This window comes from Prunus mume, linkage group LG1 (genome assembly GCF_029339155.1).
Source record: "Prunus mume cultivar Tortuosa linkage group LG1, ASM2933915v1, whole genome shotgun sequence".
NCBI classification, from domain to species: Eukaryota; Viridiplantae; Streptophyta; class Magnoliopsida; order Rosales; family Rosaceae; genus Prunus; species Prunus mume.
The window spans coordinates 14,798,597-14,920,492 of NC_142698.1; the positions used below are offsets into that span (position 1 = coordinate 14,798,597).

The window sequence follows — 121,896 nt, forward strand, 5'->3', positions numbered from 1 at the left end:
CATGATCACTAATAATTAAACAGAAGTCCATAATTATTGTTTAATACGACCAAATAACCGAACCGAACTCCTAATCAGATGTGGAAAAATTGAACAAACCAGAAAGGGTCCTTAATATAAGCTTAAACTTCTTTTCTTCACTATCAGTGCCAGCTTTAACATGTCACCCTCTGCACCAGCGAAAACCATGGACACCACACAGATAATATACTATAAATTTTAGGTTTATAGTGGGTAGACCATTTATTACAAAAACCAAAAGACAAAAGAAAAAAAAGTGGGAGCATGGAAATTTTTATAGTTTTTATATTCTTCACGTATGTGTATGATCCTAAAAATGTTTCTCCTAATTTTTCCTTCAATTATCAATAATTTTATGCACTCCCAAATAAATCAAACTGTCGATGTGGAATTTCATATTCTTCACATATGTGTATGATCCTAAACTGTCGATGGGGAGTTTCATATTCTTCACATATGTGTATGATCCTAAAATATTTCCCCCAATTTTTTCTTCAATTATCAATAATCTTATGCACACTCAAATAAATGGGAGTGTCGGTGTAGGGCTTTATATTGTTGTTGAGCCGCATGAAGATTTTATATGATATTATTTGGTCCTTTTGTATTTACCATACCATGCTTTAGACATGCCTTTTCTATGTACATAAATTATAAAACTGTTAGCAGAATGGTTGCCTCCTATGAACTTTTGATGCAAACTATGAGCAAAATGGTTGTCTCCCCTGGAGCTATAAATAATAATATAATACAATCATTTTAACTCTATATGCATGTAATTTTAGAACATGTCACCATCTCAACTATCCAGAAGTCTTTAGATGACTCATACTGTAACAAGTCTTAACTTTAGAACATGTGTCACCATCTCAACTATAAAAATCTATTCTAATGAAATTATTAATATAGACCTGCTTTCCCAACTAAAAATCTGATATAGAAAAAAGATCTGCTTCCCAACTAAAAATATCATCTCCATAATGAAACTAGAACAAAATCTGCATTAACATAGAAACAGAGTTCTCATGTAAGACTGCATTATTTACAGAAAGATGTGGCAGATCTTTTTTAAATTCCTTCACGGGTACGGCTTCTTTCTCTTATGCATGAGCTTGAGCACCTTTGGAGATGAATCTGATCACCTGGCTCCGCTAGACTTGAAGAAAAGAATAACTGAAGATCCTCTGCATATCATGAGCACATGGAATGGTTCCATCAATTTGGTTACATGCTACATGTGACGTTATTAAGCAACAAAGGTTTCAAACGAAAACCTTGAGTAACAAGAAATCTGGATTCCACCAGGAATTAAAAGGAATTCTCTTAGGATAATTTTATTAAAATCTGAGATGATAAAAACGTTCACCAAATCTGTCTAAATACACATCTCTCAACCCTTGAGCTGCTAGGGAAGTTATTACATTAAAACTGAAAAACAGAATGTATTCCGAAAATTAACTACGAAACTTTGAATGCAGTTTTAGAAGGCCAAACGACCTCAGGATGCCAAAATCCATCATACATCACAGCAAATCTATGAGTTTGACTCGTGGCGTTGTTCCCTTTCCGAAATAGTATTTTGCGTCCTAATTGAAGCTCGGACGACAAATCTGCAAATTCCTGCTACGTCTTTTTTCTAGCTCAACCACGATAAAATCCGCAATTTGTTCTACATCAACATGCAACCATTCAAACAAAAGAGTCGTGACTTTGAACCTGGAAGCTCAAAAATTGGTAGGCTCCATACCACCTTCTATAGGAAATCTGACTTATCTCACCGGAATCAACTTGATACACAACTTCTTTCATGGTGAAATTCCTCAAGAAATGGGACGTCTGCTCCGCCTGCGATATCTCAACCTCAGCCAATTCCTTTGTGGGAAAATTCCACTAACATATCTCACCTGCATACACCTGAGAGTGCTTAATGTTGGTTCCAATAAGCTTATTGGGTCCATTCCGGATCAACTCAAATCATTGTTGAATTTAACTCATCTATGCGTTAGTGGTAACAATCTCACTGGAACAATCCCAGATTGGATAGGGAACTTCTCTTCTCTGTATGCTATTAATATTTTTCAAAACAATTTTCAAGGAAGCATACCGAATGAGCTCGGGCTGCACAAGCTTGGGAAGATTTGTAATTCTTGGGAATAAACTTTCTGGTATGGTTCCTTCTTCAATCTATAATATATCCTCCATACACTATATCATTGTTACTGAGAACCAGCTGCACGGAGAGCTGCCAAAAGATGTGGGGATCACTCTTCCTAATCTGGAGACATTTGCTGGTGGTGTCAACAAATTCATAGGTAATATTCCTGTATCCTTGTCAAATGCTTCTACACTTCGACAGCTTGATTTTGCTGAAAATGGTCTCACTGGGAAACTCCAAGCTGAACATTTCGGAAGCTTGCAAAGCTTATCTAGACTGAACTTTGATGACAATAGATCGAAGTGGAAAACTGTGACCCGAGTTCCTCTGGCTTCTTTGCTAATTGTACTAATCTTGAGGTGTTGAGTTTTAGCCGCAATCGTTTTGGAGGAGAATTGCCAGAGTCCATATCCAACCTCTCAACAAAACTTAGAATTTTTACTGACAGGACCCGTCCCGAATTTCCCAGAACCCGAGACGAACCCTGCGGAGACCCCGGCATCACCTCCATGCCGGGTCTACCTTAAATCTATGTCCTTGTTTACTGTAGAGGATTAGGGCACGAGCCTTCCTCAAATTTCGCAGAACTTCAGAATTGAACATTTCAAAATTTCCACCTGCATAAAACACATTTTATAACCCAACCGGCAGCATGCACAATATAATCTCATGCAATTTACATAAAGGGCCTCCGGCCTTCAAATAATTCTAGCAGAATTGCCCACAATAATTTTAAAATAACTTAATGCATCAAACATGCATATAACCACTTCAAAATCTATTTATGCACACCTTCACTTGCTCACTCCACAGGACGAGTCTCAATTCAACCAAGTTTCGACCAACAACGCAGGTCCAAACTAATCTCAATAAGACCACCTATGGGGTCTAACTGCGGGCTGCACTAGTAACTTCAGCCGTCACGCACTTACTGGGATCAAGCCACACGTAGCTCTTCAGATCCATCCCGCCCTAATATCAAATAAACCATTACCGCCACACAAATACATATTCTAGGATTTATCCATCACAACTCACCAAACACAATCCCAATATCACCCCTCATACGACGGACGACCCGCCCTCAGATGGCCTGGCCAACACGCCGCTAATCCAAATACGCTGGTTACTCACACCGGCCCCGCCACATTCTCACCAGCCACACAATCACATCTCCTCATACGCGGGACGCACTCCGCCACGCAGGTCTGTCAACACGCCGCTAATCCAAAGACGCTGGCGATTCACACCGGGCCCGCTACATTCTCACCACTCACACAATCATATCTCCTCATACGCCGGACGACCCGCCACATGGTCCGCTAACACGCTGCTAATCCAAAGACGGGTGACTCACACCGCCCAAGCTACATTCTCACCAGCCTCACTAACCATCTCCTCATACGCCGGACGCACCGCCACGTGATGGTCCTGGCCAACACGCCGCTAATCCAAAGACGTGTGCGACCACACCGGGCCGGCCATTCTCACCAGCCTCACACAACCATATCTCCTCATACGCCGGACGCACTGCCACGTGAGGGTCCGCTAACACGCCTAATCCAAAGACGCTGCGACCACACGGGCTCAACATTCTCACCACTCACACAACCATTTAGGGGGGTAAGCGTGATAGCACAGTAGTGCCAACATCGACGCTTTATTTACCTTTATATATCCACACAATTAAATATATAAAATAAAATTTCTACTCTTATACAAACCTCAACCCTGGTATAGCACCTGATAATTCCACCATTTAAAACATATAATAATATTCTAAATTCGCATAACAACCATTTAACTCAACAACGCTCAAGACCTATCATTAAGGTCATTCTAACCCTCAAAGAAAGGTAAGACTATCTCGGAAGTCTCACGGCCACACCAGGTCAACGGACCGCGGGGCCCACAACCTCCAAATTCCGATCTGACAGTTCCTATAGGTTCTACAAGGTCTAGGACACACGTCCTGTAAGTTTGGTCCAGATCGGACGGTCGGATCGCTCACGCTCTCACGATCGCACGATCGACGGACAATACAAAACCCCAACCGTAGGCTGGCATTTCCGGAGTATCCGGGACTCCATTTTACGATCCGTCGAATTCTATACGATCCTGGTAATACCTAGATCAACATATTATAACTTCAGGACCATCCAACGGTCCAAACATAGCGAACCTGGAAAATACGCGATATGCGATACCCGCCGAACTCTAACGGTATCCAAATGAGATCCGAAAGCACACCCCACGCTGCGACATCGAGAGGATCATAGTGGGATAAAATACTCACCATAGGCCCACGCCACCACACACGCGCCGCTTATAGCGGGCAGCGCGTAGTGTCCAAACCAATCGCTGAAAACTTCCAAATCGAGAGCCAAGACTCTACCCTAGGTAATACACTCTAATTTGGGAGTCACTTTTGTTCTGGACATACCCCAAAAACTGACGAGGTGGCCGGAATCGCGATCGCAAACCGCCAATTTCAATTCGTAGATCGAGCCATACTTAGCCTCAAAATTTATGAAATCCTACCCAACCATCAGCTAGAGCTCGAAAATAGGTGAGAAACCATGCCTCACTTGCCGGAATCGTGGTCGGACAACGGAGAACGAAGCCGCGCCGGTTTCGCGAAACCGGCTGTTTTTCGATTTTCCCACAAATCCTGCTGGCCAATATATGAGCAGACCCTACTGGGTAGGAAGAGGATGGCGTCACTATTTTGGTACTGGGCCTGCCGACTTTGGTGGGTTTGGACGAACGAACGGCGCGCCATGGTGCTCGCTGCGAACCTGCAGGAGGGAGAGAGGGACGCGCGGAGAGGGAGAGAGAGAGAGAGAGAGAGAGAGAGAGAGTGACGGGGGCAATTCTGTCTTTTTAACCAAAAATCCATTTTCCAAATATTTACGATTATGCCACTGAGCTTCTTTTGATCATATCTCTCTCGTTACAACTCCGATTCGAGCTCACTACGTGTCACGGACTCATCTCACCGCGGTTTCACGCAACGGTACAACCGAATTCCCAATTCCTTCCGTAAGAAAATGACTAAAATACTCCTATCCCACGGGTAATTTCTCAATTCCACTTAAATTAATTAAACATGGGATAACTTTGGGGTCGGGGTGTTACATTTACAATGGGGGGTAATTTGATACATGGAAGCATCCCTATCGGCATTGCAAATCTTGTAAACTTGATCAATCTAGGAATGGAACAAAACTATTTTGGTGGCAGTCTCCCTGATGCAATTGGCAAGCTCCAGAAGTTACAGGGATTGTATTTGAATCTTAACAAGTTTTCGAGGCCAATCCCATCCTCCCTAGGTAACTTGACTTCAGTAACAACCCCTTCATGGAGGGTAATAGGTTTGAGGGAAGCATACCTCCAAGCCTGAGAAACTGCCGAAGCTTATTGATGTTTAACCTTTCTAGTAACCGACTAAGGGGAACCATACCTAAAGAGGTTGTAGGGCTTTCATCCCTTTCAATTTGTTTGTCCATGTCAAACAATTTTTTGACTGGGTTCACTACCATCAGAAGGGTGGGTGAGTTGGTAAATCTCTTGAAAGCTAGATGTATCAGCAAACAACTTATCAGAAATCCTCAGAATCACTGCAAGACACTAGTTTGGTGAGCCTACATTTGAAGGTAATGCTTTTGAAGGAAGAATTCTCAAACTCCGCAAAATTAAGAGGCTTGGAAGAAATCGATGTTTCACGCAATCACTTATCTGGGAAAATTCCTGAATTTCTAGGTAAGTTTAGAGCTCTTAAGCAGCTCAATCTTTCTTATAATGATTTTGAGAGTGCATTGCCTGAAGAAGGAATATTTTCAAATGCAAGTGGTGTCTCGGTTCTCATGGAAATAATAAGCCTGTGGAGGCATCCTAGAATTACTTCTACCTGCATGCTCCAGCAAAAAGCCTAATTCATCTCAAGGACTACTTTCCCCAAAAGTAGTAATCCTTATAACTTGTGCACTTGCATTCATATCTCTATCATGCTTCATTGCTGCATGTAAAATGGTGAAAAGGTCAAGAGGTACTTCACGTTCTTATGAGGATTGGAAATCAGGTGTCTCTTACTTAGAACTCACTTAATCAACCAACGGGTTCTCTCTAGACAATCTCATTGGTTCAGAAGTTTTGCCTCAGATACAGAGGAGTACTCTCTAGTAATGGCATGAAGTAGTTGCTATTAAGGTATTAAACCTTTAACAAGAAGGAGCTTCCAAGAGTTTCACTGATGAATGCAAAGCTTTAAGAAGTATAAGGCATCGTAATCTTCTCAAAATCATAACTGCATGCTCAAGCATTGACAACCAAGGTAATGAGTTTAAAAGTCTAGTTTCCGAGTTCACGGAAAATGGAAGTCTAGACCCGTGGCTGCATCCAAGAGATGATGAACAATCTCAAGGTAAGAGATTGAGCCTGATCCAAGACTAAATGTTGCCATAGATGTTGCTTTTGCATTAGATTATCTACACCACGATTGTGAAACATGCATTGTTCATTGTGATTTAAAGCCAAGCAACGTTCTTCTTGATGAAGATATGGTAGCCTATACATGTTGGTGACTTTGGTCTAGCAAGGTTCCTTTTGGAAGCATCAAATAATCCCACCAAAACTCAAACCATGTCTTAGTTGGGCTAAAGGGTTCCATAGGCTACATTCCTCCAGGTATGAGTTTTTATACTTCCTCATTTTTTCTATTCCTATTAACTAATTACTAAAGAAAATTAAATCTCTATTTATATATATATTTTTTAAAATTATATACATCTCTATATTTTTTTTATATTGGAGAAGAACTATTAGCAAAATTTTATATAAGATATAAACTCTGAAGGTCAATTTACTGTGACATCCTAATTTATGTGTTGAATGACAGAGTATGGCATGGGAGGCCAAGTTTCCGTACTTGGAGATGTTTATAGCTATGGGATACTGTTGCTAGAAATGTTCACAGGAAAAAGACCAACTGATGACATGTTCAAAGATGATCTAAGCATTCACCAATTCACAGCCATGGCTTGTCCTGACCGTGTCATGGACGTAGTTGAGCCTTCATTGCTCCTTGAAACGGATGGTGAGAATGATGAAGATGACAAATATGGAAATCTCATAGAAGAAAGACAAGTAGCAGGATATAAAGATCCTGGCCCAGTCAAAGTGAAAAGATTGGAGGACTGCTTGGATTCATCGATGCAAATAGGGGTCTCATGCTCTGCAACATCACCAAGAGACCGGATGTCTATGGATATCGTTGTCAACAAAATGAATGCAATTAGAGACTCATATCTCAATTTAAGAAGAAGAAGAAGAAGAAGAAGATTGAAAAGTGTAAGATAGGCTAAGTTTGTTAATTAATCTCAATACCCTTATCTATATGCAAGAAATCTTTTGATAAAGGATATTATATGTATCAATCTGATCATGTGAGGTTGAATTCAGCATTTTATATGGATAAAAATAAGGGAAGAAGGTCTTATTCCTTTCAAGCCTTTAACACTACCCTGTATCTGAACTTGGTTTTTGATTTGCTCATTATTTGAAAGAGATAATGCTGATGACACATACGGCAATGACATACAACAAAACGGAACGACGCTTATGAATGTGGTTGTCAACAAAATGGATGCAATTAGCACATGCCCTGCTTTTGCCGAAAACCTGGATATGCAGTGACACTGCAGCAATGAATTATTGAATAGAGAAGGCAGACCGATCCGCCATGAGCAAGGAAAATTAAGTGTTCTTTTTCACCAAAACTATCTGCAAGTTTAGTTTCAGTTCAGTGGACTAATATACTAAAGCGCAATACAACTAGACACTGTTCTTAAGCATAGTATAATGACGAAAATGCCCCTTCTTTTATCGTAGCCTCCCGCTTTGTTTTATCCTCAAGACATTAAATTGTCGAAAATGCCTCCACTAAACCTCCTTTCTCTTCCCTTTTTGCCTGCACTATCTCTGATCTCTTCCGCTATAATGTTTCGCTCACGAGAGAAGGCTTCCATTTCCACCATTTCAACTAAACCTGGTTACCGGGTTGGGGCAGCTATGGAAGATCCGTGTTCACCGCTCTGTGTGCATGAGGGCCACGATTCGCTTGAAGAGGCGCGCTGCGGAATCCAGCCGCCTTCCGCTTGAGTGGCTGATTTTCTGTTTGCCTGTGATTATAGAATTGTGTGTAGAGTAAAAATATACTAGCTCTTGTTTATTCCGACGGGAAAAAATGCCAATATATTTGTGTGTAGAGTAAAAATATTGATAACGAAAGTGAAATGTGCAGAGAAAGATAAGGAGGAAGAAAGCTAGAGAGAGAACACATGAATTTCTAAGAGAATTTTACTGGTTGTATTTTCTTAATGAACAATTACTGTACATACCAGCTTTATACAATTGCTTAACAATTCCTAACTCGACTACACGATATACACGTGATCTATACATATAATATGTCGACTAGACATGTACAAATATCATTCCTCAAACCTAAATGGTTCCCCAATCTAAGATTAATACAATGTTTGAGAAAAATAGGACTATGAAGACCTTTGGTAAATACATCAGCCACTTGTTCTTCAGTTGGTATGTATTGAACAATCAAGTCTCTTCTTTGAACTCTCTCGCTGACAAAATGAAAATCAATATCCAAATGCTTGATTCGTGAATGATAAATAGGATTAGAACTAAGTGCAATAGCTGATAAGTCATTGCAAAGGCAAAACAGTTGTCGTAAGGCATTTAACTTTAAATCTTGCAATACCTGTCTTATCCAAGCTATATCACCTGAGGTATGTGCCAAGGATCTATACTCACTCTGTTGAACTCCTAGCCACAGAGGTTTGTTTCTTGGATTGCCATGAAATTGATTAGACCCAAGAAAACCACAACCTGTAGTAGATCTTCTCGTATTCACATCTCCCCTCGCCTAATCTGATCACTAAAAGCATGTAATTGCAAGGACCAGAGAGAACTTCAATCCATGATCTAGAGTGCTCAAGATATCTCGAGTATCCTTTTAACAAGTAACCAATGAAGGTCTGAGGAGCAGCCATGTATTGGCAAACAGTAATTAACGGTGCATAGGATAAATCTGGTCTGTAAATGTTAAACATCAGAAATGCCAACAACATCGCTGATATAACAAGGGATCGATAGAAGAGTACCTCGCATCGCAATACTTGAGTGTGTGGCTTACTAGAGTTGAATGGTCCAGAACTCATGCCTGCTTTATGTAGAAGGTCTTTAGCATATTTCTTCTGACTTACAAATATATCACTCTCTGCATTATAATCAATCTGTAAACCCAAGAAATAGGTAAGCTTTCCTATGTCTTTCATTTCAAAAACTGCACTCAGTTCCTATCAACCACTTCTTGAATACAAGATGCCTTGGAACCTGTAAGAATTATATCATCCACATATAAAAGAAGAATGACAATATCAGATCCAGTATGCTTGACAAACAAACTTGGATCAGAATGAGAAGATTTGAAACCAATAGCTCGTAAATAACCAAAGTGAATTTAGCATTCCAAGCCCTTGGAGCTTGCTTAAGACCATAAAGAGATTTCTTTAATTGACACACAAACTCTGGATGTGCAGAATCTTCAAAACCAGGAGGTTGCCTCATGAAAACTTCTTCTTCAAGATCTCCGTGTAAAAAAGCATTTTTAACATCTAACTGTCTTAAGGACCATTTGTTCATAGCAGCAATACTCAAAATTAATCGAACTGTAGTATGTCGAACGACAGGACTAAAAGTCTCACTAAAATCCAATCCAGCCTCCGACTAAATCCTTGAGCTACTAGACGAGCCTTATGCCTAGAAACAGTCCATCTGAGTTTCTTTTAATCCTGTAAACCCACTTACTGCCAACAACATTTTTATGGCATGGTTTTGGAACTAAAATCCAAGTACCGCATGTGTAATGCATCAAGTTCTTCCCCGATAGCTTTTATCCATACTCGAGATTGAGAAGCTAACTTATAAGTTGCGTGCCTGCCCATCAGAAAGAAGGAATAGAGGTATAATAACATTGATAATCGTAAAAGGCTTTCACAAACAATACCATCCTGGACCTCGTAATCATAGGGGATGGGTATTAACAGAACTAGTAGGAACTGAAACATCATCATAGTGAGAGGTAGTTGGTAAAAGCACTTGTACCTTATCATCCCTTAGCACGGGTGCTGGCATAGAAACAAGAGGGACTCAGTCACCAATAGAATCATTACTAGAAGAAGCACGAGAAAGCGGATCATTATTGGAAACTTGGTGAGGGAAAAAGACATCCTGAGATACAGCAGAAAGTTGTAAACTACTGATGGTGATAAACTCATACTATGTGCTGGAGTGGATGAAGACACAGGAATAGAAATAGAAACCAATACCGAGTTACTGAATTTCCATGAGATTTAACTCAAGGCATTTAAGACATTTTATTTACAAAGGAAAACTGTCTCATCATGCAAAACATGTCTTGAAACAACAAATTTACCAGTAAGCATATTAAAACACAAAACTCCCTTGTAACCTTGTGCATAACCCATGAACACACATTGAGCAGTCCTTGGTTGAAGCTTGTGCATTATAACATCTCAAGTAAGGATAAACAGCAGTGCCAAAAACTCTCAGATGTTGAACATTAGGAGCATGACCAAACAACTTAAGGAATGGAGAGTGATGATTCAAAACCTCACTCGGCATTCTATTTATTAGATAAACAGCATGAGCAACAGAATGAACCCAAAACTTTGTAGGAAGTGAAGCAGCAGATAAAAGAGTTATGGCTGTGTCAATAACATGGCGATTCTTTCTTTCAGCCAACCCATTCTGCTGAGGAGTGTGAGGGCAAGACAAGTGATGAGTAACGCCTTTAGAATCAAGAAAGGCAGTGAACAATGTGCTAGTAAACTCACCCCCTCCATCAGTTTGAAATGTCTTAACTTTAGCATCATACTGATTTGTGAGCATAGCATAAAACTTCTTGAAAACTCCAAAAACATTTGATTTATTAAAAATGGGATATAGCCACATAAAACCAGAGATACATTCATCAACAAAATTGACATAATATCTATAGCCATCAATGGATTTTACAGCAGAGGGACCCCATACATCACTATGGATACATTGAAATGGCATAGTGGCTCTAGAATGACTAGTAGGAAAAGACAACCTATGCATTTTGCCTTGTAAACATGCTGAACAGATAGCTGAAGAAAGATCATCAGAAGCAGAAATAGTAGAAGCTTGCAACATTTTCTTTGTAACCTCATTAGTGGTATGTCCTAACCTCTGATGCCACAAGGAAGACTTTATTTTCTGGCCAATGTAAGCTTTATGCATTGAAGAAATTGAAGATATTGTAGACCGAGGAAGCAAAGTGGAATAGGATATAAACCATGATCACTCTTTCCCTTGAGAAGCACCTGATGAGTGACTTTGTCCTGTATCAAGAAACCAGAGACATCAAACACAATATAATGCAGTTGTTATCCTTACAAAGTTGGTGCACGGACAAAAGATTTTCTTTGAGTTGAGGAACATGAAAATCAGTAGGCATTGTAAGCCTAGATGTAGCACCGTGAATATTAGAAGTGCCGATATGAAGTATATTCAGACACTTCCCATTTCCAATCATGACATTTTCTCAAGAACACATGGAGTCACATTTTGCAACTGAGACACATCACCCACCATATGATGTGTGGCTCCACTATCAGCAATCCAGACTTGTTCAGGAGAATAAGTCCAGTCCGGCCATAAAGCTTAAGGAAGAAGGAGGAGCTTGACCTTGAAATGAGTAATTCGACCTGTGATAACAATCCAAAGCAACATGCCCACGCTTGCCACAGATTTGACACTGTGCATCAGAGAAATCAAGATTGAGAATTGGCATGCCTAAAGAAACAATTAACAGTACCGTATGACCCCTTTTATTACAAATCTGACATTCAGGAACAAACTTGGAACCAGAAAATGTGTTATGGCCTTGATAAACAGGTGGAGTAATGCCTCTGAAATTTGGATGAGTAGGAGAACTAAAATTGGCCGTCCACCATTGAACTTGCCTCGACCAAAACCAGTATGAGAAATAGGACGAGGACCAAAAGGCAGCGAAGGAGGTCGAGAAGATGCATTACCAGAATAACCAACATGAGAAGGCGGGGTAGGAAGCAAACCTTGTCCTGAAGACAGAGAGACAGACGATGAACCACCGCAGCTCCCGAACCCTATAGCCGTAAGATGTATGAGGCACAAACAAAGCAGGTAATGAGAGGTAAGTCGAGCCTCAGAGTTTGCTCAAGCAGCCCAAGAATCGAGCACCAAAATCTTTCAACGAGATTGGCGTATGACACGAGCAATCAAGATCGTCTTGATGATGTCGTATTCAGGTGGTAGACCATTTAATGTAGCAATGATAAAATCATCATCAGAAATCTTAGTACCAGCAGCATGTAACTGATCACGCAGATGTTTGAGACGAAGAAGAAATCGCTTCAACGAATTCCACCTTTTGCACACCTGAAATTGCTAAATGATTGATTCTGCACGAGAAACCGACGATAACGATCGGTGAGACTGGTTACATCCTCGCAGTCTTACTACCAACATAACATACCAATTGCTTGCGTCCAATCCTTATAAGCAGCAGTGACTTCCGATGTCACTCCCTCTTCATCAACAATCGCAAATTTGGGCGGAGGAAGAGCAGAGCCATCAAAATGGCCAAAGAGATCGTAACCTTCCAGAACCGACTCAATTTGATAATTCCACTTAAGAAAATTATCATCAGTAAGACGAATAGTAAGCAATCCAAGGAGGTGTTCAATTTTGAGAGAAGATGATGAAGAAGCAGCCATGGCAGAAATCTAGGGTTGTCTGAAACCAGATTTGTTGAATTTGGAGAAGAAAATTCGTTGAAGAAAGAGGACGAAGACATGTATGAGAGAAAAGAACAGAGAAATTGAAGAATCAGAGAAATTGAAGAATTGAAGTCAAAGTGAAAAGTTAGGTTATCAGAACAAGAAATCGAAGATTTGGAAGAGGAAATCGAAAAAAAAATAAAAATTTAGGATTTATCGGGAACAAGAAAAGTTGCAGAATCAATAAGAGATCGAAGAGGATTGGGAACGGAAGCAAGAAAAACAGATCGAACTAGGCTCTTGATACCATGATAACGAAAGTGAAATGTGCAGAGAAAGATAAGGAGGAAGAAAGCTAGAGAGAGAACACATGAATTTCTAAGAGAATTTTACTGGTTGTATTTTCTTAATGAACAATTACTATACATACCAGCTTTATACAATTGCTTAACAATTCCTAACTGACCACACGATATACACGTGATCTACAGCTACAGATAATATGCTGACTAGACATGTACACTCATCAAATATACCATCTTTTCTCCACTAATTTTAGTTTTTGTTCTTTGAGTTTAGCACTGATTCTGCGTTTTTGGTGGTGTAGGGTTATGAGAGAGAATTTTCAAATCTTTGATAACAACGACAATTCAGAGACAGTTGTTTTGGGATTTTGATTGTTTGGGGTGACTTTTGCATAGGTAACTCTTGATCGTATACTCTTTGTTTCAAATGCATCTAGGATCATTTAAACAGCCATCTTCCTGTACCTTTACAGTGTTTTTCTTGACCCAAAACACATAAATTTGAGTAATCTTGAGTGGTTTCTTTCCGTGCATATTTTGCTCAAGCTAATTTTTTGGTTTAATGAAAAGATTGTGCATGTATAAAATACTCAAGCTAATTTCTTCTCCAATTTTTCTACTTTTTCTTCCTTTTTCTTCTTTTTTATTTTTTAGACCATGTTTTTGTTTGATATTTTGCAGGTGGTCTTTTGTTGCTTTGGATAGAGCAATTTGGTTGGTGTTTTTGGTTATGTTAAGCAAGGGGTGAGTTTCTAGGCTGAAATTTCAATTAATTGTTTTAAGTTTTGTGAATAGAGCATAGGAATTAGCTAATGGCATCAATTTACAATTGGTTGGGATAAGTGTGTACCTCTTATTTTTTCTTCAAATCTTTGAAGCCGTTTCAAACTGACCAAGTATTTTTTGAGTTGAAGGGGGGTTTTGAGTTTTCATGGGAGGAATTTCTCCCAGACAAGTACTACTACAGCCCATCCCAATCCATCCTTTGTGAGTATTGTGGGAGCAAATATTTTCGTCTCCAATCTTGGCAAGCCACGTGGAAAAGAAGATTATCTCTTAAATTAATTAATTGAACCAGTTTATCTGGCCAATTAATTAATTGAAATAAATATCTTAATTAATAGGATATTATTTTTATTTAATAAGATAATATAATTAATTCAGATATTATCTTAATAAAGAGAAAATAATATCATTAATTCAGATATTATCTTCAATAAAGAGAAGATAATATCATTAAATCAGATATTATCTTCAATAAAGAGATATAATCAAATCCAACTTGATCCCTGCGAATTTGGGTAGAGAATAAACTCATCATATTCTCTACAAAACCCTAGCCCCGAGGCTCCTATAAATAGACTACTTCATTTATCATTCAAGGTACTTCAAAAAAACCCACATCTAAACCTACTCCTAAACCCGAGAAAAATACCCGAAGCTTTCTCTCCCTCTCCACTCTCCATATTTTCTCCACACGGCTCTGGCCACCACACACGGCTCCGGCAGCTCGGTTCACACCATACATACAACTCCGTACCCTTTACTTAGCTATTGTTTTCCTACAAACACTCGAACTAACTTAGGCATTGGGGCCTTTGGCCAACACTCTCAGGTGTGGTCTATTTATACCAATCTTTTTTACAGGAATCAAGGAAGAGAGATAAGGAAGATCGAAGGTTGAAGGATCTAGAAGCGAATATTCTCCTGTGAGATTATTTGCACAAACATTTGGTACTTTAATTGAGAGCATGAGTTATACTCAACGCGTGCTCAAGGAATCCGTTCCTCCTATTTTCCAATCCACCAAAGTCTTCCAACCAAGCGCACGAAGAGCAAAACCACCGTGATGGCTCAATCCATGACGGCCCAAAGCTACTTCTCCCACGATCCCATGATCGACATGGCGGCTCCACCGCCTCTCGCCGCCATGAACCCGCATCAAACCCTAGCTGCCGCACCTGCCACCCTGCAGATGGAACCATCTGCACCAGCCTCTACCGCCGTACCATCTCAAGGCCCCGTGGCCGGATCTAGCCACCTTCATAGCATCGCCGCCCAGCATGGTGGAACCTCCCATCAAGGTGGGCTCACTACCACCGCCGACTTTGGCCCAATCTTGGAGCAACTTAAAACATTCCCTTCATTGCCTCCACGCTCGACGCACGCCTCCTGCATAAACATCTAATGAAACCCTAGCCTGTAGTGCAATTGGGCTCCGCATTTCTCTCATCCCGATCCACAAAGTCAAGTAGACCTTAATCTGAGAGTTAACCAGCTAACTCAGAGAATGGACGACCAAAACAATTTGATGAGGCAGCTCCTAAACCAAATGAACTCAGGCTCAAAACCTTGGCCTTGGACAATGGGCGAAGAGAGAATAGTGGATGAATGCGCCGATAGGCAATTTGATGGGAACCAAGCAAGTCGAGTAGAAGTAAGTAGACAAATAGATGGACAACAACGCGATCAGCTTGCCGACATGTTACTAGCATCTGCAAGCCACACTCAAAGCAGACGAAGTCTCCCATCCAGATTGAATTTAAGGACCAATGTGCGGGATAGGCTAGGCCTACAACTTGGCATCCGCGCTGCCCAGACCCTCGGAAATGTTCATGAATGGCTAGGCTTCCAGGAGGTCAAACCGACAATCACCGCAATAAGGATTGTGAAGAAAGCCTGCGCTCGCCACGCTCTGAAATATTCACAAAGGCTAAGCCCTAGGGAGGTCAACTTGATAACCTTCACAATGAGAGCGGGAAGAAACGCGCTCCACTACTCATTCTCAAGAACCAATTCTCATCGCCACGCTATAGAAAATCTCTCAGTGTAATCCACCAACACGCCAAGGCAGCAGTGGAAAAAGGTCGACCCTTGCGAACAAACGAGGAAGTTAATCACCTCACCCAAATCATAAAGGTCATCAACGTGACCACCAGCTATGTGTAGAAGACGTTGAGAAGCTTGTGAATAACCGACTTCGAGACTTAAAGATTGGTGAAAATTTCAAAGATGCACTACACATAGAGGTAGACAGAGCAAACTCCTTACCTTTCACCTCTAAAATCGAGTAAGCTTGCTCCCCAAACGATTCTCAATACCTCTTTCAATGCTTCAAAGGGGATTCTGATCCTAAAAGCCATCTAAAGCATTTCAAGAGCCTTATGATCCTCTACAAAGCCGAAGACGCACTAATGTGCAAGGTGTTTGCAATGACTTTGTGGGGAGCAGGCTCAAGACTAGTTCTATACCCTGTCGTCTGGGTCAATCAGCAGCTTCAAGGAGCTTGCTTACGTCTTCACTAAAGAATACACTTCTTATCGGACGATCAAGAAGAACCCTGATCATCTGTTCAACCTGCACAAAAAGCCCGATGAATCCCTTCGAGATTACATCAAGAGATTCAAAGCAGAAAATGCCAACATCGTAGGGTGCGATGACTGAATTGATCAACTCGTCAATTCAACTTCCGGCAATCAACTACTAAGCTTCATGGAAACCCACTCCGGCTACAACCAAATCATGATGCATGAAGACGACAAGGCAATGACCTCCTTCATCATTGAAAGATGTACATATTGCTACAAAGTCATGCCATTTGGGCTGAAGAATGCCAGAGCAACCTACTAAAGGCTGGTAAACAAAATTTTTGAGCAAATCAGCAAGACTATGGAGGTCTATGTAGACGACACGCTAGTCAAAGCTCCCGAGCGAGTAGACCGCATCAAAAACCTTGCCGAGGCATTCACCTACTCAGAAAATACAACATGAAGTTGAACTGAGCAAATGCACGTTTGGAGTCTCGTCTGGCCGATTCCTTGGATACTTAATTGCCCAAAGAGGAATTGAGGCACATCCAAATCAAATCAAGGCTATACTCAACATGAAGTCACCTGCCACAACAAAGGAGAGACAAAGTCTAACGGGTAAGGCGGCGACTCTCAATCGATTTCTCTCAAGATCTACCGACAAGTGCAGGCCATTCTTCAAAGCCTTGAAGAAATGACACAAAGACAAATACGATGACGGGTGTGAAGTAGTTTTTCAAAACTTGAAGACATACCTCACTTCACCTCCCTTACTCTCAAAATCGATACCAGGCGAAGACTTATACATCTACCTGGCGGTGTCCGACTCACCACTACCTTAGCTCTCATCCGATAAGAGTTGGGGCAAAAATTCGGTATTTTACACTTCAAAAGCTCTCCTCGATGCAGAGACTCACTATACAAAAATGAAGAAGCTCATTTTTTCACTTGTGGTTTCCACGAGAAAACTAAGGCCTTACTATCAACCACACCGGATAATTGTCATGACAGAATTTCCTTTAAGATCGATCCTTCACAGGCCCCGACGCTTCTTAGTGACTCATGAAATGGGCTATCGAACTCCAATACGACCTCCTCTACCGATCCGAAGACCGCTATAAGAGCTCAAGCTTTAGCAGATTTTTTTGTAAAGTTTACTCCGACAGCGAAAAGAGAAGCTAGTCACGAAAAGCAAGGAAAAAGCAGGACTACACTTGCCCCACCGATTCGAACTTACCTAACGACATGTGGTAGTTTCATGTAGACGAAGCATCAAATCACAAAGGAGCAGGGGTAGGCATCGTCATAATCACCCTAGGCGGAACTTTGTTGGAACAAGCTATCACACTAGGTTTTTCTGCTTCAAACAACGAGGCAGAATATGAGGCATTGCTTGCAGGATTACGCCTAGCAAAAGAACTGTCGATCAAGAGATTGGCCATCTACTCACACTCCCAGTTGATAGCGAATCAAGCCTCAGGCGAGTACATGGCAAAGCATCCAAGAATGGTCTAGTACCTCAACAAACTCCAAGGAATTTTGAAAGAATACCCTACTTTCACCATCCAACAAGTTCCACGGGCAAAGAACACTCATGCAGATGCGTTGGCAAGCCTAGGATTAGCATTGGACACCCAATTCAGATGCTCTATCCCGGTTGAACACCTTGACCGACCAAGCATAAAAAAAATAAAGCCAATTGACTTAATGCAGATCGATGAAGACCCCAGATGGCAAGACCTCATCATCGACTACTTAGTGAATGGAAATTTGCCAACGGATAAGTCCGAAGCTAGGAAGGTCCAGCAGAAAGCCGCGAGATATTACATGCCAAGCTACAAGCTCATTCGCAGATCATACTCTGGCCCTTATCTCACTTGCATAAAAGACCGTAAAACACTTGAGGTCCTCTGCAAAATTCACGACTACAAGTGTGGCAATCACTCTAGGGGCAGTGTCACTCGCCCAGAAGGCTCTAAACGTAGGCTATTTCTAGCCTACTATGTACCATGACTCCACCGAATATGTCAAAAGATGTGATCGCTACCAACGGTTCAAACCAGTTCCTAACTTGCCTGCCAAGATCTGCCATCCGCAGAACAGTCTGTGGCGTTTCATGCAATAGGCCATTGACTTAGTAGGTCACATGCTAACAACACCTGTCAAGAAAGAAATGATGATTGTCGCCACTGATTACTTTATTAAATGGATAGAGGAAGAAGCTCATCATCTACTAAAGAAGCCGATGTGGAATGATTTATCTGAAGAAACATTATATGCCGGTTTGGCTACCCACAATTGCTAGTTACCGACCATGACTTACAATTCATTGGCAAAGAGATCACCGCCTTCATAAAAAAATATAGGATCAAGCAGGCATCTACCTACCCCGAGATATTCTCAGGGTAATGGCCAGGCCGAGGCATCCAACAAAATAATATTGGATTGTCTAAAAAAGATATTAGAATGCGCCAAAGGAAAATGGGTAGATGAGCTCCTTTGGGTACTATGAGCTTATCGCACCACCAAGCGAAGATCGGGCGAAACCCCGTTTCCCTCACCTAGGGAACTGAAGCGATCATTCCTCCTCACGTTACTATCCCCTTTATAGGCATTGAAGTGGGTAGCATTGAGCAGAACTCTAAGCAGATGAGGCTCAACCTTGAATTACTTGAAGACGAGCGCGAAAAGTCCATTGTCCGAGTCGTCTCATATAAACATCAGTTAAAGTCTTACTGTGACAAAAGAACCAAGATCATACAGTTTTAACCAGGCTACCTTATGCCAAGAAAGGCCTTCATCATTGCACAAAGACAAGGGTCTAAAAAGATGAAACCCAATTAGGAAGACCCTTACTTAATCAGCTGGTCTGGGGATAGAGTAAGCTATACACTTGACACCATGGAAGGGAAGGAGATTCCACGACAGTGGAATGCACCGCCACCTTCGAACATATTATCCATGATGCTTCTTCCTACCTGCTCAGTCCCAAGCGATGGTGGCGTCACACATTTCAAGAAGAGAAGCAACCACGCAAATTCGAATGTGCCACAACAAAGACGGTTGCCCATAAGCGGCTTTCTTGGAGATGCAGGCAACGACTAGAAGTCTATCGAGACGCAGCCCACAAAAAGCGTCCTAAGGGAGATGCAGAGTGTGCGGGAATTTCATAATGGAAGTATTGTTCCTATCCGTTTCCTAAGAGAGGCATGATAGTCACACAATTGGCCATAAAAGCGTCCTAAGAAAGGCGCAGGCGACGACGAAACGTCTATCGGAGACGCGAGCCCGCAAAAGCGATTTCATAAGGGAGACGTTGGGTGCGCTAGGAATTTCTTAAAAGATGTCTCCATGCTTTCTGCAGAAATATCCAAGTTCCTATCCGTTTCTTAAGGGATGCATGATAGTCAAACGATTGCCAATAAGCAACGTCCCTAAGGAGACGCAGACATTTAAAGCGGCATCCTAAGATAGCTACAGGGTGTGCCATGAATTTCCTAATGTTGGTATCTAGGTTCCTATTTGTTTCCTAAGGAGGGCAGGATAGTCATACAGTTGTCCATAAGCAACGTCCTAAGAGAGACGCAGGCAACGATCGCTAACGTTCTAAGCATTCTCTCAAAATGCAATACGCTCAAGTCCTCAAGGGGGACCCTGGCTTTTGCCCAAATCCTAAGGGAAAGGCACAACCAAGACACAAGCCAGTTACTCAAGTAGTTCACAAGACAACATGCAAATTGAAGTTGAAAAAATAACTGAAATTTCCATAATAAGGTGACTAACCGTCCAAGTTCAACAAAAAGAAGATGGTCAAGCAAGACCCATTATTCTAAACAAATAGCAGACTACAAAAGCTGAAAAGAAATAAAATAGTCTTCATATACTCCGAGACACTAGCAGAGATCCTTAATCTGCGGACTTTTGATTCGCTGATCGACCACACTCTCGGTAGCTCCACCGCCTTTGATCCGCCCGTCTACCACCACCTCTTTTTGAAGGAGACGAAATGTTACTTCCCTTTGTTTTTCCAAGGAAAGACTTGAGAAAGTACCAAGATCATCACCTGACGTATTTGATCAACCAGCTTTCAGGCATAAGTGGATGGACTTGATAGAAAGTTCATCTTGAGTATATCGACACGCCCGCATCCCTAACAAGGGTGGACTTGTCCACCTTAGGATCAGCCAGACGTTGCGAAGTGCCTTTCGCCCAGGCAAATGACTCTATTGCTTTCCTAGCCTCTGCCAACCTCACTTCCAAAGGAATTAGCAACGATGAATCCACTCCACGCTTGACTGCTCGTGACTCAGCGGCAGCTGAAATATGATGGTTGGATGGATAAGCAGACCGCCCAGATCAACTTCCACTCTTCGACTGATACAAACGACCCGAACTTTGGAGATGAGCATCTGCACCTCTTTGCTTCTCAACGGGTGAGCTAGACCATGCACGGACTACTTCGCGAAGCAGATCAAGATCTCCAAACTCATCAGCAAGAGGTTTAAGGGGAACATCCCTAATGTTGCGCATTCCACCAATCTTTTTGCTATCTGCACCAACAAGATGTTTGACCCTCGCAGATGATGCGGGAATAACAACTACTTGGGTCTTCTCAGCAAAAGGGAGCTTTGGTTTCTTATTCAATTGAGACACATTCTTCGCCCGTGAAGAAGTAGCTTGAGTTCTCGAAGACTTGACATTAGTCTTCCTCTTTGAACGAGGTTCAGGCAGTGCACTCCTCTTGTGCAGCAGGCGTATCATCAAGGTTCGGACTATCCTACTTCCATCTCTCGACATCCTCAATAGGGGGCAGTCCACCAACTTTCTCTTGATCGTCGCTCAGAGCCACCAGCCCACCGCCGCTCCCAATTGTCTTTGGCCGCAAGTCACGACGACAACCAGCCTGGTCCCACCTAGCTAGTCCTCGCCGCAAAAAAGAGAAGACGAAGAAAAAATTTACGTGCTCGACTAACCTTGGGATGCACAGAAACTCCTCTCTTCAACAAGCAATACAAATTCTCCAAGATCTTTCTCAAGCTAGAAAGTAGAGAAGTTAAGTTTGCGATGTGAGAAACAGTGAAGAGAAGCCTTGTATTTATACAAGTTGGACCACCCGGGTCAAGGAGGAATCGCAAGCTCATTCCTACTAGGAATCCAACTCCAACAATAGTTAGAAGCTACACCAATTGGGAATCTGATCTGCAAAGGACTCGACCTCATAGAATAACGCCGGACACGGTTAGAGAGCCCGAAAAAAATTTCATCTCCTACATGCCACGAAGCGCCATGCAAGTGGGGACATTTGTGGAGCAAATATTTTCGTCTCCAATCTTGGCATGCCACGTGGAAAAGAATATTATCTCTTAAATTAATTAATTGAACCAGTTTATCTGGCCAATTAATTGATTGGGATAAATATCTTAATTAATAGGATATTATCTTTATTTAATAAGATAATATAATAAATTCAGATATTATCTTAATAAAGAGAAGATAATATCATTAATTCAGATATTATCTTCAATAAAGAGAAGATAATATCATTAAATCAGATATTATCTTCAATAAGGAGATATAATCAAGTCCGACTTGATCCCTACGAATTTGAGTAGATAATAAACTCATCATATTCTCTACGAAACCCTAGCCCGAGGCTCCTATAAATAGCCTACTTCATTCATCATTCAAGGTACTTCAAAAAACTCACAACTAAACATACTCCTAAACCCGAGAAAAATACCCGAAGCTTTCTCTCCCTCTCCACTCTCCATATTTTCTCCACACGGCTCTGGCCACCACACACGGCTCCGGCAGCTCGGTTCACACCATACATACAACTCCGTACCCTTTGCTTAGCTATTGTTTTCCTACAAACACTCGAACTAACTTAGGCATTGGAGGGCCTTTGGCCAACACCCCCGGGTGTGGTCTATTTATTCCAGTCTTTTTTACAGGAATCGAGGAAGAGAGAGAAGGAAGATCGAAGGTTGAAGGATCTAGAAGCGAATATTCTCCCGCGAGATTATTTGCACAAACAAGTATGCTTATGCTTTGATCAGTCTGACTCGCTAATTCTGTTCTCTATTAGTTATGCCAGTCTTTACCATTAAGCAGCTATATAAGGGGGCTCATGTTTGTTCTTCTAAATCTCTTATTGACACTACTCAACTTTGCAAGTTTTAGAGAGTATTTAATGGTAGGTAAATTTAACTCATATCACATTTAGTACTTTAAATTCACCCAAACATAAAATGGATTAAAATTGTTTGTTTGCTAAGAAAATGCAAGAAGAAAAAAAAACAGAAAATTTCTTCTTTTTAAACATTTCACTATTGTTTTGTGGGTAGGAGTTCACTAATTATGCTTAAAGAGCGTTTGAGGTCACCCGCTTAATAACATTAGTACTTTTTATTGAAATCACATGGGTTTTTGTGGAATCTCAAGGACATAAGGGCAAAGGTTTGAATCTTTGTTCTATAATTATGTTGGATTGAAAATTTGGTGCCTTTGTTCTTTCTTGCATGTGCTTGGAATTACAATGAAAATTTCCTTTCATTATTTTTTTATTGTTGAAGGGTTTGAGCATGAGGACAAAGATGATTTTGCAACCTCACCAAAGCATTTTAGGTGAGAACCATATCCTTGAATTGCTCTTTTGGACCAAAATTAACCCTTTTGTGTGATGGTCTATCATCTTATTGGGCTCTATGTTTGAGCTTATGGATTGGTTCATGGTGGATTTGAATTGGCACTCAGAGTTGCTTGGGTGAAGCTGACGACTGTGTGTTGAAGGACTAGACAAGGTTGAATATTGTTTTTATTTTATTTATTTTTCCTGTTTTTGTTAGACCCTTTTGGTTCACTTATTCTCCTTGAATATTATGCCCAAAGTAGAAAAATAAATTATCGCAACTATTCAAAAGTATATTTATGTTCAGCATCATCTCATGTTGTGTAATGAAAAGGTGAAAGGTAAATTACAGAGAAACATGTGGCGCAAGTGTTTATGTTCGAGAAAAATTAGGTATTAAACATAACAATCTTTACTAATTAGGATTTGAGACATAGATTATTTTTGTTTGGGTTTTAATACCTAAGAATCAAATTCTGTTTTGGATATGCCCAAAGAGGAGGCCCAACGAATTTGGGCTTGTCTAAATTATAAAGGTAAAATACAATTTTACACCATATCTCAGCCCATCTCTCTCTCCTCTTCCTTATTCACTCCATCGACGACGACGCCCTCTATCTCATCTTCAATCTTCGCTCCATCGACGACGCCCTCTCTTCAATCCAAAAGGCACAGGTCATGTCGTTTGGTGCTCGTCTTCTCTTCAATCAGAAAGAAGTGGAAACCCTAACTCATAAGTCTAGAACCCTCTCCTGTTCTGCACCCTCCTTGCATGTCGTTTCTCACCTATCACTTCGAATTTGAGATTCATAGCCAATTCTCAGTATTGCAAAGCATTCTCATCTTGTATTGTTTTGCTGTGTGTTTGTTTTCATTGTTGAAGGCTAGTATTAAGAAGTATGCCTACCTATGACTGTGATGGTGTTAAATATACTTTGAGATTAATTTCTATGACACAAATTTACTCTGAGGCAAGAGGCTTTATGATTACTGCACTGTTTCTGTTATTGTTCTCTGAATTTTTTTCCGAATTGTTGATTTTGTTATGTAGCCGAAGAAAACTTTGGAGTTGGGTTTAGCCCAAAACCCTGGTCCAGCAAATTTATTGCCTGGTTTTGCTGAAATTTCTTGTCTTTAGTTGTTAATATGCTAGAAAGTTTGGATTTTATGCAAGTGAAGGTTTTGATAATAAGAATGAGAATTGTTTGTGTTTGGGCAAGTGACGATAAAATAGACAGGGACATCTGCACTCTTCGGAGGGTGATGACTTAGTCTAATGAGAATCTCTCTGATGCATTTTCAACATTTTTGCACTGCACTGGATTTTTGTTTTCTTGTGTAATTGTTTGTTTATGTTGGTTTTTTTCTTTCAAAATCATAAATTTCAGTTGTGCTGTGATTGTTGGTGGTAATTTGTTTTGATTGCAATGCAGAAAACGGAAACTGCAACCAGTTTCTGTTTCCATTTTAGTACTGTCATCATGTTTTTGCATTTTGGTTCCTCACTTATTAATATATTTATTTTTTCCCATACTTTGCAGTGCAGTTTTTGTTCCCCATAACTGCATTGTAATTTTTTGCTTTTTATTATGGATTGTTTTTTTTTTTTTTTAACTTTTTGGTGCAATTATCCTAAGGTAAGTCTTAAAAGTTAACATATCTTTGGTCTAAAAATGTCTAGATTTTTAGAAATTTTATTGTCGATGGAAGAATTTTTTAAATGCTTTAAGGACAAGAATTTTGTCAATATATTAGTCTTCTTGTTTCAGTGCAATTAAGGTCTTTGCAATAAATTTAGTCTGTGTTACTTTTCATTGGTGTTTTTGGTTTAATGACTTTTAGTCTCCTCGTACCCAAAAAGAAAAAATAGATATTTATTCCTTTTCAGTTTATGGTTGCTTATGTTAGAGATAGTTTAGTGAATTTCTAGACATGTGTTGCATTGTAGTTTTGCACTCAATGAATTGTAGTTTTACACACTGCATTGCAGTTTCCATTTAATTACATTTGGCTAAATTGTTTTATCATTGGATATTGGTGTGATTTTTGAAGTTAATGGAAATGATACAATTGTCATCAACGGATATGTCTTTTTGACTTTGTTTAGTTGCTTGTTTTCATGATGGCTTTGCTTTTTGGTTTTTTTTTTTTTTTTTGGTTAGTGTGGTTGTAACTTGATTAGAAATTGCAATGCAGAAAACGGCGCAATGTAGAAAACGGAGCTGCAATGCAGAAAATGAAAAGCGCATTGCAGTTTCTATTTCCGTTTTAGTACTTTCATTAGGGCTTTGATTTTTTTATTTTGTTAGTGTGTTGCAACTGGATCATAAACTGTAATGCAGTTTCCGTTTCTGTTTTAGTACTTTCATCATGGTTTTGCATTTTGGTTCCTCACTTATTAATATGTTTGTTTTTTCACATACTTTGCGGAGCAGTTTTTGTTTCTATAAAATTAGTTTGTGTTTTTGTTGTTGTTTTTGTAGTTTGTAGTTTTTATTTTTTCTGCATTCTTTTTCTTCTTTTTTTACATCATTGATATCTACATTGTTTTTGTTTTAAAATCCTAGTTAAATATGAGAAATTTTGGTTTTTCTAGAAACTGCAATATATTTTTCAATCTTCTTCTTCTATTGCAGTATTCATGTTTTGATGTGAAGCTCAGATTTTCTGTTGTTGAGGTATGTATATATATATTCTTGATCAAATTGTTATTTGAATTTTCTTTTTATTTTTTGGTTTTTATAAGTTGATTTTTCTAATACTTTCATCATGGTTTTGCCTTTTTAGTTCCTCACTTATTAGTAGGTGTTTTTTGGGATGTGGCTTACTAGGTTCTACATTGCAGTTTCTAATTTGATTATATGATTTTATTGGTTTTGGCTATTTCTTACTAGCTGTTGGCATGAATTTTTTGGTTTTCATTTTTGGTTTTTGTTTGCAATTTCTGTTTTTATTTACAGTTTTTGCTTTTGTTTACATTATTGATATCTACACTATTTTGCTTTGTATAACTCTAGAGCTAAGCATGTGGGATTTGGAACAAATTTTGCACGTATCGATGTTGAAATTTTTAAAATAAAATAAAAAACCATTGACTGTTAATATAAATATTGCCTAACTGACAAAATATCACAAAACACAAGGTTGGTGTAGTGGTGAATAAGGATACCCTAATTTGAGGGTCAAGGTTCGAGTCTCTTCAAGCACATTAAATTTCCTATGTTTTTTAGGTTGAGGGCAACATAGTTGGTGACCGAAGATGGCTGGTTGGCAGCCAACGAGGATGGCGATGGTGGCCGTAATTCGATGGAGGTGGCTGGCGGAATCCACAGTGGGTGGCGGAACTTGGTGTCGGTTGTAGTGGTGGCAAGGCGGTGGCGGCTAGTCAGCGATCCGGCCCGACCAAGGGTAGTCAGTGTGATCGCCTGGGCCCATTATTCAAGGGGGCCCCAAATTTTTTATTATAATAAATTTTATATTATATTATTATAAATTGATTTAATATTTTTCCATAATTTTGGAACAAATGATCCATGACGAGAGTTTTAAAAGAAATTCTTTGATATTGGCTTGACTTCCATTCTTGAATTTCTTTGACTCACTAGTATGGTATCCATAGTTGGACATTTGTTTTCATTATTTAGGAATATGGAAGATATTGCTCAAAGTCTAAAAATATTTTCAAATAAATACTTTCTCAAAAAAACCAATGCTTAGTTGATAAAACAAGAAGTATACTAGTATTAGTGATTAATGTGTGTAGGGCACACTTCAGATTTTCGCCCTGAGTCTTTGAAAACTCAGGACGGGCCCTGCTAGTCGGAAGGGGATTGCCGGAGGTGGACATATGGGATAGTGTGCTTGATTTAGAAGGAGTGGCATTTTGTGTAATTTTGATATTTTTTAATTAAATCATTGTAAAATTTGGTACTACTTTTTGATCTTTGGTCTTATGCTAATTAGGTGAAATTGTATTCATATCTTCCAAATTAATAAACTATATAGTGTCTTAAAATGAAAGCTCCCTCGGCATCATCCCATAAAATATATAATATATTATATACATATGTATAACAACATATATGAGTATACATATTATGAGTTCTTCTTTAATGCAGACGTCTGCATTATGTTAAAGTCCAGTCGTCTCTTTTGCAACTTCTTTTTGCAAGTGAATTTGGTTCTTAGTGTTAATGTATGGTTTTTGTTACTTTCTTTTGGCTTCTCTTGACAACTTTGTAATAGGATGTGTATTGTTATTTATCAAGCTCAAGTTTAGATTAAGGAAAACCTTTCTTGGTGTTCTTCTCTAATTTATGCTCTATGGAGGTTCAAGCAAGTTGACAAAGGTATTGTGCATTGCATATCATTACATTAAACAGTCTTCATAAAATGATGACTAGTCATCCGTTTCTCATATGACTAGTCATCCTTGCTCTGTTGAATTTTTAGCTGGATAACAAACTGTTTTGTCCTATTCTTCTTTCTCTCTCTCTGCTGCCATGTGGGTTTCTGACCTAAGGAATTTTTTGGTCTGTAAAGGCTACGTTTTTGCTTATTTGGCGGCTGTCTCTTTTGGGGTGGAAGTTTTGGAAAGATTGGCTTGCTTTCTTTCTCTTCTTCTTCCTCAAGAAAGAACCAAATATTTCATCTATGAGTTTTTCCAATTGATTTCTTTTTGAAAAACTGCTTTTGAAACCCGAATCTGCATCTAGCTACTTAAATCATCTCTCATTTATATCTAGGTCAGATTCAAGACTGATTTCGTCAATAGTATGGTTTCTTGAAGAAATTGTTCATTCTCCTTTGAATCCAAATATTGGTTTTGGTCTGTGTTGGAGCTTGCAAGCTAGTGTCATGGGATGAACGAGCTGGAGAAGGAGCTGTTATTGCCATGAAGAACTGAGCTTCAAGTTTTGCTAAGTTGGAGAAGAAGATTGCACAAAGGAGGTATTGCTCATATTCCTAAATAGATCTAGGTGCTTCTTGAGCTTGGTTGTGTTTTCTTTGTAAGAATCTTTTTCTACTTAGTGGAGTGTCTGGTCGGTTGATGACTCCCAGTTTTTTCCCAATTGTGGGTTTCTGGGTGAACAAAATCTGTTTTGCATATCTGTAATTTTTCTGGGTTTGTGTTCTTGGTGGTTGACTAGTCATCTTTATCTAATGTTGATGTTTACATGATAATGATAATTTCACACACTTTCACCATAGTTGTTGCTAGCACAGGGGATGCCTAGATTGACGGGTCCTACTGAGTGCCTAGGTTGTCACTAGTAATCTTCTAGGGTTGTAGGTACTTTGTGGCATGCTCTGTGTGTTCTCTTGATTGTGGTTGTTCATGACTAGCAGTTGACTAGTCATATGTGTATTTGGTCAAGGTTTAAAGTGTGTGAAGATTACTTTGTTGTTGTGTCTTGTTTGTGTGATTAAATTTACCCCTCGTCACCAAAGTATCAATTTCAATTTGTATCAGAGCGTCAGCTCTTAACACAAATAGAGAGATCCTACGATTTATTTTGGTGTTTAGGTGTGCTCACTATGGAAAGGGATTGAGTTGTTGTATCTTGCAACTCGCCTCCCTATTTTGACGGCAATAACTACGCTGCATGGAGAGAAAAATTTGAGGTATTCCTTGATGCTCTTGATGAGCATGCAAGTGGGTATCTCACAAAAGAGTGGGTTGCTCCGGTCAAGACTGTTGAGGGTGAGGTTGTACCCAAGCCTAGGTCAGAATGGACTGAAGCTGAGGTGTTTGCTACATATTCGAACAAGAAGGCCAGAAATGCCTTAGTTACAGCTTTGTCTAGCATACAATTTGCACATATACAACACATCCCTAATGCTAAACAAGCTTGGGATAAACTAAGGGTGGTTCATGAAGGGGATGACCAAGTTAGAACCCTAAAACTCCAGATGGTGCTTGCACAATTTGAAGAACTTAGGATGTCTGAAACTGAGTCTATTTCTGAGTTCTATGGGAGAGTTGAGATGATCACAAATGAAGCCATGAGTCTAGGTGAACCCATTAAAGAGCTTTTTATTGTTCAGAAAATTCTTCGTGTTCTACCATCTAGGTTTAGAGCAAAGAAAATCGCAATCATGGAGGTCCAAAATTTAAATGAAATTAAGCTTGACAAGCTTGTAGGAAAATTGAAAACCTATGAGATGGAATTGAATATGGAAGAAAATGACTCCAAAAAATCAAAAAATGTTGCACTTCAAGGAGTGCATGTTTCCTTTCTGAAATGTGGTGAAAAATCCTCAGGTTTTGAGGATGAGATGGCCTTGTTTGTCAAAAAATTTAGGAGAATTCTTAAGGATAAGGGAAAGTTTGCTAGAGAGGGCAGCTCTGGTAGTGAGAAACAGTTTAGACCATCAACTGATCGGTCTAATGAGAGGAATAAGGATGTCAAACCTTTCACGAAAGATTTTAGAATATCTGTCAAGTGCTTCACATGTGGAGGCATTGGACACTATGCTGCCGACTATGCAAACAATCAGAAAAAATACTCAAAAGGAAAGGACAAGGCCATGAAAGTGAGCTGGAGTGAAAGTGAAAGTGAAGGGTCTCAAGAGGATTCATCTTCCTTTGATGATGATGACCAACATGTTGCCTTTGTTGCCTCTGTGCAGCCCATGTCTGATGAATCTGATTCTAAGTCAGACGACCTGTCATACGAGTCATTAGGAAGAAAATATGATTATTTGTTTAAAGAGACCTTGTCCTTGAAAGAAGAGAGCCTCAAACTTGAGGCGAATAACCAAGATCTTCAACATGAAATTCTCATCTTAAAAGAAACCAAAAAGGAGTTGAGTGACAAATTTGAGTCTCTAGAAAAATAAATTGATGCTCTTGTGTCAATTAGGAGTAACCTTGAGGATCAAGTTAATGTGCTCAAGGAAAGTAACATTGGTTTCTAGAACTCAAACAAACAACTCCTAGGTGAATTGAATGAAGCAAATAGGAAGATTATATCTATGACCATTGGTGCTTCAAAAATTGACAAAATGTTGAATATGGGAAAACTTCATGGGGACAAAGGTGGTCTTGGATTTAATCACTTTGGTTCTAGTTCATCTAGTTTTACCACTAAGTTTGTCAAATCAGAAACTCCAGTCACTGTACCTCTTGATGTTCAACAGGTTGTCAAGAAACCTAAATTTGTTCCAACTTGTCACAGGTGTGGGTTGACTGGTCATATTCGACCAGTCTGTCATATGTATAGCAAAGATAATACCAGAAAATTGTCTTCAAAATCTAAAAGGAATCCCAGATCTTTGCAAGATCAAATTGATCATTTGCTTAATGAAGTAACTAAGATAGCCAAACTTGTCTCCCTCAAAATGAGTTCTCCCATTGTGCCTAAGTCTACTTGGATTGCAAGAGGTCATACCAAATCTCTTCTCTAATTTATGCTTTATAGAGGTTCAAGCAAGCTGACAAAGGTATTGTGCACTGCATATCATTACATTAAACAGTCTTCATAAAATGATGACTAGTCATCTGTTTCTCATATGACTAGTCATCCTTGCTCTGTTGGATTTCCAGCATGATAGCAAACTGTTTTGTCCTATTCTTCTTTCTCTCTCTCTACTGCCATGTGTGTTTCTGACCTAAGGAATTTTTTGGTCTGTAAAGGCTACGTTTTTGCTCATTTGGCGGCTGTCTCTTTTGGGGTGGAAGTTTTGGAAAGATTGGCTTGCTTTATTTCTCTTCTTCTTCCTCAAGAGAGAACCAAATATTTCATCTATGACTTTTTCCAATTGATTTCTTTTTGAAAAACTGCTTTTGAAACCCGAATCTGCATCTAGCTACTTAAATTATCTATCATTTATATCTAAGTCAGATTCAAGACTGATTTCGTCAAGAATATGGTTTCTTGAAGAAATTGGTCATTCTCCTTTAAATCCAAATATTGGTTTCGGTCTGTGTTGGAGCTTGCAAGCTAGTGTCATGGGATAAACGAGCTGGAGAAGGAGCTGCCATTGCCATGAAGAACTGAGCTTCAAGTTTTGCTAAGTTGGAGAAGAAGATTGCACAAAGGAGGTATTACTCATATTCCTAAATAGATCTAGGTGCTTCTTGAGCTTGGTTGTGTTTCCTTTGTAAGAATCTTTTTCTACTTAGTAGAGTGCCTGGTCGGTTGATGACTCCCAGTTTTTTCCCAATTGTGGGTTTCTAGGTGAACAAAATCTGTTTTGCATATCTGTAATTTTTCTGGGTTTGTGTTCTTGGTGGTTGACTAGTCATCTTTATCTGTTGTTGATGTTTACATGATAATGATGATTTCACACACTTTCACCATAGTTGTTGCTAGCACAAGGGATGCCTAGATTAACGGGTCCTTCTGAGTGCCTAGGTTGTCACTAGTAATCTTCTAGGGTTGCAGGTACTTTGTGGCATGCTCTGTGTGTTCTCTTGATTGTGGTTGTTCATGAAGATTGCTGTGTTGTTGTGTCTTGTTTGTGTGATTAAATTTACCCCTCGTCACCTAAGTACCAATTTCACTTAGTGGAACTCACTTGGCTTGAGGAACCATATTGGCTTAGAGGAACCCATTCATCACTGACATGGCTCTATAATTAAACATAAAAAGAAGCCTACTTACAGTAGCAACCAATGGTATTGCTTATTGTTCTTCTGCACACCTTCCCACTTTTGGAATACTTTTTGGAAAGCCCAACCCCTAATTATATATTTATATATGGAGTGCTTACCATGTTTTTGCTTTATACATGTATGAAATGAATCAAATCCATCTACAGAAAATAAGCTGGAAGAACACGACCGGACTTTAACACAATGCGAATGTCCGCATTAGAAAAAAACTCTACATATTATATAATAGTATATAAGGTATATATATACCATAGGTGTCAACTTGAACGCCCCCTTTTTTTACTTTTTTCGGTGGGTTCTTCTCAATACTAAAAGGAAATAATATAATATTATTATACTAATATATTTAACTAGAAAAGTAGAACCTTAGTAGTCTTCACTCACGTTTGTCTGCCCACTTGAGTCAATCGCTATTCACAGAAGGCAGCCATCAAGAATTCTTTATCTTTGTTTTGTGTCGTGGCTTCTTAGTTCAATAACTATCAAGAGAGAGACTAAAACTGGGGGTTTTGATAGGAGACTCAGTTGGTATTTGGGAGATATTCGTGCTGATAACGTGTTGTAAAATGAATGGAATATGCGAGAATATTGAGTTGCACGTAAAGTAAATGAGACACAATATTTAACGAAGTTCGGTCATACCTACGTCCCCAGAAAGCAGCAGCAATAACTTTTCCATAATGTAAAATAATATGGCTAAAACTTTAGTATTTACAATATATGTGGCTCACTGATTTTTCTCTCTTGGAGAATTTCTCTCTACTCTCTTTTTCCTCTCCTCTTACTAACATTCTATTTATGGTATACATTTCTCATTTTTTATGATAATTTTAGCCTTTAAAAAAAAAATTCATCATGGTGCCCTTTGTCATTTTACATTGTCACACTATTTCTAAAAAATAAATTTACCAAACATATGACACTGCTTTTTATACTCATAACATTTTTACAAATCTAAATTATCAAACATTTTGCTGCTTCACTTCACAATTGTTTATTTTCGCAACACAGCATAAACATTTTTAAATTAACTTCTCTCTAGCGAACAAAGACTGGAAGTCCACTAACCTAAACAAGTTGACGCAGGTCGTCATACGGCACTGAATGGAAATTCCCGAACCTCAACTAGTTGACAGGGAGCCTACCAAACCAGGCCCTTCCACGAAAGCTTATTTAAGCAGAACATGTGTATCTTCCTTAACATACCACTTTTCCTTATTATATACCTCTTGGACAAAAGATAGCACTGGTTCCTTTCTTCTGATTTGTTGTTCTTTTGTATTGGATGTGCTAGCAACTTTATGAGCAGCAAAAAGATTTGTAAGTTTTTCTTCTTCTGTTATAGCTCGTTTTTCTGTTCATGAGTTACTTCACATATTTGTATCAGATCTCTTTTGTTATACGTGTGTGAGCAAGAATCTAGCTCATTTGGTAAGAGAGTAATTCTGGGTGTATATGGAATTTGGGTCTGTGAGAGCTTAAATATTGTATATATCTCTATGTGTTGTTAGTTTATTTGTATTTTTCATATTTTTCTTTGACTTTATAGGGGTCTTAACGCTTCCACACTAACACTCCCATAATTGTTTGATTTTTTCTTTTATCCTTCCACCAAAATTCTTTTCTAACACTGACGTACGTGGTGTGAGACTTTATTTATGTGAATCTTTGATAAGATTTCTTTTGTATGTATATTTTTGAATCCTTTTATCCCTCCACTATAAATTTTTTTCAACACACTGACATAATGAATCTTTTCTTATTCTTCTTGTTGTAATTTAGGAGGTGTGTGATGAGTGTTTTTGATGCTCTGATATCACTTGTTGGATTGTACGGTGATTATGAGTGGTGTTGCTATGATACTATTGTTGGTTTATGTGATGAAGGAGTTTAGGACAATGGGACCATAGTTAACAAAGTGATTTTATTATATTGGAGGAGAATAGTAACATAGCTTAATGTACATAGGGTTAGGCTAATTGTTGAAAAAATGGGTATAACTGCTATTTTTTAATCACATAGAAATTCAGAAATAATCATTCAATTCAAGCTTAAAAAATTAATGCATGCTTACAAACATACACAATGAAAAATCACAAAATATGGATTAGAAGAATATGAATAATTGAGTCGAGGCAAGTGTTGGACACTCTGACCTTAAGACGAATTGCACCCCACACAGGTGCTTATGGTTACTAGCGCTTGCATCTTAGGATACAACGACTCATGTCCTTGTGAAAGAAGCACTACAATTCACAAGTACTCTTTGAACTAGATTATGTAGGAATCTCACAAACCACAATCATTGACTGTACTAAGACTCTATATTCAAATGGATAAACATTGACTGAAACAATTCCCCTTATTATTTTTTTAACTATAGGAAGACTACTCTATTTATAGATACTAAAGAACCCTTTCCAAAAGTGTATGTCCCAATATAAAAACCAACTAATGCATTCATTGAATAAACATGTGCTTTGATACCTCTTCCTAAAAATTGACAAGGGACACCATGGTTGAATGAACCCTATTAATTTCCATTCAAATAGGAAAATTAATATTAGTTAATATTAAATTTCCAACAATCCCCCACATGAATGGAATTTGACTCAACAACATGCAAACAAAAAATGAAGACACTAGAGAGAGTCCCTATTAGAAGAACACTGCTTATGGATAGGTAGATTTTGGCCTTGAACCTTCTATAGTGAAATACTATCAGATTTACTTGGCTAGTTAGTGAACATGATGTCTTGAACTGTTCAGCCGGTTATAATACAATACCCTTCTAAACATATCTGGTTCGATCGATTGTGCTCGTTTTGGCCCTAAGCGAATCCTGGTGTTCATAAGAGCTTTAGAGAATTCATGCCATAAAAAATTCTCATAGAAACGGCCTCATTTCACACTTACTTATGTGACTTCCTATTAAAAGTATCATGCACTACCCCACTCGGATTTCCAAGCTATAGGAATCATTAAAATCAAAGATTACCCTAAAACACGATGCAAGCAGCATTGTTTCATCATAGGACATAGGTAGGAGATGTAATCTCTGTAGTGCTATTATCCCTTTTGAACTTAGATCTTGGGATCTCCAATCAACTAGGTTGGGTATCCACTATGGAGACTTTAAATATTTAGGCTTATACTCCCATTCCCCTAGATGATCAACTAACTCTCTGGTCATACCTTTAAATATTGGATCCACTAGATTGACTATGTCTGTGATATATTGCCATCATATTTCATATATGGAAATAAATTCCATTCAAGAGTTGTACTACTGATAGGATTTTTAGTACCTGCGCAAACAGGGTTAAAATCACTGAAAATACTTGCAAGAATACAAGGTAATTGTAGTATAAATGCTCATGCAAGGTCGTTGTCCCCAAAGATTGTTTTAACTAATCTGTAATTAAACTAACTCTTAATTAATAACTAAAATAGATTTTATCAAAGATTTGAAGTTTACGAATTTGAAAAAGATTAACTAACAGTAAAAGAAATCTGAAAGTTGAGAAATAATAACAAAAGAAGAAAAACGATTTCTTTTTAAAGACTAAGAATTTAGAGAAAACTAGGGTTTAGCCAACACCATCGCAATCCTATGCAATTCTATCAATTACTTATGAATTTCCACATATATGCTTTGAAGGTTAGGTTTTCCTAATGCATATTTTCCTTGTGATGTTCAAGCGAAAACGTATATCTAACATGCAATCCGTCTGTGATGTTCAGATCAAATCTAAACATGCAAGACTCATTAAGTTTTGTGAAAATCCTTTGGAAAACCATGCAACCCTTAAGAGCGTGATGTTCGCCTTAAGTGAACTTACAATTACTAATCACAAGAAGCCCTCCTCAATTTCAGGGTGATGTTCCAACAGAAATTGCATCAAATTACTTGTCTACATATCCTAATGGTGATCAGTCATTAAAATAGATAGATAGTTTTAAACACAGTGATTAATAATTCAAAGCAAACATGCATTCATTCATAAGAAGATTAATAAAACTACATATTCATGCTAGGCTTACGGCCTCGCCCTAGCAAAGGGAATTAGTTACACATAATCATAATTGAAATCCAAGAAAATATCATTCGAATGAGTAAGAATGAAAACACCTGAAAGTAGCGAAAATCCAAAACCCTAGCAATTGCTCCAAAAGCCAAAAAGAAGTTCTAAAAGGAGCTCGCTAAATTGCAGTGAAAAGAAGCTTAAATACCTCCTAAACCCTAGCTACCCAATCCCTACAAGGAAATTAAGTTAAAATAAAATCAGACTAGGAAATAAAGTCCAAATTGGATTAGGAGAATCTGCCCAAATCTGCCCAGCCACGTTTTGGTCTCAAATCTCCTCCAAATCTGGCCCAAGATAGTTCGTTTTAAAGATAAAATAATTCCGAACACTTCTCCAGAAGGCCACGAACCCATCCGAGGTCATCTTGGGCTCCAAAAACGCAATATAAGCCCAAAACGTCACTATTCCAGCACTGCACATCGCTCCTTCATTTATTCACCAGGAAATCATCGCTTAGTGTAAAAGTCTGATATTTTGATACGATCAAGCTAAGTGACTCACGTACGTCCTCCAACTGGAATTACTCCAAAATTCGTCCATTTGATTATGTTTTGCTCCAGAGAGAGTCGAAAGTCCTATATTGAAAATATAATTCAAAGTATCAAAATTCTTCCAAAATATTAACCAAAATATACTAAGAATAGGGTTAAATATATAATATAAAATCGACTCATCAAAATACCCCCAAACTTAGCTTTTCGCTTGTCCTCAAGCAAAACAAGACTCAAACAAAAAATAAGAACTTAACAAATTGGACACTTGACCAACACTTAACCAGGATAAAATTTCCACCTTCAAGTTGCAATGCATAGCAAATTTTAAAAACTAGAACATCTTTTCAATAGATCCAAGTAATCCCACCACAGAGCCTAAGCTATTTAGAATCAATTAGAAAAGAATTCACAAACTTCCTTCGGTGTAAAGTGAACCATCATAGTTAAAGAGACTTGACTAAAACCCTTATCTCTCATCCCTTTTATTCATACTTCACATATATTTCTTTTCTTTCTTTTTTTCTTTTTTTTTTTCTGTTTTTTTTTTTTTCAGTAATAGTAGTGGTTGTGCAATGTTGGTTCCCTTAAGCTTTCAATTCAACCCATGTAGCGAGCTTTAGGTCAATGACTCCCAAACCACTAAGGCTTTAGGGCACTAGGTGTAGAACACCCCTAAGGACTTATTAACTCAAGCTGAAAAGGCTACGAAACCAACTAACCACCCTGCCTCATGCCAAAAACTCTACGATTTAACTCGAGAATCACTCTGATTAGGCAAGACTGGCCCGGTTACTAGGCAAAGCTTCGGGTGAGGCAATTATTACTTTATAACACAAACTAACTTATTTATATAGAACAAAAATTAAAACACACTGGGACAAACAATAAGTATTTCAATCGTACTCCCCACAAACCATGTTGGTGTGATGTGCAAATTTCAGAGTATAATTCATGAATTAGTATCTAAGTAACAATAAACAGAAAAGACTCTATTGTGGGACTAATCTTCACCATGTCTATTTGTTCTAAAGTTTAAAATAATCTATGGATATTAACTTAAAAACGAAAATTTTAAACAAGACTCAAAAAAATAAAAAAATAAAAACTAAAATTTACTTTCCTACCCCCAAACTTAAATCACACATTGTCCTCAAGGTGTGGAAAATAAGCAAAAGAAACAAGAGTAGACCAAACAACTAAATCCTAGAAAATGGAAATAAAAAATAAAGAAAACACTCTAGGAAAAGAAACTAGGAAAGCAAAAGAGAATAACAAAAATAAATAAAGAAAATAAAGTAAGGCAGAAAATGAGAAAAACAATAAAAGAAAAGAAAAGGGAAAGAAAATACCCAGAAATTTGACACCACAGGGGTTCGAAGGCAGGACCAGGAGAGGAGATCTTGCATAGAGGCGCTGACCAACTCCTCCAACTCCGCACTTGTGTCAAACTCGGGCGGCAGCGACAATATAACCTGATGCAGCCGCTGTAGTGTCATTTGAAAAATATTAGTTCCCCTTCGTCTCACTCCTCCAACACCACACTTTGGCCATTCCCATCGCTGATTGCAAAGCAGACAAACAGATTTTCCTTCTCTCAGTTGAAACCCATCCATCTCCGCCCTCTTCCTTCTTCATCTCTCTCAAGAACTCAAGAGCCTTGTCTCTCTTTGCTTCTGTCACAACCGAAACCAGCAATTCATTCATTTATCTATATATATATATATATATATATATGTTATATTGGCTTTTGAATTGATGCCATCCATTGGATTCCCAACCCAAATTCGAATGATTTGTAGATCTCATAGCAAGGGCTCTCTTGGGTCATCATCGCCTTTTCCACTCTGGTTCACATGCATTCTGTCAAAAGCCCCAAATTTTCTCATATGGTTGGGTTCCTCGTGCAATGGCTTCGTCAGTAGTTGGGGCAAGAGCAGAGTTTACAACACAATCTGTGTCGACAAATGAGCCCGTTGGTGCTGTTGATTGGCTTCATGCTAACCTTAAGGAGTCTGATCTGAAGGTGTTGGACGCCTCTTGGTAAATGCCTGTGTCTCAAACCTCTGCCAGTGCCGTCACTAAATTCCTCCTGCATCCATGATGGTCCTCAATCTCGCAGCACCAGTGCCTTCCGATATCCATCCGAAGGTAAGAATAATTCTAGAATTTGTTTTGGGTCCTGATTTGGGAGCTGTGGTTGATGTATATATGTGTGTGTATAATTTCGACATGTGCACAGTGTAGGAAAGTTGCAGATCCAAGAGACGGCAGTCAGCACACAAGCTCAACGGACAAAACAGCACAAAGCCCTGAGGACCCCCAATCCGTGCATCTCATAGGTATAATTTCGAATCCCTGCAAATTTGTGTGGTTGGAAATTTGGTAGACTTGCTGCTGGGTGCAGGATTCCAGCCTAGGATTTTTCTGCTTTTGATGTGTGCTGCTGATTGTTGTGTCGGTCCCTGTGTAGACTTGCTGCTGGGTGCAGGATTCCAGCCTAGGATTTTTCTGCTTTTGATGTTTGCTGCTGATTGTTGTGTTGGTCCCTGTGTAGACTTGCTGCTGGGTGCAGGATTCCAGTGTAGGAATTTTTTTTTTTTTTTTGTTGTTGATGCGTGCTGCTGAATGTTGTGTCTTTCCCAGTATAGACTTGCTGCTGGGGGCAGGATTCCAGCATAGGATTTTTTTGCTTTTGATGTTTGCTGCTGATTGTTGTGTCCTGCATTGAATCAATGGTGTGTTAGGAATAGAAAGAAAATAAAAACATCTAGTTAAAGAAAACAACAAATATATATATATATATATTTTTAAATTAAAAGGAGTAAAGAGTTTAGAAAAATTGGGTTGCCTCCCAATAAGCGCTTTATTTTAAGTCTGTAGCTAGACTTTGCAGAAGCATGGTGGTCAAATCACTGGTTCCTTCAGAGTCAAAGACTCGTTTGCAGTGTCAAAGGGTGTCTCCACGTAGGGTTTCAGCCTGTGACCGTTGACCTTGAATGTGTTGCCTTGAGCTTCATTAGTGATTTGAACTGCTCCATGAGGAAAAATTTGAGTCACCAGGTAGGGTCCAGTCCAGCGAGATTTTAATTTCTTTGGAAATAACTTGAGCCTTGAATTGAATGTTAGAACCTTTTGTCCTGGCTGAAATTCCTTCCGTAAAATCTGATTGTCATGAAATGCCTTCGTTCTTTCCTTGTAGATGCGAGAACTATTATAAGCACCTTGACGAATTTCCTCTAGCTTATTGAACTGCAATTTTCGCTTTTTCCCAGCAAACGGTTTATCAGATTGACTGTTTTTGAATTGGCATAAAAATTGTCTTGAACCATACTGTCTACCACATCAATGCGCATGCATTCTTGCTGTTCAGCAGGACGTTTTACTGCCTCAAACAAATTAAACACCACAAATTGGTCTTGAACCCTTAGAGTCAATGTTCCAGCTTCCACATCAATTAAAGTCCTAGCAGTTGCCATAAATGGCCTCCCTAAAATAATAGGTGTTTGAAGGTCTTCATCCATGTCTAGAACCACGAAATCCGCCGGTAGATAAAGATTATCAACCTTTATAATTAGATCTTCAATAACACCTCTTGGATAAGTGATTGAACGGTCAGCCAGTTGAAGTATCATTGATGTAGGCTTTAAATCTCCTTGCCCCAATCGCTGGAAAACAGAAAAAGGCATCAAATTAATACTTGCACCCAAATCAATTAAAGCACTTTTAAAATTAGAATTTCCAATAGTGCAAGAAATATTAAAACTCCCTGGATCTTTTTTCTTAGGTGGCAATTTGTGTAGCAACACTGCACTACATTGTTCTGTCAAAACGACTTTGTCCAAATCTGAAAACTTCTTTTTGCTGCTGCAAACTTCCTTAAAAAATTTGGCATATGATGGAATTTTCTTGATTGCATCCAGTAATGGAATGTTGATTTGAACCTTGGATAATGTCTGCATAAAGTCCTTGAGTTGCTGGTCCTTTGCTTTTGGCTTCAAACGTTCTGGATATGGAATTGGGGCCTCATAAACACGCTCAGGAACTTGTTTTGGAACAGTTTCTGGATCTGCCCGTTTATGTTTTTCTGCAGTTTTGGCAGGTTCTGCTGCTGCAAAATTTTCTATATTGTCCTCCACTGCCTGTTGCTCCTTTTCAATGCTATTTTCACGATTGTCATAGCTTTTTCCACAACGTAAAGTCCGAACAACGTTGCAAACTTCACGTCCATTTGGATTAGGAATTGTTTGACTAGGAAATTTGCCTTTGTCTCTGTCTGAAATCTGTGCAGCTAGCTGGCCAAATTGTTGCTCCAAATTTTTAATTGATGCTTCAACATTTTGAAATCTTTGATTGTTGCCCTCGATGAATGATTGAGTTGTTGCTGCCAATTTAGCTAGTTGATCATCCAGAGATGGTTTGGAGGGAACAAAAGGTGTTTGTGCATGTTGGAATGGTTTTGCATTATTTTGATTGTCACCCCATTTGAAATTAGGATGATCCCTCCATCCGGGATTGTAATGATTGGCATATGCATCATTCCTAGGCCTTTGATAGCTGTTCATCATATTGACATGTTGTTCAACAAGCTCTGGGTAGGAGTCTCTATGTGGGCAGCCTATTATGTCGTGTGTAACCATGCTGCAGATAGTGCAAACTGTTGTTGCAGGTGGCTGCTGTGTAGAACTTGCCATTTGTTGTAGAATAATGTCAAACTTTGCATCAATTTTCTTCTCCATTTGTGCCATTTGTGCAGACATGTTAGGAGATCCTGCTGATAACTCAAAAATTCCCCTTTTCTGTGAATGTTCTGCTGCCCATTGTTGAGATTCTGTAGCCATCATATCAAATAATTCAAATGCTTCTCGTGCAGATTTATTTGACAACGATCCTCCAGCTGATGCATTCACATGACTCTTAGATGTTGGATTAAGCCCATCAAAGAAAATATTCATCTGTGTATCCGAATCAATATTAACATGTGGACACTTTATGTACATCTCTGTATATCTTTCCCACGCTTCATGAAACTCTTCATTAGGCTTCTGTGTGAATGTCAAAATCTCTCTCTTGTAATTTAATGTCTTGGATGCTGGATAATATTTGTTCAGGAATTTTGTGTAATGCTGCCAAGTAGTAATGCTATTAGCTGGTAGAGTAAATAACCAAGTTTCTGCCTTGTCTTTCAAAGTGAAAGGAAAAAGACGTAACTTGATAGCTTCAGCAGAAAAACCCCTAATCAAAATATTCTTGCAACCCACAATAAATTTTGCAATATGTATGTTTGCATCTTCATTAGGCAGCCCACGGAATGTTGGTAAAATCTCAAGCATGTGGTGCTTGATCTCGAACGAATCACCCTCTTCCTGGGTCGGATAGACTATGCAATTAGGAACATCAGTGCACGGGCTGCCAATGACTCTCTGAGTGGTCACTGCTGCAGGTAATTCTAACGCCATGTTACCTCGTCTACAAACAAATTCCAGAAAAGTGTCCTGCGGTGAAGTCCCTGAGCCCAATTAACTTCTCTTCGTATGCAGAAAGTGCGCTCAGTTCGATCAAATGTATAAGATGTGCAGTTCGATCTTGTTCGACCATGCGGTTTGCAAATGTAAGCAAAGCTTTCAATTTTTTTTTATATTAATATTTTGACGAAAATTAAAAAATAAATAAATATATATATATATATAAAATAATATAAAATAAAAAAGAAAAAGTGTAAACAAAATCAACTAAGAATATGATAAAAACAAATTAGTTAAAACAATCCCAAGCCAATTTCTTGATAGGATTTTTAGTACTGCGCAAACAGGGTTAAAATCATGAAAATACTTGCAAGAATACAAGGTAATTGTAGTATAAATGCTCATGCAAGGTCGTTGTCCCCAAAGATTGTTTTAACTAATCTGTAATTAAACTAACTCTTAATTAATAACTAAAATAGATTTTATCAAAGATTTGAAGTTTACGAATTTGAAAAAGATTAACTAACAGTAAAAGAAATCTAAAAGTTGAGAAATAATAACAAAGAAGAAAAACGATTTCTTTTTAAAGACTAAGAATTTAGAGAAAACTAGGGTTTAGCCAACACCATCGCAATCCTATGCAATTCTATCAATTACTTATGAATTTCCACATATATGCTTTGAAGGTTAGGTTTTCCTAATGCATATTTTCCTTGTGATGTTCAAGCGAAAACGTATATCTAACATGCAATCCGTGCTGATGTTCGATCAAATCTAAACATGCAAGACTCATTAAGTTTTGTGAAAATCCTTTGGAAAACCATGCAACCCTTAAGAGCGTGATGTTCGCCTTAAGTGAACTTACAATTACTAATCACAAGAAGCCCTCCTCAATTTGGGTGATGTTCCAACAGAAATTGCATCAAATTACTTGTCTACATATCCTAATGGTGATCAGTCATTAAAATAGATAGATAGTTTTAAACACAGTGATTAATAATTCAAAGCAAACATGCATTCATTCATAAGAAGATTAATAAAACTACATATTCATGCTAGGCTTACGGCCTCGCCCTAGCAAAGGGAATTAGTTACACATAATCATAATTGAAATCCAAGAAAATATCATTCGAATGAGTAAGAATGAAAACACCTGAAAGTAGCGAAAATCCAAAACCCTAGCAATTGCTCCAAAAGCCAAAAAGAAGTTCTAAAAGGAGCTCGCTAAATTGCAGTGAAAAGAAGCTTAAATACCTCCTAAACCCTAGCTACCCAATCCCTACAAGGAAATTAAGTTAAAATAAAATCAGACTAGGAAATAAAGTCCAAATTGGATTAGGAGAATCTGCCCAAATCTGCCCAGCCACGTTTTGGTCTCAAATCTCCTCCAAATCTGGCCCAAGATAGCTCGTTTTAAAGATAAAATAATTCTGAACACTTCTCCAGAAGGCCACGAACCCATCCGAGGTCATCTTGGGCTCCAAAAACGCAATATAAGCCCAAAACGTCACTATTCCAGCACTGCACATCGCTCCTTCATTTATTCACCAGGAAATCATCGCTTAGTGTAAAAGTCTGATATTTTGATACGATCAAGCTAAGTGACTCACGTACGTCCTCCAACTGGAATTACTCCAAAATTCGTCCATTTGATTATGTTTTGCTCCAGAGAGAGTCGAAAGTCCTATATTGAAAATATAATTCAAAGTATCAAAATTCTTCCAAAATATTAACCAAAATATACTAAGAATAGGGTTAAATATATAATATAAAATCGACTCATCAACTACGTTGAGCGTTTAATTTATTTTGTTAAGAATTAATAATTGTGCCAACTGAGTAACCTTCTAATACTTAGGCACCCCCACATTTGAGGTACTTATAGGAAGGTCTCTAACCTTCTCATACCTTAAGAGAAATTTACACTCTTGTAAACATCAAAGCCTCTCTCCACAAAAACGTGGTGCTTATGAACCAATCTAGAAAACTTTCATTTTCTCCGTCAGGTAATAGAATTCCAAATTTTCCTTCATGTCTGTCACCCCACAATTTTCACATAATTGTGGAAGGTATTAAGCAATATGTTAATCATTTTTTCATATGTCTAAGAAGTAGAAAACTTTTACTTTTCCTTAAAGAACGAGATAATAGTTTTATAGTATTAGTTTATAATTTCCTTTTAACCAATTTAATGTTGCATTAGTAATAGAACCATGTTTATAACAGAATTAACATGTTCTAGTTACCATACCATCATTAATTGATTAAAGCAAATCATTATAAAATTAATTTTCCTTTATAAAATACACATCCCTTTATACATAGGGTAAGGCTTTGGTACCCTTTGTTCATATGCATCTCATTCTATAGGTACTACACTAGAGATATTTGTTGTTAAAATATCTTCACTTCTTAGGCTCTTTGTAACAGAACTACTAATTAGCTTTCTCCCTTTGAAGCCTCAAAGTTTTCATACCAAGTGTCTCACTCAAAATACTTTGACTGGTTTCTAACCATGACCAACATGGTTGCTGGCATGACTCTATGATTGTTAACATAGTCCTACATACTTTCTCATTTCTCATACAGAGTAACAAAGTCCCACACAATTTACAAAACAAAATTTTTACAAATTTCTGAACTGTAAACCAATTGATATGTCTCATAATAGAGAGCATATGGGTCTATACACTTTCCCGCATATCAATTCAATTAGACTGCAGCATGGAAATGCCTCCTGCAAGATGTTGGTTTGAAAATGCTATAATCGCACCTTCTAACTTAAAAGAATCCAACCAAAAGGGTCTGTATATCTCCAACAGCCCCAACACATTGCATGAACGTAATATTCTATACAAAATCATAGAATATATGTTTTGACATAAAATGTGTTGCCTTTACAAAATTTTGTTTTGCCTAACATAGCAAAACTTCCAGATTTTTATGTCCACTTTCCATTAATTTAGAAAACTTAGGGCCTGTTTGGTAACGTTTTAAGGGGTTGTTTTCATTTTCAGAGAACAAAAATGAGGCAAAAACACGTTTGGTGGCCCAAAAACAGAAAACCCTGAGAATATTTTCATAAAATGAAAACAAGTTCATGTGTACTTGTAGAAAACAGAAAAAAGTTGTTTTCATTCTCATGGGAAACGTTTTCATAAAAATAACTCACATATTATTATTTCAAATTGTACCATAAGACACGTTTTCATTGTTTTTGTTTTCTGAAGATGTTTTCTAATTAATCTATCGGGCGAATTTTCATTTCCTTAAAATGCAAATTCGTTTTCTTGTTTTCATTCTCTGAAAATATTCTAAGAAAACGTTCTCTGAAAACATTACCTGATATCTAAGTATCAAATTTTTTTAACAAACATCGACTCAACCCAAAATCTGGTTTTGTGTAACCGATAGACATCTTCATAGCCTTAAGACCCGTTTATGATAGAAAACATCAAATGGTTTCTTAACAGTACTTTGAAGGCATCCAAATATGCATAATGACAGTGGAACTTGAAACCGCTTAGTTTGGTCTGCAATTCGTCATGGCGAATATCATAGCAACTTTTCGTTTGAAAAGTTGCATCCAAGATTTTGTTCCAATGCATGGAACTGCCACAAATATATACACAGGCCATGACAACTCTTAATTGATTATGACATATCCAAGAGTCACAATCTGAAACAACTTAAATTCATTCAAAAGATGCAGTTGAAATCAATGTTTTCAAAGGTGAGGCATAGAGGCGATGCGTTTTTAGTCGCACTTTACGAGGCACAAGCCTTGAAGCATTGAGGCGTAAGCCTTTTGAAAATTAATTTATTTAATAACAAAAAAACTTAAATAATACAATACAACTAAATTATAGTACTAATTCGTATTGAACCATAATAATATATCAATTAGTGTTTAGGCTTATTGGCCTCCTTTCTTGCTTATATAGGCTTATTGCCCCTCTCTCTTAGCTTTTTGAGCTTATTGGCTCCTCAACATAGTTTTGTTTAGATAGCTCTAAGCTCCCTTAGTTTGGGAGTTGGCTTGTTTACTCCCCATTTTAGTTTGGGAGTTTATTGGTTCACTCCACTCCACCTTGCTATATTGCGTTGCATGCCTCTTTATAGGCATTCTTTGCCGACGTCACCAAGTCCACCGACTCGGCCTTCTTTTTCTAGTCCCTTTTGTTGTGGCTTTTATTACTAGGAACTTCTTTGTTGTATAGTATTATTTTTGTGGCTATTGTTTAGCCATCATGCTCCACCGCCATAGTCTAGCAACATGAGTGTTCTTGCTCTAGAGAGTTCTTCCATCTTCAGTTATCATGGTCTATCCTACATAGCCCTTGATAATGTTCTCCACAACTCTAGGACCATCCTTGTATTACTAAATCTTCTAGAACTGTGTAGAACACAAATGGGCATTATTTTTCAACACTTCTCGTGTATGCACCTTCAGAATTGCTTGAATTTTTTCACTCATCCTTTTAAAAGTTTTCTAACACAGTAGCGAAGCTTCTTTTCGTAAGATAATTTCTTATTTACTACAGTCGTTTAAATCAAATCAAACTTGGTTTTCTGATTTGCTCTGTATTGCTCTCATGAGAACAGGATATGGAGCATTCACATACTCATGGTAGGCATATTTTGCTTAAATTCCTTCACGGGTTCATTCTTTTATGCATGAGCACACATCTAGAATCTGCAGCACTACCCAAAAGTACTTCTGCAAATAACGAATCGGATCGTCTGGCACTGCTAGAGTTGAAGAAAAGAATAACTAAAGATCCTCTCCATGTCATGAGCTCATGGAATGATTCCACCAATTTATGCAGTTGGGTGGGCGTGACATGCAACCCTTCCACCAAGAGAGTCATGATTTTGAATCTTGAAGATCAACAGTTGGTAGGCTCCTTACCACCGTCTATAGGAAATCTTACTCATCTTACCGGAATCAACCTGAATACCAACAGCTTCACTGGGGAAATTCCTCAAGAAACAGGTCGGCTACATAGCTTGCAACATCTCAACCTATCTGCCAATTCATTTGGTGGGAAAATTCCAGCTAATATATCTCACTGTACTCAACTACGTTTCCTCAATCTTCGTTCGAATCAGCTCATTGGATCCATTCCTAGCCAACTCAGTTCATTGTTGAGTTTAACTCATCTATTGCTTAGTCTTAACAACCTAACTGGAAGCATCCCAGAATGGATAGGAAACCTTTCATCTTTGAATAGTCTTTATCTTTCTAACAACAATTTTCAAGGAAGCATACCCAATGAGCTCAGGCGTCTAACAGGCTTGACAACACTCTCACTTGGGATAAATAATCTGTCTGGTATGGTCCCTTCTTCAATTTATAATATGTCTTCCCTAAGCGGTTTTACTGTTGCTAACAACCAGCTGCATGGAGAGCTACCTCCAAATCTCGGCATTACTCTTCCTAATCTAGAGCAATTTTACTGTGGTGGCAACAACTTCACTGGAACAATTCCTGCATCGTTGTCAAATGCTTCAAGACTTTGTGGTCTTGACTTTTCAGGAAATGGTCTATACGGGCCACTCCCTGCTCTGGGAAGGTTGCAAAGCTTACTTTGGCTAAACCTTGAACAAAACAGACTGGGAAGTGGGAAAGCTAACGACCTCAACTTTATTAGCTTCTTGGCTAATTGTACCAGTCTGGAGATGTTGGATCTTGCAAGTAATAATTTTGGAGGAGAATTGCCAGGATCCATATCCAATCTTTCTACCCAACTACAATATATTGTTCTGGGGTACAATTTGATACATGGAAGCATCCCTAATGGCATTGGAAATCTTGTAAACTTGATCTTTCTAGGAGCAGGATTCAACAAATTGAGTGGTAGTGTCCCTGATGGAATTGCCAAGCTTCACAACTTACAAGAGCTGTTTCTGAATGGTAACAAATTTTCTGGGCCAGTCCCATCATTCCTAGGTAACTTGACTTCAATTACAAAGCTCTTCATGGACGACAACGAATTTGAGGGAAGCATACCGCCAAGTCTTGGGAACTGCAAAAGGCTGCAAATACTTGACCTTTCTAATAACAGTCTAACGGGCACCATACCCAAAGAGCTTGTTGGGCTTTCATTCGTTGCAATCTATTTGAAAATGTCTAACAATTCTTTGACTGGTGCTCTACCATCAGAAGTGGGTGTTTTGATAAATCTCGTACAGCTAGATGTATCAAGAAACAAGTTATCAGGTGAAATACCCAAAACCATTGGCAGTTGCATTCTATTGGAGAACCTACATTTGGAAGGTAATGAATTTGAAGGGACAATTCCTCAATCTCTGGAAAATTTAAGAGGCTTGGAAGAAATAGATTTCTCGTACAATAACTTATCTGGGCGGATTCCTGGGTTTCTCGGCAACTTTAAATTTCTTAAGCATCTCAATCTTTCACATAATGATTTTGAAGGTGAACTGCCTAAAGAAGGGATCTTTTCAAATGCCACTGGTGTCTCGATCCTCGGAAATGATAAGCTATGTGGTGGCATCCCAGAATTACTTCTACCAGCATGCTCCCTTCAAAAAGCTCATTCATCTCGAGGACTACTTACTCGAAAAGTAATCATCCCAGTAACTTGTGGACTTGCACTCATAATTTCTTTGTCATGCTTCATTGCTGCTCGTTCAATGGTGAAAAAGTCAAGAGGTAGACCTGGGATTTTACAATCATATAAGGATTGGAAATTAGGTGTCTCTTACTCAGAACTCGTTCAATCAACTAACGGGTTCTCTGTGGACAATCTGATTGGTTTGGGAAGCTTTGGTTCAGTTTACAAAGGAGTAGTCCCTAGTGAAGGAACAACAGTTGCCATTAAGGTATTCAACCTTCAACAACCTGGATCTTTCAAGAGCTTCATTGATGAATGCAATGCTTTAAGAAGTATAAGGCACCGTAATCTTCTCAAAATCATAACTGCATGCTCAAGCATTGATAATCAGGGTAATGACTTCAAAAGTCTAGTTTTTCAGTACATGGCAAATGGAAGTCTAGACTCATGGCTGCATCCAAGAGATGATGTGCAATCTCAATGTAAGAGATTGAGCCTCATCCAAAGACTCACCATTGCAATTGATGTTGCTTCTGCATTAGATTATCTCCACCATCAATGTGAAACGTCCATAGCTCATTGTGATCTAAAGCCAAGCAATGTCCTTCTTGATGAAGATATGGTAGCCCATGTTGGTGACTTTGGTTTAGCAAGGTTCCTTCTTGAAGCATCAAATAATCCATCTGAAAGTCAAAGCATATCAACTGGACTAAAGGGTTCCATAGGCTACATACCTCCAGGTATGAGTTTCTATCATTCGCATTGTTTCTTTCTAAATTCAAAAGGTAATTTGACTCTGACACCCTAATGCATATATTGAATGGCAGAGTATGGCATGGGAAGCCAAGTTTCCATACTGGGAGATATTTATAGCTACGGAATATTGTTGCTAGAAATGTTCACAGGAAAAAGGCCTACCGATGACATGTTTAGAGATAATCTAAGCATTCAGCAATTCACTGCCAAGGGATTGCCTGACCATGCCATTAACGTAGCTGACCCTTCATTGCTCCTTGAAAGAGATGATGTAGAGGCTGATGATGACAGATATGGGGCCGATAACATACAAGAAAGGCCAGTTACAAGATATCGAGATCGCGGCCCAGTTCAAGCAAGAAGATTGGAGGAGTGCTTGGTTTCAGTGATGCAAATAGGACTCTCATGCTCTGCAATATCTCAAGGAGAGCGGATGCGTATGGATGTCGTTGTCAACAAAATGAAGACAATTAGAGACTCTCATCTCAGTTTAAGAAGAAGCTAGCAATACATTAGATAGTTCAAGTTTGTTGTCATATCTCAACATATAGCCTCATCTATATGCAAGAGATTATTAATAAGGATGTTTTTATGTATCATGTGTGTAAGTGACATCAAGTAAGTCATGAATTCAGTATTCTATATAGCAGAATAAGGGAATAATTCTACATTCTGTCTATGCTCTTCTTATTGCCTTACTCAACTATAACTAAATGCTCTGTATCATTTCATTTGGAAAATAAAAGACATTCTGATTCACATTACAAAGAATTGAGAAATTCAATAATTTGTTCATGCATTGGCCTTAGTTCAATGCAGATCCAATAAGTGTCTCTGACTTGCTTCAATTCCTTGACAACATGGGTAATATCCATTCTCCCTCTAGGTGATTCCACTGAACAAGCAACTCCAATTTTGAGTATTGCGACCAGGCAGTCCTGATTCAGTTCATCTTTTCCCTGCCCCACAATACATTTCTCTTCACAAGTTAATTCCTCATCTTCTCCTCTCCCTCCTTCAACAAACAATGGATCTAAAATTTCTGATATTTGTTCAGGCAATGCATTGCTAACAAAATTATGGAGTTACATTCCATTTTTAAACATGTCGTCGGTGGGCTTCTTTCCTGTGAACATCTCCAACAAAAGTATCCCACAGCTGTATACATCCCCATACATTGTAATCGTGCTTCCCATGCCGTACTCTACAGCATTGTAGCTTTGATTATTACATTGGGTCCTCTCGTGTGCTTAGTTCAGTTGCACAGTTAATATTTTTCAGAAAATTTACCCAGCTATGAGACCTTCTGATTAATTGGTTTTGGTTCTCATGACAGTTCCCAGTTAATATTTTTCAAAATTTATTATAGAATGCAAGCGTGCAAGTTGCAACAACAGTTAAATAGAACTGAAACAACAGAAACAGATAAGAGTTATAAACTACCTGGTGCAGCATACCGAACTGTTCCTTTCAATCCTACTGAGCTGCTTTGATTTAGATTGCATCTAGTTGTAGCTTCTGGAAGGAACCTTGCTAATCCAAAATGACCCACATGAGCAATCAGATCATTGTCAAGTAGGATGTTGCTAGGCTTCAGATCACAATGAATAATTGGATCTTGGCAATGATGATGAAGATAATCTAGAGCAGAGGCCACATCAATGGCAATGTTTAATCTTTGGAGAAGACTTAGTATCCTCAAATCACCATCTACATCCCCTGCTTCTGAAATTGGATGTAGCCAACTCTCCAGACTTCCATTGGGCATATGCTCATAGATAAGAGCTTTGAAGTCATTACCTTGAAAATCAAGACTTGAGCAAGCAGTCAAGATTTTAACAAGATTCCGGTGCCGAATGTTTCTCGGGGCTTCACATTCAGCTACGAAGCTTTTTAAGGGCTCCTTCTTGATGTAGGTAGAGTACCTTTACTGCAACAGCAGTGTCATTTGGACCAAGAATTCCTTTGTAGACAGAACCGAAGCTACCAGTACCAATTAAGTTGGCAAAGGAAAATCCACCAGTAGCTTGAAGGAGGGTTTCATAAGATACCTTCAAATGAAATTCCTTAGTCGGTGAAGCATCTGTAGAAGGTTTCGCCTTCATCTTCCTTAACCGCCAGATAACTAGAAGAGACATGACCAAAACTAGTCCTAGAAGTCCAGAAAGCAATAAGATCATTATTTTTATTTTTTTTGGTAACAATAAGATCATTAATTTGAGTCCTTGAGATATCTTTCTTTTCTTTGGCTTACTGGCAATGCAAGCTGGGAATTCTATAATTCAGGAACGCCTCCACAAAGCTTTTGATTTCCTGCCACTGAAATTGCAGATGTATTTTTGAAAACCCCTCCAGTTTGCACCCCACCCTCAAAGTGGTTGAAAGAAAGATTTAAGTTCACAAGGGAAAAGTGCTGAAAAAAACTGGAATTTGGCCAGATAAGTAGTTGTGTGAAAGATCCAAGTCTTGAAGTCCTCTCAAGGAACTAAAAGATGGAGGAATGGTTCCTTCAAAGAAGTTACCCTCCAAGTGAAGGTGTTCTAAGGACACACAGCTACCAAGGCTACTAGGAAGTTCTCCTGACAACTTATTCTTAGAAAGATCCAAGTTTCCTAGATTTTTCAAGGCTCCAACTTCTGACGGCAGGGAACCAGTCAATTGATTATGAGCAAGGTTAAGGGAAATGGTTAGGGAAGACTGACTCATAAGTTGTTTGGGTATGGTTCCATTGAGATGATTCTGAGAAAGGTCTAGCTCTTGCAAGCATGAAAGATTTCCAAAACTCAAAGGAATAGTCCCCGTTAAGCGGTTGTTTTGAAGATAAAGAGCATATGGTTGAGTTATGTTGGCTAGTGATGATGGAATCAGGCCAGAAAACTCATTTTCAGATAAATCTAATCTCCTTAGCATCCAAAGGTTACCAATAATAGCAGGAATACTACCACTGAAGTTATTTTTCTCCATTGTTAATTCAGTCAAGTTAACAAAGTTATTCTCGATACCAGTAGGGATGCTTCCAGATAATTGATTTCTTCCCACTCTCAATGACACAAGTTGGTTTGAGAAGTTGGATATGGAATTAGGCAAGACACCTCCAAATTGGTTATCACTTAGATCAAGAATTTGCAGGTTCCTGCATCTGCTTAAAGAGTTAAAGAAATTCAAGTCATCAGCTTCTGCTGTGCCTAGGGAATTGGAAGCAAGAACCAGCCACCAGAGACTAGTTAAGCCTCCAAAATCAACTGTAATTTTTTGAAATTGCTTCCATTGGTATCAAATTCAAGAAGGTTTGAGGCATTGGACAATGTTGTTGGTAGGGGTCCAGTGAATAGATTGTGGCCTAAATTCAACACTAGCAAATTAGGAAGAGTGAAGCCCAAGTCTGATGGCAAACTTCCCTCTAGTTGATTGTATGGCAAACTAAACTTTGCAAGAGATGAAAGATTGTAAACTGAGGGAGGAACCATACCAGAAAGTTGATTAAGGCCAAGTCCAAGAAATTCTAAATTCTTCAAGCGGCCCAATGAGTCTGGTATTTTTCCTTCCAAACTGTTAACTGCCAGAGACAGATTTTACAGAGGAAAGGTTGCCTAGAGAGCTTGGAAGTAGTCCGCTGAGGTTGTTATAGTGAAGTTGAACTCTCTCAAGCTTCTGCAATGACCCCAGATGAAATGGGATTTTTCCAATCAACTTGTTGAAGCCCAAACGAAGCCACATGAGGCTAGAACAAGCAGAGAGATTAGATGGGATTTCACCGGAAAACGAATTGTTGGACAAGTTGAGGTATTTGAGCCTGAAAAGATGGCCAATTTCTTGTGGGATCACATTGTGGAAGTGGTTGAGTTCAAGGTTAAGGCCTGAAAGGAAGGTGAGGTTTCCTATGTGAGGAGAGAGTGAACCTACCAACTGATAGGAGTTCAAGTTCAGTGAGGTCACTCGTTGATGAAGGTGACCACAGGTGACACCTGTCCAGTTGCAGCAATGGAGTGAATCGTTCTATGAGCTCAAAATGCCATGGGGGTCCTTGATTACTTGAGCTTTGATGGCGAGCAAGGCAAGCCTATCAGTCTCAGTTCCATTGAAAAAGGTGAATGCAGCTGCAAAAGTGGGAAATGGTGAATGCAGCAAGGTGATCATGAACAAATGTAGGACAAACAGATGGAAGAAAATTGGGAGATATGCCATTGCTGGTTCTGACTCTTCTGAGAAGATAATTGGTATGGGAGAAAGAGGCTATGTAGGTTTAAGAGGTATGGGCATGTCTGTTTTTTGGAGGGATTCTTAAATAAAGACTCTTTGCCTTTTGGCTTGGCAATGCAGGTTGGTCCGTATTTTAGTGGCAAATTGGGGCGTTCTTTTTTCTGTTTGATCAATGGAGAAGGGAGATTAGACTTTATGAGTGTATTATATGCAGCAGAGTTTGGTGAAGTCAAAACTCTATCTTATTAGCTCACTAGTTTACTTGCGTAGCCATCAATCATCAATCTTCTTCGGACCAAAAACAAATTATTATTCTTGTAGGAGCTCAGTTAAGGTGAGTCGTGCACGCTGACGTTTATGGTACTCATAAAGCATCAATGACTAGAATCAATCCACGCATGCACGATCAATCTTGTACATACCATATAGTGTGCAACATTTTATAATAAATGTAGGGGAAAAGATGCCTCTATGGCGTAATGGACCAAATATATTTTGTCTTCCAAGTGTGAAATCAAAGACCAATTGACCAGAATCTGCAGTATGGTGTGCTGTGTTTGAAGCTTAATAGGTAGATGGGTGCCCGTGGCTATTGATTAACTTATGCAGGTCCACACTTACATTAAGGTGCATTAGTTTTTGTTGCAGTGGACTAAGGTTGGGAAAGGACAATGCTAGTCTTCCAATTCTTGGCGGTGTATGAGTACAAGTACAAATCAAGCAGCTCTTTATGACTTGGCTGAGGTAGAAGCCAATGCAAGTCGATTAAACTACTAAGCTCCACTGCTCCCTGACTGTGTTCTAGGAATTTAAAATCTCAAGCTTGTCTGTTTGGATATAAGATGAAAGTACTCAGAATTTTGGAGTTGTTGGGGGCATGTGTTGATTTAGAAATCCTCTCGTGCTCATCTTATCGTGTGGATTCAGTGTGCATTGGCCACTTACAAGTTACAATGCACGCAGAATCTAGTCAAGCTTGGAGTTGATTTAGGCGTACTCTCATGAAGTCTGCTATTGGGCTATATGGGCTTTGAATACTAGGGCCAGAAGGCTGCTTTGGTCAATTGCGTTGAGTATAAACTTGTGGGCCAAGAAAGAGAAGTTGACCCTTTTGAATCTTGATGCTAAGATAAGATGCATGAAATGAAACTCACTGCACATGAAGCTTTCGCTTGTAGCCATCCATAACCATAAGAAAATACTCTCTCCATTGGCTGGGGTAAGAAAGTTACCTCAACTTGAAGCGCAGAGCGCACAAGTCACAATGTCCAAAAGCCGACCCAAATTTAATATTTACCCAACCCAAGAACCAGATCCACTAAACTGCTATTTTCATTTTCTCGGGTCTTTGATACACGGTAACCCAGGCGCAAACCAAGGCCCAGTTCCTTTTTTTTTTTTTTTTTTGTTTAATCAATGTAAAGTGTAAATATACTAAATGAGCAATAAATGACCATCAGAACAGAAGGGCCACGTGACACCATCACCGTCCAGCATTTACTCCAACCATCAAAATAAATTTCAGATTGATTGTAGGTTGATCATGTAAAGACTTTTTTACCCATTGGCCATGAGGTGATACAGGGATGAGCTTTGGAAGTTTTCTTCATTATCTGAAAGATATATAATTATAAATTAATGTGTAACTTTTCTTCTTGTTTACAAATTCCCGTTTTAAATCTCATTTTGTATCTTTATTATATTTGAGAAAGAGAAAAGAAGACCAACATAACCCCATAACCTTTTTTTTCTTCTAATAGTATGTTCTTAAAGAGACTATTCACCCAATGAACAAAATTTAAGATAGACATTACGAACTCGGAGTTGTTTGTTATCTTTTTTAATTCTAAATTAATTTAAAAATCGTATAAATAAAAAATTTCTAGCAAACGTGGAAGCGCGTACAAAAAGACTAATAAACATTTAAAACAAAGTTATAAAATAAATCTATGAATAAGAATGATATAATTGAAAAATAATATTTGCGCGATAAGTAATACTACTAGTTTTAAGCAAATCTATTTAAGCAAGCTACATACATCACGCAAATTACTACTAGTTTTAAGCAATTAAAGCACAAAACGCAACATTTGCCACTTTTGGTGGTGATTATTGACACTAAAACGGATTAAGGGCTGAGATTGTCAGATTGAAACAAGCAGTGATTACGGAGTATGTGATGTTGAAGACCACATCTTCACATTATCCTTCTGTCCATGCTTTGCTTTGAATCATGTCCCCATGATGAACTGTAACACCTGAAAAGTGGTTGGTTGAGATTCTCACGTCGGGGTAAAAGTCAGATTCAACTCAACCCGAAATAGTGATGACGTGTCCCAAAGCCACGTGGAATAGGATCCGAAACTTTATCCCCATAAAGGGCCCCACCACTATATATATAACAACACTAAACGTCGACCCTTCACTCAACGAAACCATCGAAGAGAAAAAGTGATAGAGACCCATACAAGCAAACAAAAAAATCTCTCTTTACCTCCTCTCTCTCTCTCTCTCTCTGTGGAAATCGAAAGCAACCAACTTTGATTACAATTCGAGTTGTTTCAGTGACCGAGTTATGAAGACCCTGGTGAGCCCGAGTTCGAGGGTGGTCGTGGACAAGCACTGGGACAGAGAGAAGAATGCCTTTGTTCACAGGCTTGAAGCTTGTTTTCTTAGGCCTAAGAGAAGTGTGGATTTTCGGTTCTTGAATTTGATGTGTTTTCTGCAACAGAGCAAGCCTGTCAAGCCAGTCATTTGTCTCTCATCAAAAACCCAGGTCTCCTTCTTCATCTGTCTGCACCTTGATGATTTCATTTCTTGATTTTTGAAAAAGTTTTGCCTTTTGTTTTCTCTTTTTCTGCTTCTAGAATATGGTATATTTTTTCTCTGCTTTTGTGATCACTCTTTTCTTTTTCTGTTGCCGATAAAGTTTTGGAATCTTGCTTTGGGTTGGGGCTGAAGAGGGTGCTGCAAGATTCTCAACTTTTCTTCTTCTTTTTGTTCTGTTTGATTCTTGAATATATTTTTAATGGGCGCTTTTGTGAAGGATTGAAGCTTAGGCAATCATATGAGATGTTAATCTTGTTACTTTTGCACTACACTGAGTTTGAACTTTTCACCACTAGTTTTTGTTTGTTTCTTCTTTTCGTTTATTTATGCATGTTTTCAAGATCAAGAAACGTATCAGAGAACCTTTACACGCGTGTTCATCTTGTTCTGGAAGCATAGTTTCATAGAGATAGAATCATGCAATGTAATGGGAAGATACAGGAAAAAGATGATTTACAAAATTTGCTTTTTTGCTTTCATTCGGATTTTAATCATTATCCATACAAGAAGACAAGGTATTAATCTGAGTACTACTTGTACTGAAATAGTCAATCTGATTTTTAGCATTCTCTGTGCAGACTGAATTGGAGGTGACAGATGATCAAATCCAAGAAACACGTAAGTCCTTTGTCTTTTTTTCTTTTTTCTTTTCTTAATTAAAAAAATCTGCATTTTAGTCTCACTGAACGTATTCCATGTTGTGCAGATCATACAAAAACTATTCATGTCAAATTCCAGTTGCAGAAAGAGTGCTCGTTTGGGCAGCAGTTCCTCATAGTAGGGGATGATCCTATGTTCGGTTTGTGGGACCCTTCAAGCGCAATACCGATGAACTGGTCAGATGGGAATGTGTGGACTGTTGAGCTGGTGAGTAAAAATCTACCAAGAAGTGAATTTTTTTTTGTTCAGTGAAGACCGGGTTTGGATTTTGATATGTTTGTGTTTGATCAGGATATACCAGTTGGGAAATCGGTCCAGTTCAAGTTCATACTGAAAGAAATCACAGGGAATATCTTGTGGCAGCCTGGCCCAGATCGAATTTTCCAGACCTGGGAAACGAAGAACACAATCACTGTTTGTGAAGATTGGACAGATGCTGAACTTCAGAAAATAATAGAGGAAAATCAAGCTAATCAAAGTGTTGGTTCTAATGTTAACTCAGATATGTCGATTGTAGCTGAGAACCTGACTCTTCCAGAAGAACTGGCTTTGAATATCACCAAGGAACCAACCATTGCTGATAGTAGCACTGATCCAGCAGAGAAACCATGGAAGGAACAAATTGTTGCTGATAAAGTTTCCCCTTCACAAGAGGAACCCAAAACTGTTGCAGAGAATGTAACCCCAAAATGGCCAAAGTCATATATGGAACCATGCAAGGAACAAATTGCTGCAAGAACTAAAGTGGTTGACGAAGAGAGAGTTATTTTTCCAAGTGAGGACTATGCAGCCATCTCCAATAAGGAGTTGTTGGTGGCAGACAACATTTTTGGCAATAATGGCAGAGCTGCAACAGTAAGGAACCTTTCAAGCACTCACATTGAGGGAAGCCTAATCAACTATGAAGAAGGTCATGTTCTGGTACCTGGCTTGACTCCTTCACCAGCTATTCCAACTGAAGAAGCAAAGAAAGAGAAAGTTGAGAAACAGATGTCTTTTGATGATGGCTCAGTTGGAGTCTTCGAAGCTAAGGATCTTAAGATGCCAGAGGTAACTGCTTGATGAGAGTGAAGTTCTTTTTCTTTCTCTTTGTCTTCTACTACTTTTACCTCAGCCTGAAATAACACTCCATTCCATTTCCGTAAACCTCGAGTTGTCCAGGACTATAGGAGATTCTTTACTTTCAAATAGTTTTCGGTTCCATCTTGTATGTTTTTGGAATCTATGTTTGTATGGAGAAAAGTTCAAGAAGATGATGTATGGCAAGGTATCTATTTGATTTCATCAATCGAACTAAAAGATTAGAAACGTTTTGTTCCTTACAATCAGCTGTGAACAAGTTGAACATCTTCACACTATATTGTTGTAATAAAATTTGTATGCTACAGCAGTTTAAGCAATAGAAACCACGAGCAAGTTTTCTCCTAGTGCAAATCAAATTTGTGTTGTGTGATTAAAACTGAACTATCCGCTGACACTGATTGCTCTATCAAGCATTTCATTTATTTGTTTTCTGCTGGTAATCCTTGAGCATTTCCATAGTCAAATATTCAATATACAGGAACCCTATTGCTAAAGTCATGCGGATGTTGTCGTACGTATAATCATTCACCAATACTATTGCATATCGTTTGTGATTAGTGTTATGCCTAAGGTTATGTATTGTTCTCAACAGCAGATTTTGATATAGCTGTTCATCCTTCTTGTTAATGCTATTGTTGATGTCCTCTTTTCTGTTACTTTTCATGTACTCAAACCAATAGATTCAGCTAGACTTGAAGCAAGAGCCATACAGTGACCCCCCTCAAGCAGAAACAACTGCTATCATCAAGGATAATGTACAGAGTTTCGATGATGAACTTGAGCAAAGCCCTGCTAAAAATGCAGAACATTCCAACTCAGAGTCAGCCAATGGTAGTGTCTTGCACAATGACCCACCTCAAGAAGAAACAAATGCCATGATCAACGATAACGAAGAGAAGTCTGATGACGATCAACTCAACCAAATGCATCACCCTGCTAAATGGGCAGACCAGTCTGACTCGGAGCCAATCAACGATAATGTCTTGGACAATGACGTGCAATGGGGTCGTAAAATGCTGCAGAAATTTCTGAATAATTTCCGATTGCTTTAGTACTATCGACCTTGTAGAAAACCTGGGAAGGAATTTCTTGAATCCATTTAAGGCTGTGACTCTCCTGCTTTGTTGCTGAAGTTTTCTGGTGGCCCACAAAGAGGACAGGGGAGAGGGTAGCAATTATTGTATATGCAGTACATATGAACTTGGTTGTTTTCAAACTAGTAGTATTGCTGCTTTCTTAGGATGTAAGAGTGCTCTCAGGTTTTGTATTTTTTGGGTCTGTCATATGCATACCAGGACATATCAATTCTGTCATGATATGTGGGAGGAGAATTTGTACCAGATACAACAAAGTTTTGTAAAGTTTCTTCATGATGCTAATTGAATAAGGATTTGATTGCTTCTTTCTAACGTTGTCAGGAAATTAGGGTAAGACATAACTATAAGGTGGGAGTTGCAGAACGAACCACTGGGAAGAATGAAAATGCTCAATTCCAAATTCCAAGCCAAGGACCGAGAGATTGGTGTTCATTATCAAACATTGCCCACAACGTACGGCATTTGGGTGCTTTTTTTGCCTCGTTTCGAGGTCGGTATCTTGTCAAAAATATAAGCACTCGACTGTTGAGATTTATAATTTCAACCATTACAGCTAGATCTGTAAATGCCCTTTTTTTTAATCTGAGATTCTGAAGCCAGATCTTTATAGTTTATCTTTTGGGTCGAATGAAGCAAATTTCACTACTTTCCTACTCCCTATTTTATTTTCTTGCATTCCAGTCTACCTGTATCTGATACCATATGAAGAAATGAGAAAAAGTAACTATTTTCCTTTGTCTTTGTTCGTTAACGTATCATATTAATTCTTTATCTTTGTCACCAATTTTGTTATTGGACCAGATTTACAATCAAATAATTGCGTGATGGAAATAAATTAAGCAACTTCCTCCAATATTACATCAGGCTTTCTGACCAAACCCGTAAATCCTCTTTGTGTTTTCAACTTCACAATATCCTGGGTGTGTTATTTGAAGCAAGGATGGACAGATTATGATATCTGAATCTGAACTAACTTTGTTTCCGGAACAAGACGGTCTCAAATTTCACTTCCCATGCAGAAACCCTTGTATTCATTCTAGTTTACGCTGAAGTTTCAAAGGGTTAAAAAGCATATAACTATATTCATGTGAAAGCCAAGATGACCTGATGAATCAGAGACATAAACATCTCCAACCACAGTTTTCCACTATGTAAGCGAGAAAGGATGGGGCAAGATGACAAAAAAACATAGCCCACCTTTCCACCAACAAAATTACACATATTCACCTTGGTAATATCCATTGCCGTAAATGCCGACCCATCTCCTTTTCCTTTTTCGTTCCTTGGTTTCCCAAAACTACTGACTAGTTACAAAATCTGGATGCTGGGGAGAGATGGGGCCAATGGACCTCGCCGAGACCATCGTTTCATTTCTCAATGGAAGGGGAAGAATGCACTAGTGGAAGCCTTGATTAATACAACTTTAGTGTCAAGGTTTGTCTGAAGGTGCATTCTTCTGCGGCCGTGAAGATGATAAACTTTGTGACCCATGCAATATTTCTTCCTTTAATCGTTTATTTGGAAAAGACTGTAGCAATCTGCAGATAGATGGTAACTAAAATAAGAACGTGGAAAACTGACATATTCACGATTTAGAAACATTGAACTCATAAAGCCTTTATTATTCAAGATAGGTGCCATGAGAATTAAAATCATGATTTTGTACTATTCACCAATCACACAGATACATAAGAAGACATCTAAAAACAAACAAAAAAGAAGAAAGGAGCCGAAGTTTAACATAAAACATGACTTGGCCAGATTTTTTCTATCCAACCAAGAACCCTTCAAAATTCCACATGGTTTTTTGGATAAGGCTCGATTCAAAAAGGGTAAAAAGAAAGTACCATGTTACCTTGGAGAACCTGCACGCTTTTGAACTTGCTGACTCACCGTAATATAAGTACTTCCAGGTTCAACTTCAGCAGCCTGTATATTTGGTATTGAACACATGGGTTTTAATCAGGATATTCAACACAAAGGTTATTATGTTCACGTGCTAGATGGAGCTATACTATTCCAGAAAAAGAAAGGAGCGATTCATGGTTCAGAAGCTTCACTCTCACAGGAAGAAAAAAGAGAAAGTTTCACCGCATTGCCCAAGTTAGATCCAGAATATATATTGGGAAGAAAAGGGAATCTGTGAGAAGTTTAAAAGTCAACTAGAAGCAATACAGTGGGAAAAAAAAAGGTAGGAAGGAAAAGATAAACCCTAATTAGCATGCTTATCCAATTGGAAGGTACTGAATAATTATTATTCTTACAGGTTAAGAAAAGAACATAGCTAAATCAAGTACATAGGAATACTTGGATAATGGGTAGAAATGAGGGACTGACAACCAAGCCCGTACCTTTTAAAACAGGAATTAATGGAGCCTCTAAGGCAGCAGTAGCACACATGAAGCCAGCTCACTCCGCTTTCAGTGTTTTAGCCATCACATCTTCGTGAGATGCAAAATTCAAAAATAGGAGTGGTTTTCCTTGTAAAAAACCACTGCCCCTCATCTGGAAATGTCTTGCCCACATACCCTTTATCCAAGCATCACCTATGTTTTTGAACATAGAAAATCAAATCAACTACTGAAAGCATGATCAATAATCCCCACCTCAGAAGTGCTTTCTTTACGCATTCCATCTTCCCTTAGCAGCTCAGTCAATTCAGGACCGACGATGTCCAATACAAATCCATTTTCATTCCCGACCGAGACTTTATCAATATCTCTGTCCACAGCTCCAGAACGAGGTGCGAGATACGCTACATATTTATCTGCAATTCCGCTCAGCACATCATTTTTCTTTATATATGTTTGGCTATCATATTTCAAACCACTAACAAATACAAACAAAAGCATCTCAGAAAATTGCAGGGAAAAATATAATTTTGGTCAAAGAATAATGTTACCAGCCAAGCTGTGAAGAGCATTCTCAGCAGCCTGTTGTTGAGCGTCCTTCCTCGTCCTACCCATTCCAAAACCAATCTTCTCTCCAGTGAAGAGAACCTTTAGAAACAAAGGTTAACAATGAGCATGTTAGAGTCTAGTATTGATACAAGATAGTTCCTCGAAATAGAGAAGACAAATGCAAAATGTATAAACAAAAAAATTAAGATATGGAGTTTCAAATCATTTCCATGTTTGCTCTATTCATTCCACCAAACCAAAAAAAGAACTTTTTTTTTTTGTTGCCAGCCTATTATTGATTTGTTCTGCTAAAGAAAGAGATAATTGAAAATTAGGGTCAGCTTATATTCAGACGCACCACCCATTAAGACAATTTTAAGTTCAAAGCATCTGTTGGTGATAATTTAATCATTTTACCAAAATCTTCGTAAAAGCTGATCATACATCCTTTAAAAGACAGTACAACAGCTGTGAAGTTAACAAGTAGAAAAAATTGCCAAAATACAAATGAATATACATGGCATATAGAAGGGAAGTTCACTGACCTCAACAGAGAACTGCAAATCATTACTGGTGCTTACAACAGACCTGAACTCAACCTGGGCAACAGGCCACAACATCATAAACCCCATTAGGAAAAATTAGAGAGAGAGAGAAGGGGGGGGGTTAATAAAACTCAAGCTAATTCTACCTTTGAGCTGCATCTTCGCCCAATTTCCTGCAGCACTCCAATAGATAAAGGGGACGGCAGGAGGTTCACTTTTGCAGTTTCTAATTGAGATTCTCTATTAAAAGAAGATGCCTGATTCTGGGATGCACCAGCCTCTGCACAAAAATACCAACGGTAGAGTCATCAAAAGAAGATGCCCAATTCTTGTGCGTACAAGCTCTTCTACCATGTGATAAATTAACTTACCTGATAGCTGACTTGGAGGAGGAAGATTTTGTTTTTGTAAATCTTGTCCAGAGCATACCTGCAAATAGAGAGATTTTGACCACCGAGACATTTTCAGAGTGCTTATTAACACCTTAATTAAGATTGTCAAAACCAGCGAGTGATTCCAAAATGAATTTCAAAGGATTCTGAACATACCTCTTCCCTTTTCACATCAGATTTGTGTGAGAGCAAACCACTGGGAGTAGAACTTGGTGTAGCAGGACTAAAAGGATTCTGGTGAACTAGCTTTTCAGATTTTATGATGTCAGGCGGTTGAACAAACCCAGAAGGTCGATTACTCAGAGGTCCTCTATTGTTGTCGTCATCCACCAACCATCCCCCTTGTGTATGTATTGAGGATGCTGGCATTTGTGCAGGTACCCTAGAGAGATGCGGGAGTTCAGCAGAGGTTTGATTTCTCATATCTAGACCAGGATTTGTACCAAGGAGTCCTCTCTTCATTTCATAGTCACGATCAGAAAAGCTGTCTCGTCTAACAGGAGGTCCAAGCAAACCAGGTTCTGAGGCATAATTGGAGATAACTTAGTATAAAAGCTAGGCAATATAACACCACGAAATACTTTCAAAACCAATATCATGAGATGAAGCTCATACTCTGAGAAGGCATGACCGGCCTCGAAGATGCTGCACCAACAACATTGGGAAGAATTGCAACAGGTGCCTGAGAGTTGTCAGATCTTGCCTCAGCATGATTTTTCAGAGAATGAGCCACTACGTCTGTACCAAACTTGTCATCCTGAAAAATATAATTGTTCAAAATGTGAACGATAAATCATCATCATGACACATGCACACAACATGCCAATTCTCTAATTTAAAGACACAAAATGTTTCCCCTGCGCTCATTTTCTGACATCAGATGAAAGATAACAGAAGCCATACAGAGGAAAAGCTTACAGATTGGTTTATTCTCCTTGCAACTTCACCGCCATTCATTCCTTCACTAACAGGAGCATTAACATTTCCATTGGTTGCCAAACCAGCATCCTGTAATTCAAAACATCGGGACGATACCATAAAAGAATAGACATGCAAACAAAGTTTCATTCAATCGATATAAAAATCGAACATTTTTAATTCACATACCTCAGACATCAAGTAATTGCTCACATCAGGAGCAGGAGGTAAATTTACCACCTCATCTTCATAAAAAACTTCAGAAATTCTTCGCAGTAAAATCTCATCAAACTCTCTGGAAACAATGGCATTGCAAAGGAGAAAATCAATTACAAAGACAATTCCCACAGAACTTATTATTAAATTAACCACATAGCATTAACCTATCTTACTTGAAAAAACAACCTCTGACATTGCATGCAACATTTCTTGCAACACAGAGGACGGGAACGGGACTTGCTGTCTGTAAAATAAAAGGTAAGGAAAAGAAAAGGAACTTGTCAAACTAAGAATCTTATGAAAACAAAAACAAGCTTTCATTAAGACAAATCTTAGGAAGACAGATTTAGTACCTCTGCTTGAGGAGCATAATAAGGAGTGAATGCTGGAACTACATGAACTCGAGGTTGATCCTTATCTTCCCAAACCTTTGAACGGTCATCAATTACCATTGCCATCTTTGGATGGCACACTCCATGTTGAAAGACATTGAGTAATGATTTCCTGGAGCCTGATAAGTCCAGAACCATGAGGGTTAGAACCAATGTGCTAAAGCAACTATTTAAGCAACAGCTTCTACTGGTTATACCATCACTGGAAACTTCAATTTCTTACCGTTAGTTACCATCATGTTTGGATGCTTACCTGTTTTGACACAGACAACACGGTCCAGAAGTTGCTTTGAACCTATTAGGTGTGACTCTGGATCAAGAAGCCTCCACATTTCTAAGGCATAATCCCTTTCAGCCATGGTACAGACATAAACTTCAAACCGCTTGCGTCCTTTTGCAGTTAAATAACTTCTCAAATCTTCCCACGCAGGCCGTAACCTCACAAGCACACTGGTATCACGAATCTGCATTAAAAAGTGATATTATATCGTACCCTTCTGCACACTGGAATCAATGGAATCAAATATATCTCATAAAATGCAGCTACTTATCCATCATTCTATATTGTTGTAAGAAGATAATTAGTCCAATACTGTACAAGTTCCTGACTAATCCAAACGACAATGAATTTTGCAAAGAAGGCAGAATAAAGAACACTCAGTAAAAATTAATGCATGCCTCAAATGATCGACAATTGGCCAAACAAATGTTGTTAAATACACTGCAGATGTTCAGAAAACCTAAGCAGCCCACCCAAATGCAAAACCGTAATACTTAGTTGAGCAAACAACATTATGCAACAGCAACATGCACCCGAACTGTCTCTGCTTAAGGACAAACTACGTTCTTTTCATATCTTTTTGATTGGGTTGGTCTTCACAAGTACTTGTTATGAAAGCTAATGGACGAATTGTTACAGAAAATGTAATCAAACTATTGAATCCATCTCAACCCCATTGCAACATTTTTGTCTTCAGTAGTGAGCACTTTGTATAATGAATTGCTTTCCGTCATTCTAAACTTCTCCACTTACGAAATCCACAAAGGAAACCAAACGAAACATAAATAAACTAACAAACATGAATAGAAGATTTTCCAAACCTCGGGATTGATGCGAGTGAGCACAATGTTCTTCTCTGGCAATCTAATGATAGGCCGAACAATTTTCTCGTGGTTATCAGACAGCAGAGGAACATCCTCCTGTTGAACCTTGTACACCTTTCCATTATCCACCACACAATCATTATCTATGTACTGCTTCAACAGCCACCGATCGTCCATGTACCGCTTCATTTCAGCAGACATTCCAGCTATTCTCACCATGTCACTCTCGCGTGCAATCCAGCTTCGTAAAGCCTCAATTCTATCATCAAAAGACTTCATGGTGTTGGCAACAATCAGCGTCTCGTCGAGATCAAACACAATTGAGAGACACCTTAGATTCAGCATTCGTAGTGAAGCACTGTACAGACCTACAGGAACCGCATAGCACCAAAAGCATGGAAACTTCTTCTGCTTACTCGGCATTGCCACCAAGTGAATCTCTTCACCACCAACCACTACAACCGCAGTCTGCATAAAAAAATCAAATCACCGCATTATTACACTCCTCTTGATTAGCGAGAAAATAAAAAAGAAAACCTAGATCATATTCTTCCTCAATTAAGATATTAACTGAGCTAGCTTCACTATACCAGTTAACTAAGCGTTTAGAAAATCAATGAATATCACGAAACTTCGGATTGTTTTTCTATGCTGGCGGTACATTTTCTCGGGAACCAAACGGAAAACTCAATCTATAAAAATTTAAATCAACAAAAGGCGAAAAATGGGAAAGCGGAGCAATTGAGTGGGACCTTGAACTCGTAGAAGCAGCAGGCGTGAAGATTGATCAAATGGTTCTGTTCAACAGGGGAGGTCGATTCGAGCTTGCATCGAACCGAAAATGACGAAATCGTTTGGAGAATTGAGAGAGGAGGGCATCGTTCACTTTGTTGCGATATGTGGTTGATTCGAATCTCATTGTTCGGGAACTGGAACTTCTGGTCCTTCACCGGAATAGCATCCAGTTCTCCCAAACACAGGTCGCCGTGGAAGACCACGGACTTAAACCCTAAACGGCTCATTTAGATCAATTTGAGAGCGAAAGCGGGAAAAGTTTGGGGCCAATTCGTAAATGTTGACGAAATCAGGTGGTTTTTTGTGAAAAATTGTGGAGTATTTCTCCAGTTTTGCTCTCTATTTTCTGCTCCTCCTCTTCTCACTCTCAGACCCCTTCGCTCTCTCTCTCCTCTCCCTCTCTCTCCACTCCCTCTCTCTGCCTACGGTTTCAAACAATGAGACTCCACATGTATTTATATGCGCAAGAGGTCAGTTATTTGTCCGAAATTACCAAAATATCCATTTGGCACGGAACCTATTGCCGTTGCTCAGCGATTGCGTGTCTTGCCCTTGGCGGGTAGAAGCTAAAACAATTTGTACTCGTGTCATATGAGGAAGGCTTTGATTCTGGTTCGGCCTATTGACCGTTGGATCATGGGTAGGATATTGAAATTGTGTGAATCTTTCAGCTCAAGACGCACAAATTTTAATTAAATTTTATCACGAATCAAGCAACGAATTAACGGAAATATAATTTATATTTCAAACACAAAGAAATCAACAAAGAGTCCAACCAATTAATGGACCTCAAACAGATAAATATATTAGTTTAAATGTTTCGGTCAATAATTGGCTGGAAAATATTATGTTTTGGTCAACAAAAATAATCCTTAATAATTTGGACTATCAGATATAAAAATTCATTGGGTAGTCCTATAAAAAATATATAATAAAAAAATAAGTGGGTCGTCAAATGGGCCCCCTGGACTAAATTGGGCCTTACTAGACCCAATAACATCCCACGTGAAAATTCCATTATTTAGATCCGGCGCACCGTTGTCAATCAAAATCAGCGTGATTACGAATAGATCTCCAATGCGACCGATCTCACCGGAACATTACTTGCGTAAAAACAAACAGTCACGCATTTGATGAACATTCTAGGTGATTGGTCCACTGGTAAGCAAAATGTGGCGCCAAGCTCAGATCAGCAGAGCTCAGACGCAACAAATCCAGCACACGTGTCACTCTTCTATGGCACTTCAGAGCATCGTATCCTATGTGAACCAATGGAAACTCAGCACGTGCCCGCATCTACTGCGCCTGGCAGCAGCGTAACGCTATTCCCCGCGCTTTTAAAGATACGAAACGAGGACCTGGAGAGATTCACTGGGACGTGGTGCGCGGAGGACCAGGGTCGGAGGAACAGAGAGAGAGAGAGAGAGAAAACATGTCATCGTTCGGATCCCGGTCGACCCGCCCGTTCGACGACGACGGGTTCACGGGCTACGATCCTCGGCTCGAGTCCAAGCGATTCGACTCGTTCTCGAACTTCGACGCCGACTCCGTCAACGACTCGTCGCCGATCTTCTCCAACCAGCCATACCTTGCCGGAGACGACGCGTTCAGCTCTCATCCGGTGCCGCGAACTCAATCGCTGCCGTCGATGTACTCCAAAGGAGGACCGTCGTTGCCGTCTCCGTCTGAGATGGAGCCAGACGAGGGCTTCCTACTGAAAGAGTGGCGGAGGTGAGCGAGTAGACTCAGTTTCTATTGAATTTTGATTGATATAGTGATGTAAGAGCTGAAACTGATCAAAGGTGTTTCTGAATGCGCAGACGAAACGTACTTGAGTTGGAGGAGAAGGAGAAGAAGGAGAAAGAGAAGTTGCAGAGGATAATCGAAGAAGCAGAGGCTTACAAGGTGGAGTTCTACAGGAAGCGTCAGCTCAGCGTTGAGAAGAAGAAAGCGTCGAACAGAGAAAGCGAGAAGGTGTTTGTGGAAAATCAAGAGAAATTTCAAGCAGAAGCTGAGAAAAATTACTGGAAAGCAATCGCAGAGCTTATAGCCCGCGAGGTGGCAGCGATAGAGAAGAGGGGGAAGAAGAGAGACAAAGACACAGAGAAGAAGGCTTCCGTGGTTGTGGTTCAAGGGTCAAAGCCTGGGAAGCCAACCGACCTCTCGAGAATGCGTCAGATTCTTGTGAAGCTTAATTACAATCCTCCTCAGCATATGAAGCCCAAACCAGAGCCAACAGCTCAACCCAAACAAGATGCTAAAGCAATTGTGATTAATGAAGCTGCTGTAGCTGCTGCTTAGAAAGATTTAATTGTGATTAGAGATTGTTGATTTTGTATGATGATCCTGGAGTTAATCATAATTTAGAACTTCAATAGTAATTTTTGTTTTAATGAAATGTATGGTATGATCATTTCTTTCAAACTAGTATGCATTTTATTTACACTTAATAAATCAACAACCACTTTGCATGCTACAACCTTTGTTTGATGCAAGAAGCTGCAAATTTTGCAAGCTTCGAGCAAATAACTATGAAACCCTGGAACTGATCATCTGGGAAGCATTTGTGTTTCGGTGTCATCGTAGATCAGTGAGTGGGTGGAAGTTATGTCAGGATTCGCCGATGATTGCTTGCGTTTCCCCGAATGAGACGATGATGTTCCCGACGAACTGGGACCGCCGAACTTCCGGGATGCCCACTCCCTTGACTTTGGGGGCTCTAGTAGGGCATTCTCATTTAGGTGGACCTCTTTGGAAAGCATTTCCACCACTTGCTTCATTGTTGGTCTTTGTTGCGCGGCTCCTTGAGTACAGAACAGGGCAACCTTAATGAACCGCATGACCTCAGCCTCTGGATATGCAGTCAATTCTGGATCAACAATTTCCAGCAGCCTTTCTTCTTCTCTTAGATTCCATGTCTGCAGAAGCATATAGATAATTGTGAGACTCAAAATATAACACTTGTAAAAACTTACATCAACAATTATGTGGTTCTAGTAAGAAAACTGAACCAAACATATTTTGTCAATCTTGAAAAGACCCCTCATCACCCAAGAACCTTTATTTTTTTGGCTGACCACAATGTAATTTACTAGAAAATCATACCCATTCAACCAGAACCAGCAGTTGCTCCCCAAAGGCTGCCTTGCTACTACTTCTGCCACTGATTATCTCAAGCAAGACCACCCCGAAACTGTACACATCTGCTTTCTTCGTAAGCTGTCCCAAAAGTGCATATTCTGGGGCCAGATATCCCCTGCAGACACAGAACATTATTGTTAGTGCATAGAGGGGCAAATAGATAGAGAAAATGGAAGAAAGAACATCCATAATATATCAGTTGCTAATGGCCATTGGAATATCCTCTCCTCTACACCACAAGATTATTGACTGAATTTCAGGCAGCTTAAGAGCAACTACTTCATAAACCTCGATACCAAATTGAAGGTGAAGTTATTACTTAATATTTGATGATTTGATTTATTGAGATAACCCCCCAAGACACCACATTTAGAAACAAACTTCTGAACAACTACATAGCCTAGGCTGTATTTTAATGAAGTGTTTAAGAGAATCCAAGCTTACTCTGTTCCCGCCACTCTAGTACTAAGATGAGTGATGTTATCTGGAAAAAGTTTTGCCAGCCCAAAATCTCCAATTTTGGGATGGAAATTTGCATCAAGAAGTATATTGCTAGCCTTGATATCTCTATGAACAATATGTTGCTCAGCTTCCTCATGAAGAAATGCAAGACCAGTAGCTGTACCAAGGCAAATCGCAGCTCTCTTTGGCCAATCTAGAAAAACATAGTTACTTCTTGAACCTGTCAAAATAGTTGTTGCATATTAGCATACACTGAAAATTTGACAGATTAGAAGGTGCAACATTACCTTAAGAGAAACATTACATCTTTGAACAAATCCAAAAACTTAATCAGACATTTAAAAGAGATCAAAACTTCCAAGAGGATAAGATAAAAGGGAAGAAAAGCAGGGTCATATGTCATTTCAATCAAAAAATTTGGATAATGAAATCTGAGACAACAAAAAACTTCAATATTGTAATAATTACCAAGCAAAGAACTTGCAAGACTGTTGTTCTCCAGATATTCATATACCAATATTCGATGATTGTCCTCCACACAGCAACCAATGAGCTCAACAAGGTTTGGATGTCGCATACTTGATATCACGTTAATCTCTGTCAAAAATTCATTTGCTCCTTGTTTAGATTCTGCAGAAAGACACTTGATCGCAACTTGGGTACCGTCTCTTAGAACTCCCTGCAATCACAAATGATATAACAGTGTAAGAAAGAAACAGGAAAGCGGTGCTTGTATAGTAGTCAATCTTGGACCTTTAGATCTAGGGTTGGAAAGCTTTCACTTGGAGTCTTTTAATGCTGGCCTTACAAAGAGACTTAACGGTCCAAGATTTGCTACTTATTTTAGCTCCATATTAGCCTACTACACAAATAAAAAGCTTCATTGATCTCACCCTATAGACAACTCCGTAACCTCCTCCTCCTATCCTGCTTGATGGATGAAAATTCCTAGTAGCTGATCTCAATGAATTATAAGAAAAGAGCCTTACATTGCTGGTGGCAATCCCTAATTACCATACAGACATAAAAACCCTCGTGAGATCAATTTATCCAGTTCAGAAACATTAATGACCATAAGAAAATATCTAATGGCATGCATGTATCGGACAACATAACCTAGCCTAACACAATAATCCAGAAAGAAATTTTTGTTCTTTCATATAAGGTTCATATTATTTCTAAAATCATTACTCGAATAAATGGTCAAAGAGGTGGAGGCAAAAACATAAAAAGGGGTCTTGCAGAAAATTAAACGCAAAGATATACGAATCTAAGATAACTTTTCCATTGTAAGCTTGCCAATTCCCTACTGACTTTCACAAGGAAAGAAAAATGAACTTGGACAGAACCATCTGGTAAACAACACAAAAAGTTACACAAGAGCGATAGGAATGTTGCATCCACAGAAGCTTGTGTTGCTGCTAGATGAGAGAATTCTCACTTCTCACATGCAACAAAAAAAGATGTTTCAAGCTCAGAACTTTGGCAGCATTGCGCCCATTGCCCACAGAATTTTAACGGTTTATCTTATCTACTGAAAAGGTATAAAGGTGCAAACTAGAGACTTAAGATGACCCATTTGCATCCACTTACAAAAAACTGAATTTGATATTGAAATTTAATAAAGAACCAGAACACTACAAATGATAATCCATGCTACAAAGGGAAGACAAAAAATTGTACGTTTTACGCTTTACTATTTTACAATGTAAGAGTTCAGCTAGTAATTAATTATTAAGAAAACCAAGTCATAGTGATTTGCTTACCTTGTGCCTGGACGGAAGACCCGGAAGGATTCCCTTCTTTACTCCTATTGAACACACCGCCGAAGCAACCACAAACCATTGCAACTCACAATTCAGCTTTCCTAAACCCCTATCACCATGTCTTCTTAAACCTTAAACCGTACTCACAGGCACCAAAAGCAAGCTCAAAACCCAGTAATCCACTAAACAGAAAGTAGCAAAAACATAAAAGTCAAGAATATTCAGATCTATAAAACAAAATTTTTAAAAGCCAGGAACAAATTCACATAAAAAAGTGAGACTACAGGCTGGAACCCTGACCTGAAATTGGATTGTTTCTTCAACAGAGAAAATGCCAGAACAGTCTTGTATGCTTTTCTGGGCCTGTTGGGTTGTAAACAAAAACCTAAACCCAAATATCTTAGACACAGAGAACAAGCATGGAAGGTGGAAAATTAATTGGTTAAGCTTAAAATCCATGTTACGTATGAACAAATGTGTAAGAAATAAGAATTGGGTTAGTGAATTTTTGTGATAATATGTTAATTGGAAGAGGTCAAAAGTGTGCTATTAGCAGAAGTAAGTGGAAAGGCAAGGACGGTTTTTTATGCTGACTTTGGTTTTCCTCTTTTCTTTCCATTATTTTCTTACCCAATATACAAGAAAACGAAATATTTTATAGCTTAGAAGAGTAAAAATCAAGTGGGTTTGTGGCTCTGCTTAGATGTCTTCGGGAAAGACTAATGCGAGTGCTCGCATTTGTAAAAGTCAAAGTTGATTCATCTGCTCATTTCTCCTCCATTCTTTATGTCTTTCTGCTCTGGTAGGTAAGGAGTCACAGACCCAGCCGAGGTTTCGAACTTACCGAAACCAAGACTTTCATAAAAGAAAAGTAATTCTTATATTTATATTTTTCTTTGCTGGGCTATGAATATTATATAATAGTAACACACGACCCATCTATTTTTATTTTAAAGATTAAATATCTAATGGCAGACATGGACTTATCTAATGACCGACGACGTGAACTTAGCCAAGTTAATTAAAGCGGATTTGCTCCTCACTTTCTCTGCACCCAACTCCCCACTCCACATAAATAAAAAAGATTAATTACCTAATCATTGCTTGTTGGAAAATGAATTAATCTCCACATCTTAAAATGGAGATTAAGTTATTAATTCCATTTAAGAGTTTTATATACATAATGATTGACAGCCGTCCGCAAGTGTGAGCAAATTCTCAAAAGCATCAAAGTGATATTATTTATTCATAGATTTCAAAGAGAGATGTAACAATGTCATTCTTTCTAGGACCAGTGGTCTCTAGACTCTGCAGCAAAAAGAGAGAGTTGGAAGTTTGAATTTTGAAGCCAGGAAAATGGCTACTAGATTTGAAGGCAAATCGTTCTCTTACTTCGAAATTGTTTTCTTCATCGTACTTTTCCGATTCTTTACTTTATTAGAAAGTCGGTCCAAAGAGGAAGAAGTACTAGAACATGAGAGAGAACAGTGACCGTTTACCAGTAGGTGAAGAACAGGAAAAATATGTCGACATTTGACAGGGACATCCATTTGTGTGGAACATAGTAAACACCTGTTTAGAATTAGATTGTCAAAGGTTTGTACTTTTGTCTGTATCTCCAGAATCCAAATTGATTTGCTATGTCTAGCATTCAATTGCTGAACCTCAAATAATATTATCTTCATTTTAAACACCTTGTTCTTTTAATTTGTTATCTATTGTTGAGATGCATAAGCAACTCCACATAGCACGTCCTGTGCAATATGATAAAAATACGAAGAATGAAACCCTCAGTTGGGTAATCTTTGATATTTTGAAGTTTCATTTACCCAAAGACTATCTAGAGATGCTATCAGACTGAATTCCATAGTACGAGCAGCAAATTGTAAATGCTGAAGGAGGTCTTCAACTTTCATTCATGAAAAATCCAGTACAAAATCATTGCTAATGAGTAACCCAACTGATGACACAGAATGTGGTTCATCAAAGGCGCCTGATATTTTGTTCGACTAGCATAGCAAGGATGTTCAGAATAAACACGCACTCACAAACTTTCTCTAACATTTACAGTATTATAGTGTGCCTTCTACCATCAGCTCCTTTCGGGGATGAGTTGTAGCTTAAATATAGTGCTAGGAAGGCCCCCACGTAAAATAATAATGATGGGAGAATGACAAGGATGGATGCGAAACCAATAATCCGGGGTCGACGGTCCTATGAGTGGTCACCTACCTTGGTGGCTTGCGGGGGAGGAGTTTCCTCCCTCACTTCCAAGATCAACATCTTCAATTTCACACCCCTCTAAACTAACAGGAATATTGTTGACACTTGGTTCGGAGCTGGCATTGCTGCATGTAGCAAGAGGAGAGTCCGTAGCACTAGCAGTTTTGCTTTTTGCTGGTCTCGTTCTGACGCTGTACACAGAGGAAGCCGGAACATTCGTCAAAACTGGTCGTAGATTACCTGTCACGCTTCGCCTTATATCCTACATAAGCAAATTTCATAATTAAATTAAAACTTGCTTCGGAAAAACAAAGTTCTTTGGTTAAGGCATGGGTATATTGTATATCACACCAAGCATAGGCTGGATAATACTGAATGGATTGCAAGATTTGAACGCCAAACATTATGCATGTTATCCCATATATCATTATGGTCACTGAAACAAGGTCTTAGCTATGCATTAAGTGAACAATGTGCACTTGAAGAAGGAAAGTGATGCATACCATGTGCCTCATAGCCATATCAAAGGACTTCTTTGAAAGGTTTCTTCCAAAGCCAGAGCTTTCAGAGGACAGAGACTTCCCAGCAGAATTGTTCTGAGTAGTGTGGTGGTCATATTGCTTAGGTGGTGCCAGTTTCCTCGAGTTTACTACTCTCTCAACCATTTGTGTTCCAATAAGTACAGGGTTCACATCATCACTGTCATTGGAAGATGGTCTGCTTATGACTCGATGAGAGTTCCCATTAGCAGTGGCACTACCATATGAAGCCCGTCCACTAGAAGGTGATGGTTGTCTTGGTTTTCCATTAGAATTACCAGCTATAACAGACGATGACCTAAAACTTGGTGCTCCAGGCCGATCCCTAGAGGCTGAAGCCGGCCTTTGTGGCAGTGATGTTCTTAAATTTAGTGGAGCATCAAGTGAGAAACCAGGCATCTCAGATGATTTCACAGGCCTAGGTTTTACTGTTGGGGAACTTCCACGTGATGGCACGGGATTTTTTGAACTTGTGGGACGTGGCTTTGTTGCTGAAGAAGATCGACCAGAAGGAGCAGATAGGGTAGGTGCAATTGATGAACTTGGTCGATGGGTTGGTGTTGCTGATCTTGATGTTGACTTGGAAGCTGGTACAGAAGGTCTGGCAGTTGGTGTAGAAGAACGAGCAATGGACCTAGAAGGAGTTGAAGACCTCACTGTAGGAGCCATGGGCTTAACGGATGATAAGGTGGCTCGTGAATTTGGGGTAGAGGATCTTGAGGGCTTGGTTGATGAAGGTAATGAGGACCGTCCAGTTGGTGTTGCAGATCTACGAGGAGCAGCTGCTGGCCCTCCAGATGATGAGGGCCTCCTGTTACCAATACTGGAAGAATTCAGACCAGATGTCAATGTTGGATGCTTAGATGCTACATTGCCCCTTGAAGTAGGTTCTGGTTTGATGTTTGCTAGCTGCAGCCCAAGTTATTGACAACATGACAACATAAATTTACAACTCATGACTTGATAAGTAAAACCAAAAATCCCAAAACAATTAATAGAACACCTGCAGTTCTAACTAGGCAGACATAAAAGCTAGGAATACAAGATCATTGAAATCTTATGATCTTATGAATACAAGATCATCATTTTAAGATGAATGAGTCAAATGTAGGAATGCTGCACATACATATCACAAAATTAAACCAGGCCTATAAATATTAAGAACTCAGGTTGACCAGAGTCTAGAGTTCTTACCCTAGATTTCGGAGCGGATACATGGTCATTAGGAACCTCAGTATGATTGATCGCAGTTTTCAGTGCTTCCGAATCCAAGGATGGAAAAAGTGGGGTAGCAGGGGGAGTAAGAAGCCTGGATATTAGAAGAGATTACCCATTACGATACCACAAGTGAGATGACATTATCATTATTCCAGAATCCAGACCAAAGCATAGAGATTAGAGTGAGAAATAAAAGTCTACAAAATGAACAAGAAATCCTGCTCTATTCAGGCTTAATCAACTTTTCTTAAAAACAGTCCTTAGAAACAGAACACCCCCTGATTTAGCAACCCATCTGTCACAAACAAGTTTCTTCAACAATTCTACAAGTTATTAGATGGTTCATCCTAATCAGACGGCCATATTAGTCAATCAGTTATAAACAAACATATCATCAATTATTTAAGCTTTGACATGAACTTACTAATACTCACCAATCGTAATCAGATTTCTCATTCTCCGAATTCAAAAACTCATCCACTCGGCTCTTTCTCTGCGGCGCCACAGGTCCAACAATCCTAGAAACCTCTGAACCTCCACGGTTATCAAAATCTGCACAAAGTAAGCACAACCCATCATCAATATCAGCCCAAACAAGGAAAAAAGTAACAAATACCGAAACTTTTGAAACTACCAATAAGAGCCCAAACGACGACGTACCAAGAGGCGCAGCAATAGCATCGAGCTCATCAGCGTTCTTGTTAGGAAGGCGGAGAAAGTTGGTATTTTTTTCCTTGTCCTTCTCGCGCCTTCGCATCTCGAGAAACAAAGCGAGCTCTTCATCTCTGTCATTCACATTCACCACCTTCCCGAAGCTTCGTTCTCGTGCCCTCGACTCCACGCTCACTTCCATGGTCGTCTCTGTAGCTCAGTAACACAAAGATTGAAGGAGAGAGAGAGTAGAAGAAGAAGAGAGGAATTGAGGAGCTTGGGAGAGGCAAGGTGAGTTCTTTTTAGCTGAAGTTCAGGTGGTGGTTTTTGTATTATTTTGTGATTGCCTTGACAAGAATGACATAGCCAGTGAGTCGCCTTCCCTGCTTTGGAAGCATTGAGATTTTTGAAACAAAAACAAAGCATCAGGAAATTAATATTTTAATGGAATATTTATGAAGATGGTGTGGATGGGCTGAGATGTGGAGATAACCACGAGAGTGCCATTGCTTCTGATTTTGCGCGAGACGTGGCTTTCTCCTAATCATTTTTTGGGATTTCATTTTAGTCGTCCTCATAAACTGTAGACATGTGAAGATAAAGCTGTATTACACGAATTCACGATGCATGTGACATGTCAAGTTTCATGGGAAGTACGATACTTGGAAAAGAAATTATGTTTAGGTTATTGAAATCTTAGACTTTTTTTTATAAAATTCTCGTGTTAGTTGAAGAAATTGATCGACCATCTACAGTGTAATATGTTAGATTATCTAATATAATAATATTACTCTCATTTGCAATTGTTTCATGTCAACATTTCAACTACAACTTCAACAACCATATCTATGTTTTAGATTATCTAATGATTGATACCCTTTTGAATATTGATGATGAACAAGCATTAATTCAAGCTTCTCCCTATATTTGCGTTAATCATACATCATCCAAAACCAATAAAAAGATTGGAAACTTGCATAAAATACATATTACTTGCAAAGGCAGAAATCTTATAGATGGCATTTTCAATTCTTAAAATACACACGCCATTTCCCATGAAGTAGCTCGGAAGAAGTATAAGAACAGGAAGCTTCCAAAATTATTCAGAGATTAATTTGATTTGAAGTTGATGACGAAAACAAGAGGGGCAATCTCGTGATTAAGTGCTAAAACAGACCCATTTTACGAACGATATTTAAAGCGAGAAACATTCCCATTCGTCTTGGCACATGCTGTAAGCCTGGAGCGTTTGACTCGTCACTCGTCGGCTCGAAACGCTGAGGAATTAATTCAAACTTTGGCGTTCAAAAGATGCCCAGATTTAAACGTGGGCTGTTGGATTTCTCGAGATGATCTACTCATCATCGGACGGCTGTTGTTGGTCGGCGAATTTAAAAGGGTCCTGCATGGGGTGGGCCTGCCTCGTGAATCGTGTGGTTTAAATTTTGGTATCTGCCTCAAAAATGCGGTCCGTGGGCCCCAATCAGATTGTGGATTGTTGTGATTGGCCAATAACCTATGGCCCAAACAAAGCCCAACCTGAAAAGGGTCATATGATATGACCCCATAGCTTTTAATCCGGCTAAAATTTACTCCCAAAGTTTTTGTTTATTATACTTTTTCCCCAAAAGTTTTCTGATTGTTTAATACTGCCTAATTGCCACTAAGGATTTGGTAAATTTTTTATTTTTAATGGGTTATTTTTATATACCCGTTAGATGGTAATGAAACCTCTCTTTAGTATTTTGATTATCGCTTGTATTATAAAAAAATAGAATAAAAACCAACTCTTTTTGTGAAACTGTAAAATTCGTTGATAAACATAGCAAATACAAGATATAAAGAGAAAGAACACAATCCCAAAAGAGATTCTTGCAATGCAGAAAATCTAGAAAACATAAAAATCAACGTTTTGGATGCGGTAGAAATACATGTTTGGATCGCTTATGGTATGTTGGGTGGAAGTTTGTGAGACGTAGGCCATGTGCCATGCTCCATGTTTGAGTCACACGTTTCTCTGCCCTTCTTCCTCAAGTCAAGTCATCATGATGGCCCGAGCAATCAGTGCCATGCCAGCCAAAGAGACAATAAGACAAGGACGGTGACAGTTTTGAGAATATAAAGCATTTAGCTGCAGGAATAAGAACAATAATTGAGAGTGATATACATCACTACCATAATTGCATTGTTTCTGTCCATTTTTATTGCACCAAAAAAATACCAGAGAGAGAGAGGGGTTTTTCGAATATGAATTGCTTCTGCTTGTATTGTTTTTGTTTGTTCTTCCAATTCACAGACAATAAAGTTCCACACAAAATAAAAAAGATCAGCAACAATACATTTTTTATTATAAGCAACTTTGGACTTTTATTAACTACAACAGGCAACAGTTACAGGAAGATGATTTCGGATACAGATGATTAAAGCCACTCGGGCTCCTTTCTAATTAGAAAAACAAATGCTCACTATTTTGGAAACCTGCATGGATAGCCATCAACTTTGTCGCAAGAGCAGAAACACTCAGTTGACTTTTTTTAGGGAGAGCGTCCATCAACTCGCCGTTGGAGAACCACTGCTCCAACACCTCTCAACCCCGAAGAGGCACGCATCGGTGTTCGGTTTAATGACCCCGAAGGGTGGGGATTCTCCACTGGCAATGTGATCAGGATATGGGGGAGAGGGAGAATGGCAAGCATGAAAGCAGTCAACCTAAATATCCATGGCACACTGGAGAAGAATAGCAAGTTCACTGAGGATTCTGATCATGCAGAACATTGTTCCTTTCACCTCAAAAATACCAGCTGATGAATGGGAACTGACAAAGCTCCTCCTCAGACAAGAGACGGCACACCTGCCCCAATAAATCTATAACGATGCCACAACACCTTCGGAAAGGGCATCAGCAAAAGGTGTTATCTCCCATATGTCCAAACCATAGTGCATGCACTAACGCCTCAGAACTCACCTCACATCTGAATCTGAAGCATAAATTTGAATTCACCACCCTGTGCTTGAAAAGGGACATGCTGCACAATACAGAGATGCCTTATTGTAGGTTATGATTCTTATGAAGAGAAAAAAAAAATTATGAGGTATGTTAAGGATAAAAGTCAAATCTGGCACATATTTTCCAGGGGAGATGTGAAAGACTTCCAACAATCAATAGTCCAGATGATAATACATTTCTCACCAGAGAAACAAACAAAGGCCTGAAGCATGTTGAAACAATAACCAAAAATGTCTAGGCACATGAAGTTCCAACAAGAGCATTTGCTCCTTCGAACTTTCCGTTTACAAGAATATCATAAGTAATGTCATCAGGTACAAGGCCTCTGTCAAGCATCTCATCATGCAACCTAAAAGCCTCTTGCAAATTCCCCTCCTTGAAGTTCCCAGCAATCAAAGTACTATAAATATGAACACTAGGAGTCTTACTCCTCTTATTCATGTCTTCCAAGATCTTACGTGCATTCTCTAGCTGTCCTTTGTTACAAAGACCATTTATCAGAACTGTATACGTCTTGATATCAGGTACAATTTTCTTCTGAAGCATCTCTGAGTAGAGATCTGTTGCAACTTGTAACTCACCCCTTTTTAGCAAGCCATCAATTAGTGTAGTGTATGCTTTCAAATCACAGGGAATACCTTCACTTATCATCTTCTTGTGCAAGTCAAGAGCCGCTTCCATGTTATTTAAATTCTGGAAGCCCCAAATCATGCTACTGTAAACAGCTGTACTTGGAGATAAACCAACTTCAAGGAGTTCTGAGAAAAGTTGACTGGCAGTTCCCATGTCTCGCCTTTTGCAAAACCCATCAATGAGGGCACAATATGCAGTAACATCCAATTTAATACCCTTCTTTTTCATATCATTCCACATTTGCAAAGCAAGATCAATTTGATTGCTTTTGCAAAACCCATTAACAAAGCTGGTGTAAGTGACAACATTTGGAGAGACTCCACCTTCACACATTTCTCTATATACAGCCAGTGCGGAATTCATGGCACCCTCCTTGATAAACCCATCTATAATATTATTGTAACTCATACATCCAGGAACGAAACCCCTCTCAACAATTTTATTTAGCCTATCACTTGCCTCAGATGTACGACCAGCTTTGCACAAGCCATCAATGACAATGTTAACTGTGAATTCTGTGGGGGTTATCTTTGCAGCCACCATATCGTTAAAGACATCAAGGGCACGCTTTATATCACCTTTCCTGAAATAGCCCTTTATCAAAATAGAATAAGTGAAGACATTAGGTTTCAAACCTCTCTCAAGCAACTCCAAAAATACACTGTGTGCACGCTCCATATTCCCTATTCTGCAATAGCCATGTATCATGCTGTTGTAGGATACTAGATTAGGTACCACACCGTTATACACCATCTTATCCCATAAACTACAAGCTTCACTTACTTTACCCTCCCCACAAAGCCACGATAAGAGATTATTATACAAAAAAACATTAGCAACGCTACACTCAACTGCCTCATCAAACAACTTACACGCATCTTCCAGTGACCGATATTTCAAAAATCCACGTACCAAATTATTTACAATGAAGACATCAGGCAAAATATCCATGTTTTTCATCTGGACATAAAGCTCATAAGCCTTTTCCATATTCCCATTATGACAGCAGTATTCTATAAGAACTGCATACATAACCTTCTTTGGACTAAGTCCATCCTCTATAATTATATTGAACAAATCCAAAGCACTCTCCAAATTCCCTTGCACACAATAACCCTTCATTAAGCTTGTTGCAACAACCAAATTAATTGAGTTCCCACAACTTACCATTTCATCCTTAATCCTTAGGGCTTCAACCATATTCCCTTGCTTCACACAAGCCTTGATGACGCTAGTAAACGTACCCACGGAAGGAACCCACCCTATTTCTCTCATTTCCTTCAACAACTCCAGAGCCAAACGTAAATTGGGTTTGCTACAAACAGCCTGAATAGCAACACCATGGGATGCTGCATCAAGTTCTATCCCTCTTGCCCTCGCCTCTCTAAAGTACTCCTCTGCCTTATTTGGTTGCCCCTCTTTCAAGCAAGCATGCATCATCACACGCAGAGTGGCACGATCACCTCCCATTCCTCTCAAAACCATTTTATCATACAACTCCCGTGCATTCACAATCATTTTTCTCCTAACCAATTCTGCTAAAAGAATATTCATACACGTAACACAAGGATACAACTCAAGCTCTATCATTCTATCAAAGCAATCAATCGCATATTTGATTCGATTGGCTCTAATATAACTGTTCAATAAGTAGCTAAACACCCGAGATTCTAATTCAAAATCAAACCTTTTAGCGCAGTCTATCAAGCGGTCGAAAAATACTTGCTGAGCAGGGCCTGAATCACCGGAAGCGTACTGGTTAAGCAAGATTTGGGCACGCACATGAGTCTCTTCAAAGCGAGTCAAAATGTGAAGCAACACACAAAACGCATCGACACCTTTAAGAAAGCCTCGCTCTTTTTCAGCCCATATGAAGTGCTCCAGTGCCGAATTTGGTTCACTCCTGTGGCTTAGAAGAGTGCTTATCACCTTGGTTTGTGTTATTTCCGAGTCTCGTCCAAACAGGTCTTCGTGAAATTCAATTTCTGAAGTGGCTTTCTCAGGAAAATCAGATTTTGAAGTGACTGACTGGGAAGAATTGGTACTCGGATTGGGATTCTCCGACAATGATGATTCTAAATGGGGCTTAGGAAATTGGGTTTGTGAAGAGAGGAATTTAGGGTTTAAGAAGGAGAGGCGACGTATTGAAGGAAGTGGCGAGGAATTGAGCGAAGATTTCATTTTTGGGTTTCTGCAGAACAAGAAAAGAGCAAAACCAGAATGAAGGTGCTTTGGTTTGGTAGCGAGACGGACGAAGTGAAAGTGAGGAGGTTGATGACGACAGAAGCTGTGGCGCGAGTGCTTGAATTAGCTAAGTTTTCATATACTAGGGGCCCTCAGCTAATGGCTATAGAAATGGAGATATTCAAAATTCCGATTTTCAATTTTCAGTATTTACTACTAATCTCAATTTGTTGACCCCTTATTTTGAGAGCTAAATTCATTTTATCCAGCAAGTGATTTGATGTAACACAGTGTGTCGGTCGAGCAAATTTGATGAAATAATGTAAAGTAATTCTAAAATTATCTACTTCTAAGTAATTCATTCGACACGAAATACTTTTAATCATTTCGTTGAATAAATGTAAAAGATTTTCTATTTAAACATCACACTTCTCTTAGTTCACTTCCAATACTTAAATCATTAAACTGTAAGTTTTATTATTATGTAAAAAGACAAAAAAGGTCATCCAACTTAATACTTAACCCTAGTACATCTATACACACACCCCACTACTCTTCATATTGAGTTTAAAAAAAATACAAATTCATCTACATTGTATTGCTAGAGACGTGGAATATTGACGAACATGCCTCTTTAAAATTTGTGTGGGAGCTGATAGAAAGACTTGTTGATTGTTTGGCTGTAATGATCTTATTCTCTTCTCTTTGTTGATTGCTTGGCTGTTGATTGTTTTTGTTTGGTTTTATATTTGTTTTTTTTTATACCTGATGTCACTTCTAGAAAGTATTAAATTTCAGATTTTGGGTTCCATTTGTTTGTGTTTTTTTTTTCTAGGAACAGTAATATTATTGTCACTTCTCAAATTCTAGTATGCATCTAAAATCATAATCTTGCCACCGTGGACTAAGGAGCAAGGAGGTCTTCACCTCCTCACTGAAAAACTATTATAGGTGCTTGAAATTGCTCATTTGCTCCTTATTTCCATCTTCAACATTTAAATAAATGTTTTTGTCTTTTTACTTTAATTTATTTTTATATTACTCCATTTACTTAAATTTACAATATAAATAAGGAAGTACTCTCCATTTGGATTCAAATAAAAATACTAGAAAATCAAATTTCCCCCAAATCAAAATTTGAAAAATCGGTTTTAGTGCAAAATACTATTTAGGCTAAAAATGATAGCTCATTAAGTCAATATATACTTCATAATAAAATTCCATAAAATCAAGTTTTCTTATTTGATGTGTAAGGAATAAAAGCCGCCAAAAATTATCTTGAGAAAATGATTATTCCGAAAAACCATTTTTCATACTTATTCAATATTTTTACATAGAATAATTTTTCATGTATGATATAAATGCATGAAGGGACCTAAGGTAAATCTAGGTAAAAGGCCTTAGATCCAATTCACAAAGAGTTTTTAACCTTTCAAAATTGCACATTCGCTAAAAAATTCCTGGTCCACTGCTGCTGCTTCAATAGTTGAGTTATTTTTCTTGTTGCTTTTCCACTTTGATAAAAGCTTCAATGTATACTCCATTGATGGTCGATCAGATGGCCCACTTATAGTGCAAAGTGTAGCAACCACAATGTATTTCTTTTATTTCTTATTTTTTCAACTTGGAGTGTATATAAGGGTAATTTGGGAAGTTAGTGGCTTAGAAATTGTGAAATTTTAAATTAAAAGTTGGGGTGAACTTAGAACATGGGGTGAACTAAAAGAAGTGTAGGGTTTAAATAAAAAATCTCTAAATGTAATTTGAAATGAACTTTTAACTCAAGTGACATGAGATAAAAATGATACATTTAAAAACACAACAAGAACATCTCCATCAATCCTAGAAAACTTGATTTCATATATAAGCATATAATGTTGTCTATGCCAAAGGGCTCCATCTGCGACCTTTTCAAGAGTCAATTGAAGATAGCAGCCAAGAACCATAGCAAATTGGAAGTACACAACATTTTCTTTCTTTTTCAAGAAGTTGATGAGCAACTTTATTGCTCTTCAAAAATGACCATGTTCTTAAACAATTTGCATAAGATGACAATAGAAAAAACCTAGGATCTTAGATTACATCATCGATTAAGAAAAAATTTAACCCAAATGTGAAGACTCAATAAAGAAACACGTGGTAGCAAAAAGAATATACATTTTAACTAAGTGCAATTTCCTGAATGTTTTTATCAATCAAGCATCATCAGCATCGCTTCCACCAATCTGAGCTTCCAAAGCTATCGAGTAGTTGCTTCCATCGGGACCAAGAATCTGGAATCTGCTCAGCAACAAAAGAAAATTCACTCCAAAAATTTTAATGCAGCGACCAAAGACATTAGTTTGGTATTACCTCTCAAGGATAAATTTCCCTTCCTTGTACTTCTGGCTTTTCTCCTGTGCAGCCTCCTAAAATTGATAGCCAAAACAAGAGTTCCGTACAGCGATCGTATTGATGAAAGTACTGCAAATATCAAAAAACATAGTTTTGAGGAAAATATCTTACGTATCTCCACCCCACCATTGAGCCACATGAAACACAAAATATGTCAGCAACAGTATGTAATCCGGTAATCATGATCCGCTCTTCTTTCTCTCCGAGTGTGACATTAACACTGCCATACATTGAGGAAATTAAAAGGTCAATTCAGCATTCACATGTGCAAGCTGCATTTGATGTGAGTTATGCACACTTGATAGGATTCAAATGAATGAAAATGCGTTTGAGATAAACCACATCACCCATCACATAGCCAGGAAGTTATTTAGTGCAAAGTGGGAGAACAATATTCATAAGATGAATTCGTACACTGTCACTGTATTCTTTTCTTTTCTTTTTTCCCCCTTTTTCATCCTCAAAAGTTAAGCTTTCAAAATTCATCAATGGGAATGTATTCTCTAGCCTACATCAGACCATGTTTCAATTGCAGATACAACTCATTCCATTAGCTTGGTGGACCAAGAAGCAACACGTGCACAGAGCATGACTAAGAGTTTTGGGGAAAGTGAGACCAATATAAACTCACATGCCCGTGACCTTATGAGTACACACACAAGCATGCAAGCTTACACTTACACGTTATGAAAAAGATAAGCCTTTCCATGTCTGCAGTGAAACGACTGGAACAAAACAAAATCAGAGGGTTAGAATGTTACTAATCATTCCCGATATCAAACATAGACATAAAAGGAAAGGAGAACAATGTTTACAAGCATCAAGCAAGAAGTGGAAAAATATCATTTGAAAGGTCATGACAGGAAAAGAGAAAAGTCCTGGGGCCTCCACATAATCAGGACACGTAAATATAGCTTTCTACAATAAGTTTCAGATTGTGATGTTATATCTTTTATAGAGATATTCAAGCGTTATTACAGTTAAACAGAACTAAGAGACATTGAAGTGGGGAAATCAATATTTGAAGAGCTAGCAAACTGAACCGCTTTAGCCTCCATATGATCAAAGTTCAAACCAACAATAATGCAAATAACTGGGACAACATTTTGGTCTAGAGTTAGATCCTTAGAGAACAGAGACACCACATCCTATCTCACCCTCCAGCCGGAATTAACAATTAACCCAGGAAAAGTGTAGAATAGATTTCTTGGACCTGAATTTAGCAGGAATTAGAGATCCTGAATTCTTCTCCAGCAAGTAATCCCACCATCGTGTTTCTAGATAGGCATAGTTTAAACCTAGAGCATCATCATAATAGTTTTACTGATGAAGATTCTAAATCTTGAGCATTTTTCATATCCAGTCATCAAACATATAGGCCATTTCACATGCAGCAAATGTTGATTGTGACGAGCAATAAAACTAATTTGGAAAAGAAGCCCTGCAAAAAAAAATACGAGAAAGAAACCTAGAAACAACCCAATGTTTGAGTTTCCCAACCTCAAGTAGTTTGAACATGACCCATCACTATGTGTTATGGTATAACAAAACAACCACAAAAATCTGAAGTCCCATTTGACCGCAATGAGACAAGATGCATATCCAGGTTAACCCAAAACAATACTTCCTCAATATCTTATGGGCAGAGCCCCTTAAGTTGCTTCCTTTTCATTGACAGACTTATCAGTTACTGGGACTTAGCATAATAAACCCACACAAACTAAATTCTTAGAATGCCATACCACCAATAAATTTCACATAAAAAAATTGCCACACAATTTTACATATCATATCATAACAATGCATCATAGAGTTCATGAATGCATAGGCGGACTACATATGCAATAAACAGTAAAACTGAAAGAAAAAAATTTGAATTATGGGGCAGATGATTTCAGACCTTAGAGAGTATGTCATCAACAAGAGCAAGATGGGTTTTGCAGTGCTTGCAGCTGTAGATTTTTCCTTCAAGACTGATCGCAAACAGCCTTCCCATGTCGTCACACTACACCTCTAGCTATCTTAATTTCTTTTCCTAGAAAAACACCAAGATCGACAACCATATTAGAGAAATGAGCATACCAAACAAAACCTAGAAATCACATTAAACAGAAATTTGAGAATTTCGAAATTATTTTAAACTTTAAAAATGAAAAACGCAAAAAGGGACATGCTTTACAATGCAGACGTATAATTTTATGATATGAAGAAGAGCAGAACGATGACGCCTATTGGGTTTTATCTGATCTTTACCAGCAGTTACAGAGGGAGCAGAATAGCAAGGAAACCTTCCATTGAGTTGGGACGAGGGTCTGCCCGCTTTAAACAGAGAAGTACTTTCCGAGTACAACTGCAAACTGCAATAGAGGCACCTTTTTTTTTTTTTTTTTAAATAATTTATTTATTTATTTATTTTAAATTTCATTTCAAATTTATATTTTCTTCTTCTTTTTCTTTTATCTATATATATATATATATATATATATAAACCAAAAAGCAGAGAATGGTGAAACATTCAAAATACCAAAAAATGTCCTTGATTAATTCAAATATTAAGAATTGAAATTATTAATTTAATAAGGATAATATAGTAAATTCACATTTTTTCATATTAAAAAAAATCAGGTAATAGGTCCTATTTTTGTGAAACATAACTACCCATGATATCTTTCCTTAATTCTTTAAATAAATAAATAAATAAATAAAACCAATTGGCAAGGGGCTAGTATTTTTAAAGTAAAACATTTTACCCAACAAAAAAAAAGAGTAAAACATATAATTAAAAATGCCTAAATTTTAGTACAAAATTAGAGGTCTGATAAAATTTTGAAAGACAAAAAACTGAAACAAAAAATAAATGCAAGGTAAATATCTACTTGTTGGGCAAGGTTGTGGAGATTATGTTGTGGGATCGCTTAGTTGGTTCGTAAGTGCTCTATAGTCTCCGATCCTCATTAGAGTAATTAAGAATGAATGAAGAGGTATTATTTATCACATTTTGAATCAAAGAATACTTGTCTATGATCTTAATTCATAGTCAAATAATGTTCTTATTATGACAACATAAACTTTAAGACAAAATTGATCATTTCTTTATTGCGACCTCCGTAATTTTTGACTTTCATTAATGTAGAGAAGTTTGAATTTTGATGTACTTTGCACAAGTTTAGAAATTTTACAAAAGAAAAAGTACCTTTATTTGGGGAAAAAAAAAGATAATAAAAACACTCTCCTGGCTTAGTTGTTTGGTAACGCTTGTCGCCGATAAGAGTAAAAACACAGTGCAAGAGGGATTGGAGCTTCTTTTTTTTTTTTTCTATGAAAACTTCTAGCTAGCGAAGGGACAGTGCGAAGAATAACCCAAGGTTCAATTGAGTATATTCCAAGAGATGACTCATTCTTTTTAGCTATAGACATGCCATGAGTGGACATGAGACTAATTCCAAGAAGGTGCCAAAGGACAATAACGTTTCACATTACTGACTAGACCAAGCAAACAAACCCATTTCGATAGGAGAGGAGAGGCTCTCTGCCATTAAGAAGACATCTCTATTGACTCACATTTTCATGTGTTTGGGAAGCCTTATCTTCTTTTTTTTCTTCCCTGATTTCATGTAAGCAATTAACCAGCCTGGGATTGTTTGTTATACATCCAATCCAACTAGCCATGGCAACTTTTTTTGTTCCCTTCTCTCTTTCCATTGGCCAAAGGCAAGTGACAGAAAAATAGCTCATAGTGAATTGTGTGCGTCTCTTGAATCACAAAGTACATTCTTGTTAGTTTCATGATCAATAGGCAAAGGTTCAGCACTTAAAAATAACTAAAATTTAAAACTATCAAATATGCGATGATGAAGAACTGATGAATGCACCTCTAGGAGAGTCAGATGTTGCAAGATCCATAATTTGATTTTCCTTGACAAACAAAATCCAATCAGAAGGTGCTGCCATGACATATGGTAAAAAATATAAGGAGTCTACAAAGAAGTATGTTTTCCCTTTGAAAAAATGGGATCCGCAGGTGAAGTCCAACTATGAAGAAGAAATTGTGTCTTGGGGTGTTCTTTTCTCAACAGCACCAATTCTCTGAGGAGGCCACGCAATGTGGGTAACCCTTCCTTGAACTAGACCCAGAGGAATCTGCCAACAAACAGCTTGTCTAACTTAGCCAAAGTGTCGGAAATATAGAAGACAGCCTAAGTTAGCCACATTTGCTATGATCTGATGCATTTAGCCAAGTCACCAGCACAAGCTGCATGCTTACTATCAAATACGTAAAGTTAAGAATGTTCAAAAGAAACTTCTGAAAGAAAAGCCCACAGTACTTCAAACATTACTTAGATTCTACAGATGTTTCCAAATGACAACAAAAGCAGCTAGCATAAGCTCGAGTTGCCAACTTTTTTTCAAAATGACAACTTTTGTGCCATTGCCAAACTAATTATCTATATAGCATTGAATTTTATCATGTACAAATAATCTCATTTTGGAGCCAGAAGTTAAAGTAATAGAAAAAAGATTTACTTCCTACTCCACATTATAAATTTTCTGAATAATACATACACAAGCAGAGTTATTTGACATAAACTAAGAAAATTCAAATACCTAGTAGTTAGTGTATGGTTCCACATCCTCGGCGACACAATCAATAATGGTGACCATAATGATAAGTTATGCTATCATTAAACTACTTGTTGTTAGTGCACAAAAGGGAAACTTACTGGGCCAAACGATCTTGAATCCAAGCTAGAAGATGAGTTGTCTCCCTCAACCCAACAATGTCCTTCTGGAATTTTCAGCACATCATAGGAATGACGAGTTCCAATCCACTCACCAGGTAATGCAGTTATTCTCTTTATGTGCCTCTCCTTGTGATTGCTTGGGGAACTGCAAAAGGTTCCAACAAGCCTAATTGCTTCTTAAAATTCACCAGGCATAAATGGTATTCGATCTGCATTGGGGGCCAAAAATTACCTGAAAACAACCACGTCACCATGTGAAAACTTGTAGTTTTGAAGACACCGCTTCTCCACCAAAACATAGTCATCTGCAACCACACCACTAAATAAGCACCATCACAATGCACAGAACAACAATTTGTTTGAGATATCTCTCAATATACGAACCAATTGGCAAGCCCATTAAAGAAGTAGTTCCAGGATTTAACGTAGGCGACATAGAGGAACCGCGCACCGGAGCAACACCCACAAATCGATCTGAAACATAGACACCTATGACCCCGCATGTGAAAAACTTGTTGGCGAAACTCCACAACGCACTCCGAGTTCCCATGTCCAAGTTTTTCAGCAAATAATCACATTTCAGTAGCAAAATGGAACCATCTGTAACAACTACCATCAATTTCACTATACAAAAAAGAGACAGTTCATAGATTCATGCTAAAAATGACAAACAAAAAGGCGGAAGCAGAGGTTTTTGACAGCACATCTAACAATTATGGCGCATGAAGCAAACTGCAACTTTCTAAGTATGTGATATAGAGTGAATGTGCAATGCCGATAAACGTCAAAAAGATTTAGACAAGCAAATACGCTACCCAATCTCTCAGAGACAAACAATCAAACACCTTGTAGACTCGATGGACGACAGAGAAAGAGAGAAGGTTACTATTGGAGTAGAGTTTACCAGGTAAATTTTTAGATTAGCTGTCGAAGAAGGCCCCTTCGCCGGCGGGAACCTTGTCAATGGAGATAAGGCGGGAGGCGGAGGTGGCGTGCCGTCGTTGGCCCTCGTGATTTTGGGGAGGTGGAGAAGCAAGTATCGCAATCGAATATATGTCAGCTTTTGAGCTATACCTGACAGAAACTTTTCGCTCAAGGAATTTGAATTTGCCGATTTGGGCCGTTGAAGTTCCAAAAGTGGTAATTGGAAGCCCAATTCAAACATCCAAGTTCCAACAACCGAAGAGATGTTTTTGTAGTTGGGGTTATTTATTTATTTATTTATAAATTGTTTTAAATGAACTTTTTTTTTTCAACTCCCAAACTACAGATACTTTCATGATTTTTTTTTAATTCGTTTTAAATGGTTTTAACAATTTTTTTTTTTCAAATTGGACCCTATATTTTGGTTTCATTTTCAATCAGATTCCCAAAGTTTAGTTGCGTTGCGTTTTCAATAAAAATTAGATTGAAAAAAAAAATTCCTTAAAATAATATTTAAAAAAACTAATATGCACGCCAAAATGACATATTAGTAAACAGAAGCCAAACGTATACATATAAAAGAAAGGAAAAAAAAACCTTATAAACTGTAAATTGATTAAATTGAAATTTCATGGCCTTTCTAATAAATTGAGGATATCATATCTTCTTTTCTTTTTTTTCTTTTTTTTAAATTTATAGAAATTATGACTCCATACCTAGAGAGGGTGTGATATCCTCAGCCCAAAAAAGTTAAAACTATTCAGACTTAATGGAAAACAAAATATCCATACCATATGGATATTGGTCAATTTATTTGTATCTTATGTTATCATGTTTTCCCATAATTATATAGTGCAGATATATTTTATTTGGGCCACCAAATACAATAATTGGAATGTTGCCCCGTATTTCATCTATTTCAAAAGCGACCTTAATGTTTTCCCATAATCATTATTTCATTCTCTTTCATCACCTAAGACTAAGCTACCCCTCAACGACTTTAACTCGAGATAAATTATTTCACATCGAGCAAGCAGGAAAAGCTCACATGCTCTTGCATATAGTAATCTTTTGACGACATAACAACCTTTACAACATTAAGCAGTACAAATCATGATTATGCTAAGTAATTAACGTACACAATTTTGAATTCTACAAATTCAAAACCCAACATGATATGCACATAGAAAATAGGTGCTCAAGAAGAGGTGAAGGTGTCAATAATGGTAGTGTGGAGCGGGTCACTCAAATGGGTAGCCCAGTTGTTAAGTGGACCCTTTCCAGTGACAGCAGCCTGCACAGCAAACCCAAGAAACCCGATCATGGCGAGACGGGCGTGCTTGATTTCAGCCAATTGAAGAGTAGCCTTCTTTTCCGGGTCGGAAGCCAGGCCCAATGGGTCAAAGAACTTGCCACCTGGGTACAGCCTCTTTTCCGGGTCGAGCTCAGCGTTCCTCTGGAACTCGATGTACCCGATCACCAAAACCTCGATCCAGATCAATGTGGTTATAGAAAACGGCAGTGGCTGCCCCAAGTAAGATGACCCTTCGATAAGCTCCACCTGTACAAATACGTCAACATAATTAACGGGGACTGTGATTTTAGGCCACTACCAATATGATTTTAGGCCAAAAGAGGAAAAAGAAAAATGTGCGCTTGGATCGACAGAAATTATGAACAATTCCCACGAAAAAACCTATGAACACGTAGTCTTAAACTGCGGGTTTGAACTTGAACTTTTAAAATAAATCGTACCTTCCCTGCGTCTTGCCATGTGATCCCAGTGACCGACTCAACGGTGAGAGCACCGAGAGTGGCGAGCATGGCCCAGCGGCCATGGATGAGCTCGCACTCGCGAAACCTCTGCAACCCGAACACTTCATTGTATGGCTGAAACGGCGTCGACTGGACGTCGGCGGTTTCGGTTCGGGTCCCGATAACATCACCCGCCAAGTTCTTGGCCAGGTTCTGGTCCAGCCCGTCGTAGTCGTACTGGAGATACTCCGCTGGTTTGCCCAACCCGAACGGGTCGAACCCGTAGTCGCCCACCAAGCTCCCGTCCAGCCATTCCGGGCCTTGGCTCCCGGGTACCAAAGTGGGCGGTCTGAAGAGAAAGTGGACTTCGCGGCCTTCTTGGGTTTCTTGGTCCCGAATCCGAACCGGGCCTGGACCCGACCCGAGTTCGAGTACACGTCCGGAAATCGTGTTCCGATGAATGAGGATGTAGCGGCGGCGCCTGCGGTGGTGGCCATGGCTCTGGGCTAAGGTGCACCAGGGGTGGAGGGTTCGAGGTCGAGATTGCAATGTGTGTTCAAGTGGTGTGGATGAATTTGGTTGGATTTTTATTCGGGAGGGAAGTGAAGTATTTTATCGGGCTCGAATGGATTATCCGCGGTGCGGGTTTGTGGACGTTGGATTAGGAAGAGGATCCATCTGACGGCTGTGAGGGTCTCGGCCTTATCTTTGCCTTATCCTGATGGTGGTGTTTGTGGGGTCTCGGGATTTGGATCATTGTGGCACTTCTTGTGGTTGAGGTTGCAAAATACCATATAAAAAATCTACTTGGGTTTTCTTGTGGTTGGCTTGGCACTTCCTCAGTTCATTTCTTATACTCCAAGCGAATAGTAGGGGTCCAAAATCTAAATCACGTATACCAGATAAAAAAAATGTCCCTTGCGTATTTAGGTGAGATGGGTTTTCCTAATAGACTGGCATGTTTACTAGTAAAAGAATTATTTGAATTCCTACTTCTCTTCCATTTACTAACACATATGATTGTAATTTAATTTATAAAAATACTTGAATTATTTTGTTGCACATTCTTTACTTTCCCGATTCATGACTCCTCGACTCCAAATTTCCAAATAAAACACGTCATAACTGCAACTAAGAACTTGGACTGTTTTGATGTTAACTGGGCTACTTGTTGGTAACAGCTAGTTCAGGCCCAAGAGTTGGGCTTCTGGTTATAACTATGGCCGGGAATTAGCCCGGCATCGATCCTAGAAGACTCGAGTCAACTCAAACTCAGTTGGAACATGACATGGCTTGCTAAGCCCACACGTGTCGGCTAGCGAGATATATACCTTGTCGTTGCCTGTATGGGATAACTTGGCGGCAGTCATCCGTATACTATGCATCGCGGCACTGCCCCACTCCCAAAATTAAAAACTTCCCGTTGATTTTGTCGTGTTAAAATTTCAAAAGCAAAAGAAAAAATTATTTAAATTCCTGGTTCTAGAACCTTGGAAACTGGGTGTAGCCGGTAAAACCAAATTCTCGCCGCTGACTCGTGCGGCGGAATACTATTACAAGTATACCGGCTGGTCCGGTCACTTTTATCAAGTTCCCAATTCTCTCTGGTTCTAGTAAATTTTCCTCTGTTTTTCTATTTCTCTCGCAGCTTTGGTTTTCGCTATCTTTTGATTCTCTTTCTCTCTTCGGTTTTTGGTATTTTTCGTGGTGGAATTGCCGGCCGATTCCGTCGCTTAAAGGTAACGCTCTTTTCTAGATCTGTTTTTCTTTTTTATAACTTCTGTTTGGCTGCTGAGAAAATTGAGGAAACTAAGAGAAGGTATAAAAATGGTTTTTATTTATATTTTTTTCTTTCAATCATAAACTATTAGTGGTGGTGAAGTTTGGCTAATTAAGTTACACATAGGAGTAGTTTGCTTTTTCCTTTTCGAATATTCTAGGTTTTTTTTTTTTGGTGTGGTGGTGTTGGTGGGAAGGGGTTTGGGGGGGTATTTAATAACAATAAATAATGTAATTATAATTATAACTATAATTATAATTGTAATTATTGACAATTATTATGATTAAATTTCCTGCTATATGTGTGCGGGCGTTGACTTGTATGATTGGAATATTTGGTTCTTGCCCTGATTGCTTGAGCTAAGATTAGATGACATGTCCTGTGTAAGATTGGAAACAAGATTTGAATTGCTAATCTTGTGCAGACACTGATCTTGTAACAATGAGGGCTGCCAAAGGTAAGGGGGCAGCGAAGATCTCCAAGGAAGCTCTAAAGCCTGTGGATGATGGGTTAGTTAACTTTTTATGTTTCAGTTGCATACAATTCTTGCATTTATTTTGTTTTTGTGGTGCAATGATTCTCTAAAGAGTTTGTCCTGCAAAAGTTCTCTCTTTTAAGGTGTTAGTTTCATGGCCATTGTTGTGGTCACTTGTTCTACTGATGTTACATACTCAATGGTGTAATACATGTCTGCATTTGTATGATAGTGATGTATTGTATATCTCTATTATTTTCAGAAGGGTTGGGAAACGGAAGGCTGCTGCCGCAGATGATAAGAGTAGCAAACGAAAGGCCAGGAAGGAGAAAAGAGCCAAGAAAGACCCCAACAAACCTAAGAGGCCGCCTAGTGCCTTTTTCGTGTTCCTGTTTGTATCTGCTTCTCAATACTTTACTTAGTGAGAACAACCAATTGTTGTATCGTGAAGATTTATCTGAATCATGATACTTTTATGTCACAGTGAGGAGTTCAGGAAGGAGTTCAAGAAAGAGAACCCTAATGTGAAGGGTGTAGCAGCTGTAAGTAATCGATGGCTTCTCCTTATGTAAATGGATGTAGGATCCTTGTCCTATATGATGAAAAGAATTAACTTGTTAATTGTCTTCTGCATCTGAAGGTTGGAAAAGCTGGAGGAGACAAGTGGAAATCCCTGTCTGATGCAGTATGTATTCTATATTAATTGTTTTTTTGTTTGCATTGTGGAACTGTTTTCCACTTTGGGAATGACTCATTGGATGTGCCTTCAACAAGTTCAGTCGTTTGTGGATCAACTTCTGTATTTTTGTTTTCTTTTTAAAAAGACATACATGGTTTATGTTAGTCAAAATCGAGTTCTAATATCTACTTGATTCTTGTGAAGTTTGTACCCTGTATCGCTTACCTGTATTTCTCACCATTGTTGGAAAGGAAAAAGCTCCATATGAAGCCAAGGCTGCAAAAAGGAAGGCCGAGTATGAAAAGCAGATGAAAGCCTACAACAAAAAGCAGGTGGGTGTACTCATGTGTGTCTAGAGGCTAGCCTCGCCTTCTAATTAGAAGAAGTATTTGGTGTTGGCTTGATACATTTTTTGATTGCTATTAATTTTTCACCTTTGTTTTATTCACAGGAGAGTGGGGCAGATGATGGTGATGAAGAGTCGGAGAGGTCAAGATCTGAGGTAAATGATGAGGAGGACGAGGCTAGTGGGGAGGTAGTCCCTTTCTATGTTCACTCTAAATGGCATTGACTAGAATGTAATCAATAGATGCTTCTGTCTTTGTAGAAACCTGAAGTGTCAAAATAAATAGGAAGTATTTGGAAAAAAAAATTTAAGTAAAAGAGAGTAAGAAGTATCAAGAGTGTATTCTAGACATGATTTGGTGGTCAGTCGTCACAGTTCCAACCATGAACTAAGCATAATTTAGGAACTGAGTTGTGATGTAGAATGCAGTGATTGTGGTTTGTATTTGTATGTATCATGTGCTATTCCTAGTTCATTCTGACTTTTCTATCGCTAGTTATATGATGCAAGCATGCATATCTTGTTTCTTCATAGGAGGGGCAGCCCCCAGAAGAGGAGGAAGAAGAGGAGGTGGAGGATGAGGAAGAGGAGGATGATGAAGATGATGATTGACACTTTGTTCTCCTTTACATGGACTCGGAGGAATCTAGATTTTGAATGTTATATTAGCTCAGCAGGTTGTATGTTATGACCCCCAAAAAAAGAAAGCTCAGGTTAGCATGTGGTGTTTGTTTTGAAACAGGAAACAATTGTTTTGTACTGCTGTGCCTATTGATGTAATTACCTGTGTAATCAGCCAGAGCTTTCCTCTATTAGCTAATCGTACGTAATCTTCGGTTTGTGGATTAGCCCATTTAACTAGCTGCTATTGCTAATTTGAACCCCGTTCCATTTGAGAATTATTGACAAAATGGTCATGTTACAGAATGCTAAAGTGATACTTGCCTCCAGATTTTGTGTAAGGAATCAGACTTGAATATCGAATACACACGCCCAGGCCTAGGTAGTGGTTTTGCAAAGTAACAGCACACGTTATAACAAGTCCAAATGAGAGGCCAAGCCAGACGAAGAGATCAACTCATCTTGTTATATGGCGTTATTGATACCATATGAAAAAAGAAAAAGAAAGAAACCTTAGGTAGCATGTGGTGTTTGTTCTGAAACAGGAGATCTTTCCAGATAGCTCCTCATGAAGTTATTTTTTAATTTTTAAAGTTGAAAATTGCAATTCTTCGAAAGTCTTCTGGCTGGTTTTTGCTACATATCTTTTGCTCCTGATGAATTTATATTGAACTTCAGCATAAACCGAGTAATAATTGTACGTTATAGAGCGTTTGCGCACAGGATTTGTTTGCGTTTCATCGATGATTTACAAATATTCCAAATTTATTTTGCTCCAGTTAACATATTTGGTCATATGAAAATAATGTACGTGTACAAATGATGATTACATAAGAGAGATATGGATCAAAAATTGGCCAATATTCAACCACTAATACCAATTTTTGAAGAACCCTAAACCCAAATGGCTAATTTCAAACCCTAATATGAAATTGGGAGAGTTTGGTTAATGAAATTGCCCCTTGCACCGTTAAAGAAATTGACATAAATATTAACTTGTTCTTGAATTGCTACAAATATGAAACTACAATAGCAAAATTGAAGGAATTGAAACTACATAATCAAAAATGGTTGAAGTGCCAAACTACATGGACCAAAAGTGACTTTTCTCTTGAGAGAATCATTGACAAAATGGTCATGCTACAAAATGGTAAGTTGATACTCACCAGATGGGCGAAACTACTCCAAAGACTACAGTGGGAGTGAAGTTTTTGGGATAAAAAAACCTTACACACACACATATATATATATATATATATATATATTTGTCTTCTTTTAAATATACCTCAGTATGTATTGACCTATTAAAGTTTAAAAAATCCAATTCTTTATGAACTTAGTTGCATTGCAGGCTTGCAACAATAAAAATACACATTACAAATAGGTACTCTTCCATTATGTTGTTGAGCATATTTTCATTTTGATAATATGTGGGTTTTTTCTTTTCTTTTTTGATGCGGCGATAATATATGGTTTTTAGTTGCATTTAATATGTATTTCTTTTAAGTTAAAGCTTATTGGAAATAGCAAGGAGCTTGTAACTCAAATAGTTAAGACTGTATACTCTTATCCGATGTTCAATTTTCCCCTCCCCCGATATCGTTTGTATCAAAAGGAATTTTTTTATTAGAAATTAGTCAATTAAACTATGAATTAGAATGACTTATATGATTTAATGTATACTTTTATTTCTAAAAAAACCACAATTTCTGGAAGAAATTTTTTTTCTTGGTGTAGTTGATGACCACATAACAGGGGACGTAACAGACAGGGCATGAAGGTTGTACAAGGCACCATTTCTGGAGGCAAAGCCGGTGAAAGTAAATGCGCTTGCATTTACAAGGCACCTTTGTGGCTTCATCACCTACCTTCAACTCTTCCAAGCAGATATGGCACTCTTGGACCAGGTCATGAGAGATGATCACTCTTGGCATGCCATCCACGGACTTCGATGCCTGATATTCATCAACAACTGGAGCACATCGTGGCACCATCCGCATCCACCAGCTACGCAATGTCGACCGTGGGGCAGATTCTGTATTTCTTGCATGATGATGATGGCTTTCCGTCCGTTGTGGGAACGATTGCATGGTCAAGCAATGCATGGTTTGACGATTGTTCGCTTGCTTTTCTTTGTTGCTTTGAGTTGAACTTGAGAGACGAAATTATATGGAGGAGGCTAGTATGATATATATATATATATATAGAGGAGAGGGAGGGCTTTATTTTTTGGATTTAACCGCATTGCTTTGTTGCTTCCTCGTCAAGTATTCCGAATCCAGTAAGGGCAAGGCAAACAAACCATTTGGTTTCCATAAAAAAATGAGGAAAAACCACCGATTTCGTACGGATTAAAATTAATCCGCACAAGTATGTCACCCGGACAATATGCATAATCCACACCCAATCCAAAGCAGTGAAAAGGCCCAAGCCCAATTCCAGAATCATAAAATAAAAGGGTTTTAGAAATACAAGAAATAAGGGAGCCCAATAAGAGCAGGAGATGAAATGTAAAGGTCTAGAGTCCACTATCCAGATTTCAAATACATCACAAAGCAAAGTTCACTAAACTTTTTTTTATATATATCAATGTCATTTTCTACTGAAAGATACACACACAACCAATATCTGAAAGTTGAGCGTCAAAGTCAATGACATTTTCTACTGAACTAGAATCCGTTGACATAGTCAGTATTTAAGTTACTCTAAACTACTTGAATTTACAGGAGGAGGCTTTTAGACCTCTCTAAGCAATTAAGGAAGTGATTTCATGTTCATGAGCTCAGGTTGCAAGTGGTGATTTTTTAAACAGAAACACAAATTCTTTTACTGCTGCGGCAAGTGCTTCGTTATTTTGCCAAACTTGGAAGAGAATTGGGTCAAAAAGCTTAGGGAACATCCATAGAAAATAACAATTTTCATGCCTACTTACAAAGATGAAGAATCTGTAAACTAACACAAATAAATTGTTAGGAATGTAATTAATTAATTACAAATGAGAAAAGTGTCAAAGCAATGAACACTATATACATTTTCCAATATCAACTGGAAAGAAGGAAAGAATTGTAATGGGAATTACATACAATCAATCACCTACAGATAGAATTTCCAGCCCGAGTAAATTGCCCTTACTGCTAATAAGAACAACATAAACATGTGCATATAAACCCCCCTCATCGATGAGGGTCATAGGAAACAAATGCAGGATTTGGAACAATGAGAGGCAGCTTATCAATGTACATAAAAAGTCTCTTCAAGTTCTGCCTAGAGATTGCAGACAGATCAACAATCTCATTGTTGCTGGTGTAGATCCAAAGGTCACATGAGTTGACTCTTTTGAGGCTGTCCCGGCAGAAAGGGCACGACTGCGACCGCGTACGCCTAGATAAAATCCAAAAGGGCAATCTTCTTAGCTGTGCAAGATTTACATGCATGATGTGGCCAAGCAAGCAGATATCTTAGATCCAGATTTATATGCCAGCGACTATATGACCGTGGTGGTATGTTATCACTTATGAGAATGGAACAGATACAGAAGCACATATTCATTCTTAAAGGGTGTTTGTTTCTAACTGTAATTTACTCCCGCAATACAGAAGCATCTAGCCAAGAAAGAGTTACCAGGTGAACAGCTCATAAGGATCATGAATGCTGATGGAAGTACCTGGTATAATGATTGCTGATGGAAGTATATCCATCTAAATAATCGTATTTCAGCCTTCAGGGCCATATATGTATCTATGTGCAAGTGAAAAATTACTTAAATCATGGACCACTTGTGTACAGAAGTTGAGCCCAAATGGGAAAGTTCTGGACTGATTTGGATTTCTTCTTATCTGATAAGTAACCTTAATGTTCTTCAATTGTGCATTAGGAAAAAAGAATGATGGCTTATAAAGAAGCAAATATACTAGATTCGGTAAGAAACTGAACAAATTAAGATTAACCAAAAAAATAAAAAATAAAAAGAAGGTGGCGGGGGAAGGAGAAAGTAACAGCTGCTTACCAGTCCCGGTAGCACATCATACACATAGAATGACTGCAATTGGGCAATACGACCTTGCTGTTCATCTCCATGCAAATACCACATTCTTCTTCTCGCTCGGAATCAATTTCAGAGAGCTTTCCTTTGTCCATTTCATCTTTTCTCTTGTACTTAGTGGAAAAAATTTCTTTCTGTTTTCTCTCTTCTACGTCAGTCAATCCTCTTTGAAGTTGCAACAATGAAGGAAATATCACACCTGATTTGAAATAGTTAAAATGGGATTGCTAAAAAGTAAAGAGTTCCATATCTTTTTTTCTTTCCCTAAATAGATAATAACCGAAACTGGATCAAGTACACTAAATTACAAACAATTGTTTTCAAGAATGTCATAGAAGAATCCAAATTTCCTTGAATTTTACTTACTGTAGAACTCCTTTAGACTAGCCTTTCTTTCATGAATAGACATGGTGGTCTTCCCATCCTCGTACGCCTGTGACAAAAAAACGACACCATCACACCCACGACAAGAAGCAACACTTTCTTCAGTTTTCATAGGAATTGAACAAACTGCAATTCACCTTGTATATAAAAATTCTAAGCAATCCCAAGGCTCCAGCAAGGTGACAATCGGTCCACTGAATAAGAAACAGAAAGAATTGAGCAGCTGGACTGTAGGATAACCTCATTTGGAGGCAGCCACCATCATATTCCCTTCGATAATTAGAAGCCCTGTATCACAAGATATACCTCATAAGTCAAAAACCCTGTTATATCTACAGACAGGAGAAATATTAAATTGCAATGGATAAAACCTTCAAGATGCAACTCTCCTCTCCTCTTCAGAAAAGTCCAAAGGAAATGATGCATGAAAACAGAATTTAGGAATCTAACATATTAAAATATGCAATGGGCCAACAAAAGTTCCCAGATTGGCTGGGATGATAATTGATCAGGATATTATCCTACATCAAAATTAACTGCAGATTCTGACGTTCAACCAAAATAAATTACCCAACTTGACAGACACAAAAGGGAAAAACCTTAGCCAGTGGTAAACACTAAATATTGGCAGCCGACAATTACCACACACAAATTCGAGAGAAAACTCAAAGAAGAAGCTCAAATTCCTACAAGGGTAAGGGTTCAAATACTCTATTCTATAATAGAAACCTTTCAGCACCCATTGGGCCATTGAGAAACAACAAAAAAAAAAAAAAACAGTTTGATTATGATATACGGAGCTTTGGAAACCCAATTTCTATACATATACTCTGAAGTTATAAATCAAAGTAATTGTGAAATTCTGGCTTGGAGCAGAATCTCTTATATTTACCAGGAAACGAAAATCCATATCTATGAACCAAATCAGATAATTGACAATTTGACACACATAAACAAAGAGATATAATATCAGAAGTGGATGAGGATACAGAAGAAGAAACAGAGTCATACAGAGTATTGGCAAACTGAATATCAGCTTCAAGTGCCTTAAGAGAATCCTTGAAAGACTTTCGCATTGTTTCTAGGCTCCTTCCGCTTTTTTTCATTAAAAAAACTCTCCCATAAAAAACCCTAAACATCCATCACTCCATCACCTCAACCCCCAACGCTAAATTCATCCATGACCCAACCAGCACTCTGCCCCTTCTCTCTCTAAAAAAAACTGAAGACAAATCTGATAACAATTATGAACTGGGTTTTGGGCAGTAACTTCTTAGCGTTAGCTTGAGAGAATCTAGCACTGCGAGAAGGTTTTAGAGAGAGAGAAGGGTTGGGCTTACTTGGTTTTCGCTTAGAGCACACGTAACAGTCTAAAATCTCTCTCACAGTTCTTTATAAATTATTTTTTTTTTGGTTGAAAGTTCTTTATAAATTAATCCGACGAAGAAGAGGAAAAGTGAAAGATTATTTATTTATTAAATGACCAATTTACCCTTCTTCCCTCGCCTCGGGATTTCTGTGGACATGACCGCTTCCCGATATTTTTTTCCATCATCACCCGCAACTCGTCTTAAGCTGACCGACACACCGGTTAAGAGGTTACGACGTCGTTTTGCCGGCGGGTCAGAGGAGCTGCGTGCATCTCTAGGTGAGGACCATATGAGAGCTAAATCCGACCGAAGGTGACGGCAGCGGTTCTGGTGACACGTGGATTGCATGCATCACGATCTGGCTCAACCGTTTGGTTGTGGGTCCCTCCGACTTGGTGGTTGTTTTATTTCTAGTGCGACGTGTCGTCATTGGTAAAAGGATGGACCCCACCTCATCCCCGCCGTACACTTTAGCTTTATTAGTGTCGTGATTGGTAAAAGGACTAGTGTCCTTGTAAACTAATTAAGGGATTTAAGAAAAGAAATTTGGTAGAAAATATTGCTATAAATATAAATAATACATTTATTTGGTAAATTTCATGGTGGTGCCTATCAATTATCGTCAAATTTAATAATCCATCCATAATCCTGCGTTTCTATTGGTTGAGAATTAATTAGAGTCCACCAACTTGGCTTAATAAATTTATTTAGTACAAAACAAATAAATTAATCACAAAAGTAAGGCATTTTGTCCTTGTGCAGATGCTGCGGGGTGCGGAGTTGCCAAGGTCGAATTTTCCACTGACAGGTTATTATCTAATTTGTTATTAAAAATATAAATAAAATAAATAATTGGCAAAAGGTATGACATACTTTATTTATAAATTATACACACAATTCCTTGTCGAAAGATAAGTGCATGTCCAATTACACTTTCGAGCCAATTGGATTGGGTGGGAAATAATGCTCTCTAATTGGTCGTGGTTATCAACTTATCAATGAGTAAGTAACTTGTATAAAATGATTAGGCCAAACGTTTGAATATGGCAATAAGATATCAAGTTGCATTCTTAGTAGTATATATTCGTGCCTAAGTTGATTTTCAACCCAACATACCAATCAAAATCAAATTATACTATTATCAGTGGCCGAATTATTAAACGCAAGGATGTGCATCTGTATTTTTCCTCGTAGGAAAAATCATTATATATTCTGCATATTACACATCTGCTCAGCCTAAGAGGTGCGCACTTGTATTTTTTTTTTAATTTATATAAATATTGGCCATAATTACACCTCCGCTAACAAATTCATGAGTCCGCCGGTGACTATTATTGTAGTAAATAGTTTTACTATAACAATAACATCACAACATATTATCAACGCCGCAATATTGTTTATTTTTTCGATAGCAAATAATCATAGATAATCTTGATGTGACACAAATAAAGAATGAATATTTTATCGATACATTAGAGATTGTCTATCTGCTACAAATTGATGTTGTCGCTTTGCTACAGTAATAGTGCTACTCCACCCATCAGAATAAATTTGATAATACCTCATTACCTCTCAAAGGGCTACCGATTAGAATTTCCACAACCAAGTATGACTAGCAGCTTAGATTAACCATCGAATTGAATTGACTACACAAACAAATGTAAAGGCAACACTGAATTTAATGATTGGTTGGATTGATGATAATGACAAGCTGCCAACCTATTTTCCAGAGATTAACATTCAAAGAGAGCAATCGTAGAGTGAGAAGCTACCCTTTGCTTGTGGGATCATCAAATTAACTTAGCTGCAAGCAAGGGAAAGCTCCTTTTTAAATTGAACATCAAACCACAAATTTCAAATTAAATGAGTTGTATACAAAGCAAGTGGTGTATGGACTATGGATTCATGAACCCTAGCTATTACCAACAACATTGGGATCTATTAATTACGAGGCCCAACACTTTTTTTTTTTCATAGTAATTAAAAACCATAAAGCAAATAATAATTTCTTGCTGTTTGTTAAACCCAGAGCTAGATTGTGTTGTGGGAAATAAGGCAGCAACTTTTGAATTAATACAAGTGAAACCTTGGCGTGCAAGACGCTTATGGCCAAGATTCAGATCAATTGGAGCTCCTAAAATATCTTGTATGTGTTTGATTTTGTTGGCTTTCTCATTTCTTGTAGCTCAAGCTAAATTAATTAGGTTTCTATCCTATCCATGATTAAAAGCCTTCTTGTATTGGGTTTTGATTTTGCAAAAACGTAAACCCTAATGATATGAAACTCTATGTTGTTCCCCTTTGCAAATTTAAAAATAAAATAAAATCATAGATAAAAAGAAAAAAAAAAAGAAATCGCTGCTTCTTGTTGCCCACACTATAGCTTTGGAATTTTCGTGTTCAACAAACAACAGTAGACCGGACTGTACTCCAAATTAAGCTTGGGGAGAAAGCGAACAAGCCACTATTTATATCACAACCCATCCCCATCCTTTTCCCACACTCTCATACACTATACCCATCTCTCTCTCTCTCTCTCTCTCTCTCTCTCTCTCTACAATGAGCAGCGTCAACAGCTGGTGCGGCAAGGGACGGATGGTTTTGACAATTTTTCGGGACACTGCTTTGACTTTGGCTTCTGCCTTGTATGTGAAGTAAGTATTCCTCTCGTCCCTCTCTCTCTCTCTCTCTCTCTCTCTCTCTCTCATTGTTCTCTCATCTCATGCACAGGGAGACAATAATGGAAAAGTTTGGCAACAATGGAGGTTCTGGCTCGTCTGTTAGCAAGCGGTTTTTTGGAAAACGAACAGAGGCTAGCGGTAGTTAGATGGCTAAAGAGTTGGTGTATGCAGTAAAGTGCAAATTATTATCAGTAGTGCAGACTTTAACTTGAATCAGATGTAATTTCTTTGCTTTTTAGATTCCCGGCCGAGTTGAGCAGTAAACAGTTTTTTTTTTCCGTAGCAATACAAGGAAGAAAAGCCATTGACATGAAAGCAATCAATCACTGGCTATTGGCTGCTATGTTAGGCTTATGAAAATGGGCAATTTTATATTTTCCAAAAGCTTTAAAGAAGACAAAACATTACTAATCTATGATTCTATATACGCACAACTTTCGCTGCATCTGAAACTCAACTAGAAATCTAGACTCAACCCTCCTCCTCCACCATGCAATGCCAATTATGGCGGCCAACAGATTCCAGTCAAAATATGAACTTGACGGCTCAGCTTTTTTCTCTAGGTAAAATTTGCCTCACGGAAGAACCAGACCCCCTAAATGAATCCATATGTCATCTTTGTGTTTGGTTCTGTCTTCTGTAAACCAGCATGGCTGCACTTTGCAGATCAACATTTCCCCGTCGTATTCATACTAACAACAAATAAATTACAAAACCCATATTTGAAAACTCAAATGGGGCTCAATTCATCAAGGGAGATTTCCCTGGGGACTTTCAAATTAATTTGACTTGTATCCCATCCACTTCCATTTAACTGCTGGATGAAGTCTTCAAATCTATCTTCCATCTCCAGCAGGCTTTTTGTAAGCTGGTCAAATGCATTACCTAACCTATTCCAGTTCTCATATAGCCAATAAGCCTGCCAAACACTTCGTAAAACTGAGATACTCGTAGCTCCAACCTGCATCATTATTGTTATCATCAAGGTTGATTAAACCTTGAGGACAATAATCTCCTATAAATCCTTACCAGCAATTTAAATGCATACCTTGAATGAAACAAAGACCTCAAAGGTGCTTATTTGTTGGTTCACTACAAGAATATATTTCTCCTTTGTGTATAACTCCAGAAGTGCCTTCAACTGTTATTAAAAGATAAAAGAAAAGGAAAACAATGAAGGACTCTCTAACAAACTACTGACAAACCCGCATGCCCAGATTTGATGTTTATAAGGATATACTTTAGATGCTTTCACTCCTTTGTGCAACGAAAGAAAGGATGGATTACCATGGGAGCAGTTCTCTCTCCAAAAATCATCTCCTCCAAGGGAACACCAAATGTAATTCGTGGTGTCATGAATCTTGGCCACAATAATATGTTTTCTTCCCTATTGCAATCAACAGAACCTAAATTAAACAACCAGAAAGAATGGTCATTGTTTATGATGATAGAACAGCTTTATAAGCAAGGGAGCAGAAAGGTTCTTACCAGGTACAATAGAGTGTAATACATGAGATTTTACCAGAATACGAGCACGCTTAAGATTTAACTGCAAGGAAAGGAAAACAGAAAGAACAGATCATAAATGAACTAAACCTTAAATCACATTTTCCACTTTATCCTGATTGCTTTTCCCCTCATGATCCAGTCCATGCATGGGCATAAAACAATTAAAATGTAGAATATCCAAATTCAATCCCATTTACCCCCCTACCAAGAAAATCTTATTCCTTGTTTGTGTGTGTGTGTGAGAGAGAGAGAGACTTACAGAGTTAAATTGGAGAACTGAAAGTGATTGATAGCGTAACCAAAGGTGCAGAAGCCGCATGACCATCCATGTTGTTGCCAATACTGGGTATGCTCTTACAAGGCCTGGTGTATCCTGCATTCACGATTCTAAATCATTTAAATACAACAAACGAAGAAGTTAGCGACTGGGAAGTCACAGTACTCTTTAGAGAATAAAGTAAGACCATCTTAAGAAACAAAATAATATACTAGGAACAGTATGCCCAAACCCAGGCCAAGCAGCTGAGCAGCCACTTCCCAAACTTCCTCCTGAAACATTTGACCAATTAATTATGAGAAGAGCATTCTTATATATGTGATACATGAAGGGATAAAACACAAAATATGTTATCAACAAAATTTTGTTAAGTTTGATTGCAGAAGTTACTCTTAAACCCGACCTTTGCTGCTATCTCCCCCAGATTTCCCTCAACTGCAAAATGATTTTGAATCACACGGTTTGAAGGATCTTTTAGCCCTCTGGCAACAGCCTGTTTAGATGCCCACATCACATCATGTAAATAAGGAAATGGAATACTCAATCAACAGCTATATCAGCTATGGTGCAGATATGCAAGAAAATCGCTAGAAGGAACAATTCAGAAACCAAACTTATTTTTCATAAAAGAAGCTAATGCTGCAGTTGTGGTCATATAATCAATCAGCTGTAGGCTACATAGCACAGCAGTGCAATACCTTGGCAAGATTTCCAAGAGATGCCAATGGCAGGAAATAGGCAGGATACAATGGTGTAGTAAGGTCGAAAATGCTGCATAAAAACATTACTTTTTATGATCCAATAATTTTTTTTCAATTCACTTGTGCAATATCCAACAGAGAGTTTGTTAGATGAACCTTCCAGCACTGCCAATAAAGTCAGCATATAAGCGCCACTGCTTTGGATCATCATCAAAAAGATTGCCAAATCGCCCACCTGAGAAAGAGACATAGTCACTGTTGAAATTCATCAAATAACCTAGTATTCCATTTAGCTCTCTTTATGATTGGCATACCGATAAATAAGCGTCCAACAGCTCCAATTCCATCTTTTGAAACCCATCTGCAGAAACAATCTCATAACCTACAGTTCAGTCCAACAAAAGGAATTGATATACAAATGTTGCTCTACAGATAAAAATATTGTCTTACAAAACCAAGTCCATAATAAAAAACAAATGATGTCCCTTGGTTACGAGTCTCAGATAAGGTGGGGAATGAATTAGGCCGAGGTCTTAGATTCAAATTCTAGCAGTTGAAAACATAAATGGAACTTGCACATATGATTCCACACAAAAAAACATATAGAAAATAAATATATCCACCTGATGGCAGCTGCTGAAGCAGCAGCAGTGCTGCCTGAGAAAGAGCCAACACCGACAGCCTGCAAATAGTGCATGATTAAAAAGTAAAAATGCATTTTCCAAAAGGCAAATGATGGCCTGAGTCCTTGACTAACCTACCTTTAGAAGACTTGATGTGACTAAGGTATGGCATATCCATGCAGTTACATTGGTAGGGAACTGTAACAACATGTACGACAAATAATCATCAGAAACTGATCCTGCAAGAAAAGTGAAAATAATTAAAGGTTAGAAATCTCGTACTGGCACTGCTAATCATATTTTGGTCTCTGGACACTTAGCCACTACTACATATGAACTTCAAGGATTCCGACTATCTTTACTTTGAATCCACTATTCAAAAGTCTAAGTTCAACCAACACATGTTATTTATGTACGTATGAATGAAAAAAACCAGTGGAGAGGGAAACACTGATTATATTAGTCACCTGGGAAACCTGCAGGAAAGATAAAATCTTTGACAATATCCGGAAGCCATGATAATGTCGAGTTGGAGAAATGTGAGCTCTCAGATTTATTAGATACTAAACTACGCTCCTCCTCGATAAAAGTTTGCACTTTCAATTCATCATCTACCACATACCTGCTTGTGGAACCACACATCAAGAGAAACAGCTCACAACTTAGACATTTGGGGTTTAGAATTTTGAAGTAAAGTTGCAATCCTTTAGTTGCATGAGAGCAATGTTATTGAGAAAGGACCTCTTAGCAGTGCCATTTCCATATCTCTCCACTAAGATCACGTGCGGTCGGCCTCGATTTCTGTTACAAATTAAGCAAATTCAGAATCGAACTTTTTCTTTCTTTTCCGGCATAGTTTTTCTCTGGAGCCAAACAGAGAGGTAAAGAAGGAGAAGCTGTTGTTACCTGCCATGATCAGCTTGGTTTTCATCGTCATCTCCCTTTTGAAGGTTGGATTCAGAGGAGGAGGAGGAGCACGCGATTCGGAAGTGGCAATGTCTGAAATTCAGAGGCTTTCTAGAAGACTCGAAAGCACAAGTAGGAAGCGAGAGTTGTACAGCGCCACAGGGCATTGCGAGAAGACGTTAAAGGGAGTTTAGGGTTTTAGGGTTACAGAAGTTAAGAGCCAGTCTTCTTCTTCTCCAGGTTCTTTTCACACTCCACTGCCGCAAAACGGATTTAACGGCCAACGGTCGTCTATCTTCATTTCCTTCTGTTGGTCGATCCTCTACCACCCAAATGTACGGACATTGCAACTCATGGGAAAACGGAGTTTGTTCGTACTTACCCGCCTTTCAAAACGACGTCGCCCTTTCAAACGGACCTTAAACAAAGCCCTCGCCTCGCAATTAGGCCCAACGGAGTTTTTTGCTTTCTTAATTGATGCCAGCCCAACCCATCAACCAGTCCGTAGAATTTAACGTTACTGACGCCAAAAAATAAAAATAAAGCAAAGCTTGCACGACCACATTTTACTGCAGTTTATATATTAGAACTGCTTCCATTACCCAATATGATTGCGTTACAATAAAAAAGGCCTGGTTCTATGAATGACAACAAATTCCAAGTGTTTCTACATATACAGGTGGCTTTGGCAAAAACATAATCTGGAACCGACTGCATAGCGTGGCAGAACATGAATTCCTCAAAAAATAGGCAACCTACCTAAGCTAGTAATTGTTCTACAACATCACAACCTACCAAAAAGGACAAGGATTCACTCGGCAGCTCAGTCCTCACTAATATGAAGGCAATTTGACCAATGCAAGTCCTACAAATAACGGCCATCGTCAGTGAACACAATGTCAAAAAGAAAATTTGGTGAAGGTCTGTCTAGTACTGGTGTAGTCTGCTGGACTGGTGGCACTAAATGCTACTTTGTTTAACCAACGACCTTTTGCTGTTGTTTATTGCGATTTTCCTCCACAATTCTCTGAAACTCTTTCTGACTGGTTGCAATTAGACGTTTGACCATGTCGTAAGTAGTAAGCCTAATGCTGCATTTGAAAAAGGGAGATTTCGTAAGGTAACTGAGTTTCAGAGGTTTAAAATGTCCCTGGAAACCTTAACCACTCATAAAATAAATGCCCCTATAAAATTCCCAAGCATGGAACACCAACCAAAATTGAGGTTAGAAAAGACATCATTCAGCCTGAGAACAGATAATATAAATTTTAACATGATATAATAGTAGAAAACAAAGGCAGGGAGGGGTGTGCATGGAACCTGCTGTTCGGTAGAGTTTTCAAAGCATTAGGCAAAAATCCCCTATACAATCCTATAAGTCCATCACGGGCCACGATACCTGCACAAGCAACATCAACTTAAATAAATGACTTTGACTATTAACCCAAAAGTGCAACTTCATTACAAACACAAATAAAAGCTATGAACAAAATAATGAGAAACTTTCTGGTGATTGAGGTAAACCTATTCTCAAGAAAATTAAACCATATCATGCACACACCAGAAGCTGGTAGACAAGTACTTCAGTAGGTACTATGTAGCAACATTTGAATCCTACTTGATACTAAGCCACCAACATTCTCAGAATCAATACTCCAATCCATGTACTTGGCATAAATACAAAGCTTTTATCTTTAACCACCATTGTAAAGCATAACTGAGGAAGAGATTTTTTTCTTTAAAGTGCATTTTTCCCATATCACATTTAACCAAATCAAGAATGCGGGAGAGTTGAGCTTCTGGTCCCCAAGTATGTTTCCCAATTATTCATATAGTGAGAAAAGTTTAAGACACCTACAATTGTTATACTTAACTCACGTTCTAATTCTATATGACTCCTCTACATTAAGACTTAATGTCTAGTGCTTGACACAATGTCTGGTCACTTTTATGTCAATTCCTGATGGTAAAAGTAATTAACACCACGGTTTTACCTGGAATGGCATCCAAAACCGTCTTGTAAGGTGTGCCCTTCATTTGCATCTGTCTTCTCACAGTATCCAAAGGATAGCATGTGAGTGTGGCTAGGGAAGCTGACACCAAGCCTGTTAACAGAGATGCTTCAGTTTTCTTTTGAAATTCCTCTGGTAAAGACTTCTTCACCCTATCATCCAAACACGAATATGAGTAAAATAGGATACATTATTTGTATTCTCCTCTAGTGTAACATGGAAAGAGGTGGGAGTGGACTCACAAGTCAAAAATGCAAAAGTTCACAGCAATATATGGAGCTATTCCAATAAGAGAAGGTCCAAGACCATAGTAGAAGGATGCAACTCCTTCCTCTCTTAGCATGTTTAAGGCAATCTGGAAAAAAATCATTAAAAAATTCATCTTCACGAAGATAGGGGCATCCTATCATAAATAACATGATCAGGTAGGTCATACCTCAGACATAGTTCGGTACCCTGGTTCAACTGCTAAGCGTAACCTCAGGACATCCAACGGGTATGTTACCTACATGGAGGAAAATAGTATATCTTTGAATAGTTCCACATAACAGGTAGAATGAAAATAAGTTAGATGAACAACAAGAGGGCAAAAATATAAAAAACTATCCACGAAGTAGACTTCATAAGTAAAATATGAGGGTTCACGTGTTCCTAGGAACACTACCCCGACAAACCATTTTAAGCTAAAGAGGAAAACACTCATGAACCAAAAATGTCACAACACAAATGCATTACTCACAAAAGTGGATGTCATGCCAGCACAAGCACCTGCTGCAAGTCTTCCAACAAGAGAGAGCTCACCATCTTTCCCCCTTAAAAAGTTTCTTCAAATTCAAGAAAAAAGAGCTTTAGTTCTGGATACATGGAATGCTGCAGAAAAATTTTCTTCAAAAGGGTTTCAAAATTACCTTATAAGCTTCATACGCAAAAAGCTGGACAGCACTATAAGGGATAATCCTTATGACCTAAACAATTAAAAGAATTTTCAAAATTAATGCAACACAAGAAACGCCCTGCTTTATAGCAGGGGCAAGTAATATTCTGTAACACAATAGGAAACTTCATCAGCAGAAAACCTGAGGAAGGTTGCCTTTCCAGTACCCTTTAATCCCTTCTTCCTTCCCTATCATTGTTATGGCCTGCAGGGTATGCATCATCATTAAACATGAAGAGGTGGTCATATAGCATGATGTCAAATGCTATAAGAAAATTGAACATAATTTTTTTTAAACCATAAATTATGCATCTCTGTGAAAAGATCGTAAATCTCCATAAGTTATCATGTATGTAAGCCATAAAACCATTATTGGAAAAACTAACGAGCAGTGATAAAGCTGAATAGATTTATTTTTCAATCAAATTTTGTCAACAGTTCAAGGCTACAACCTCTGTTTCACAGCCCATATGATTGTAAGACAAATGCATATAATTTATGATGTCAAAAACTGGGCAAAGCAGAGGATGGGTGAACCATTACATACCTCGAGAAAACTGATAACTTTCTTAGCGCTTTGTTGCCCAACTCGAATCCCATGAGTCTGCAAATATATCAACCTTTCTTTAGACTACTGAACAGTTACAACTTACAATTGAGCTAGTATTTAATTTAGTGGGAAAACAATAATGCAGAATACTATTGGCCAGACAACAAGTATGAATATGTCTTGACAAAGAGCTCAAAAATATACCATAGAAGGACTGGAAAAGCACAGTGTAATAAACCCAGTAAGCCTAATAACAAAAACTGGATTTTTTTTCTTCTCCAGAATCAGAAACAATTGCCTTTCTTGTAGCAAAAGAAAACGCCCAGAAATAATTTTTAAAATTTCAGGAGTAATGCTGGTCAAAAAATAGAAAGCTACCTAAAATTCTCATTTCTGTGTTATTTTCTCAACCAGCATAATGGAAAGCCAAGATTTATCAACGGAAATAAAAACACTGAATTTCGTAATATAAATGCCTTATCGGTTTCCTGAAAGTAAATTTTGAACATTCACTTTGTGTTTTCATAGTAATTAACCAAAAATAAAGGGAAGCACAATGTTCTACAGATACGTCGCCGTATGCAACCATTTCGAGCTATAAAATTGCGAGAAATGTGACAAAATTCAAAGGTATAGAATATAGAGGGAGTTAATGAGCACCTGCATAAGAATCTTGATGCGGTCGAGCGGAGCCGTGACTGTCTTGGCGGCGGCTCCAGCGATGGCTCCGGCGGCGAAGAGCGCGGCGTCTTTGGGAACGCAAGCGAGTATGGCCAGCGGATGCTTCACCAGCTGAGCCGAGGTCGGCGCGAATTCATTTCTCCGCTCTACCCTCTCTACCACCGAAACGCAGGCGAAATTACAACGAATGCCACTCCCACCACCACCACCAGTGAAGCTGAGCTGCGTGGTCTTCCATAACGGCTCGAGCTCCGCAGCCGCAGTGAGGGCGCAGTGAGAGGCGTTTAGGCTCGGGATGCTCCTCCAGGAGATAATGGGCTTGGATTCCCTGGTCATGGATTGGGGGAATTTTGAACGTTGAGAGCGGAGGTGAAGAGATAAGGCAGCGAGGGAGGTAGCTGTGTTGTTGCAGAGAGAGAGATAGAGAGCAGAGGACACGGGAAGCAACTTTGTTCAGGCAGGCGGGTACATCTCATTTGCTAATTTAGTACGAAGTGCGCGTGATTCACCATCCATATTTCTCTAAAGGGCTTGGGCCCCACTTTTTTTAATGGGAGCGTCACTAATATATTCAAAAGATGAGCTGAAATTATAAAAAAAACTTCACATGGAATGCACTTTAAAAATATACCCAAAATTCATTTATTATATAAAAAATTAGTGTTAAAGTTATTATAAATTACAGGACTGTCACTGATGCCCAACAGAAAAGAAAAAAAAACTAAAAAAAAACCCAAAACAGGCCTATCCCAATTTTATAAAAAAGCCCAAATATTTTTTTTTTGTTACAAAAAGTCCAAACATTTTATTACAACACAAAACTGTCTCGAAAACCGTAACTTCAAGCACTCATCTTCATTAAACCATCTCTGCAAAACGTCTCTTCATTTCACCGTCTTCATCATTTATGCAAACTGAAACTCCATAACTACCATCAAGCTCGATCTACTTTCATAAACCAACACCACACACTAACCTCCACCTACAAAACAAAGACAAAATTTCAAGAACAATTTCAACAAGAAAAGGCTTCAAAGGTAAGACATTTAAAAACCAAACCTTTATTGTAATGTTGATTAATTGTTGTAAAGTTCTAGTTTATAGTAATAACAATATTTTATATTCGAATCCAAGACAAAATCTTGAAACTATATTGGATTTTCACTATTGGACTAACTGCATATGACTATAAAATAGTCGGTTTTTAGCAACTATAAAAAAAAAAAAAAAAAAAAAGATATTTAGTCAAATACAGATTCTTAACACTGCTAGTTTATTGTCATGTTGATTAATGGCTGTAAAGTTCCAGTATAAGGTAATAACACTGCTGGTTTCCTATGGAATCATATTTCTAATGCATGTCGACCACTGTAAAGTTTCAATCTAAGGTAATAACACTCCTAATTTCCTATGAAATCCTATTTTTAATGCATATCTACCACTGTAAAGTTTCAGTATAAGGTAATAACAGTATTTTAGATTTCAATATAGGACAAAATCTTGAAACTATATTGTATTTTCATTATTGAACTGATTGCATATGACTATAAAATGGTCGGCTTTCAGCAACTCAAAAAAGAAAGAGATATTTAGTCATATACTCATTCTTAACACTGCTAGTCTACTTTCATGTTGATTAATGGCTGTAAAGTTCCAGTATAGGGTAATAACACTGATTGTTTCCTCTGAAATCCTATTTTAAATGCATGTCTACCACCGTAAAGTTCCAGTATAGGGTAATAACATTACTTGTTTCCAATGAAATCCTATTTTGAATGCATGTCTACCACTATAAAGTTCTATTACAGGGTAATAACACTACTTGTTTCCTATGAAATCCTATTTCTAATGTATTTCTACCATTGTAAAATTCTAGTATATGGTAATAACACTACTAGATTCTCCTGAAATCCTATTTTTAATGCATGTCTACCCCTTGTAAAATTTCAGTATAGGGTAATAACACTGTTAGATTCCTCTGAAATCCTATTTCTAATGCATGTCTACTCCTTATAAAGTTTCAGTATATAGTAATAACACTGCTAGATTCCTCTGAAATCCTATTTCTAATGCATGTTTACTACTTGTAAAGTTCTAGTATATGGTCATAACACTACTAGTTTCACATAGAATCCTATTTCTAATGCATGTCTACCACTGTAAAATTCCAGTATAAGCTAATAACATTACTTGTTTCCTATGAAATCCTATTTCTAATGCATATCTGTAAAGTTCCAATATAAGGTAATAACACTACTACCTAACAGCAAATTATAATTGACTCAAAAACCAATAATGCATAAACAGAAAAAATACAAACCTATGAAATCGACAATAACAAAAATAAACATATGATATTAAGAAGAATTGGATCTACATTTCAAATTTAAACTCCAAAACTGCAAAAATTATGAAAACTTAACCAACAACTTAATTAATCGAACATGAAATCACCAAAATCAAACTACAATAAAATCGAATATGAATTCAAATTAAAAAAATCAAATACCTCAAAATCGAAGATCGCATATAAATAGGATTTTATACTGAGCCAAGTCACCAATGCACCATGAGCCATTTCATCCCCTGAATCTGCCAAGTCATTGTCCATTTGCTTATGTTGCAAATCCTCCAAATTTTTCACAGATCCAGCATCTAATGGATTGCTAGTGCTAGTGCCTCTGACTTCAGCTTCTGTCGTGCCATTTGGACTAACATGCTTCAAGGCAGAGCCTTCGTCAACTCCATCTTTCAAAGCATTATTGCTTGATGTTCCCTGAATTGAGATGGCTGCAAAGTTTTGATCTACAGGCTTGGAAAGGGGTCTCCTAGTTTTCCTATATCCAAAAGACGAATTAATTAGAATGAGAAGAAATAGTTACCTTACACAATCAGAATCCTATGACCTCATTATTCTTATTCTTTTTGAGAGAGAGAGAGAGAGAGAGAGAGAGAGAGAGAGAGTTACTTGAGAACATAGCTTAGGATTTCATCGTCAAAACTAAGGTGGAAGAACAAAAACTGAAAAATTGGGGTTGAAGATGAAGATGAGAGACTGGATGTCGTGAGTTCTGATCTGGTGTTTATTAGGAATTCCAATTTTATGTTAAAAGGGTAATAAAAGTATTTCATCTTAATAATTAAATTAAAAAATGTACAGCTTTTTGGGTTTATTTTGGGTGTGTTTATATACATTAAATAGTATAGGGTATTTTTATAGTTTTATGTCTAGAAATGGGTATTTAACTCATTTTCTATTTCTTAATTAAATGGGGCCCATGTTTCGCTGGTTTTAACTTATATACTTTTTTTTCTATTTTTTTTTAAAATAATTTATTGTTAGGAGACTCAAAATTTAAATTGGGAATAATAATTAGTATTTTTTTTTTTAAAATTTCGTTGTTGGCGTCATCACTGACATCACAACCCTCAGCAACAGTTCGTGTTATTCTTGCCTTCGGCCTTCCTTGGTGGAGCCCAAGCCTTGCACTGGCTGCTTTTGTCTTGCTAGAGTTGTATTTCGGACCTGGGGGGCCTCTTGCCTGAGCTAGGGCCTCCCGGTGGAAATAATCTAACAACTGAATCAAATTGTAACAAATTTAAAAGACGAGAGGTATGTTATTGTAAAAATTGAGAAAGTATGGATTAACATGTCTTAAGGATATAACCACAGGATACTAAGTTGTCATTACCCATTTATTTTATTTTAGGGTTGACAAGGAAAGTTCTAGTAGTTATAGCTTTTTAACTTTAATATCGAATCATGATTTGACTTCTTAAAATTGATAAGGAGCTTCTCCTTATAACCAATGGATTTTTGACATTTGTCAAATTTTAGCAAAATTGACAAAGTTTCAAAAAAAAAAATTACTTAAAATAATTTAACACGTGTCAAAACTACATTAGTTGTAACGAGGAGCTCCTCTTCAATCTGAAGGAGCCAAGTTTTTTTCTTAAATTAAACTAGCCCATTGGCAATTGATTTTCTTTTTTTCTTTTTTTTTTCTTTTTAGAATTAAAAAAGATAATGGATAGTTGTGTTCCATAAAAGTAGAACCTATTATGTGATTTTATTTTAAATTTAAAAAAAAATATGAAAAAGTATGAATTTTCATAACAATAATCCGAGAGAGATACACATAGAGGATGGAATGGAAGAATATTTGAGAGAATTGAAAATCGAATAATAAAAAAAGGACCCAAATGGGTTAATCTAGCTGAAAATGTGACCCAACCAGTAGGGAAGCCCAACTTCACTTACTCAGTTGAAAAATGGGTGAAAGCTACAGCCCAAGTTCATCAATATTCTGGGTTGACCCGAAGCATGGCCCAATGGCGGGTTGCCAGGCTAATCCCAAGTCCAACCATGTTCTTTCTTTCGTTTTTTTGTGGGAAATCTGAGCATGTTTTCTTGACATGAAGTAGACTATACAATGCTTCCATTTTGTTGATTTGCCACTAGGGTTTAGGTTCCAGGTTCCCATGGAAACCTTTGTAAAAATTCCATTGACTTTGACTGTCTGCTAACAGGTGAGCACTGGTCCCATGTTTCACTTTATTTTCCTTTATGCTGATTTTACTTTTTGCATGGGTTGGTCCTTTTCACAAGAGAGTTTGAGAGAGACTGGTCAATTTTCGCTCGTATGATAACTATTTTATTTTCATTTTTTGTGCTAAAGTATAGAGGAAAATGAGAGTGAGAATGGACGTGAGGATGAGATTGACAGAGATGATGAGAGGGGGAGAGAGTGAGAATGGAAGTTGCAAAAATCAAACCAACAAATTTTCCATTATTAATTCTTTATTATTCCATAACAAAAACGCAAAGAAATCAAGCCTCTATGCCATGCATGCCACAAGCTCTACTCGCATTTATAAGAAGAAATCAAAAATCAGATGGAAAAACAAATCTGATTCATATATAGTACTAGCTATACACACATATGACTGATTCTGTAGCCTGTCCTCATCAAGCTTCAACAAGACCCAACTCTTTTCATCAAGTATCCCATGCAGGACAAGCAGATCAATGAAAAATGTTCGCTTTCGGACTGGCTACGGCACCAATCAAAATTGATGGATAACAAAGGCATGCAGCCAACAACAGCATTGCTGTAATAATACTCAGGAGGTGGCCCTTGAAAGGCCGAACACCTGCATCAAAATCAATCAGTTAAAGTAATAATTCATGTCTTGACTCAATTAAGTTGCTAGCAGAAATGTAAATACATATGCATTCAAAAGTGCTGCACAAACGAACTTACATTTTTAATTAAGCTCCAAAAACTGCTGTGTTTGACGATTTAAGTCCCGGGTTGACGATGTTCGAGTGATCTAGGGGCGAAAAAGTTTATGTTTTAGATTTTTTATAAATTGTTACATGAACCAGCAAACAAGGTTTTTAGTTTAGTACTTACGAAGGGGAGATTCGGTTACAAAAAAGCAGGCTCCAATAATAATGTAGCACAGCAGAAGAACCAATCCCTTGAGGTAGTGGGAAGTACCATCCTGCAAATATCAAGCAAAAGTGAGATTAAGGGTATGATTAGCAATCTTAATTGAGACTGAAGGATGATGATGTTTTTGATGAGATAAGATTAGCAATCTTAATTAATTACCTGTAAAGTGAAGGCTACAGCAAGAATTGACAAAGCTAAAGAGCCAGTCTCAATGACACTGAAATTGAGATCCATGTTAATTCCCATTATCCAAGCAATAATCACGCACAATGGAACCTGCAGATTCATTCATTTCAATGGCATTTGAGTTGCAGGTCTTCCAACATTAATTATATATGTTCTTATAGACTATAGTTGTCGTTCTTACCACAAACACGGCAATTTGAGTTGCAGATCCCAAGGCAACACCCAACGTTATATCCTACATAAAATACATACATATTTTTTTAAATGGAAAGATCTTGTGTTTAGAAATGCGAAGCTAATGTGATCGTTAATTAATCACTCACCAACTTGTTCTTGAAAGCGAATATGATTGCTCCTGCATGTTCTGCTGCATTACCAACAATAGGTAGCAATATTATGCTGATGAAGCTCACAGACAAGCCCCAAGAATCTGATGCTTCCTGATGAAAAAGTAGTGATTTATATGAGTACCATAATAAACAAAATGGGGTTATGTTTCAATCAAGGTGGCCAGATTATATATGCACCTCAATTGTTCCCACAACATACTCAGACAACAAGGCAATCACTGCAGTCATTCCAATCAGCCACACAATCCCACTCCAGAATCCAATCACAGGTGCTTCATCCGAAACAACACCATCATCCTCCGATTCCTGATCAATACCACCACATTAAATTGGCTAAGTTAGCAATCACCACAGATCAATGCTGCCATAAAATTCCCAAAAATTTATCTTCCAAGTCTTGCATTAAGACGGGAACCATTTTTTAGAATAATGTTCTCTTGTCATACTTATTATGTTGCGAGACAACAAATCAAACCACTTATGTTCATAAAAGAATCTTGCATTAATTACCTCCTGAGCTTCAAATAATTCACGGTGTGTCCACAACTGGAAGACAATGTATGCAGTATAAGCTATGAGCATAACAATGCAGCTGGCTCTGGACAAATGGAGGGAAGGGTCTGATGTCACACTAGCAGAGGCTCCTGCAGCAAACGTGAACAGCATTGGCAGCAAGTGACACAAAAGTGCCAGCAGCAACATGAGGGAGTTCACATCCGCTTGTCTCTGGTTGGACAACACCCAAATCAACAAACAACATATTATATGGGCATGAAATGAAACCAACGGTATCCCGGATAAGGATAACTTCATAATGGGCAGGGATATTTGTTTGTCCAGAGCCATGAACTTACCCTGTCATATTTCTGTTCTTTTCTGATGTTGGCAATGCCACCGCAAAAGAGAGAAGTGCCGAGGACTAAGAGAAGGTTTGAGAGAATGGACCCCAGCAGAGAGTACTTCACAACTGCTATCTTATGTTGAGCTAAGGCAAAGATTGCAATAATTAGCTCCGTGGCATTTCCACATGTCGCATTTAGAAGCCCTCCCACTGAAAAAACAAATGAATAAGAAATAAATCAATCAATCATGTCACCTATGTGACAAAAATTTAAATGAATAAATAAGAAATAATTGAATTACCTGTTGGACCGGTGTAAAAAGAAATTTGCCTGCAATGTTGGGGAGAAAAATAGAAAAACCAAAATTTAGTGTGCGCTCAAATGGAAATTATACTAACTATAAGTACTAATACATAATGAAGAGGAAAAAAAATTGGACTTACTCTGTCAGAAAGCTGACCCGTTCTGCTAGTGGCATAAGCCCAATTAAGCTCAGCGCAAACACCCAAGGCTGTTTAAGAGAAATAATCACAACGCTTACGATCAAAGGATTTCTATTATATAATTATCCTTTCTAAAGAAATTTTCTTTACAAGACATTTTACTTTGGGCTTGATTTTTAGTTGAGTAATTATACCACGTTGTCGTATTTCAGTATCATATTATAAATTTCTTCAGCTTATATACGTATACATATGGTAGGTATTAAAGAATTTATTTTAAAAAAAAATAGTTTTTCTACTGTTATATTGAAAAAAACCTAGCAAGGAGTTGGTACTCACTCTTGCAAAACCAAAACACTGAGCCAAAATGGCCAGTGGGATGGCTGGGAACAAAATGGAGAGTTTTGTCCCCAATGTAACCTCCTGCAGATTCGCCAAAAACTGTCTGAGGAGAGAGCATGGAATTTTGGAGACAAGGGTGAGGTCAGACTTCTTCCGCAGGGAAGAGGATGACATGTTGTGTGCGGTCCGACCAGGTCCGGTTCTCCTTAACTAAGCCCTTGAGGTTGCCATTTTCTAATAGCCATGGCTGGTCTTGGTTTGAAGCCATGACCGATGATGTAATTGCACAAAGCACAAAAACCTAGCGACCCAATAAAAAAGAAAGAGAAGATTTTGTAGAACAAAGTTGCTTGCCAATGTAACAGGATGACTAGCTCGATATTATCTACTGAGAGATGAAGTGGACTGACCATTCACGTACAGTATAAATAGCCCGGGAATGATGCCTTCTCTGTAGCTTCCTCGAAGTTTCATTCTTTGGTTTTTAGCCATCAGATCAGGTTTTACAAGACACGTACGTATTTTTCCAAAATAAGTATTAAGAAATATAAATATATTACACATGTATACATACGACAATACCAACTTTCTTTTTTCTGATTTTTCTTTTCCAACTACACAAGTTAGTAAATTATAACTAGTTCGGTGTCTATATTGGATTGGATAACTCAATAGATTCAATGTATGTTAAAATAGAAAATGAAGATAGAAGTGAATGATTTTTCATTTTCGGAATTAGAAATGATAAGTTATAAGCCTTTGATATCCTACCATTTTGGACAATTGAATTAAATAAATTTTCTTTATAAGTAATTCATCTTCTACGTAACTTAGACAAAAATTATTCATCTTTAAAAAAAAAAACACAAAACAGATACCCATCAGAAACCAACTAATGATTGGATGCGATTTTAATAACACTATAATTAGTTAGGTATTTGGTATAAGGAAAGAACCAAAATCTAAATGGTAGGTACGTAGTTGTTTACTGTAAAGTTATTATATACATTTCTTTGACCATCGGTGACTACTTATTCAAAGATTGTAACAGATACCCTCCAGGTGGTTCTGCTTAGTATGATTTTTTTTTTTTTTTTTACTTTTTATTTTGTTGGCGGCATGTGTAGCTAGCTACATATACATTATTTATGCGTGTTCCGTACGTGAGGAGAAAGAAACTGTATATTTGACTGACGCTTGTACAGTTGTACTTGTTGTGCGGTTCTGGAAAGAACAGTCAAAACCAAGCAGAGTCAAACGAAAGTTACATCAGAAACCCACTTGGAACAGTAAAAACCACGACGTTTTGTTTTTTTTAATAAGTATTAATTACGGAATTCCAAATTGATTTTAAAGCACGTATACAAATAGCAATTATGAGTATGAAAACAAAGGAATGAGAAAGAATATTGATGAGGATGATGAAGACGTTCTCATTGTGTGCAGCCAAGGCAAACACGCCACGCCATATATAAAAATAAAACACAATAATATGTGAGGAGAAGTGGGTATACACTTAGCCCAACCTATTGAAAATATACAGAGGAACCTTCGCAGAAGCTAACTTGATCGGTCTCATATCAATGTATCTCACGCTTAATATCTCAAGCAGTACAACTTGAGACG

The 121,896-nt window shown here is 38.2% G+C and overlaps 16 protein-coding genes, 1 long non-coding RNA gene, 3 other non-coding genes and 2 pseudogenes across 29 annotated transcripts; 9 read left to right on the top strand and 13 right to left on the bottom strand.

Moving 5' to 3' along the window:
- The first annotated feature begins 1,073 nt into the window (after nucleotides 1-1,073).
- LOC103342299 (LRR receptor-like serine/threonine-protein kinase EFR) lies at nucleotides 1,074-7,691 on the top strand (annotated as a pseudogene). Its single transcript, XR_016125082.1, has 4 exons — nucleotides 1,074-1,249; nucleotides 1,701-2,612; nucleotides 5,315-6,862; nucleotides 7,074-7,691. The product of XR_016125082.1 is annotated as an LRR receptor-like serine/threonine-protein kinase EFR (transcript).
- A 16,523-nt stretch (nucleotides 7,692-24,214) lies between these two features.
- LOC148921102 (small nucleolar RNA Z267) lies at nucleotides 24,215-24,280 on the top strand. The gene has a single exon (XR_016123443.1). It is a non-coding gene; the product is annotated as a small nucleolar RNA Z267 (small nucleolar RNA).
- Nucleotides 24,281-24,518: 238 nt separating this feature from the next.
- On the top strand, nucleotides 24,519-24,604 carry LOC148921103 (small nucleolar RNA R44/J54/Z268 family). Its single transcript, XR_016123454.1, has one exon. It is a non-coding gene; the product is annotated as a small nucleolar RNA R44/J54/Z268 family (small nucleolar RNA).
- Nucleotides 24,605-39,412: 14,808 nt separating this feature from the next.
- LOC148921104 (uncharacterized) lies at nucleotides 39,413-41,964 on the bottom strand. The gene is made up of 2 exons (XM_089047964.1): nucleotides 39,847-41,964; nucleotides 39,413-39,757 (listed from the first exon to the last, which is right to left on the bottom strand). The coding sequence occupies exons 1-2, from the start codon at nucleotides 41,962-41,964 to the stop codon at nucleotides 39,413-39,415; spliced, it is 2,463 nt and encodes an 820-aa protein (XP_088904090.1).
- LOC148921105 (small nucleolar RNA R71) lies at nucleotides 41,477-41,583 on the top strand. Its single transcript, XR_016123439.1, has one exon. It is a non-coding gene; the product is annotated as a small nucleolar RNA R71 (small nucleolar RNA).
- Nucleotides 41,965-46,297: 4,333 nt separating the features above from the next.
- Nucleotides 46,298-49,984, top strand: LOC103342273 (receptor kinase-like protein Xa21). The gene is made up of 2 exons (XM_008245887.2): nucleotides 46,298-49,288; nucleotides 49,376-49,984. Exons 1-2 carry the CDS (start codon nucleotides 46,579-46,581, stop codon nucleotides 49,807-49,809), a joined length of 3,144 nt encoding a protein of 1,047 aa, XP_008244109.2. The 5' UTR covers nucleotides 46,298-46,578; the 3' UTR covers nucleotides 49,810-49,984.
- Nucleotides 49,985-50,049: 65 nt separating this feature from the next.
- On the bottom strand, nucleotides 50,050-53,492 carry LOC103342263 (uncharacterized; annotated as a pseudogene). The gene is made up of 2 exons (XR_016123339.1): nucleotides 50,748-53,492; nucleotides 50,050-50,508 (listed from the first exon to the last, which is right to left on the bottom strand). The product of XR_016123339.1 is annotated as an uncharacterized LOC103342263 (transcript).
- Nucleotides 53,493-55,928: 2,436 nt separating this feature from the next.
- LOC103342132 (uncharacterized) lies at nucleotides 55,929-59,485 on the top strand. Its single transcript, XM_008245718.3, has 5 exons — nucleotides 55,929-56,280; nucleotides 56,912-56,951; nucleotides 57,040-57,200; nucleotides 57,285-58,043; nucleotides 58,757-59,485. Exons 1-5 carry the CDS (start codon nucleotides 56,080-56,082, stop codon nucleotides 59,126-59,128), a joined length of 1,533 nt encoding a protein of 510 aa, XP_008243940.2. The 5' UTR covers nucleotides 55,929-56,079; the 3' UTR covers nucleotides 59,129-59,485.
- Nucleotides 59,486-60,225: 740 nt separating this feature from the next.
- CPL2 (carboxyl-terminal domain (ctd) phosphatase-like 2) lies at nucleotides 60,226-66,868 on the bottom strand. 5 transcript variants are annotated; one of them, XR_001678478.2, is made up of 16 exons: nucleotides 66,396-66,868; nucleotides 65,641-66,111; nucleotides 64,793-65,003; nucleotides 64,501-64,658; nucleotides 64,321-64,391; nucleotides 64,118-64,223; nucleotides 63,929-64,018; nucleotides 63,626-63,767; nucleotides 63,167-63,531; nucleotides 62,990-63,047; nucleotides 62,765-62,898; nucleotides 62,619-62,672; nucleotides 62,076-62,172; nucleotides 61,525-61,940; nucleotides 61,029-61,102; nucleotides 60,226-60,711 (listed from the first exon to the last, which is right to left on the bottom strand). XR_001678478.2 is itself a non-coding variant. In XM_008245690.2 (16 exons), the coding sequence occupies exons 1-16, from the start codon at nucleotides 66,663-66,665 to the stop codon at nucleotides 60,603-60,605; spliced, it is 2,571 nt and encodes an 856-aa protein (XP_008243912.2). In that variant the 5' UTR covers nucleotides 66,666-66,862; the 3' UTR covers nucleotides 60,226-60,602. The 5 variants fall into 5 exon arrangements, 3 of the variants coding, with proteins under 3 accessions (XP_008243912.2, XP_008243921.2, XP_088900869.1); XR_016123663.1 differs by having other exon boundaries at nucleotides 61,021-61,102; nucleotides 66,396-66,862; XM_008245690.2 differs by having other exon boundaries at nucleotides 61,780-61,940; nucleotides 66,396-66,862.
- A 931-nt stretch (nucleotides 66,869-67,799) lies between these two features.
- Nucleotides 67,800-68,862, top strand: LOC103342094 (clathrin light chain 3-like). Its single transcript, XM_089044755.1, has 2 exons — nucleotides 67,800-68,169; nucleotides 68,259-68,862. Exons 1-2 carry the CDS (start codon nucleotides 67,871-67,873, stop codon nucleotides 68,737-68,739), a joined length of 780 nt encoding a protein of 259 aa, XP_088900881.1. The 5' UTR covers nucleotides 67,800-67,870; the 3' UTR covers nucleotides 68,740-68,862.
- LOC103342105 (Protein kinase superfamily protein) lies at nucleotides 68,852-72,441 on the bottom strand. The gene is made up of 7 exons (XM_008245674.3): nucleotides 72,108-72,441; nucleotides 71,808-71,989; nucleotides 70,935-71,047; nucleotides 70,510-70,720; nucleotides 70,024-70,261; nucleotides 69,544-69,694; nucleotides 68,852-69,356 (listed from the first exon to the last, which is right to left on the bottom strand). The coding sequence occupies exons 2-7, from the start codon at nucleotides 71,884-71,886 to the stop codon at nucleotides 68,988-68,990; spliced, it is 1,161 nt and encodes a 386-aa protein (XP_008243896.2). The 5' UTR covers nucleotides 71,887-71,989; nucleotides 72,108-72,441; the 3' UTR covers nucleotides 68,852-68,987.
- Nucleotides 72,442-73,690: 1,249 nt separating this feature from the next.
- LOC103342085 (uncharacterized) lies at nucleotides 73,691-76,865 on the bottom strand. Its single transcript, XM_008245654.3, has 5 exons — nucleotides 76,448-76,865; nucleotides 76,222-76,339; nucleotides 75,764-75,878; nucleotides 74,534-75,478; nucleotides 73,691-74,292 (listed from the first exon to the last, which is right to left on the bottom strand). Exons 1-5 carry the CDS (start codon nucleotides 76,638-76,640, stop codon nucleotides 74,032-74,034), a joined length of 1,632 nt encoding a protein of 543 aa, XP_008243876.2. The 5' UTR covers nucleotides 76,641-76,865; the 3' UTR covers nucleotides 73,691-74,031.
- A 1,901-nt stretch (nucleotides 76,866-78,766) lies between these two features.
- Nucleotides 78,767-82,431, bottom strand: LOC103342067 (uncharacterized). Its single transcript, XM_008245638.3, has one exon. The coding sequence runs from the start codon at nucleotides 82,257-82,259 to the stop codon at nucleotides 79,680-79,682; it is 2,580 nt and encodes an 859-aa protein (XP_008243860.3). The 5' UTR covers nucleotides 82,260-82,431; the 3' UTR covers nucleotides 78,767-79,679.
- A 1,783-nt stretch (nucleotides 82,432-84,214) lies between these two features.
- On the bottom strand, nucleotides 84,215-87,045 carry LOC103342076 (protein yippee-like). The gene is made up of 6 exons (XM_008245646.3): nucleotides 86,910-87,045; nucleotides 86,557-86,691; nucleotides 85,338-85,381; nucleotides 84,768-84,876; nucleotides 84,615-84,670; nucleotides 84,215-84,542 (listed from the first exon to the last, which is right to left on the bottom strand). The coding sequence occupies exons 2-6, from the start codon at nucleotides 86,650-86,652 to the stop codon at nucleotides 84,458-84,460; spliced, it is 390 nt and encodes a 129-aa protein (XP_008243868.1). The 5' UTR covers nucleotides 86,653-86,691; nucleotides 86,910-87,045; the 3' UTR covers nucleotides 84,215-84,457.
- A 1,365-nt stretch (nucleotides 87,046-88,410) lies between these two features.
- On the bottom strand, nucleotides 88,411-90,883 carry LOC103342057 (Peptidase S24/S26A/S26B/S26C family protein). Its single transcript, XM_008245626.2, has 5 exons — nucleotides 90,303-90,883; nucleotides 89,783-89,998; nucleotides 89,631-89,703; nucleotides 89,378-89,543; nucleotides 88,411-88,796 (listed from the first exon to the last, which is right to left on the bottom strand). Exons 2-5 carry the CDS (start codon nucleotides 89,946-89,948, stop codon nucleotides 88,689-88,691), a joined length of 513 nt encoding a protein of 170 aa, XP_008243848.2. The 5' UTR covers nucleotides 89,949-89,998; nucleotides 90,303-90,883; the 3' UTR covers nucleotides 88,411-88,688.
- Nucleotides 90,884-91,354: 471 nt separating this feature from the next.
- On the bottom strand, nucleotides 91,355-92,655 carry LOC103342047 (chlorophyll a-b binding protein CP29.2, chloroplastic). Its single transcript, XM_008245615.3, has 2 exons — nucleotides 92,078-92,655; nucleotides 91,355-91,883 (listed from the first exon to the last, which is right to left on the bottom strand). The coding sequence occupies exons 1-2, from the start codon at nucleotides 92,144-92,146 to the stop codon at nucleotides 91,521-91,523; spliced, it is 432 nt and encodes a 143-aa protein (XP_008243837.2). The 5' UTR covers nucleotides 92,147-92,655; the 3' UTR covers nucleotides 91,355-91,520.
- A 978-nt stretch (nucleotides 92,656-93,633) lies between these two features.
- LOC103342032 (high mobility group B protein 3-like) lies at nucleotides 93,634-96,205 on the top strand. Of its 3 annotated transcripts, none has more exons than XM_008245597.3 (8): nucleotides 93,634-93,816; nucleotides 94,282-94,366; nucleotides 94,595-94,723; nucleotides 94,817-94,874; nucleotides 94,973-95,017; nucleotides 95,263-95,343; nucleotides 95,463-95,546; nucleotides 95,892-96,205. In XM_008245597.3, the coding sequence occupies exons 2-8, from the start codon at nucleotides 94,299-94,301 to the stop codon at nucleotides 95,967-95,969; spliced, it is 543 nt and encodes a 180-aa protein (XP_008243819.1). In that variant the 5' UTR covers nucleotides 93,634-93,816; nucleotides 94,282-94,298; the 3' UTR covers nucleotides 95,970-96,205. The 3 variants fall into 3 exon arrangements, with proteins under 3 accessions (XP_008243819.1, XP_008243826.1, XP_016646804.1); XM_008245604.3 differs by having other exon boundaries at nucleotides 93,663-93,816; nucleotides 95,463-95,513; XM_016791318.2 differs by having other exon boundaries at nucleotides 93,680-93,816; nucleotides 94,598-94,723.
- A 2,739-nt stretch (nucleotides 96,206-98,944) lies between these two features.
- AIRP2 (RING/U-box superfamily protein) lies at nucleotides 98,945-101,768 on the bottom strand. Its single transcript, XM_008245585.2, has 5 exons — nucleotides 101,416-101,768; nucleotides 100,542-100,692; nucleotides 100,387-100,453; nucleotides 99,985-100,219; nucleotides 98,945-99,359 (listed from the first exon to the last, which is right to left on the bottom strand). The coding sequence occupies exons 1-5, from the start codon at nucleotides 101,541-101,543 to the stop codon at nucleotides 99,152-99,154; spliced, it is 789 nt and encodes a 262-aa protein (XP_008243807.2). The 5' UTR covers nucleotides 101,544-101,768; the 3' UTR covers nucleotides 98,945-99,151.
- Nucleotides 101,769-103,916: 2,148 nt separating this feature from the next.
- Nucleotides 103,917-104,770, top strand: LOC107880971 (uncharacterized). Its single transcript, XR_001677681.2, has 2 exons — nucleotides 103,917-104,428; nucleotides 104,505-104,770. It is a non-coding gene; the product is annotated as an uncharacterized LOC107880971 (long non-coding RNA).
- Nucleotides 104,711-108,883, bottom strand: RUS5 (root UVB sensitive protein (Protein of unknown function, DUF647)). Of its 2 annotated transcripts, XM_008245575.3 has the most exons (15): nucleotides 108,472-108,883; nucleotides 108,307-108,366; nucleotides 108,033-108,187; nucleotides 107,704-107,804; nucleotides 107,566-107,624; nucleotides 107,257-107,303; nucleotides 107,099-107,177; nucleotides 106,940-107,012; nucleotides 106,645-106,734; nucleotides 106,454-106,513; nucleotides 106,224-106,337; nucleotides 105,944-106,004; nucleotides 105,743-105,861; nucleotides 105,504-105,596; nucleotides 104,711-105,416 (listed from the first exon to the last, which is right to left on the bottom strand). In XM_008245575.3, exons 1-15 carry the CDS (start codon nucleotides 108,636-108,638, stop codon nucleotides 105,186-105,188), a joined length of 1,509 nt encoding a protein of 502 aa, XP_008243797.2. In that variant the 5' UTR covers nucleotides 108,639-108,883; the 3' UTR covers nucleotides 104,711-105,185. The 2 variants fall into 2 exon arrangements, with proteins under 2 accessions (XP_008243797.2, XP_088908970.1); XM_089052844.1 differs by lacking the exon at nucleotides 105,504-105,596.
- Nucleotides 108,884-109,022: 139 nt separating this feature from the next.
- On the bottom strand, nucleotides 109,023-113,132 carry TAAC (thylakoid ATP/ADP carrier). Its single transcript, XM_089052850.1, has 10 exons — nucleotides 112,628-113,132; nucleotides 111,965-112,021; nucleotides 111,560-111,622; nucleotides 111,389-111,448; nucleotides 111,223-111,303; nucleotides 110,920-110,988; nucleotides 110,726-110,838; nucleotides 110,466-110,635; nucleotides 109,792-109,870; nucleotides 109,023-109,562 (listed from the first exon to the last, which is right to left on the bottom strand). Exons 1-10 carry the CDS (start codon nucleotides 112,982-112,984, stop codon nucleotides 109,448-109,450), a joined length of 1,164 nt encoding a protein of 387 aa, XP_088908976.1. The 5' UTR covers nucleotides 112,985-113,132; the 3' UTR covers nucleotides 109,023-109,447.
- A 4,277-nt stretch (nucleotides 113,133-117,409) lies between these two features.
- On the bottom strand, nucleotides 117,410-120,664 carry LOC103341993 (vacuolar cation/proton exchanger 3). The gene is given in 13 exon segments (XM_008245551.3): nucleotides 117,410-117,802; nucleotides 117,913-117,982; nucleotides 118,066-118,156; nucleotides 118,267-118,383; nucleotides 118,475-118,528; nucleotides 118,617-118,733; nucleotides 118,821-118,949; nucleotides 119,154-119,369; nucleotides 119,498-119,694; nucleotides 119,787-119,815; nucleotides 119,929-119,996; nucleotides 120,268-120,471; nucleotides 120,473-120,664. Coding segments are annotated over 12 exon segments (1,350 nt in total). The 5' UTR covers nucleotides 120,539-120,664; the 3' UTR covers nucleotides 117,410-117,802; nucleotides 117,913-117,920.
- Nucleotides 120,665-121,896: the final 1,232 nt, after the last annotated feature.

What these genes read in the sequence shown, in the direction of transcription:
- LOC148921104 (XM_089047964.1), bottom strand. Translation starts at nt 41,964, where the DNA reads ATGGCGTTAGAATTACCTGCAGCAGTGACCACTCAGAGAGTCATTGGC. An exon ending in AATGCATGCGCATTGATGTG is followed by an intron (nt 39,758 to 39,846) that starts GTAGACAGTATG and finishes CGAAAATTGCAG; the next exon opens with TTCAATAAGCTAGAGGAAAT.
- LOC103342273 (XM_008245887.2), top strand. Translation starts at nt 46,579, where the DNA reads ATGGAGCATTCACATACTCATGGTAGGCATATTTTGCTTAAATTCCTT. An exon ending in CATAGGCTACATACCTCCAG is followed by an intron (nt 49,289 to 49,375) that starts GTATGAGTTTCT and finishes ATTGAATGGCAG; the next exon opens with AGTATGGCATGGGAAGCCAA.
- LOC103342132 (XM_008245718.3), top strand. Translation starts at nt 56,080, where the DNA reads ATGAAGACCCTGGTGAGCCCGAGTTCGAGGGTGGTCGTGGACAAGCAC. An exon ending in GTCTCTCATCAAAAACCCAG is followed by an intron (nt 56,281 to 56,911) that starts GTCTCCTTCTTC and finishes TTCTCTGTGCAG; the next exon opens with ACTGAATTGGAGGTGACAGA. An exon ending in ATGTGTGGACTGTTGAGCTG is followed by an intron (nt 57,201 to 57,284) that starts GTGAGTAAAAAT and finishes GTGTTTGATCAG; the next exon opens with GATATACCAGTTGGGAAATC.
- CPL2 (XM_008245690.2), bottom strand. Translation starts at nt 66,665, where the DNA reads ATGAGCCGTTTAGGGTTTAAGTCCGTGGTCTTCCACGGCGACCTGTGT. An exon ending in GCTGCTTCTACGAGTTCAAG is followed by an intron (nt 66,112 to 66,395) that starts GTCCCACTCAAT and finishes TTTTTTATGCAG; the next exon opens with ACTGCGGTTGTAGTGGTTGG. An exon ending in ATTTGCAGTTCTCTGTTGAG is followed by an intron (nt 62,173 to 62,618) that starts GTCAGTGAACTT and finishes TTGTTTCTAAAG; the next exon opens with GTTCTCTTCACTGGAGAGAA.
- LOC103342094 (XM_089044755.1), top strand. Translation starts at nt 67,871, where the DNA reads ATGTCATCGTTCGGATCCCGGTCGACCCGCCCGTTCGACGACGACGGG. An exon ending in CTACTGAAAGAGTGGCGGAG is followed by an intron (nt 68,170 to 68,258) that starts GTGAGCGAGTAG and finishes CTGAATGCGCAG; the next exon opens with ACGAAACGTACTTGAGTTGG.
- LOC103342105 (XM_008245674.3), bottom strand. Translation starts at nt 71,886, where the DNA reads ATGGTTTGTGGTTGCTTCGGCGGTGTGTTCAATAGGAGTAAAGAAGGG. An exon ending in ACTAGAGTGGCGGGAACAGA is followed by an intron (nt 69,695 to 70,023) that starts GTAAGCTTGGAT and finishes CTGTGTCTGCAG; the next exon opens with GGGATATCTGGCCCCAGAAT. An exon ending in TGCTGGTTCTGGTTGAATGG is followed by an intron (nt 69,357 to 69,543) that starts GTATGATTTTCT and finishes ATGCTTCTGCAG; the next exon opens with ACATGGAATCTAAGAGAAGA.
- LOC103342085 (XM_008245654.3), bottom strand. Translation starts at nt 76,640, where the DNA reads ATGGAAGTGAGCGTGGAGTCGAGGGCACGAGAACGAAGCTTCGGGAAG. An exon ending in TATCCGCTCCGAAATCTAGG is followed by an intron (nt 75,479 to 75,763) that starts GTAAGAACTCTA and finishes CTTGGGCTGCAG; the next exon opens with CTAGCAAACATCAAACCAGA. An exon ending in ATATGGCTATGAGGCACATG is followed by an intron (nt 74,293 to 74,533) that starts GTATGCATCACT and finishes TTGCTTATGTAG; the next exon opens with GATATAAGGCGAAGCGTGAC.
- LOC103342067 (XM_008245638.3), bottom strand. Translation starts at nt 82,259, where the DNA reads ATGAAATCTTCGCTCAATTCCTCGCCACTTCCTTCAATACGTCGCCTC.
- LOC103342076 (XM_008245646.3), bottom strand. Translation starts at nt 86,652, where the DNA reads ATGGGAAGGCTGTTTGCGATCAGTCTTGAAGGAAAAATCTACAGCTGC. An exon ending in CAATGGTGGGGTGGAGATAC is followed by an intron (nt 84,671 to 84,767) that starts GTAAGATATTTT and finishes TATCAATTTTAG; the next exon opens with GAGGCTGCACAGGAGAAAAG. An exon ending in GGGAAATTTATCCTTGAGAG is followed by an intron (nt 84,543 to 84,614) that starts GTAATACCAAAC and finishes GTTGCTGAGCAG; the next exon opens with ATTCCAGATTCTTGGTCCCG.
- LOC103342057 (XM_008245626.2), bottom strand. Translation starts at nt 89,948, where the DNA reads ATGGGAACTCGGAGTGCGTTGTGGAGTTTCGCCAACAAGTTTTTCACA. An exon ending in TTTAATGGGCTTGCCAATTG is followed by an intron (nt 89,704 to 89,782) that starts GTTCGTATATTG and finishes GTGTGGTTGCAG; the next exon opens with ATGACTATGTTTTGGTGGAG. An exon ending in ATTCAAGATCGTTTGGCCCA is followed by an intron (nt 88,797 to 89,377) that starts GTAAGTTTCCCT and finishes GTTTGTTGGCAG; the next exon opens with ATTCCTCTGGGTCTAGTTCA.
- LOC103342047 (XM_008245615.3), bottom strand. Translation starts at nt 92,146, where the DNA reads ATGCTCGCCACTCTCGGTGCTCTCACCGTTGAGTCGGTCACTGGGATC. An exon ending in CATGGCAAGACGCAGGGAAG is followed by an intron (nt 91,884 to 92,077) that starts GTACGATTTATT and finishes GTATTTGTACAG; the next exon opens with GTGGAGCTTATCGAAGGGTC.
- LOC103342032 (XM_008245597.3), top strand. Translation starts at nt 94,299, where the DNA reads ATGAGGGCTGCCAAAGGTAAGGGGGCAGCGAAGATCTCCAAGGAAGCT. An exon ending in CTAAAGCCTGTGGATGATGG is followed by an intron (nt 94,367 to 94,594) that starts GTTAGTTAACTT and finishes TATTATTTTCAG; the next exon opens with AAGGGTTGGGAAACGGAAGG. An exon ending in AGGACGAGGCTAGTGGGGAG is followed by an intron (nt 95,547 to 95,891) that starts GTAGTCCCTTTC and finishes GTTTCTTCATAG; the next exon opens with GAGGGGCAGCCCCCAGAAGA.
- AIRP2 (XM_008245585.2), bottom strand. Translation starts at nt 101,543, where the DNA reads ATGTTTAGGGTTTTTTATGGGAGAGTTTTTTTAATGAAAAAAAGCGGA. An exon ending in TTAGAATTTTTATATACAAG is followed by an intron (nt 100,454 to 100,541) that starts GTGAATTGCAGT and finishes TTTTTGTCACAG; the next exon opens with GCGTACGAGGATGGGAAGAC. An exon ending in TAGTCTAAAGGAGTTCTACA is followed by an intron (nt 100,220 to 100,386) that starts GTAAGTAAAATT and finishes ATTTCAAATCAG; the next exon opens with GTGTGATATTTCCTTCATTG.
- RUS5 (XM_008245575.3), bottom strand. Translation starts at nt 108,638, where the DNA reads ATGCCCTGTGGCGCTGTACAACTCTCGCTTCCTACTTGTGCTTTCGAG. An exon ending in AACCAAGCTGATCATGGCAG is followed by an intron (nt 108,367 to 108,471) that starts GTAACAACAGCT and finishes AATTTGTAACAG; the next exon opens with AAATCGAGGCCGACCGCACG. An exon ending in GCTTCAGCAGCTGCCATCAG is followed by an intron (nt 107,304 to 107,565) that starts GTGGATATATTT and finishes TTGTTTCTGCAG; the next exon opens with ATGGGTTTCAAAAGATGGAA.
- TAAC (XM_089052850.1), bottom strand. Translation starts at nt 112,984, where the DNA reads ATGACCAGGGAATCCAAGCCCATTATCTCCTGGAGGAGCATCCCGAGC. An exon ending in GCATCAAGATTCTTATGCAG is followed by an intron (nt 112,022 to 112,627) that starts GTGCTCATTAAC and finishes ATATATTTGCAG; the next exon opens with ACTCATGGGATTCGAGTTGG. An exon ending in AAGTTATCAGTTTTCTCGAG is followed by an intron (nt 111,623 to 111,964) that starts GTATGTAATGGT and finishes CATACCCTGCAG; the next exon opens with GCCATAACAATGATAGGGAA.